At 41.8% G+C, this 144,179-nt stretch overlaps 1 protein-coding gene across 2 annotated transcripts; it reads right to left on the bottom strand.

Moving 5' to 3' along the window:
• Positions 1 to 9,659: 9,659 nt before the first annotated feature.
• On the bottom strand, positions 9,660 to 109,440 carry RARG (retinoic acid receptor gamma). 2 transcript variants are annotated; one of them, XM_070934971.1, is made up of 8 exons: positions 109,264 to 109,440; positions 30,878 to 31,026; positions 28,821 to 28,962; positions 19,125 to 19,285; positions 15,779 to 15,955; positions 14,596 to 14,800; positions 11,252 to 11,410; positions 9,660 to 9,928 (listed from the first exon to the last, which is right to left on the bottom strand). In XM_070934971.1, the coding sequence occupies exons 1-8, from the start codon at positions 109,436 to 109,438 to the stop codon at positions 9,744 to 9,746; spliced, it is 1,353 nt and encodes a 450-aa protein (XP_070791072.1). In that variant the 5' UTR covers positions 109,439 to 109,440; the 3' UTR covers positions 9,660 to 9,743. The 2 variants fall into 2 exon arrangements, with proteins under 2 accessions (XP_070791072.1, XP_070791073.1); XM_070934972.1 differs by lacking the exon at positions 109,264 to 109,440 and adding an exon at positions 59,276 to 59,320.
• Positions 109,441 to 144,179: the final 34,739 nt, after the last annotated feature.

Raw genomic sequence — 144,179 nt, forward strand, 5'->3', positions numbered from 1 at the left:
ATGTTGCTTCATGTGATACAGCCAGACTAACAAGCTTGCCTGTCATGGACTTGCTGTCAGTTGGGAGAAGGGCCACAGTCAAATTCCTAAACTCATCCCCAGTATTTTCGGGTAATGTTTGCAGGGGGGCGAGGGAGGGGAGAAACGCTTGAGGGAGACGCTTGCCTGAAAATCAAGAGCCCTTCGACAAACTGGGGAGGAAGATAACACTGACTGAGTGAAGAAAGTTAAAATGTTGAGGTTGATGGGCAGAAGATATCTACTCAGAGATGGCCTGCTGCCGGTTCCGACCGGTTCGGGAGAACTGGTAGCTCCGACCAGCATCTGGGCCCGCCCACCCTCCTTGGCACTATCCCATCCTATATAATCGCCATGTGTTTGATGCCGCGTGTGCTCACATTTTCGGTTCTGGACGAACTGGTTGTTACAGTACATGATGCCTGCATCTACTTATGTTCCTCATTATTTTAACTCAAGATGAACAACATGGTATTTGCAGCCCCTAGAGTGGGGTGGAGGGACTGAGTGCAACTCCAAGTCTCAGAGCAGTGGTGAAATCCAAATTTTTTTACTACCGGTTCTGTGGGCATGGCTTGGTGGGCATGGTAGGGGAAGGATACTGCAAAATCTCCATTCCCTCCCCACTCCTGGGGGAAGGATATTGCAAAATCTCCATTCCCATCCCACTCTGGGGCCAGCTAGAGGTGGTATTTGCCGGTTCTCTGAACTGCTCAAAATTTCCATTACCGGTTCTCCAGAACCTGTCAGAACCTGCTGGATTTCACCCCTGTCTCAGAGCTCTGCATTTTTGGGGGGGGTCACTGCATGCAATTGCATTTGCCCAGTTGTGACCTGCCTCCCACAATATGGTGTTTTTTCCCCTGACACAAACTGCTAGTCAGAGAAAATATATCTTATTTTTTGTAGCTCATCTCAACATAGAATTGAAGCCCATTTTGCAAAGAATCAAGTCTAACCTTACCTATTGGTTCCTCTCAGTGAAGGAAGCTTTGTGATGTTGTGAAATCACAACTTGATGAAAAGTCACTTCATCAGTTCTGTTCTTTTTTTTTTAGGTGCCAAATGTTGTGACTGAACTTTTCTTGTTTCAGATTGATTTGGCTCCTCTCTTTCATTCTCTTACCCTCCTCTTTCTTGATGTACAAAACAAAGCAGCTATGTTTGAGGACACGCTTTGCAGCTTTTCTTTGGCTTTCTAAGACACATTTTTTGTTTTAGTTGGATCTGATCATTTTAGTTATTATTAAAACTCGGATCAAAACTTGTTTCTACTATTTTGTTCAAGGCGGTTGCTACTTGGGTGTTGGTCATGCTTGTTTTCATATCACCTCACCGATGAATTTTTATTCTTGGTGCATTTTTAAAGAAAGGTATATTTGTTTTAAGCTACACAAAACATCTGGACTTGTTTTTCCTTCCTCATGTGTAAGGATTTGTGCACCTACTTAGATCTGCTCCATGAAATCAATTCTAATCTTCCCTTCCATATTTAATTTTGCCTGCTAACCAGGGGTGAAATCCAGCAGGTTCTGACAGATTCTGGAGAACCGGTAGCAGAAATTTTGAGTAGTTTGGAGAACCAGCAAATACCACCTCTGGGTGAGAATGGAGATTTTGCAATATCCTTCCCCCCAGGGTGGGGAAGGAATGTGATTTTGCAGTATTCTCCCCTGGAGTGGGGTGGGAATGGAGATTTTGCAGTATCCTTCCCCTGCCACGCCCACCAAGCCACGCCCACAGAACCGGTAGGAAAACATTTTAGATTTCACCCCTGCTGCTAACCATCTTCTTCCCTTAACAGTTTTTTAAAAAATTATAATGTTGTTTTTCCTCAAAGGAGGTCACTGGCTCTTCCTGCATGCAATTTTATCTTCACCACAAAATAAGGGAGAGGTGACACGAAAAGAGAAAACTTGCCCCAGGTCATCTTTGTGGTGAGTTCTCACCAAATTTTCTCTATGCCCAGGCTGCCATTTTAACCACAACATTACAGATAGCTGAAGAAGCTTCTTGGATGAGAAGCGAAACGTCTTCAAAGAAAAAGCAGAAAGTCCAGTTGCCTCTTGAAAAAAGAACCTTTGGGACAACCATGACCTGGATGACTGAGAATCTCCATAGACTCTACATTACATAATTTCAGTACTATTCTCAAAATTAAGATTGCTGACTTTTCAGGCAATTGCCAGATTCATGGTTTTAACATCATCTTGCAGTGAAGCACACTTCTTTCCATGATATGAAATGTACTCACTTCAATAAATAGGATTTTGTTACAGACCCAGGAGCAGGCATGGCCAATTGATTTTGAACTTCTGGCAAAAGGAGTTGAAGGACTTCCGTTGGGTAGCACAACTCCAGATAGCCACTAGATGTCAGCAAAGGGTTAGGGTTTTTTTTTAAAAAAAATATTTCTGCCTTTTGATGGCCATTCAGAGTTTTGCAACTCAGATTTAGTAGCCCTAATTTGTGAAAAAGGTGCTGAAGAATCCAAGAGCAGGCAATTCTTAACTTCTCTTTATCTTTGATTTAGTTAATCCTGAGCTACAATCAAGATGAAGTTTGAAACAAAAAAGCTGTTTGGGCAATGATCAAGTTAACTAATTTTAGTTAACTAAAAACTTTCATTTTGCTTGAAACAAATCGCTGTGAGCCATGGATTCGACTACAGTTTGTCAAATAAGCAACAGTTGGCAGGGTTCATATAGAGTAATCTACATATCATAGTTTACATGACATAATAGCGGTATTCACATAGCACACCCAAAGCAAGCAATGTATTGTTTGGGCAATGCATCAAATTATGGTAATACACCCTGATTCCAAATGTACAAATGAAAAAGAAAAACTAAGCGCCTGGAAATGTGGTGATGCAAGTTAGTTAGTCGGGACATAGGAAGCACTAGATAAAACTTTCATCCTGAATAGCAAAATGGGAATTTATGGCTTGGTATATTTCACAAACTGTGACTTATTCAACAAAGCATAATTAAGCTACCTACAGTTTGGGGGAATGTGGGATCCCAGACAAAGTGACTTGTCAGAGTTGGATGTAGTGCTCTAGAGTTTCCACCAAAGCTTCATTAGCATTCAAGCTTCTTAATGTAAGATAATTTTATGAGGCCTCAGAGGTCTTCGATCAAGTGGTGGGTTTCAAAAAAATTTTACTACCAGTTCTGTGGGTGTGGCTTGGTGGGCATGGCAGGGGAAGGATACTGTAAAATCTCCATTCCCTCTCCAATCCAGGGGAAGGTTACTGCAAAATCCCCATTTCCTCCCGATCAGCTGGGACTTGGGAGGCAGAGAATAGATGGGGGCGGGGCCAGTCAGAATTTTTACTACGGATTCTCTGAACTACTCAAAATTTCCACTACCGGTTCTCCTGAACTGGTCAGAACCTGCTGAAACCCACCTCTGCTTCCATCCCACTGTAACCTTTCTGAGTTTTCCCACAACTTTCCCCGTATTTTATTCTTTCCTCAGAAAAAGTGGAATTAATTTATTTTCTAAGCTGAAGGTATTCCAAGATCTCACATGATAACATTATTTATGGTCAGGTTATGATAATGCATTTTCCTATACTTTTTTTGGCCACCTGCATGGCGCATAAAGATCCAATTCATTGCTGGTTGTGAGTATACTACTTTACTCGGGAATGACAACATTCCCAATACTTGCTTTTTAATTGCTATGCAAATACTACAGCATCAGCAATACAAGATGATTTATTTCTGCTTGTAAGGTAGCAATCACAGGTGCCAAGAACAGTTCAAGCTGAATTTGCATTGAGAGCCATTTTGGCACCATGCTACAAACCAGGAGACTATGAGTTTTAGTCCTTTCCTTTGCATAAAAGTAGCTGGATGACCAGTGACTTGGTCTAGTTCCTCTCTCTCAGTCCAACCTGCCTGACAGGGTTGTTGTGGGGAAAATAAGAAGAGGAAGGAAGTTAGGTATGTTCACTGCTACAACGTTAATGAAGATGTTATCCATTCAGTCGTCCAACTCTTAAAAGCGTGATATAAATAAATACATTTCTGCTGATCTGCAGTTCTTTAAACTACTGGGACATGCCATCTCTGGCAAATTGTGTATACATCCATCAGAGCAGGGATGGGTTCTACTTACTTTTACTATCGGTTCGCAACGGGGCCGCGCGCAAGCACAGAAGCTTCTGCGCATGCGCAGAAGCGTTTTCATGACGTCGGGGTCAGCGGGCAAAGCTTCCCGCCGGTTTTACTACCAGTTCTATAGAATCAGTGAGAACCGGGGGCAACCCACCACTGCATCAGAGGCTGAGGTAAAGCACTTGTGTGTGAGGAAAGGGCTTCATGAGAATGAGAATGAATACCAAGCATACGTTGACATACGTGATAGTTTGTGAGTAGGAGGAAATGGTTGCCTGAGGATGTGGTGGGGAAAATACAGGTCTTAGTTGTTGCCAGAGTCAAAATGCTACTCCTCCGATCATCTCTTCCCCATCTCAAACTGTGCAGTAATCACCATATGAAAGAAAATATCCTACAGGCACTTTCCCCTCTACCTGGGGGATAAATATGCAAGAATAATAAAACAGATAACTCACCCATTCATAGCATCCAACTTCTGCTGCCTGGGACAACCATTTTCATTCTGGCTAATGATAGGGCTGGCCCTGGGAAAAGCTGCAAGCCACTGACAGATTTCACCCATCACACTAAGATTAGTTGCATCTGGGTTTATTCCACCATGCTAATGTCATATCAGATCTTAATCTGTTAAACCTGTTGTATGAATTTAGCCTACTCCACTGTTGCATACATACATACTGGGGAGAAGCCAGGGAGATTTTGCACCTGCATTCACACAATAGATTCAATCCTAAAGCAATTTGTTCGATTGTGGTTTACCATATTGTAACCTGAAGAGCACTGCCTTGCCAGGATGCCTCCTGGCCTGAACCCAGAGAAACAGCACACTATGGGACTTGGACTAAGAAGGCTAACAGATTAATATGTAGAAAACTGAATTACAGCAACAGTGCATGCACGCACAAATTAGATTCTTCACATTGTGTCTGTAAAGAAGAAATTGGCTGTGATTGACAGGGAAATTGGAGTTGCTCTTTTCCATCCTAGAAGCCTGAGCGCCATCTGGCGGTCATTGCACAAAATTACCAGCAACATTTAACTTGCATTCTGCTTGCATCTTGTTTTTATTATGGGATACAGATAGGAGAAAAGGTTATAGTCCAAGAGTTTAATGGGCAGTGGGGTGGGTGGGTCTTTTTTTAAATAAATATACAAGTGGAAATCTGGGAAAGCTAGCTGAATCCAGTGTAAAACTCTTCTGCCTTTTGAAGTAACTCAGTGGTGTTAGCAAGTCCTGTTTTCAGTTTCTGTTCCCCAATGCTGTCTATACGTTGTTGCCGCCATATTGGTCTCCCTTTCAAGCACGTTGTAAACATTAAAAGACAATGAGGTGATCTACATGAAATAGAGCTGTTTTTGTTTTTTTTAAATATTAACACCCCCCCCAAAAAAAACTCTCAAGTTGACCTCAATAGTTGGTGATTTGTTGGACATGGCCACATAATGCTCTTGACAACTGTATGAAACTGGATCTTCAGGAATGTTTTTTGATTTCCCAGTCTAGTCTATACCAAGGGATTTCCTAGTGGGCTCCATCCCACCAATAACCACATTCAACTTATAGGGCATTTTGAGTTCAACTGTGATTGGCAACACGCTGCCGCCTAAGCAAGGCTCATAAGTTTAAGCAAGAGAAAGCTTGTACTGTATAAAAAAACACTATTTTTGGATGGAGGAGCATAACAATTGTAATCTTTTCACTCTCATGGAAGTGTGTGTGTATATAATATCAGCAGTGGGTTTCAAAAATTTTTACTACCGATTCTGTGGCTTGGTGGGCATGGTGTGCCTTGGTGGGCGTGGCAGGGGAAGGATACTGTAAAATCTCCATTCCCTCCCTACTCCAGGGGAAGGATACTGTAAAATCTCCATTCCCTCCCGACTCCAGGGGAAGGTTACTGCAAAATCCCCATTTCCTCCCGATCAGCTGGGACTCGGGAGGCAGAGAATAGATGGATGCGGGGCCAGCCAGAGTGGGTATTTACCAGTTCTCCAAACTACTCAAAATTTCTGCTACTGGTTCTCCAGAACTGGTCAGAACCTGCTGAATACCACCTCTGGTGTGTGTGTGTGTGTGTGTATATATTTTGTGTGTATATATATATATACACACATACATTGTGTGTGTATATATATATACATTGCTCCTGGAAGCACGAAGCCGAGAACACCAGCCTGAAGATGACGAATGAGACTTCGTCGAAACGTCGCCAAGACACTTCCAATTTTACGTGGGAGAAGACCCGAATAACCAAAGACCTACATATATATATATATATATATATATATATACACACACACACACACACACACACACATATATATATATATATATATACACCAGATATATATACACCTCTGTATATATATGTACATATATATATATATATATGTACATATATATATATATGTATATATACACACACATATATATATATATTTGTCTATGTAAGTTTTATATATATTTATATATATATAAAACTAGAGATATTTACTTAAAAGGCCAGTGAGATGAAAATGGCTCAGAACACCTACTGAGAGTTTCTGTCAGAGATAGAAGTTGTTCTCATGCTAAGAATTGGCATCTTAAATTTTGTTCATAGTCACCGAAGCAGGGGTGTAAGAGCAGAGATCTTTCTGCTACAACTCTGCTTTTGTGCAGTGGTAACAAGCAGCAGAAACTTTTCTCGGCGAGAATGCGCAAATGCATCTCCTGCTTCTCCACAGAATACAAAGCACATGGGTGTTTCAAACTCCTCCCCAACTTTAGAGCTGATCATTATGGTCCTAAGTCATAATGGATTTCCCATTTGACTAACCCAATTTCACCTTTCTTTTTGACGGTGGATTAACCGCCGAGTCGTAAACTGAACGTCGCAGTCATAAAGTGAAGCCATTGTTTGTTATGGACCAGTTTTGCCAAAACCCAAAAGTGCCTTTTTTTCAGAAAAAGAATATCAAAAACAGAAAGATTTTTTTAAAAAATTAAAGTTGCAGCTAGTCCTCAATTTATGGCCACAATTAGGACCAAAATTTCTTGTTGCTAAGCAAAGGGGTTGTTAAGTCAGTCCTGCTTGGTTTTGTGGCCTTTTTTGACTTTGCTTGTCAGAAGCGACTGGGAAGCTCACAAATGATGATCATGGGATGTTGCATGTAAAATACTTGCTGGATGCCAAGCACCCAAATTTTGATACATGTTGCGCCAGTTGTAAGTTGCTTTTTCGGTGTCGCTGTAACTTCCCATAGTCGCTAAATGAAAGGTTGTTAAGTCGAGGACTACCTGTGTGTGACCCAACGGCTACTAAAACGGGGCAGCAGGATCAGAATCCGCCTCTGAAAACTCCTGGCAAGCGCTCAAGTGGGGGGCTTATTTCGTCAACTTTGCAGGTAGAAATACGTGAGAAAAGAAAACCATTCGAAGGAGGCTTTTGACTTTCCATCACTTTATTTTGTAAAAATAGAAAAGTTCCCCCTACCCCCCACCCCCTTCTGCGGCACAGCTGGGAGTGCAGGGGCAGGGGAGAGTCCTGTAAAATACCATGGAAAGCTGGTTATGTAAACATCCAAGAAGGGCCTCACCCTTTTTTTTTTTTTTTTTTTACTTTTCTATCCCACCCCACCACAAACAGACCCCCCATTTTAAGGCCCCCGGGGTATTTATTTTGACAGCTTATTTTAAAGGGGAAAAAAAACCGAAGACTGTTCAGCGGGAGGCTCTGTTCCTTGGTGCGCTGCAATCTGCCAACACTTGGTCTTGCAAGGGGGGGGCAGAGGGCCGAGCTCGAACTCCCTTTACTACCCATTCCCTGGTGTAAACATAAGTCAATAAATAAAACCTCCTTGAGGGGTTGCCCTGCTCATGGCCAGTAAAGGGAAAGAAAGCATCTTGAGCTGCCTGAGGGAGCAAAAGGCGGCGGCTGACTTTAATCCACCCTGCAGCCTCTTCCAGAGGCAAAGCTCGCCCCCTCTCCTTTTCTCCACCCCCCCCCCCCGCCAATGAAGGCTTCCCAGAGGAAGAGAAGAAAGGGAGGCCAAGACGGAAGAGAAGCTGGAAATGGCGAAGCACTAAGCAGAGGGCAATAATAACTTGATAATAACAACTCCTCCCCGTCTGCCCGAGCTTTGTAGTGTTTGGGTTTTTACAAATTCCTATTGCTGAAGGCGGCAAGAGAGGCTTTGCCGAGGAGACTTCTGCCCTCTAGCGATAAGGAAGAGAGCTTTGACTGGACTCGCGGTTTCGTCTCTGGAGTTGGTGAGAGAGGAGCAAAAATGGCTCCTCCACCCGGCATTGGGGGAGGGAAATCAAGCTTCCTGGAGCAGAAGTGGTCCTTCTCGCTCCATCAAAGTGCTGCAGAAAGAGAAGTAAAGGCAAGTTAAGGCAAGCCGTGACCGACCACCCACCCGGCTTGCTTTTATCATCCTAGAGACCGACTGACTTCTCCTTGACGCGGGCAGAAGTGGGAGGGCCGCGAGAGACAGCAAACAGGTTCAAGTCTGTAACTCTGCACCCCCTCCACTGCCCCATATCAGCCTGGTATCTTTGGTTATCTAGTGTCTTTTGGGGTCTGTTTCCCAAAATTGTTAGCACCGGGGTCATAAGCATCCCAAGCAACAGATACAACCCCCCCCAACCCACCCCGATCCTGCTATACCTCTGCCTTGGGATGGGGAGACAGTGGGAAGGACCACCGCCCCTCCCTAAATCCCACTATGGGATCGACTCTCTGCCCTGCGATAATAACACAATAGCATTTTTATAAAGGTAACCAAAAGGAGCCCCTCCCCCACGAATTCGCATAGCTTGCCGGAATCCGTCAGAGACGGATTTTTAATACAAGCACACTCTAAAGGCGACACGTATAGGGATGCGTACGTAGAAGTCCTGCCTTTGTCTTCTCCATTCCCCAACATTATTGGTCCAAGGTCTCTTGTGTGCAACGGGGAGAGGAAAAGCTGTTGTGTTCCTCTGTTGGTCTTCAGATTCTTGAATAAATAGCATCCCAGGTGCCAGGTTTCCTGGCTTGCAAGGCAGAAGGACGAAGTGGATTTTAGACTGGGTTGAAGGAGGAGCCAAGAAACCACTCATTGCAGAGTCTCTGTCGGCTCTTGGGGTGCCCCTTTCTCTCAGAGGCTCAGAGTTTATGGGGAGGGAAATTGCACATGTGGAGCTCACCCCGTTTTGAAAAGGGGGACCTCCGAGTTGTAGCCCCTTTGGGACTTCCCAGGTTCTGAACATTTGGCTTGAAGCTGATCGAGTCAGCTGGACAGGCAACCTGGGGCCTTTGGCAAAGCTCTGGGGTTGGGAGAAAAGGCTTCTGAATAGACATCCCAGGCCCCAAAGAAAAAGATTAAGGCAAAAGGCATCCAGCCCACGTCACCAAACACAGAGGAGGAGAGGGGAACAGGCTGCGGCTGCCTCCTTGCTCATCTTGACTGCTGTCCTGATGCCTGACTCCGGCAGATGAGCCAAGAGCAGGAAAGGCAAACCTAAAACTGTGTCCAGGAGGAAATGGGCCATGGGAAGGCAGAGCTGAGACACAGAAAAACCATCTTCTCCCAGCCTTTCTCAGCCTAGATCCTGGCTTTCTTGAGGTGCTAAGGGGTCTCCTCTTGGCTTTTGGTGTCAGCTGGGCTCTCCTCAGTGCTCGGAGCTTCTGCCGAAGCTGGAGGTTGTGATGACAGCTCATCTTCAAACATTTCAGGATTTTCCAGCATCTCTCGGATGAGTGGTGGCATGGGACCAGGGATCTCCATCTTCAAGGTGATGGCCCGTTCAGCACCTGTTGAAGAGCAGAAGAGGGAAATGGGTAACATTGGTTGATGGTAATTTTCCCATGAAGCTGTATAGGAAGAGAGAGAGGCTGCATTATTTTTCATTAAGGACAGTTGCCATAAGCTTTTTATAGATACTACAGGTAGTCTTCAATTTACAATAGTTCATTTAGTGACTGTCCAAAGTTACAGCAGCACTGATAAAAGTGACTTGTGATAATTTTTCCCACTTATGACTGTTGCAGCATCCCCCTGGCCACGTGATCAAAATTCAGACGCTCGACAGCTTACTCACATTTATGTCAGTTGCAGTGTCACCCTTTGTGAACTTCTGACAAGCAAAGTCAATGGGGAAGCGAGATTCCCTTAACAACCGTGTTACTAATTTAACAACTGCAGTGATTCACTTAACAACTGTGGCAAGGCAGGTTGTAAAATGGAGCAAAATTCACTGAACAGATGTCTTGCTTAACAACAAAAATGTTGGGCTCAATTTTGGTCATAAGTCAAGGACTAGCTGTACTGCAAACTCAGAGCAGCTACCAATGTATCCAGCACTTCAGTTCACACACTGGCTGTCTGCACATAGATTGGAGACTCTTCATAACCTCTGTGTGAGGAACTAAAACTTTAGTGAAGAGGTTGTGTCAAAGCTCTAGAGCCGTGTTGGCGATCCTTTGGCACACGTGCCAGAGGTGACGCGCAGAGCCCTGTGGGCATGCAAGCCATCGCCAGCTGCTCTTCTAGTTTCCAGTGCCCCAGTTGGTCTTCGCGTGTGCCGGAGCGCCAGAAACCCAAACACCAGCTGACCAGCTCTGGCACGCATGAAGACCAGCTGGTGGGTGCGCATGCGTGCGCCAGAAATCCAAAGACCAGGCGGCCGGCATGCACATGAGCACTAGCCAGTGGTCTTCAGATTTCCGGTGCTCTGGCTCACACGCGCACACACGTGTTCCAGTTTGGGCACTCGGTGCCGAAAAGGTTTGCCATCCCTGCTCTAGAAGAAATGCTACAGGACGACTCCTCCTTTTTCCATAGCTTTTGGACAGAGTCTTTTGGAAGAGTCTTTCCACTGACCACCAATTACAGGACAGGCTATGAACAAGAGGCAGAGTCAACCAGATCAGTAGGCTTCCTCCACACCGCAGCAAGCCAAATAGTGTGACAGTAATTAAAAACAGAAGCCATTTACATCTCGTCAACCATAAGTCTATGGTTCCTAGAGTGACATATTTTGAGACTGCTTCAGGAGTGCCCCATGACAAAACCCCCAAATATTCCCACCCACCTCCAATGATCTTACGCTCCCAGATGAGAACATTCAGTTTTACCTTTGGTACTGATCCCCCGCAGGTCAGTAATTTTCATTAGCATGCGAGGAAACATGTAAGGCTTGTTGGGCCGACGTCGGCGCGCATAAATCTTCAGTGCTTCCAATAATGGTTCCTGCAACTTATCTACTTTTTCCGGCTCTTCCAGGTCCATTCGATCTATGGGGAAAAAGAAAGACTGCGATGTGTTTGTTCTGCTGCTTTTGAACAGTCTAGGCTGGTTTGTGACTGTTTCACGGAATACACGGAACATCAGTTTTCATCTCCAAATGAGCATTCTTAATCCTTATGGATTGCAGGGCAAAAAAAAAAAAAAAATCAAAACAAGTAGGCAGTAGGAAGCCTGTTAGATAGGGTTTCTGCTTGACCAAGCTTCATTGTCATTTACTTTTTGTCATTACATGCTATTTTTCCCCCTTTCCCCTCCCTTTTGTAAGAGGGAATGGAATCCTAGTATCGTGTCAGGAAAAGAAAGAAAGAAAGAAAGAGAGAGAGAGGGAGGGAGGGAGGGAGGGAGAGAGAGAGAGAGAGAGAGAAAGAAAGAAAGGAAAGAAAGAAAGGAAAGAAAGAAAGAAAGAAAGAAAGAAAGAAAGAAAGAAAGGAAAGAAAGAAAGAAAGAAAGAAAGAAAGAAAGAAAGAAAGAAAGAAAGAAAGAAAGAAAGAAAGAAAGAAAGAAAGAAAGAAAGAAAGAAAGAAAGAAAGAAAGAAAGAGCTGGCTTTTCTGCTCCATCTAGTCCAGGGGTCGGCAACCTTAAACACTCAAAGAGCCATAAAGGTCCTAACTGGAAGTCCCCATTCAATTCTGGAGTCGACCGGAAATCCGGTTCTCCCATCATAAAGTCTCCTCCTAGTGCAGCATCCTTTTTCCTCTACTTGTCCTAACTGAAAGCCCTATCAATTGTGGAGCCGACCAGCAACAGGGAGCCGCAGCAGAGGGATGAAAGAGCCACATGAGGCTCCAGAGCTGCGGATTGCTGACCCCTGATCTAGTCCGAGGAGAGAAACTGCACAGATAATTTCTCAAGGGGACAGAGAAATTTTCTCCAACACATTTTCAAAGGCAGACCTCTGTAGATGAATTGTAGCACTGCTCTTGAAAACATCTTATGAGAGGACTTCTTAGTAATGTCTTCCCCAGAGACTAGATTGAAGGGCATTGAAGGTAAGGTAGAAGTGACTGTATAATAAAACACAGCCTATTCACATGCGTGCCGGCACACCACTTCATCACAACATCTTTCAAAGCTTATCTGTTCATGATCAACTACCTTCACCCATGAAATAAATTTCTAAAGCAAATTCTCTGTCATCAAGATAAATGAAACCTGACAGAAAAAAATATGAAAGAACAGAACTCTGTTTGTGTAATCATATATACTTTGTCTAGGGCACATAACTTTCCCTCCTACTTCTAATTTAGAAATTATTTCATTTTAATTGCTACTAGTCATTAGACTTTACAGTGGTCCACTCCAATGTCTATGGAGATTCTCAGTCATCCAGGTCATGGTTGTCCCAAAGGTGCTTTTTCAAGAGGCAACTGGACGTTCTGGTTTTTCTTTGAAGACATTTCACTTCTCATCCAAGAAGCTTCTTCAGCTCTGACTGGATGGTGGGGAATGTCATAGCGAAACATCTTCAAAGAAAAACCAGAAAGTCCAGTTGTCTCTTAAAAAAAAGCACCTTTAGATCCAGTCCAATGTTTTTTCTACAGAGCTATGGTGATGCTCTAGGACAGTGATGGCTAACCTTTTTGCCATCGCGTGCCAGGAAGGGGGGGGTCATGCGTATGCGTGCCCACACCCATAATTCTATACGCCACGCCCCCGTGCATGCACACACGACCCCCTCTGTTCCTCCCCACTCCTGGCACGTGATGGCACGGTGGGCCAGGTAGGCCTGTTTTTCTTTCTCCCCAGGCTACAGAACCTTTCTAGGAGCTTGGGAAGGGCAAAAACCACCTTCCCCACCCACTCACCCACGGAAGCCCTCCGGAGGCCGGAAATGGCCTGCTTGCCGACTTCCGCTCCCACTGGAAGTTGGCAAACGGGCCATTTCTGGCCTCTGGAGGGCCCCCGGGGCAGTGGGAAGGCCGTTTTTGCCTTCCCTAGGTTCCTAGAAATGCTCTGGAGGCTGGGGAGAGCAAAAAACGGGCCTTCCAGTCCCATCAGAAGTTGGCAAACGGCCGTTTCTGGCCTCCAGAGGGGTGGGGAAGGCCGTTTTCAGCCTCCCCAAGCTCCTAGAAAGGCTTTGGAGCCTGGGGAGAGAGAAAAACGGGCCTTCCCCACCACCCCCCGAGGCCCTCCAGAGGCAGGAACAGCCTGTTTCCCTACTTCTGATGGGCCCAGAAGGCCTGTGTATGTCAGAGCTGAGCTTGCGGGCCCACCGATATGGCTACGCGTGCCACCTGTGGCACGCGTGCCATAGGTTTGCCATCACGGCTCTAGGATATATTTTGTGCCATGTGATTCAATTTTCCCCTCTTTAGAATTTGATACTGTGACTGGCTGATACGGTAATTATGAGAGATTAATTGAAAAGCAGACTTGTCTTCTCAGCAAATGCCTTACAAGTTAAGGTGTGTATCTGTGTGTATGTGTGCAAACAGACAATATTCCCGTTTTCCCCAATTGCAAGAGTAGGACCTTGTTCTCTCCACCTTGTTTTAGGTCTCTTGCACTTGCACTGCATTCCCCCTGCCTATGAAGAAAAGAAGCTGACCAGTGGTGGGATCCTCCTGGTTTAACAACCGGTTTGGTGACGCACGCTTTGTGCGCAAGCCAACTGACACGCGCTGTGTGCGCCTGTGCAGTTTGAAGAAATCTCTACTTCCGCATTTCTTCGGAGGAGAAACACAGCTGAGGCGCAGCAATCTGCTCTGCTGCGCGAATCACCTGAGAAGATAAAGGTAGGAAAATAGCGCGGGCGGGTGGGTAGGCCCATCTGATTGTCGCAGCTACCAGTTCGCTCGAACCGGTCCAAACCAGTAGAATCCCATCTCTGAAGTTGACCACAGCTGAAGCCTCTGCCTCTCTTCTGAAGTTCCCCAGGGGAAGTTCAGAGCATTCTTCTCCAAAGTGAGGTTTCTATTCTATTCTATTTTGATATGGATTTTAAATTGATAAATTTTAAACTATGGGCCAAATTTAATTATTTTAAATCTATTTTTTAATCGTATTTATGTATAAATGTTTTTATTTTGGCTGTTCACCGCCCTGAGTCCGAAAGGAGAAGGGCGGTATAGAAATTCGAATAATAAATAAATAAAATAAATAAATAAATCTATTCGATCCAAGCTGATATGGAAAAGACGAGGGATGCTGGAGCTGCACTCGAGGTATTACCTCCACAGATGAGGCAGATCGCGCTGAGCAGGCCCGTCTCGGTGTCATCCATTTCGAGGGGAAGCAATTGCCCAGCAAAGGCAAAAACCAAGTCAGTGAGGGGCCCAAAGCCAGCATTATGCATCTGGGTACGGTTCAAGGTCAGCCCATCTGAAAAGGTCATTGTGTCTTGTTCTGGAGTGTAGCGGATACAAATACGGAGCATCTGCGGAGGGTGGAGAGGACAGAAATAAAGTCACTGGAGAAATATATTTTAGGGAAACCAACTTTGTTTTTTCCCCCCTCTTGTTTATTTCTGGTATTCCTATAACATCCAATAAAGAAACTCTTTGGGCTCCATACGTGTTTTGAAACATTTTCACCGTGCAAAATGCAGTTTCCTGAGAACATCAGCCTTTCCAATAAATGTTGGCCTTTCCTCCTACAATTATATGTTTGGAAAATGCCCAGCAAAACCTCAGTAACCAAAGCTAAGCAAAAATTCTTGTCCTCAAAAAAAGAAAAAGAAAGAAAACTGTTGAGGGGAAGATCTTCTCATGCTTCTGCCTGGCTCTTCCCAGCATTCACAGATGCATGAATTATTCAATGAGCATTACTTAGACACACTGCTACTTTGGGGGTCGCCTAGGAACCTTGATCTTGTAAAAAAAATAAAAATCCTCTTGCTGTGTTTAAGGCCGAATGTATACCCACTCGATGTCTATGGAGGCCGGAGTGGGCTGCTGGGGGTTCGGGAGAACCTCTAGCTAAGATTCTGTGTAGTTCGGAGAACCCCCAAATCTCACTCCTGGCTGGTCCCAGCTACCCTGCCCCGCCCCTCCCAGGAGTCCCCATACGGCCCGTTTTGGATGCAGGTAAGTGCAAAGTTGTGTGCGGAGGCTCAGGGAGGGTAAAAAAACGGGCCTATCGGCAGTTCGGGAGGCCTATTTCTGGCCTCCAGAGCCTGGGGAGACCATTTTTGCCCTCCCAGAGGTTCGAGAAAAGCCTCTGGAGCCCGGGAAGGGCAAAAACGGTTCCCCACTGTGGTGCAGGAGGCCGACTAGGCCATGCCCACCATGGCCACACCCGCCCAGCAACCAGGCAGAGAATCCCTTGCTAAAAGTTTTGAAGCTCACCGCTGCATGCAGGCCACACCAAGCTTCCTGACCCCCCCACTCCAAAGGTCTACAGCTCTGTCCCTCACCAGGATGTCCAAGCATGCTGCCTTCAGTAAAGTAATTTGGTCAGCAATGCTGAGGGTGGTAAAGCCGGGAAGGCGTTTGGCAAACTCTACTATCTTGATGATGCATTTGGTGGCTAGTTCGCTGAATTTGTCCCATAGACCCAGGTCCAGCTGTATTCGGTGATCAGCACTGGAGTTCTGGAAGAAAAGAGAAGTCAGGCATTACAAGTTGCTTTCTCTTTCTCCACACCTCACGTCCCTCCCTGGGAACAAACACAAGACCTTGGTAGTACAGGGGTTTAAGGCACCCTGTTATTAAGCTTATTAAGACCAGCTGCCTGCAATTACTGCAGGGTTCGAATCTCTCCAAGGCTCAAGGTTGACTCAGCCTTCCATCCTTTCTAAGGTAGGTTAAATGAGGACCCAGTTTGTGGGGGCAATAAGCTGACTTTGTATAAATATACAAAAGTATGAAGGCTATTGCTTAACACATTGTAAGCCGCCCTGAGTCTCCGGAGAAGGGCGGCATATAAATCAAATTAAAAAAAAAAAAAAAAGACGTTACTCCAGAAGCCAGCATTCCTGTTCTGCCCTGCCAACTGGTCTCCTCCAGCTTAGCGGCTACAAGTAGCTTGGGAATCCCCAGGATTTCCATTATTGTATAAGAATTATGGGAGTTGCAGTCCCAAGATGCAGCCAACAGATTGAGCCCTGTGTTGAAAAATGCTGTTGAGACAATGAATACTGCAGAAGCTGGTTTTAGCCTCCAAAAAGAACAAAGATATTTTTTTTTTCTTAACTCTGTGGACATTTTTCTCTGTTGTCTTCCCCACCTTTTTCTCTCCTTCCATTTATCTTTCTTCTTAAAATAATAACTCTAAACAATCCATAACAGCAACAATGTTGAAGAAAAGTGACAGTATCATCTTTATTGCAAATTGACAAAGCAAATGACAAGTTGTGCATTTAAGCTTAGTTCATGAGAAGATTTAGGAATTCCCACATATGGGATGGGGACACCGTGATCCTTAAGGTTTTGGACTATGACTCCAGTGCTGCTTTTCACTTCACTTTTCTCACTGGCTGGACTAATGTGAGTTGGCATCTTAGCCATCCAGAGAGGTCGCAGCTGCCCCATCGCTAGATCAGTATATTCTCACTTTTTTTTTTTTTTTAATTTGATTTATATGCCGCCCTTCTCCGGAGACTCAGGGCGGCTTACAATGCGTTAAGCAATAGCCTTCATACTTTTGTATATTTTATACAAAGTCAGCTTATTGCCCCCACAAACTGGGTCCTCATTTCACCTACCTTAGAAAGGATGGAAGGCTGAGTCAACCTTGAGCCTTGGAGAGATTCGAACCAGCAGAAATTGCAGGCAGCTGTGTTAATAACAGGGTGTACTAAACCACTGTACTATCAAGGCTCTTGATTGTAATATCTACTATTAATAGCCTGAAAGAATTGGACTACTATGTTCTGTTGTATCAGATATTCTCTTAACTGGGTTGCTTGAAGTGAAAGTTTTATATGTTGAAGGGAAGAAGTTTGAATTATAGATGGTTTTGCATGGAGTGGAAGGTTGGTTACTGAAAAAGCTGTGAAGGAAACAAAGAATTCATGAAAATAAGTGGGATTTTTAGCAATTGGTTCACACTGAGCAGGGACTATGACAAGGCTTTGTAATGTTTCCTTTGTTGTTTAATGGATTTATGGATAAATGTATAAGGAATTGTGATGGACTTAAATAAGAACTGAGTGGGAATATAACTGTGTATTTTTTAAAGCAGATAATACCATATTTTAGTGAGAACCATAATGATTTGTCATGAACTTTGGACAGTTTGTATGATGTTATGAGAAGTATGGATTTGAAAATTAATCTGTCAAAGATGAAGGTATTTATGTGTGATAGGAAAAAAATGGAATGAATGGTTGCAAGTTACATATATGGCAAAAAACTTAAACAAGCAGATGAAGTCATGTACCTTAGTGAAGTTTTTGGTGAAGACAGAAAAATTGATGAGACAGAAAGACATAAATTTTAAGTGTAAATATAAAGGAAAGGTGACAACATGTGATATGCTATGAGAAATAAATGTTCTGTGAAAAATAAATGTTCTGTGACAATGAGAATGGCTATGTATAGTAATTTAATAGATCTTTATTTAATGAACTTAAGAGCCAAAGGATCAATTTTGCATTTAAATTTCACCTTCAAAATAAGGCATAAATACATTATTCCTGTGATTTGTCTGGATAAATGATATTTTATGTCATTTACATGCATAAGTACACAAATGATTACAATTACCCAAATGGCACGCAACATTATGTGTAAATTACGTATTATGTACACATCAATTACATCAATTTGGATTTAACAGACATTCAGATTTAGCAGACACTATTTCCCTCAAATGGTGTATTCAACTGAGGCTTTGTTATATATGGCTATGTTTTGCCTACTTCATTATATGAGACTAGGCCCTATCAGGAGAAAATAAAAAGGAAGTGAGGACTCTAAGAAATGCGTGTGTTGAAACCAGAAACAATGAGGTCAAGAATAAATGAATATTAAATGAATGTAATTTGAATACAAAAGTGAGAGAGCAATATGAAAAAAGTACATTGAGGTGGCTTGTAACAAAAAGGGAGCAATATGGATGGAATTGCAAAAATTGCAAGATTATAAAGGGAGCAAAACAGTTTGAGAGGAAAAGAAAGTGAAAAAGTTGGCTGAAATGGAACTGACAGGATTCTTCAAAAGAGAAAGCTGAGAATTTACGAAACAAAAGTCTGGGTATGGAATATTGTATGGGCATGCCTTTAATTTATTTGACTCGCTATTTCTTAATCTTTGCAACTCATGTTCTGCAAAACATTGCTGAAAGGGATCAGCATGATGGGACGGGTATGCATGTATAGATTATTGATTAATCTTGGACAAATAAGAAATAGTGCTTGATCTTTGGATACGGTTTCCCTTTTTCCTTTTGTCTTGCTATTCTGACCATTGTCCTATCTCCATGGCTGCCTTTTTATCAAGTTTTAAACTAACTAGAGTTAAAATTAACAGGTTTGTTCAGATTTCTGATGACAAAGCATGTTGTGGTGGTGTAAGATAGAAGCAAAGCTTCCAAATTCCTCCTTGTGGCTTAGCAGAGGATGGGGAGGAAAACATACAACCCAGGAGGCTTTCATTTTGTGGTTTCACAGCATAATGTGCTGCGAAACAAAATATTAAGTCCCACAACTCAGACGTGACTCTGTGGGTTCAGCCAAGGCTAGAAGTACCCAGGGCCTTCTAATGCGCCCTGCACTTTAGAGTGATTACGTTCGCAAAAGAGTAGGTTGCAGTCATTACCGTGGTATATTTGCCCAACTGGCAAAGAGATGGGAAGGTTTCCTGATGAGCTTTGCTGACCTTCTGGATGAGCTCTTCCAGTTCAGGTGTCATTTCGTAGCTATCTACCACCACTTCCTCTTTCACATCTTTTTTCTTCTTATTGCGGTCATTCCTCACAGCTGAAAGAGGAGAGAGAGAGAGCAAAAGTGATGGAAAAGGATATTTTTAATTGACCGTATCAATTTCCTTCAAGGGAAGGTTTTAATTTATGGTATATCTCCAGAAAAGGCCATGGAGGGTAACGGCTGAAATGTTACCATTGACTTAGGCAATACAGTAAAAATGGAAATACTGGATAGACTCTTAAAACAGCAGTCCCCACAATCCCTGGGCTACTGACTGGTATCGATCCTTGACCCATTAGAAACCGGATAGTAGAAGCAGTGGATGAGTGCGCGAAGCTTCATTTGTGCATGCGCAGGAACTAGGTTGCACATGCAAAACCATACCCTCTCTGCCACCGCTACTGTTGCCAGTCCGTGGAGATTGGGGACTGCTGTTCTAAGACTTCTCTTCCCCAGAAGACCCCAGAGTAATGCCTACAATCCAGATCTTCCATCTCTTTGAAGGAAATGAAAGCAGGAGAAAGGCAACCCAGAGTACTACTCTGTGGCTGCTTTGAACTTCAATTCCCATCAGATCCAGCCAGCAAAGCCATTGGCAAGATTTGTGGGAGCCATAATCCAAAACATCTGGAGGGCACAAAGTGGCCTGATGATCCTCCTACAAAATATCTTCAGACGGCTTGCCAACTCTTTGGTTTTTTTTTTCCTCCTACAGACTGACCTTCTCTCTTAAGCCTCAACTGCTGTATTGCTTTGTTTAAGATTATCACATCTGGGCTGTAAAAATCCAGGGAACCGCTAAATGACAACAAAGGGTTAGAGACAATGAAGACAGCTGATAGTTTGAACCAGTGGTGAAATCCAAATTTTTTTACTACCGGTTCTGTGGGCGTGGCTTGGTGGACATGGTGTGGCTTGGTGGGCATTGCAGGGGAAGGATACTGCAAAATCCCCATTCCCTCCCCACTCCTGGGGGAAGGATATTGCAAAATCTCCATTCCCACCCCACTCTGGGGCCAGCCAGAGGTGGCATTTGCCGGTTCTCTGAGCTACTCAAAATTTCCGCTACCGGTTCTCCAGAACCTGTCAGAACCTGCTGGATTTCACCCCTGGTATGAACCTCTAAAGGAACAGGCAGACAGCTGCATTTAAATGTACTCTGCTTGTCTTTCTGATGAAAAGAAAAGAATAACAGCTTCAAATTGGTTCCTCTGATTGCTGAGTCTGAATCTGCTGTGGTTACAAGGATGGCAACTGTTGCTTCCCTTACGGTATTAATGGGACAACTTTCCCTTCTGACTTAGAGCAGCAGGAAAACAACCATTAATCACTTTTCCTAATATGGGACAGAGTGGATTTGGGCAAGTCCGGGTGCACGGTCTGGAATGGTATGCTTAGCCACCTGTCAAATTGCTCAACAGGTACAGGGTGGGTGGGTGTCTGCCTGGCTATTTTGGGAAAACAAATTCCTAGATAGTGTTGAGAAACTGGCCCAGAGAAGATTATGGGATGCAGCAGGAGGAAATGACTGACAAGCTAACACCAGCCTCAATTTACAGAAATAGCAGTATTGGCAATGAGTCCCCTTCTGCCTTTCTGGCAAAGAAAACCTGGATATAGCCCATGGATGCACCTAGAGCTAGAATGCAGGGAATAAAGTGAGGGAATGGGACAACTAGCTAGAGCCAACTCATCACGGCCAACACACCACGGGACAACTCATTGGGGGACAATGTAACAGTTCTATTTAATTATTTAAAATAAATAAAAATATTTAAATTTTGCCATTTCACATTTTATTCTGTTTCTCCTTTTGCATCCTTTCTTTAATGATTCTATCCCACCATTTCTTTGATGTTAGTGTAACTCTTGTCCCGCAGCAAGTTATCTTGTGGTGAGTTAGCTGTGGTGAGTTGGCTGTGGCAGGTTGGTTATGGCAAGTTGGCCGTGGCGAATTGTCATAGACCCTAAAGTGATGCCCATCTCCTCATCCCCAATAATAAAAACAGTACAAAGTCCAACCATCAAAACCAAAAGTCCCTTCTTCGCACAATCAGCGGAGAACCTATAATGTGCCTGGTTGTGATGGAATCGACAACAACAAGAGCCCTGGTGCCGCAGTGGTCAGAATGCAGTATTGCAGGGGTGCCGGGGGTTCGATCCTCACTGGCTCAAGGTTGACTCAATCTTCCATCCTTCCGAGGTGGGTAAAATGAGGACCCAGATTGTTGTTAGGGACAATATGCTGACTCTGTAAACTACTTAGAGAGGGCTGTAAAGCACTCTGAAGCAGTATATAAGTCTAAGTGCGATTGCTATCAAATTGCAGAATATGGTTCTTTCTTTCTACTTTAAAGAAACCTTCTGGGGGGCACAGAATTAGTGCAAAGTATTGACCCTGTTTTTTTTTAAAAAAAAACCCACAGGTCTAAGTTTCTTTCAAAAGAGTATCAAGCTCCTGTTTGTAAGGAGCCCAAATAAGATCTGATAGTCACTTTGACATGTGCCAATCAAGCACTCTGTGGGCAAATGCCTCTCCCAATGACAAATTTCTTGTCTCTTTTGCAGCCCTGGCCAAAACAGCCATGCAGGTCAGTCTCCATCAACTGGATGAGGAAGAGCCTGCAAAGGGAGGCTGTGGGAGGATTGCCATCCTTTGCACTGCCAACAAACATGGCAACCTACACGGGTGTATGGAAGCTGGGCCCATCCCTCTCCATCAGCAAATCTTTCATTGATGAAGCATGCCAGAGCACATCCATCTCAAAAACTGTGTCCGGAGAAGAGGGAAAACACTATTTTAAAACTGGAACGGCTGGGCTGGGAATGAGACAAAAACAACTTGATGAGGGAATGCCGTTTTAAAAAAAAAAACAAACCCAGTTACCAGCAGATGTTCATGCCTTGGGTAGGGTGGTATGAGAGTAAACAGACTGAGGTATGCTCTCCATTCTCCTCCCAAAAGTATTATTGTACTCTAAACCACCTCAGACTATTTGTCCATCAAGCAGCAGTTCTCCAGGATTTCGACCAGATAATCTTTCCCATGACCTCTCTGAGCCTTTTTTTGGTTTGAAATGGGAGAGCTCAGGAATTTAAACTGGGATTGTCTGCATGCAAACAGCTCTGCCCAAATGCAGCAGTCCTTCATGTCAGACTCATAGTCACTTTACCATCCTTCTAGCGTTGCTTGACCCTTGAGGTTACTCTAAACAGTGCTCCTCAGGGAGAATTTTAACAAATGTAGCTTCTCCCATCGCTATACCTTGGACTACAGAAAAAACATCCAACCCCTTATCAATTACCCCATGCCATGCTCTTTTCTTTCTCTTTTTCAGCCTAATCATAGGTTTGAGATTCCAGATTCCACATCTCCCTAACCTCCAAGCCATGCGGTAAATTCTGCAATCCCAAAAACACGATCACAGAATTGTTCTGAGAATGGTGCTCAGTCAGAAGTAAACCAGAAGGACCAACTAAAGGGCTGGATAGAGAGCCATGGGGATGTTAGAGAGGTTGGAAAAGGATTGCTGTACCTCAGTTCACCCAACAAATAGAGCTGTTGCTTTCTCCAGCATGGAACAATATAACCAAGGTCAGAGTTTCTCCAATGGCAGGGCAAAACTCATATTTGATCATGTGGATCCACTGACCGAACAAAGTTCATTAAAAAATAACCTGCAAGGTAGGTTCTTAATTTCTCCTCACCCTAGATATAGCTTATTCCATGTCTGCAGACTCAAGCAAGACAAATCCAACCTTAAGTAGCATCCTACAAGTAGGAGTTTCAGGGCATTCTGTACTTTGTGGCAAGAGGTTCCGCTGTGTGATGGCAAAAACTGAGTAGTGTTGTCAAGCTCAAATAGGTTGGAGACTCTCAACAAGCCCTCCCTAGAAGAATATGTGGGACGTGCCAAATCTAATAGCTGAGATGATCCTGCAGGTACATGTAACACAAACTATGTGGGGCATTAATGATAACCAGCACTTTGAATTAGGCCTAGAAACAAATCAGTAACCTATACTGCAACTACAGCACCAGTTTTTCCTGACTCTCTATCTTCTATCAATGCCTAGTAGAAGAGCCATTACAGTTAGAGCCAATTAAAGTTCATGATTTGTCTTCAGAGGTAGTCCTGAAAAAATAACTTTGAGGAACTTTGAGGCGGAAGAGCCACAACCAAAACAACAATCTGATAAAAGAAATCTGATTCCGGCACAGAAAAATAATTTGAAAAAAAAAAAAAATGTCTCAGAGAAGATCCTCTCCAGTTCTCACAAAGATAAAGGGAGGGTGGAGATCAGTATATTTAGTCTTGCAACATTTTGTTAACCTTTTACTGTAATAAAGGTAATATTGGCATTCATAATTTTGGTTTCCTAGTTGACATCCGATTACCCAAATAAATTGAAGGAAAGAAACAGGAGAAAAGTGCACTACACAAGCTGTTTTGAACTTCCATACAAATGTCGGGGTATAAACCACCAATCAGCAATCAAATCACCGGCCAATGCTGGACAAAGCCTACCCAGACATTGTCTCTAAAAAGAATCATAAGTCTAGAAGGAACCCAAATTGTGGATCTACTCCTTTGCAGGGAGTGGAGTATGTGATCCCATCTATTTTTGGCAATTAGCAAGTCCATCTTACAGCATTTCGTCTGAGCTTGTTTTGACCTCTCCACACACTGAGTCAGATTTTGTTTAACCTAGCCACAATAAAGGTGGAATTTGACCAATGCAGAATCAAATGGAATTGTTCTCATGATTTAAAAAACCATTGCTTTCGCTGATTAAGCATAGTTACTTTAACTATCATTCAAGCCAATTGCACCTGAATGGTTGGGTTAATATAATTTGTAATTTGCTTAATTAGATCAATCATTTTTGGGGATTTGCACACTACAAAAAATCACTAACCAAAAGAGCTGGGTTCACACAACACAAAATCTAACCAGGTTAAGATTAACCATGCTGAGGATGCTTTAGGAATACAGCATTTAGATATGTAAGAGCTCTGGTTAAGCATGCCATGTGAACGCAACTGATGAGTGTTTGCTTAGAAATTGCCTCAGGTTCCATCATGCAAAAATAGTGAGGGATACCTAAAATAAACAGTCTCTGGTGATAATTTTAAACTTACCTCTCCCACACTGCTGGAGAGGAAAGAGAAAGAGAACAACAAACATGAATTAAGTCAAACCCATAATTGGGAAACTGATAGTAATTACTAATTTGCCGGAAAACATAGCAAGTATCCCAAATGGCATAAGAGCATTGCAATGCTTGAGTTTAGACTCTACAAGCATTTTACCAAAACTGTTTGGAATTATTCAAAATATTTCCAAGTTATTAACTACTTGGAAATATTTTACCTATCCTATTATATTTTAATTAGATATTGGGTTTCTGTACAGAAAGAGCTGCTAATGGGGGAAGTTTTATGTTGCAACCTCAATGCCATTGATAGAACAAGAGGCAAAGATGCATAACTAATCTACTCTTTGTGCTACTTTTAAAAATACGAATCGAATGATTAAACAGCATTGTACAGGACAGTCCTATAATGCCTCCAGTGTGCACGATGCCCTAAGAATAAATCTCATGAATGAAACAGGACTTGCATTTGAATTAAAAACAGATAGGAATGTATTCTTAGCCATTCTGTGCACGGTTATGAGAAGGGCAGGGATTTTAATCCAGTTTCTGCAGTGACACGAGCTGTCTTAAAAGGTCATTTAAAGGCACGGTGGTCATATGGATACCTTCCTTGAACAGGAAGGCAATAAGCAGCCATTTGTCTGGCCTCTATCCAAGGCTATCTACAGCTCCTCCAATGAACTGGGTTTCAGGGTGTCAAAAGGGGGACAGTTTCTGTGTTGCTGTCCCTGCTAGCTGCAAAATCTCAAAAGAAGAAGCCTGGATCTAGCGGCCTCTGGAGAAGGCATCCAGAGAGGGCTTCTTCTGCGTTGGCGCGTAGGGATGTTTTGCCCTCTCCTCCCTGCCTCTTCTCAACTGGGGTACCCTCCTTCCCCTTCTTCTGAATCCTGCCAATGCTCCTTCCTCGCTGAGCGCCCTGGGTTGCGTGTGCACTCTCGTCGGCCTGAGCCTTCTCAGGCTGCCCTTCCTGTTCACCCCTGGATAAAGCGCCAGGGATCTGGGAACAGGATACGCCAATCGGCAGGATATACACTTATAGCCGCAGTCAGCACAATACTGGGGGGGGGAGGAGGAGTGGAGCAGGGGGGGGGAGAGGCTGCCAGTCCAGGCAAACTGCTCTCTGGAGGGGGGCTTTGCATGCAGACAACACCACTCCACCGCCTTAGGGGAAGCACTCCCCCAATTTCTCCCTCTAGCTAGACTTTTTTTCCTCTCTCTTTCTCTCTCTCTCTTTTAACGAAAGGTGTGGCAGGCCACACGGTTTCAGAGAATGCAATCTATTTTAGCAGGGAGCCGTGTCCCATCCCGTGGTCCCAAGCCCCATCTGAGCCCTACATGGGATACAGAGGGAAAGGGGGAAAGGCCTGGGCTGGCTCGGATCCCTTCGGCCATCCGTTTCCTGTCTCTGCAGTGACAACCCATCGGGATAACATTCTTCTTCGTAGTTTCCCCCACCCTTGACACCACGCTCCCCTGGCCCCATCCTCTCTCTCTCTCTCTCTCTCTCCCCCTCCCTCCCTCCCCCCCTCTCCCTTTAAAGTGACAGGCCCTCGGAAATAAATCGCCAGGTTTGGAGACCTAGACGTTCCTAATTAGGGGCTCTTAAAGAGGCAATGATTAATGTGAGTCCTGACTAAGGCCAGGGCAAAGACGTGCCTAAGCAGTTGGGAGTAAAAGCAACAGCCGCTGAGAGGCACTCTGTCTTTGAAAAGGCCGGGTGTTTGACAGCCCTCTTAAAGGGGCAGCAGAGCACTCAGATTTGGCCTCCAAGGGATGCTGGTTTGTTTGTGGCTCCTCCATGATTTGGGGGGTGGGGGGTGGAATTATTTCCCCCACACCCAAAGTCCCTGCTCCCTAACCATTATGGAATATCAATATGGATTGTTGCTTTCTTAGCTCTTCCCACCCCATCCAGAAGGGGAAAATTGCGATCATCGACGATTGTTTCTGAAAAGCCACATGTGTCTTTTCAGTTTGCAGCATTTTTGTTCAAGGGAAAATCCATTTGAAAGCAGCGCCATAGAAGAAAAATATGTTATGGAGAAACCAGATATAAAAAGCAGATGGCTGCCCAGGAGGAACCAAAGATCCCTGGGAAAAATTTGTGTGAATTCTCTTAGGTGCGTCTATGACTGGATCGCACCAACATGGCTTTTGCTAATAAGCATAAAAATTGGGTATCCATTGTGAGTAAAGCTATGCTGGCCAGCAGAGCAACCCTGCAGGAGAATCAGATGCACAAGATGTTATTTAAAATAATGTGATTTTAGGCCTTGGAATACATGAAATAAATGTGCACCTCTAATTACATCTGTAAATGTTTGCACATAGATATGGTTTGCTGTTGGACACACTAGTGCCTGTCATATTGTGTTAAATAGTTTATGTCCATGTCCTGAAGGAACATTTAAAAAAATCTGTTTAGGCATAGCAATAAACATTTAAATGAATATTTATGGAATATCTACAAGGGATATATGAAGCAATTAAGTAAGTATAGTCCCTATACAAAGTGTCTTCAAGTGACAACCGTAAATTTAGTGATTGTTCGAAGTTACAAGAGTACTGAAAAAAACCCTGATTTATGACCATTTTTCACACTTATGACCATTGGAGCTTCTACGTGATCAAAATTCTCATGCTTGGCAACTGACTCATATTTATGACGGTTGCAGTGTCCCAGATTCACTTAACAACAGTGTTACTGACTTAATAAGTGCGGTGATTCGCTCAACAACTATGGCAAGAAAGGTCATATAATGGGAAAAAACTCACCTAACAACTCTTTCGTTTAGCAATAGAAATTTGGGGCTCAACTGTGATCATAGGTCAAGGACTAACCTGTATTTTAGTTTCCAAAGCAGATGTGGTCAGGTCAAGTAGTGCATAGTGATTGCTCTTAAGGCAGTTGTTTCTCAACGTTGGTGACTTTAAGATGTGTGGACTTCAACTCCCAGAATTCTTCAGCCAGCATGCTGGCTAGAGAATTCTGGGAGTTGAAGTCCATACGTCTTAAAGTCAACAGGGTTGAGAAACTCTGCTCTAAAAATCCACATCCTCCCTGCTTTTTTTCCTTTGTTGATCCATCCCAGTCTCCTTTGCTATCATTTATGGTCTCCCAATCTGCAAGTTTCCAACCGGCATCTGGATAGTCATGGCAGCAATAGCAATAGCAATAGCACATAGACTTACATACCACTTCACAGTGTTTTATAGCCCTCTCTAAGTGGTTTACAGGATCAGCCTATTGCCCCCAACAATCTCGGTCCTCATTTTACCAATCACAGAAGGATGGAAGGTTGAGTCAACCTTCAGCCGGTGAGACTCGAACGGCTGAACTGCTGGCAGTCAGCAGAAATAACCTATAGTACTGCATTCTAACCACTGTGCCACCACGGCTCTATAGACAGTTCTATAGGTAGGAAAATGAATGTTGGACTGGAGAAACCACTGGTCTGAGGAACGCCAGCAGTTTAACTTTCTATTTTCCAATCTATAGAGCCGTGATGGTGCAGTGATTAGAATGGGGTATTACAGGCTACTTCTGCTGACTGCCAGCTGCCACCAGTTCAGCAGTTCGATTCTGACTGGCTCAAGGTTGATGCAGTCTTCCACCTTGAGGTCGGTAAAATGAGGACCCAGATTATTGGGGGCAATAGGCTGACTTTGTAAACTGCTTAGAGACGGCTGGAAAGCACTGTGAAGCAGTATATAAGTCTAAATGTTATTGCTATTGCTATCTTGGTCTCTTTTATGCCCTATTTGACTCTAAGCACTGACATGTTCCTGCTGCTTCCCTTTAAGCTTTTAGATTCCCGCATTCAAAAGCCATTTCTTTCAGAAGTAGAAACATACAGTAGCTTTATAACGAAGAAAGGAGAATATATGTGTCCCAGGATAATGTTGCAGGATCTAATCTGGGTCGGTCACCGGAACCAGAGCAGTGGTGTGTTTCCCCCAGTTTGCACAGGTTCTGTAGAATCGATAGTAAAACTGGCGGGAGGCTCCGCCCACCGACACTGACGTCATCAAAATGCTTCTGTGCATGTGCGCGGCCCCGCTGCGAACCGGTAGTAAAGGTAAGTAGAATCCACCCCTGAACCAGAAGTTTCATCTTCCAAGCTTTTGGACTCGTGTTGGGGCCCATCTTCAGCTATATATTTCCAGGGTAGTAGCTTGCAGTTAAGCCTATGCCTCACTCTCAGGATTTTATTCAGCTTACACCTACATTGTGTGCACCTCAGCAATATTTAACAGGGGTAAACCCTTTGGCATTAGCTTTGTACCAACCCCTAGAAGTTATAAACCAGCCTTCCCAAAACTGTTCTTTGTGGTCTCTACAAATACTGAGATTTGAGTTTTACAGATATGGAAGTTACAAGATCCTGTAAAAGGGATTTACCATTCAAACTCTCATGGAAGGACTCACCTTCTTTGGACATGCCAACCTCAAAGCACTTCTGTAGGCGACAATACTGGCAGCGGTTGCGAGTAACCTTGTTAATCTGACAGTTCTTGTCTCGGTGGCAAGTATAGACCATGTTTTTCTGAATACTTCGGCGAAAGAAGCCCTAAAAATCATAGAGAGAAGAGTTACAAGTGAGCAGGAGGCTTGAGGTGGAAGACTGGCATGGACACAGTTTACAGCAATGCTCTCAAGCAAGACTCTTTCCTAATGCCAGTTCAAGCAGTCCTAAATCATGGCTTGCTTTAAGCACAGTTCACCTGAATGAACTGAATACAGTAATTGACTGGGTCCTTACAATCCATTAAAGTGTAAACATGGTTTATCAATCATAATGACTCCATTCATGCCGAACACTCTCCCCAAATCAAGGCACATTCAGGTTTAGCCCAGCAGGAGCAACCAGTCACTGTTTCACTTGGGGGCTCCTGTTTATAGAAGTTTATTTAGTGCAAGATAAAGGCATCCTCTGGCTATTTTGAACTATAGTGCCCACAATGCCTTTTATTTGGCCTGGCTCATTGGAGCTTTGGAATGTTGTAATTCAGCAACTCTTGAATGGAACATCTTATTTCTTACCAACAAAGCCTTATGGTCTGCTATTTGATTAAATCTTGGATTCTGAATTATGATCTGCAACAATGCGACCAGCTGTCTCACGGTAGGCCAGATTATTAGCCATTCTTCCTTAGTACTGTCTTCTCCCACACGCATCACCTCCATAACATGCTCAGGCAGGATAAACTCTGTGAGGGTGTGGTGCTACATGGCCCTTTTATAAGACAGCAATTTCATTGATTCAGGTCCTTCCATATACTTCCTATAATGCAACTCCAGTGGCCCCAATCAGAATTAATAAATACTGGAGTTCATGAACAATTGTAGACCAAGGTTTTTGAACAGCACTGAGTTGCTGAGCACTGATATAGGAGCTAGAAAGCATGAATCCAGGAAGTTCAGAATCCAATATTCAGAATTCTTTAACTATGACACATAATTGGGTGAGTTTAGGCAAACTACTTTCCCTTGGAACTATCTGCCGTACTGGGATGATTATACCGCACAGCCTGTTTTAGAGAAGCACTACCAAATATTACTGAAATAATATTACAGTATATTAAAGATGCTAATTATTAGGATCCTAGAGATTATACTTGGAAACTGATCAGTGCAAACAGTTCCAACAACAAGAAGACAAATATAATTATCCTGTTCCAGTGACAGTACTAGATTATCAATGGGATGTAGTGGTTAAAGCATCAGACTAGAAACAGCAAGATGGGGAATTCTAGTTCCACCTTTGGCACAAAGCCAGCTGAATGACTTTAGGTCAGTCATTCTCTCTCAGCTCTGGGAATGAGGCAAGGGGCAAACCACCTCTGAAATCTTGCCAAGAAAACTGCAGGACTAGTCCAGGCAATTGCCAGGAGTCAGCACTAATTTGAAGGTATTAAAAAAAATAAATAGTGCCAATACTCCAAAGTGAAATCCAACACATCTGGGAGGACATCCAGTTTCTGCCTGGAATTATGCAGATATGTTAAGTGTACCCTTACAATCCAGCTACTGACCTCAGAAACCCTTGGCTGGTCAGAAAATCTGGGTGGCCTTCAACAGCTCAGCTCTCTGATATTATTCAAAGGCCTTGTAGATTTCTGTGCTGAAAACGTAGGTGGAATTTTCTGCAGCAAACAAACTTCAGATTCCACCAGTGGACTGAAGGATGCAAATCAGTATACATTTGCTTGTTTTGCACATTTCATCTTGCTTGCATAATCTGCTTTGGGTGTTGGCACGCGGCAACTTGGAATTCCCTGCTGTAACATTCTTTGCCAGAGGAAGGAGGTCTGGGTGAAGTAGCCAACCACACCCTCCTAGCTGAACAGAGGCAGGAGTCCTGATGCCTGCCTGAACTCAGGATGTGTACTGTGGAGGCCAAGAGGGTGGGCGATTGGGAAATGCAACCCTCCACCTCAGAAACGGGGAAGAAGATGGCGATTCAGGACCGTCCCTTCACTTACCTTGCAGCCCTCACAGGAGCTGACCCCATAATGGTAGCCAGAGGACTTGTCATTGCAGACGAAACAAGGCTTGTAGACTCGTGGGGGTGGGGGTGGAGAAGGGGAGCTGGGTACCATCTCCTCAGAACTTGTACTCTGGGTCTCCACCGCTGTAGAAGGGAAACAAGAAGACACGAGAGATAGATTTAGATTTTCTACGGGTGTGTGTCAGAAAGAGAGCACAAGTAAGTGACAATGGTTTTTTTTTTTTTTCCTAATTAGAAAAATAGATAAAAATCAAAACTCCTAGTCCAACACTTAAGGGGAACATAAAAGGACAATGAAAGAGAATAAAAGAATTAAACTTGGAAGATGTCATGTTACAGGCATGGTTGAGTCTTTTCTCTTTCTTTTAGCACGCAGCATGGAGTTGCATCTGTCTCTGTTCGGCCAGAGAGCATGGAGATCTAGGAAAAGATGAGTGGAGGAAATCATTTAGTGATCATTCAAAGTTACAAGGGCACTGGAAAAAAGTGACTTATGACCATTTTGCACAGTTACGATCTTTGCAGCGTCCTCATGATCATGTGATCAAAATTCAGATGCTTGGCAGCTGGTTCGTATTTATGACCGTTGCTGTGTCCCAAGGTCTTGTGATCCCCTTTTGTGACCTTCTGACAACCAAAGTCAACGGGGAAGCCAGATTCACTTAACAACCATGTTACTAACTCATCAACTGCAGTGATTCACTTAACAACTGAGGCTGGAAAGGTCGTAAAAAGGAGCAAAACTCACTTAACAAATGTCTCACTTAACAACATAAACTTTGGGCTCAATTGTGGTCGTAAGTTGAGGACTACCTGCATTAATAGGACTGTGTGTCAAAAGGGATGCTCTTCTCAAATCTATCTGGATGTATTGAATAATGGATGTTGGCACAAAAATCCATCATTTACCTATAAAAGTTACCAGACTCCTTCTAACTAAACATTAGTGACATCTGAGCTGGCAGATGTCCTGAAGTCGTGGTGGATTCCTCCATGAATATGTCAACCCAAGGCTCAGCTACTGCCTATAAGCCCAATTTGATGCTTGAAATAATTAGGAAGTGAATTGAAAATAGAACTATTGATAATAATAATAATGCTCCTATACAAATCTACGGAGACACCCTATTTTTGAGTAGTGTGTAATCTTTATCCCTTAAGAAGGCTTTTACAGAATTAAGAAAAAAGGTACAAAACAGGACAACCAAAATGATTAGAGAACTGTGTTAGTTCCACTTCAAGAAAAAATGGCATTCCAAATAGGGAGGCTGGGAGACATACATATCATAGAGTGGTATCAAATATAGTATGACATGGATGGAGAGAAATTTTTCTTATAAAGTTAAAATTCAGTGCCAGCACTGAAACAAAATGTAGGAAAGCTCAGGATCAGCAGGAAAAAAAATGTAGTTTTTTATACATCACCTAGTTAAACTATAGAATCTGCTGCCAGCAGCTGTAATAATAGCAGTCAATATGGCCCATTTTAAGAGGGAATTGGACAAGAGCCTTGGTAGTACAGGGGTTTAAGGCACCCTGTTATTAAGCTGGTTATTAAGACCAGATGCCTGCAATTACTGCAGGGTTCGAATCTCGCCAGGCTCAAGGTTGACTCAGCCTTCCATCCTTTCTAAGGTAGGTGAAATGAGGACCCAGTTTGTGGGGGCAATAAGCTGACTTTGTATAAATATACAAAAGGATGAAGGCTATTGCTGAGCACATTGTAAGCCGCCCTGAGTCTTCGGAGAAAGGCGGCATATAAATCAAATTAAAAAAAAAAAAAAGATCATGGAAGATTATGATAAATGGCTACTAAGACGGTTAATTATTCTCAAATAATAGGCATGTTCATTGGTTGTTGTGAAGCAAGGGTGAAGTCTAAACGTGTAAGCTTCCCAAATGCATCCAGTTGGCTGTTGCATAACTAATTACAGGTAGTCCTCAACTTACAACAGTTCATTTAAATGACAATTCAAAGTTACAATGGCAGTGAAGAAAAGTGAGTTATGTCTGCTTTTCACACTAAGACCATTGCAGCATACTCATTATCAAAATTCAGACACTTGGCAACTGACTCATATTTATGATGGTTTCAGTGTCCTGGGGTCATGGGATTAGCTTTTGCAATCTCCTGACAGGCAAAACCAATGGGGAAGGCAGATTCACTTAACAACCTTGTTACTAACAACAACTGCAGTGATTCACTTAACAACTGTAGCAAGAAAGATCATAAAATGGGGCAAAATTAACAAGCGTCTCACTAAACAACAAAAGTGCCTCGCTTAACAACAAAAATGTTGGGCTCAATTGTGGTCATAAGTCGAGGACTACCTGTAATACCCTACATTTATATAGGAAGTTTCATCTCTGCCATTCTAACTTCAAGAACTGAAGGCGATATGTGTGTCTCATTCTCGTGAGTGCTCATTCTCTGAGCCACAAACTCACCAACTATCTTTTAGCCTAATTTATTGTATGATACCTGGCTGCTTGGGTAATTTACACTTCAAGTGTAGAATTCAGAGGTGGGTTTCAGCAGGTTCTGACCAGTTCTGGAGAACCGGTAGCAGAAATTTTGACTGGCCCCACCCCATCTTTTCTCTGCCTCCAGAGTCCCAGCTGATCGGGAGGAAATGGGGATTGTGCAGTAACCTTCCCCTGGAGTGGGGTGGGAATGGGGATTTTACAGTATCCTTCTCCTGCCATGCCCACCAAGCCACGCCCACCAAGCCATGCCACACCCATCAAGCCACACCCACAGAATCGTTAGTAAAAAAAAAAATTAATCCCACCACTGGTGTAGATACTGTGAACATGCAGGCAGTTATAGAATCTGAGTCTGCAAATGGCCATAGCAATTGTATTCATGGGATTTGTAACTCAAAGTAGGCTGCTCAGCCCTCTAGTTAGCTTATTATAGCTATTTTACTAAAACAAATTTAAAAAAAAACCCCAGTCTGAATAACTCACAAAATAGATCTCCCCACATTTCAGGTCTATCCCATTTGGTTTCCTCTAATCATGCACAGGGAAAAGTATTGAAAAGAATTTGCTCCCGCCTACTAAGTCATAAGCCATGGATTTCAAACCAAACGGCTGAGTTCATACATGACACTAAATTAACATTGATCCAATCGTGTACTTCTTTTTTTTTCTTTTTTTGCTTCACGCAGAAATCCAACCCCAATGAAGTCAATGTTCTTTTGGAGTTCAGGCTGTTCTCATTTCAATGTACAGATGAGGAAAGTGAAGATGAATTAACATCACTTGCAAAAGGCCACATCGAGGTTGAAGACAGTCTGGAATTTCAATATTCCTGGACCACATTCAGCATTTTAGGACAGGAGAGCATAAATATATTTCAGGAAGAAATCAACCAATAACTGGAGGTTAAATGATTTGTCCAGACTTAGGAGGAGTTGGGATAGCAGATGCAAAGAGCTGGTTCGAATTCGGGTCATCTTTATTAGAATGAAAAGCCTAACTCACATTACTTCTGTATGATGAAGTTCCCTGGGATAAAACAGATGTTCAAAGATTTTTATCCCTAAAAGTCCATGCCTCTTGCCCTCCTCATGACCCATGACGCCTGGTCAGCCCAAACTGCATTTTTCCACCTGCATTTCCCCCCCTTTCCCCCCCAACGCCCCCAACCCAGGCAAAGCATAAAACTGTTTGCAATTCTAGCTTTCAACAGAGACTGAATTTCCTGTGTCAAGGCACTAAATGCCACATTCCAGGACAAACAGGTTGGAATTGTTACCAGAGCCTTGTAACATAATCCCTTTCCTTGGGGGAGGGAAGAAAAGGGTAAGCCTGTCCCAAAAAGAGACAGGGGAGGAACAGACTTCCTCAGCCTGGAACCCTCCAAATCTGGATGGATGGAAGCTGAAGCCCAGTTCATTGGAAGGGTATCTGATTTGGCTGGTGTTTCTTTCTTTTTCTTTTTTAAATCCCAACTAATCTATTTCCTTTCAAAGTCCTGCATAAAAAATGGGTTTCCTGCCTCCTGGATGGTGGTGCCCTTTCCCCTTGCCAAATATGAATTAAGGGTAATATAGGACTACTGTATTTATAAAAACAAAACATACTTCCCCAATTATAAGCCTTTGATTAATCGGGTTCTCCGTTAAATATTAACTGCATTCCTCCTCCTTTTCTATGCAATTTTGCATAACTCTTCAATCCACCAGTTTTCAGCTTCTCGGCTACAGGTGGTTCTCGACTTACGACTCTAATCGGTCAATCCATTTTATGATTACAGTCTTAGACCAGAAACAAATAAAAGCACTCCGTATATATACGCTTAAGACTTCTAGTTTAAAATAATAAATGACAACTAAATCTATAATAAAATCCAGTGTCCGTTATATATGGTCTGACTATACAATACTTGTAATCAGTAGTGGGTTGCCCCAGGTTCAGACCAGTTCTATAGAACCGGTAGTAAACCCGTCGGGAGGCTCCGCCCACCAACCCCGACGTCATCAGGAAGCTTCTGCGCATGCGCAGAACCACGCACATGTGGCTCTGTTGAGAACCGGTAATAAAGGTAAGTAGAACCCACCCCTGGTTGCAATCCCTAAACTGTGTGGCCCGTTGTGGGTTCAATGCTAAAAGGGAAATGGCTAAGCAGTGCAAAAGTTAGCCACAGTTGTTATATACATGGCTATGGTGAAGAAGACACATATTTGTGACGCATCCCCAGTGCTGCTGCACAGAATCCGGCCACCTGTGCTGTAGTTATGGCCTGTTCATCCTTAAGCAGCCACTGAAGATAGGTAATGTCGGAGCAGCCAGGATACCTTGCAGTTATTGGCAGAATGTGTTTTTTCCTAATCTCCGTATAAAAGGAACATCTAAGGACTATGTGTCATGACACTAATTGAGCCCAAAATTTCTGTGGCTAAGTTGAGACATCTGCTAAGTGAGTTCTGCCCCATTGTGCGACTTTTCTTGCCACAGTTGTTAAGTGAATCTGGATTCCCCGTTGACTTTGCTTGTCGGAAGGTCGCAAAATGCCCCCAGGATATTCCAACCGTCATGAACGTGAGTCGATTGACAAGCATCTGAATTTTGATCACATGACCATGAGGATGCTGCAGCGGTCGTAAGTGTGAAAAATGGTCATGCGGTAAGTCACTTTTTCAGGGCTGTTGTAACTTTGAATGGTCACTAGACCAATCTTCCCCAATCTCAAAGGCCCCAGATATGTCAGGATTCCGAATTTGCAAATGAGAACTCCATGAACTGTACTCCCAGTGTAACTGGAGGGCACCTGGTTGAGGAAAGATGGACAGGTGTTTCCTTATCTGGACAACCAGGCAAGGCACCTTGTTACAGAATATTCACTTCTATTCAGTTTGGGAAAAAGAGTATAGTCTTGGATTTGCAACGGTTCATTTAGTGACCGTTTGAAGTTAGAATGGCACTGAAAGAGTGACTTGTAATCATTTTTCACACTTATGACCATTGCAGCATCCCCATGGTCATGTGTTCAAAATTGATACTCTTGGCAACTGTTTATGACATTGTATTATCCCGGGCTCATGTGATCATTTTTTGTGACCTGATGAGCATAGTCAACGGGGAAGCCAGATTCACTTAACAACTGGGCTACTAATTTAACACCTGCCATGATTCACTTAACAACTATTGCAAGAAAGGTTGTAAAATGGGGCAAAACCCAATTTAACAAACGTCTCGCTTAACAACAGAAATGTCGGGCTCAATTGTAAGTCAAAGATTACCTGTCCTGAATTACAAGAGGGTGTGTTTGAAAACCAGAGATCAATCCTGATCATTCATGTTAGGAAATACAAAACCAAAACATTTGCATTTTTCAAAAAATAGAATCAGGTGCTGCCAGATGATCTGAGGAGGATAGGATTGTGTGGGGAATACTTGGTTACAAAATGAATAGACTGCTAAAAACAGGTTAGGAATGAAACCCAAATCCTCCTTATCCGCAGTTTTACCTTCCGGCTATCAGCAATCTCGCCCAATCCTGGCTCCAGCCCAAACAATATTTGCAAAAGGAGAATAGCCCTTCATAGGCACTCCACTACAATAAATAACAAGCATATACAAAGTCCAAGCAACAACTATATCTCTTGGGCTTACAGTGATCCTATAATAAACAAACCCAGGTTTTGCCAAACAACCGTTCTTTGAATATTCAGCGTTCAAAATTCGTTTAGTATGTGCCTTTTCTTTTTCAAATTCATAAGTGCACAGCAAACCATCCAAGTCTTGCAACCTGTGGTCAGGTAATTGCCCTGCCAGGATTCTTCCACACCTGACCTGATTTACTGAGGATTCTTTGCAAAGTTTTCTGCAGAAAACAAAACATGCAGCCTGATACTGAACATAGCATTCCTGTTAAGAAAACCAATTTCCAGCTCTGATGAAGATGCTAGCTCTGTGATGGGGAACCTATGGCACATGTGCCAAAGGTGGCATGCAGAGCCCCAGGTCAGATCTCAGTGGCGTTTCTTTTGTGACCTTCTGTTTCCCTGCAAATGACGAAGCAGAGGCTCACGAAGGAAAAAGATTTTACCTCTTACTGCACTGCCGGTGTTGGGATGCCCCGCTTCCCGCCAGCCAGCTGGTCTTCGGGTCTCCGCTGTCCGCATGTGCACATGTTTGTGCATGTCCATGCATGTCCGTGCATGTGTGCGTGCATGTGCACATCCGTACATGTGTGTGTTTGCACACGCGTGCACCTTTCAGTTTGGGCATGCAAGCACACGGTTTGGGCACTCGGTGTCTACAAAGTTCACCATCACTATGCTAGATAATACCCAGTGCAATCTCAGAAACTCAGAAAAGGGTTAACTGATTAACAAACATCCTGAACAATCAAAGCATCAATGCTATTTACTAAAATAAAAGGAATATATTTTCACAGAAGTACAAATGATTCTTTTTAGAAGTTCCTCGCATATTATTCCTACTCAATTTGTCCCTTTCATTTATTAAACCTTACACTATCTATTCCAACCAACAGAACTGTCCCCTCAGATCTCATCCAGGGCTTTCTATCACACTTCATTTTGTTGTGCTTCTTTGAGCCAGAGTTGCTGAGAAACAGATTTTCTTGAGGTACAATTTACAAACCTGTGCAAATAAAAGGGAGGAAATAGGTTAAAAAAAAAAAAATGACCACAAGCCTATTCTGAGACAAAATGTGATGTAATTTTCTTTCCACAATGTTAATCCTGGAAAAGAATAATAGCAACAGCACTTAGACTTATAATGATATATTTTACAAGTAGTGAACACTGCTATTCTCGTATCTCCCTATTCCTCTATAAAATTTGAAACAGCTTTCTTTTTTCATACAAAGTGACTGGGCATACGGCTGACAATTGCACAATATTAAATTATAACTTATTGAATAAGCCACGATTGGCTACAAAACATAGTGGCTGAATTTGGTGCTAAACTCAAAGAAACTGCATCGTGATTTAGCACCAATATAAACTGACAAGTGTTTTTTCTTCCTTATAATTATGCCGAAACAGCCCAGTCAAGAAAGAGAGAGAAGGAGAAAGCACACAGTACATGCACATGCATTGACATACTTTTTTGCACTAAGATCTCTGCCATCAGTCGTACAGAATCAGATTAAGTGCATGACTCCATTGATATAACTGTGGGTGTATTCCTTGCTGAAAACTTACCACAGATTACATTTTGTTGATAATGGAAGAGGGGTGTACTCTAGCCCCAGGGACATCTAAAATGTCAGCATAAGGCTGATTTTGTACAACACTTTAAGCCATAAACCAGGGTTAACAATTCATAATTGCTGTCTTCAGTTAAAATGATAATTCAAAGCAAAGAGCATATTATAACCTATTAATTATTAATTACATTTTAACATAATTTAATGTAATGTATTTTAATTAATTACATACATTCATTACAATTAATCAGTGGAGTGACTTGCCTCCAGAGGCTGTGGGCACTCCAATACTGGAGGTTTTTAAGAAGAGATTGGGCAGGCATTTGTCTGAAATGGTACCGGTAGAGGGTTCCCTGCCTAAGCTAGGGGTTGGACTAGAAGCTTCCAAGGTCCCCTCCAACTATTATTCTATTATCCTGTTAATTTCCATAGGATGACAAGACTATGATTTCTTTAGTTTGTCCTTCATCAAAGCAGTCTGTAAACCAGGATTCCCAATTCAATGCATTTTGTGAAAATAGCCTGTGTTACCAGTTCGACACATTCTCCTATCTTGCACAACCACACTGATATTTCAGGACTGTTATTTTCTAAGGATGTTACATATTTTAGTACTTGTCAGCACTTGCCCTGATCAGCTTTTTGGTGATGATAGGGGACTGCACCAACCAGCTGCTTACTGTGAACTCCTAACAGCTGATCAAGAGTGGCAGTAGCTCCTGATTAAACAACTCTTCTTTCAACCAATAAGTTTTACCTAGTCACTTAGATAAACAAGTTCTTTCTATATTGCAGCTTTCTACAGCAAACAAAACTAATCAAGGAGAGAAGCATCTTAGAACTAAGGAGAAATTTCCTGATAGAACAATTAATCAGTGGAACAACTTGCCTCCAGAAGTTGTAAATGCTCCTAACACTGGAAGTTTTAAAGAAGAGATTGGATAACCATTTGTCTGAAGTGTTGTAGGGTTCCCTGCCTAAGCAGGGGGTTGGACTAGAAGACCTCCAAGGTCCCTTTCAACATTGTTATTCTATTCTATTCTATTCTATTCTATTCTATTCTAGTCTAGTCTAGTCTAGTCTAGTCTAGTCTAGTCTAGTCTAGTCTAAAAAGCCTGTTCACAACATATACTGAAACACAAACTACCCAGCCCGTGTATTAAGTTGTTTTAATGAGTTATATAGAACTGAGCAATTGAGTTAACTGAACAAAACCATTGTTGCGTTAATCATTGCCGTAATCAACTGCAGCCACAGCCCTAAAGTATGAAGACTTCAAGTACATCTTCAAGAGCCACAGCAGAGCAACATCGATGTTTGCGAATGCATGGCTGTTGATAACATTAACGCATTTGCTACAGGAAAACCTCAAATAAACCACTTATTATAACATAGCAAGATAAAGTATAAGTTAGTATTTAATGCCTGATTATATTTGTGGCGATAGTATTAAGAGAGTACTACTTGAAAGGAGGGTAATGATTTCTCCTGTCTCCATATAGAACATCCATTTAAAAATTGCACCATAGGGGACAACATCACACAAACCTGCCAGTCCATAATTCAGCAGTGCAGCTACAGGCTGAGGAGAGTTCCAGGAACAACTGTCTTAATCCTGGTAGTCCAAAGCAAAGAATAGTCATCTCACATAGAGGGAAGGGAAGGAACATACTGAACTTTAGCCCCCAGAGCTTCCTTGCTTCTTCCAAAAAGCCCTTTTCTTTATTATATGTCTGCTTTTCCCCAAAAGAGAACTAAGAGGCTCTCATGCAGTGACTCAGATTGTGAATGATGCTAGAAGCCTTAGCGAAGTACATTCTCTAAGCAACTGTTTCCAAGTGATGCCTCTTCAGGGAACTCTTGGATTCAAACAGCTGGGGAAATGTCCAATCTCCTGGATCTGACAACACTGAGTCCCAGTATTGTCCTTGGCTCCAGTGCCAGAGCAAACTGTGGTGGATCTTCAGAAACAATTCTCTGGATCTGGAGAATTGACTAAAAATGTTGCCAAACTGCTGGAAGAATATCGGGAAACCGGTATCTCTGCAGAAAAATGCTACGCTCTACTTCCCATCGTGCCTAACCATTGTGGATGCTAGCTAGAGCTAAGGAGAGATGGAGGCCAACTTCTGAAGAGCCAGAGATTGCCTACGACAAGGTGGGTTATAGAACACGAAAAGTTCAAATGCCCTCAAACTTTGATGCGGGCATTCAGTTAGGGTTTGTAACAGTGGTGGGTTTCACTTACTTTTGCTTCCAGCTCGGTCGCCCGGTCGCGCCATTTCTGCACATGCGCAGAAGCTTCTGTGCATGAGCAGAGCATATTTGATGACATCCGGGCGGGTGGGGGAACCTCCCGCCATCGCTGCTACCGGGGTGAACAGGTAGCAACCCACCACTGTTCTGTAAGGATTTTTAACTTATCTTTAAACAGAAGTTGACTCCAAGCACTAAGCATGCAAATCTCTGCCTTTCATCTAGTTCATAGGCAGTAATGCAGTAAGAGTGGGAAGGGTGATAAGAATGAAGGGGGCAGGAAAAGAAGCTACTTCAGCAAGAGACTACGTACATTTATTGTATGCTGGTTCCCCCCCCCTTCCATACTCAGGAGTAATTTTCTATAGACACAAAGAGCTTTTATGTTTGGCAAGGGGTACTCAATCATTGCGTGCATGTTGGGTTTTGAGAGCACGCCAAGATCCTTTGCACAAAATGGCTCCCTATTCCCAAGTTGTCATGATGGGCTTGGCAAGTCATGCAACACCAGAAGGCAAATTTGTAGGATGTTCCTTGCTACTCACTCCAACCTCCCAGGAATCTATTAATCCCAACTTAACTTTTTTGTGTCTGAACAGATTGGCATTTTTGCAAACAAACAACTACGGTAAGTGGCAGTTACCCACCATTTTCATTTTTTAAGAATGTCTCTGGTGCCTTCTTGTAAATAAAAAAAAGCTACAAACTAGTCCTCTTCTTTCCAAATGCTCACTTATCCTAGCCAAAACTTCATGTGATGACAAATTGCATGTTTTAGGAATATAATTCAGGATTACATTGATATCCTTTAATATTTCTTCCCAATGTTGTATCGGCATACATACTAAATTGAATCTAAACCAGAACTATAACAGAATAAAACTAACAGAATAAGAGAGTTGGGGAAGGTTTTTTTCCCCCTTTTTTAAAATAATTGATTTAAACATGGGACAGAAAGACAGAGATAGACCCAGGAGACAGGACCACCTAAGAAACATTTGCATTCATAGGTGCCGCTATGTTAGTATGCAACAAACAAAAACAGGTCAAGATTGAAGAATGACCAACAAAAATGTAATTAAACCAAACAGACTGGACCCACTGTGTAAGGACATAATCAAAATTTCAAAAGAGAAAGAAGGGGGTAGCCAATGAAGTCCTTGCATTAACAATATCTTTCTCGGGCTGAAAAGCAAACACTTGCTTCCTCTATGAAGATTAGCTTTAAGAGATCAGTTAACTTGGATGTTCAGGTAGTTTTGCAGCCTGGAAGGTACTCTAAATACCTGGAACTCAGACTATAGACATTAAAAAAAAGGGCTGGTGTCATAAAAAGGCATCAAAGCCTGACATCTGGGAGCCTCAGCAAATTCAGGTATGCTTTCAGGTGCTTTCAGAAATGGCACTGCTCAATCATTTAGAAGTCAGTCAGGATTCTCTCTAGTTATTCTCCCAGTTTTGATTTATATTCCAACATTATCCCGCCTCTTCTCTCCAAAATCCCTTCTGGCAGAGAAGGTGGGTGTGTTAGGTTTTCCCTCTGCTGAATTCCTGCTTAGTCCTTCTACTCTCTCCCAACTGGAAATCCCAGCCTCCCCATGGAGTCCTCTCATCAGCATCATAGAAGAAGGGACGATTAAAAGCTTGTGGATTTTAACCCTCTGCATTATCCTCTTCTTTTGAGATAAGACAACAGAAGTAAGGGAGATTTTTCCCTTGGCTCCAGCAGAGCATGACTGACTCCCCAGGGCCAGAGAAGATATAGGCAGACAAAAGGGGGCCCAGCCAGGTGATTAGATCTCAGTGGAAGCTTTTATTTACCTGTAAGCAGCCCAAGAAGACAGGGATGTATAAGGAAAAGTGGGTGAGAATTTAAAAAAAAAAGATGAATAAGAGAGAAGGAATGCAAGATCACAAACATACCCAGTAGGCTTTCCCTGTCATCACTCAGGATAATCTGCAGTCCTAACTTCTCAAGTTCTTTAAACTAGACATCAAAGGTTCTTTTCATAATATCACTAAGGAGATATAAAATAGGTAAAATTGGTGTACCAGTACGTAAACATGTATGGTACAAAGGAATAACGCAAGATGGATAGATCTACAGTACAGGAATAAAATAATGCTGTTAAGATTAGACAAAAAAGGTAACACTTGTCTGCAGTTTTTGTGCTCACCATGTCAATAAAACACCTAAGAGATATAGGGTCGATACCCTGCTTTATTGTCCCCATTCTGCTTTTAGAAGAAAATGAAGATCTCTGCTTCAAGAAGATAAATGGATAGCACTAGGTGGATTGGCCCTTAGGGATCGGATGAATTGTTAAATATTGGAGCATCCTGAAAATGAAGTTATTCTGTATTGTCAAAGTGAGATTTTCTGCGCTGCTGATCTCTCCTTATGTGAGCAAAGCAGAACTTTAAAATAATAAAAAGTCTATATGGAAAAAATATTGGTCAGGATTATTGAGTCCTATTCATATGACGAACTCCCATTAAATTGAGATTCTATCTTTTTCATTATTTTTTAATGAAAACAAATGGTTAGAAAAATGAAGAAACTGACGTCTATGTATATTTTTATTAAAATGGCAATCTCTGTACACAGATAGTCCTCGATTTACAACCATTCGTTTAGTGACCATTTGAAGTGATAACAGCACTTCAATTGGAAGTGATAACAGCACTTCAATTGGAAGTGATAACAGCACTTCAATTGGAAGTGCAGCATCTCCAAGGTCACCTGATCAAAATTTGGTTGCTTGGCAACTGGCATGAATTTGTGACAGTTGCACTGTCCCAGGGTCATGTGATCACTATTCATGAGCTTCCCAGGGAGCTTCCAAAAAGCAAAGTCAATAGAGGGAAGCCAGATTCGCTTAATAACCATATAATTCATTTACAACAGTTCATATAGTGACCGTTTGAAGTTACAACGGTACTGAAAAAAAATGACTTATGACTATTTTTCACACTTACAACCATGGTCAGGTGATTTACATTCGGATGCTTGACAATGGACTCACATTTATGACGGTTGCTGTGTCCCAGGGTCACGTGATCATCTTTTGCAACCTTTTGACAAGCAGAGTCAATGGGGGAAACCAGATTCACTTAATAACCATGTTACTAATTTAACAACTGCAGTGATTCACTTAACAGATGTGGCAAGAAAAGTTGTAACATTTGTCATCTAACAAATTTCTCACTTAACAACATGCATTTGGAGCTCAATTGTGATCATAAGTTGAGGACTACCTGTAGTATTGTATAAAATGATATGGGGCCTCATTTGGCAGGAGGCTCTCATACCAATCAAGAAGAATGGCTAATAACAGAAATATCATTGGTTTCAGCATGCAATTTGGGGAGCAGGAAATTTGGGGGGGAGGGTAATTGGGCTATTACCAATTAAACATTTGATTCTTTCTCCAACGTTTGATTCTTTCTCCATCCCTGCCAGAACTGAAGAACTGTACAATCACTGTTTCCTTTTCTGTCTTCTCTCTGGCTTTTTATGATTTAAGCAAATTGGACACGTGTGCAGATATGAGAAATTGAGAAATAAACAATAGAAACCAATTGAAGCTGATCAAATCTGCTTCTGGGGTTGATTTCAAGCCAAACTGTGGAAGGGGAGGAGAAACTGTATTTAAAACTTTGCTTCTTTTCATTTCTAAATAACCAATTCTCCCCTCTGAGAATACAGTCTTGCAAGCAATTCCTACGAGGCAAGTAAGGAAGGCATCCAGCACAATGTATTCCTCTGCTATCAGACTTTCTACACTGTTCGTTGAGCATTTGTAGCCCTGGAACCCATAATCAAAAATTATTCAGAAATAAGAACTGCAGGCAAGAGTCCTATAACACAAACTGAAGGGCTTATTTATGAATAGATATTATGGTGAGGCATACCACCCTATCATTTCCTGTCAACACACTTGCTGGAACCATGTTCTTTGAAGCATTGGTCCCAGCCATTCAGAAAACATTAGCATCTTTTAATTATGGGTAGTGCCCCCAGCACAAAATTCCATCAAGGCCCCTAAATAGGAAAACTTCACAGAACAAAAAAGCACATTAGCTGCTTGCAGGAAAAAACAGCTGGCATGAGCCGTCCCAAATATTTTCACACACACACAATCAGATAAACTATATCCTATTGGATCCTTTGCCTGCACTTAAGATCATCTAGTATACCACAACTATTTAAATCCACACTTATAACAATACTTTTATGCTTTGATTCGTGACCTATTTTTCTTCATAAGCTCATTTACATCCTGCCCCCCTGCAAAATGTCCTCAGCAGGCCTTTATCCAATATGGGCCTGCCCGTTTCAGTGAGGCTGCTCCTTCACGTTCCTTCAGACAATAGAAGTGGAAGAGTTCCTCGCTTGTGTTATGAAAGATTGGCTAAGAAAGAAACAGAATATTGGCCTGCAAACACAGAAATGAAGTCCAGATGAGGACACAGATGGGAAATCACAAGGAGCTCCATGTTAGCGGCTTTGTGTTTTCTAAAGAAAGAGGATAAACTGTAACAATGAAATAAAATAATCAAGGATGTGGGACTTTACAAAGTACCAGAAATAATTCCGCAGACATAACAATTTCCCTGGTGGAGTTCAATTGCTATGTTGGGGCGGGGGGGGGGGGGGTTAGTTCCTAACTGTTTGCTATTTGGTGCAATAAACTGTGACATGGAAGGCATGAGGAGGAGCAATGGCATGTGTCATGTTTGATTTGCATCTGGCCATTTTCTAAGTGGCGAAAAGGGCACCCATGTTCCATCTCTGTTCCTTTCTCTGTACAAATTTCCCACAGGCTGGGAAAACCAAATCCACTGGGGAGGAGAAAAATCTCTCCCCCCCCACCCCCAATCCAGTCAGTCTGGGACAGACTGCTGATTTCTTTGAGCCTGGCACACGCTCTTGTTTTCCTGACCTCCCCTTTCTCATTAGACAGCTCCCAGCTTGCTGCCCAGAGCCACACACCATGAAATGATCACTCCATAGCCAAAGGACGAATGCCAAGGCCACCCAACGTTCCTCCTATGGCTGCTGGAAGAAGGCAGGCCGTCAGGCTTCTGAGGCATCATTAAATGAGATCAAGAGCATGTTCTGCAACAGGTGGAAGCAAAGGGCAGGAAATAAATTCCCCAGCAGGACGGGGGCTCTCCCGCCTCCTTGGACAGAGGGGAAGAGCCGGCCGAGCCATAAATTCCCTTGCACTGACAGTGATCTGATGCTCCAACAGAAGGAACAAACCCAGGCACGTTCCCAGGGGGCAGGAGGCCACCGCACCTTCACTGAAACAGGACAGGCAGCATGAAATATGGCTGGCAGCCCCACAGGACTCTTCTCTCCTGCTGGCCCTTGGTAACAGCGAAAGGTAGCAAATGCTAAGAGGCAGCCTACTTTTTTGTGGTTGGGTTATCAGGCATGGTAGGATGTTTAATATTTCAGTAACCAACAGAAGGCATGAGGTGTGTCCGAACCTTGAAGAGTTGTTGAATTATTTTTATTTTTTGCAAGGTGGCCAAATTTCACCTCACATGTCAGACTGCAAGGGACAGCCATCTTTCTGAAATCCTCCCTGTGGAGATTGACAAATTACCTCACTTCAGGCAGTTAATTAGAGCATCCATCAGACAAAAAAAGTTTAGCGTAGCTTTTCAACTGCGATGTGGCTTTTGTTTCATAGGCTTGTTTGGTTGTTTTTTTTAAAGTAGGACTGTGTACATCCATAAACATTTATTCTCTTCTACATCCACATCCAAAAGTGGGATAGTCAGGAGTTTTTTTCACCTCATATTGTACAGTTTGAGAACTCATTGGACAGATAAGGAATCCAGATTCATTTTAAATGTACAGGTGGACACTACACTTGCATATGTGGACATGTGAGATATGGGAATTAACAGATATTTCAGTAGTTTATTTCCATTCACCACACATGCCTCAGCTTTTTCCAAGTGTGTATTATTGCATATTGACCCAGCTTGATGTAGTGGTTAAGGGACCAGGCTAGAAACTGGAGTTCTAGCCTTGCTTTAGGCACAAAGCCAGTTGGGTGACTTTGGGTCAGTCACTCTTCTCAACATTGGGAAACAGGCAAGTGGCAAACCATTTCTAAAATCTTGCCAAGAAAACTGAAGAACTTGTCCAGGAAATTGTCAGGATACAAGACTGACTCAATGACTCATAAACACACACACACACACACACATATATATACACACAACATCAGATATTAAAAACCCAAAACATAACCATTCTACAGTATAAGTTACAGTATATAGATGGAACATGAACTGAAAAATATCAGCTGGATCATCCGCTTTGAGATTGAGAGATTTAAAAATATAAAAAATTGCTATACGAAAATCTGATTTATTTATCTTCATAGATTTTGTTCTTATTACACCATAGTCTGATGCTGTTTCATTGAAGATATCAGAAGACAACCATTAACAGATACGCCATGCAATATGTGTGCTATAACACTGTACAGCAAGGGCTGGATTTTTTTATTTATCTGCAATTTCCCAGTGCAAAATTGATTCCAAATAAGCTGCCTAGATTTTTGTAGGAAGCCAGCAAGGGAGCAGGACCACAAAAAAAATCTCATTATTTTGTTCTCCAGATATGAGACCCAGGTATACAGTCATCGAGCATAGCAGTTTCATTCAGTACTATGTAGATTGAGAATACATGTTAACTTACTATGCTTTGGGCTGAAAGACGTTAAAGAAGGATTCTGTACCACTGCATTTTTTTTTTTCAAACCGCAAATGTTTTTCTGCACAATGTACTCATTCAGTCCAAGTCAGAGGGAAACAAACAAAAAAAAAATCTCTTTACCCCAAAATAGCTTTCGCTGGATAGAAGCTAGTTGAGTCACTCCTTCTGGGATTCATTAAAACATGCAAACTCCCTTACTCTGCACAGAGTTACCCTCTGTGTTTCCTTGCAAACCAGGTTTGGATTCTTAAACCATCTTATTTGACGCACTGTTTGCCAAGGGAGAGGCCTTGATAGGTAGACTAATGATATTCCTCTACAGGTCTAGAGGATCTGGACACAAGTTTAACAAGATTTACTAGTACAAAAATCCCCAAAAGTAGGCATTCTGGTCTGATTATTTATTTAAAGCATTGGTAAATGGACTTTTCACATAGGGTAAGTACACAATAATAAACACGGGCATCCAATTAAAACTAATGTCAACACATGTAAAGCACATTAAAATAGTTTAAAAATAGCAAGAAGGCAGCTGTAATCTATAGCGGTAAAACCTGAAAAAGGAGTTAGGGCAGAAATAAAAGCACAGTTGTATGTATTACCTTTGCACATGGACATCCCTGGCTGAAATCACTGTAAATTAATTAAAGCCTTCTTTTACACATTATCTTTTGAACCCCTAAATCACAGGCTCTCAGCATTTCCAGATAGGGTTGGGAAAAATACCTGTTTTGAAATCCTGGACAATAGTCATTGGTCAGAACCCTCCATACCAAGGTAGATGGGCAAAGATCTGGATTGGACAGCATCTTATTTACATGCTGCCAGGTTGCAACAACAACAACTGGTAAATTTTCTTTAATCTGGTGCCCTCCAGATGTCTGGAACCACAAGAAATGGCAGTGCTATTTGGGAAGGATGAAAACTGTAACTCACCACATCTGACGAATACTGGGTGGTGGAAGGCCATGGTAAAATCAACTTTCATGCTCATGGATGACATTTCTAACGGATATGTTAGTTCTATTTCTGTTTAAACATCACAACAATGCACTCCTTTTTTTTTTATTTACTTCTGATCTTAATACATTTGGTTTGTACATCAATCTACCTCAGTCCCTCCGCTAAAATACCTACCAGCTTCATAATATTTTTACCCGCTAACCTGTAAACATGCATGCTGCAACAATTTAAGTTGCCACAAATAATCTACCAAACCCAGTACTGTGGATGCTATCTTCCCCTGACAAACAGTGCTCTCAATATTAGGAGGCAATTGGTTTGTTTGTTGGGGAGGAGGGGAAGGATTATCTAACTTCCTCTGGTATAGATACTCATAGCATCCTCTTATCTTCTGTTTTGAGGAGGGGCTGGCAAGGGTAGTTACATATTGAACAATGAACTTAATGCACAGCTCAATAACTATAAATCAAAAGCACTGTAATGGGCATTATTGTATAACTCTTCACTTTGGGCTTTTAAATAGCACAATTTCCTTGACTTTGTAATTATCAACTTTTTAAAAAAAAAATGCTTTTAACATATTATGTAAGCACATCATTGTTATACTGCTGTGATACTTGAACCTTACTGTTCAAAACTAAATAAGGAAAAAGAAAACCTTTTCTGGCGATTGTTAGTTTTAACATTCCAAATCTGTATTTTCTTTCTTGACATTTCATGGGTAGTAATAATAGGCAATCATGTTTAAGTTGACAAACAGCTAGCTAAATACATGTGGTTTTAAAAGAAATGTTTTTGTTTTTTTTCAAACGACTGCTTAGCAGACTGTTGCTCTTCTCACCCCCAGTGCAAAGTTTTCACCTTGGTCTGGATGGAACACAACAGAATGAAAATAAAGAAGGGATGAACTTTACAGGACAAAATAAAAAATCAATGGCAATTCCACTTGTAGTTGACGGGTAGTAAAAATAATAATAATACTGTAGATGGCATCCCATTGGAAACAGACTGAAACTGGGGTTGCTAAAATTGCTCCCAACTGAAAAGATTGCAGCATTACCAGTCAAAAGGCCATGTTCTTGTCATGTTCTCAACAGAGTTTGGCTGTTTTGGTCAAGAAGTGGTAAAAAGATATCAGGAGAGTTATAAATATGAAACATTGTGTGAATTTCTGGTAAAGGTCCATGAATGAAGACTTGCACGCTACAATCATGGACCCTGAATTTGGGAAACTGGTTTCTAAATACTTTGTGTCATCTATTGAAAATGGCAAGCCAGGTGCCAAGATAATGTATTATAGTAAAAGACTGCTAGAAAAAACAGAAAAGGTATCATGAGATTCTTCTAGAATCCATGAATTATTTTTTTTTTTCATTTTCATTGTCCATTCCAGACAGGATTCATACATGACTTCAAATCACACTAAGCCATGTATTAATGATTGTTTATTGTATAACTTACACTACATGCAATGCCATAATTCATGGTTTACAAGTGTGATGATGGTTGTAGTTACTTTTGCTGCTGCTATTGCAACAATTATGAAGATAATGTCAATTCACATTCCACTTTTCTGCCTCATAAGTAAACTATACTGGCTTGGTTCACATAATACATTAATCAAAAACAAAAAAAAGAGTGGTTTCATGTCAACTCTGTTCCCTAGCAAAATGATAATCAACCGGTCATGTCACTGGCACTTAGCTAGTATGACTGATGAACAGGGGTAACTGGATTTGAAGTGCAAAATGTTTGGAGAAGAATTGGAAAAGGTGTTTTTTTTTTTTTTTTTAATTTGATTTATATGCCGCCCTTCTCCGGAGACTCAGGGCGGCTTACAATGCGTTAAGCAATAGCCTTCATTCTTTTGTATATATTTTTATACAAAGTCAGCTTATTGCCCCCACAAACTGGGTCCTCATTTCACCTACCTTAGAAAGGATGGAAGGCTGAGTCAACCTTGAGCCTTGGAGAGATTCGAACCAGCAGAAATTGCAGGCAGCTGTGTTAATAACAGGGTACATTAACCACTGTACCATCAAGGCTCTTAATACCTGTTGAGGCCAGGGATCTTACTAATATCAAATAATCTGTCTTTCAGTTCAGGAACTGATTCTGCCGTCTTAAACCTATCTGAACAAAATAGCAGAGAAATTCAGAAAACAGGTATATGACAGACAGATAGGTGCTTGGCAGAAAGTCTAAATAAAAGCACATAATCATTTGAGAAAGGATTCAGCCAAAAATGTATTTAACATCTAAGTATTAATCACAATTCTTTTGTTGAACTGGATACTCGTATCCCTCATTGTCTATGGTTTATATGTCGTGTGTGTGTGTGTGTGTGTGTTTGTGTGTGTGTGTGATTTTTTATTTTTTATGCTTATTGTTCTATCTGCTTGCTATACGTTGCCCATTTGGTGAGATGGGCAACTATGCACATTTTTTAAATAAATACACTCATTCAAGCTGGAAACCACACAACCCACAAAATTAGCTTCTCTATGGCTGCCACAGAAAAGGATAGCAGAGTTAGGACAAAGGCTCAACAATTTTGACTCACTTTCAAGCCTCTTGCTTGAACTTCTCTCTCCAAGGATTAATCCATACAGAAAAATCAGGGGGAAAAATCCTCCCACCACTACATTGGTAAACAGTTAGGCTGACTTTCCAGCGCACTCAGCCTTAGTAATGTGGTCCAGTAAAACAACTGAAATAGGAGGAATGTAGGCCTCTCCACCAAATGTATTACTTGAAGAAAATCCACTTAAAGAACCCCATCCCTGAACCTTACTATCTCAGTGGTAGTAAGAGTTACAGAGCAAAGAGTTTTAATTAATTCTCATAGTAAGGCAAGCACAGGGCGAGTCTTCATCTAGAGAATCTGTATTATTTTTAAAAAATTCCCTGCCAGTATCTTATTGTGCTCCCCCACCCCCACCCCATGGTATATTTAACCCCCTTAATTTCAAAGTCCTGAACCGCTAGATTGCACCATGAATTCCTTTCCCTCCACCCTCATTCATGCTCGCCCAGAATTCCTCATCTATAACACTGCCACTCAAACTCCCAATTCCAGCCCACCCAGCTGAATGGGGAAGAGAGAAGGCCTTGTTTATCAGAAGTATCAGAAACCACACTCAAGCTTACATGAGCCTCCCTCAAGCTGTTGTCAGGCCAAGCTCTTATCAGGCCTGTTATTTCCTGGACAGCACCACATTTTAGCCCGAACTTAATCCTCTCCAAATAGCTTCTGTACACACCATCAGCAGCCTGGAGGAATCAGGCAGGAACAGCAAAGAAAAAAAGAGAACTCTATGCTCGGTTTATCTATCTTTCTATGTTTATAAACTATTCAGCATCCCCCATGGGACGTAGGGATCAACAAATGCCTTAATGGACTAGGAAGGAAATATGTCTGGAGATAGACACTGACCAGTAGAGTCCAGAGAATGTGGGCCCCTGGAAGATATTGGCATTTCCAGAGGCAGTATCATTTCAGAAAAAGCTGCAATCATTTCAGTTGTGACTTCGAGCTCTCCAACCATGATTAGTCCCATCTTCAAGGGTACTGTGAAGAGACTCTACTTCAGATCAACAGAATGATACACTGAGCCCTCAAACTCAATGCTGAAACTCTCTGGTTTGAGTGTAATTTTGCTATGCTAGTTAGAATTTCCCCAGGCTTTCTATTTATGTGTTTTGATATGACCAAATTTTGGTTTGATCTTGAATGATCTGGATAGCTGATTGTAGGCTGTAGTATTCAATCAATTTAGACTTATTTTGTTTTGGTCTCCCACTACTGACTTCTAATTGTTTTCTCTGTTCATAATTTTTGAATATCTGTTTTGATATTACTATAATTGTGTGGATGTCATTAATTTGATATATCTGTAAAAATAATTTTACAGATGGGTAGCAGGACAATATTGCCAATAAACTGTAGTTTGGGATTTATTTTTAAAAGCACAGCCTTGCCTGGTATGGTGTTTTATCCCTCCTATCCTATAAAACCAATTAGAGAGGAACAAAACAGTATGAAAGCCAATCACACATAGCTATTTGTTGTCCTCAAAATATAAGTATCCCTCAGGAGGAGGAGCAGGAGATGTTCAGCAATTCTCAAAAGAATCAAGGATGAGAAACTCTCTGGATTGTTCCACTTATGGAGGCCAAATTTTCCCATCTCTACACAAAGGAGATTCCAAGATAAATTCATAGAATACATTATCCGAAGTGCACAGCTCCACACGTTAAAAAAAAGATATGATTCCCATTTCTCCATTCAGTTCCCCAACTCTATACAAAGAAATATAATAATTGCAGGAAGGTTTGCAAACCCGTTTTTTAAAAATGCAAAGAATTAAGTCAGAGGTTCTCAAATAGTGGGATTGGATGGCCTGGGGATCATAAGCACCTTAGCGATTTGTCTAAGAAACCTGATCAGCCTTGCCTACACAAGGGAAACCTGCTCTCGCCTTTGCTTCTTATTTTGCCTGTGAGGCTGCAGTGTTACAAAGTCTGAGATGTATGATCACAGATTCAAATTTAATTTTTAAAAGTAAATGGTGAAATCATTAATTCTGTTCATAGGGGAAGTGTCGCATAAATTCATGCATCATGGTATCACAAAGTTTGTGAATCGCAGATTAAAGAGTTTACCTTTCCAAGTGAACTCAATTCTGGTGTCCGGGCAGTATGTCCATGCGGGTGTTTTTTTCCCAAACAACAATAGAGACGCATTTTACCATCATCTCATTCCAGAATTAAAAAAAAAAAAAAAAACAAGTTAGTTGCCTAAGTGTTCTTGGTGGTCTCCCAAGTTAGCATTTTAAGAAAATCAAGTCAGCTCGGTGCTGCCACATAACTGACAAAAAAGTTCTGGACCATTTTTTCAATCATTTTAGTCAGAATAGGTAAATGGTAGCACACATCTAAAGGCCTTGTAAAATAGATCTAAAGAGAAAGGTTTATCTGCCGGATAATTAAATGTTTGATGAGATGTGCACCATCAATGTGCAACCTGTATACTTTGGCTTAACAGTTAAGATGCTGGGCTTGTCAACCAGAAGGTTGGCAGTTTGAGACCTAAGTATTGTGGGATGGGGTGAGCTCCCGTTACCTGCCCCAGTTCCTGCCCACCTAGCAGTTTAAAAGCATGCAAATGCGAGTAGATAAATAGGTACCACTTCGATGGGAAGATAACAGCACTTGGTGCACCTCAGTGTATAGTTACGCTGGCCACATGACAGAAAAGTCTTCAGTGCTGGCTCCCTCGGTTAAGAAACAGAGATGAGCCCCAAGGTCTAGAGTTGAACTTTCCCAACGACCTTTAATTTCCTTCAGTACATTGTGGCTTTAAAATGTTCTATTTTGTTCTGGGGGGGGGGGGGGTAGGGAGGGTTAGGGAGGGTCAGGGAGGGCTGGGGGGGGAAATTGGGGAGAAAATGTACTTGTAAAACTTTTCCAATAAAAAAAAATGTTCTATTTTTTCAATTTTCAATTTGTTTTTCTCATTTATGAAAACTAGATTGCTGAGGATTGATTCTATTGCTTAAACACTTTCTTAATTAAAAAAATAAGAAATTTATTCTTATTTTCAAAATTTCTCTCAGTACGGAGTATAAAATATACAAACAACTCTGGGATGCTGCAACAAGCCGCTCTGGTATAACAAAGGAAATCATGATTCTCCATTTGCCTTGCTCCTTCAAAGGGATCTCACCTTATATAATATTTGCTATCATATTTGCAGATATGTGTGTGTCCTCAATTCTGCTATAATATTCCGGCTTATGAAATCTTGAAGGTGGACCTAAACTGATTTCAGTTGCTAGAGTTAAGATTTTAAATCTCTATTCTTTTACTTTTAAACTGATAGGTTTCCTTTTCAACATGTGTTTCAGATTACCATATGATATGTAGTTATGTTTATACCATATTATAGGCAAAACATCATTAGCTATTATTTTAAAACCCTCCAAGCTATTGTTAAAAAAATATCTTCGCATACATAGCCAATGTTAAAAATGTAACTGGTGCTGCTTTCAGAGTGCTGCATATTTCTGTGAGGCCTATATATTGAGAAGAACAGCAACAAATCCACCCACATGTTTGATTCAGATTAAGAAATGGTTACTCAGTCTCATCTCTTACTAGGCTTTAGTCTGCAGGGCAGAGCACAGGCAAAGGATGGGGTGGGTGATTAGTGTGATTAGACACACAAGAAAAGTGTCCCTGGTGCAGAAGCTCTCAGTGTAGATGCAAAACAACAAAGTAATCATAACAACAAAGGATAATAATCGCAATAATAATAATACCAATGGAGAAGGTAGTGGAACAGATGAGAATGATAAAAGTAGGTAATATAAGACAGAAGACAGAACTGTAGAAATTAAGTGTTCAGCAGAGTGACGGCACCAGGAAAAGAAAAGAACTGTATTTGTATCTAGTTGTTTTGGCATGCAGTTTATTTCAACTACTAATTGTTACTAATAAGCACTAATCTGGGTAGGATCCCTCTCAAAAGATATTTGTACAGGCACTTGTACTCTTTAATGGATGCTGAACATGCTTTCAGAGAGATAAAGTAATTTACTCCTCTTCTGGATTAAAACATGCCAAAGATTAAGACTAGCCAGTACCAAAGCAGTACCCTCTATTCACAGAGTATCTCTGCAGCCCTGAATATGCAGCTTGGGTTAGTTATCTTGTGCCACTATCTTATCTTGCTACTGATCCACCAATAAGGAAACAGGAAATTGAAAAAAAGTCAGACTACTCAATAGTCTCCAGAGGCATGAATGGTAGCTGCTCAGCACTTTTAGCGCCCAGACTGTGTCCAGCATCAACCCAGGCAGGGGCCATCTGCTCTCTCCAATTCAGGGTCCCTGCTTCTGCTCCTCCACAAATGCCAGCTAGCTCAGTTTGAGAAGGAGGAGTCGTTGGAGGGCTTTAAAAGACTAAATTACTGAAATTGAGGAAATTCCTACCCTCTTCTCGGTGGAGCTTCAAACAAGCCATTTATAACCAGCCGTAAAATGTTTGCAGCTGGGGTGCTATATAAGCCATTTGTCTTAGCAATGGCATTCCTGATGCTACAGAGTATGTCCCACACTTGGAAATATATGTTCCCTTAGAAATGCCCATACCCGGGCAAAGGACTGGCTCTCTTGTTAGGTAAAGGAAGAAAACAAGAAGGAAGACTTCCTGAATTGGATACCTTCAAAGCAACTCACCACCTGCAGAAGTGATATAGGGGCTCAATTACAAGGGTTGATTCTAGTAAAGATTCCCTCAGGCAGACAACATGGGCACATCCTTGTAAAACCTTTGTAGTTCTATTAAAATGAATATGAATTCATTTGCTGTGGCTTTCTTCAGAAATATTTTTTTTCATACTAGTCTACAGCCCACAGATTTCCTGGTGATCTCCCATCCAAGTATTATCTAGATCCAACTCTGCTTAGTTTTTTCAGGATCAATCAGAGTTGTCTGGGACTCTCATCTCCTGAGGCCTTGTGTTAAAGTTTCCCTCAGGTCAAGCTAACCCCTGGTGATTTTGTAGAACATCTATATGGTTTTCTTAATGAGAATATGGAAATGTTTTGTCACTGTTATCTTACAGAATTTTTTTGATGTAAATTTCCTTAATTGACAGCTCTGGGATTTCTGGATGGCCCATCTAATTCTATACACAATCACACCCATGGTACTTACATACTATCCTCACAGATTAGTCACCATCCTCCCAGTTCCTCTGAAGCCATTTATTTGACCTGATTTTCTGCAATCAAGTTCTAATGTTTCAAGCAAAAGGATCCTATAAAGTTCAGTGAAGTTACTAGCCCTCCTTGTATATTTGATTTGATTCAGTTGCTTCTATTCAGTTGCTTTTATTCATACTTAAATTGTAGCACATCATCAACCCAGAAGGGACATATATAATCAACATTCTTCAATATATAATAGATGCTCTGCCCAAGGGCATATGCTTATTTGCAAGCATGTACATTGCCTGTATGATAAGTTCATTTGTGATTGCTGACATTCATTAAAGCTGTCTCCTGATTGCTCCCTAAATTCCCACTTCATTGCAAAACAAAATTCCAAAATTTTGTGAACCTGATCAATAAAAATAAATAAAAGGCAGACAGAAACATCGTACTAGAAATGTGTTCCCGAAAACATAAGACCTGAGGCAGAGGTGCACTGCTTTCAGTCTGCAGCAAAGTCTAGGGAAAAATGTCAGGTTCACAATGCTGGTTAGCAAAGACAATATTGGTGACATCACGATGCTCTGATGCATATGTACTTGTAGCTGCTATGGGAGTCATCATCAGAGGCAGTATTGTGTCATATAGTTCCAGCTGACCTGAAATCATTAGGAAACCTTTTTTTCTACATTGTATTTGCATCACCACATTACCGCTATTGTTAGTTCTTCTGATCATGTGCACTCTTTCACTCTAAAGAGGAATTATGAAACCTTCGGGAAAGAAACCCACTCAGTTTTATGTTTTGAAAAGTCATATGAATTGTAGGCGGTGCCAAATCCATAAATCAGCTTTCCTCAACTTATTGTCCTCTTGATGTATTGGGACAAAGCAGACAAACCAAGGGCTAACGGCTAAGGATTAGGGGAGTTGTAGTCTTAGTTTACCTGGAGGGCAACAGCTTGAAGAGATGGTATCTAAATACCATATAGTTCATACAGGCTACCACAAGGAAAGCATTATAATTTATAAGGAGGCACCCCAATTAAAGTTTACCCCAAAACTATGGCCAGGAAATTTAAAGCTATAAAAAAAAATACACCTACCCTGCTCATGCCCAGAGGCACTCCCTACTACTTAAGTCTGATTAGTTGGAAAAGGAAGAGGAAAAGGAGAATTATTATTAGTATGTGTTCTCAAATGATCTCAGACAGGCCTTTCTCCCACTCAAACCTTTCTACACTAACGAAATTGCGGTTTCCCTGCCATGTCAGTAACAGCAACAGCTGTAACACAGTTGGAAGGGACCTTCGAGGTCATCTAGCCCAACCCCCTGCTCTCGCAGGAGACCTATACTATTTCTGATAGACGGTTTATCGAGTATCTCCTGAGACGCCTCCAGCGTTGGGAGAGCCACGATTTCCGAAGGCAATTTTGTCCCACTACTATTTCCCCTCTCTTTTTACGGGGAAGCGTCTTCTTGCTCCTCAAACGATCGGGGCTAAAGCCGAGATTCTCCCAAGGAGCGTTTTGATTTTTTTTTCAGCAAGCCAGCGAAAGAGTTAAAGCGCCACATTTCCCAGCCAGCGCTCGGGCAGCCCGGGCGGGGTGGGGCCGCTCCAAATGAAACCGCTTTGAAAGCGAGCTAAGAGGGAGCGGGCGCGAACTCCCATCGGGCGCGGGGGAGGGAGGGAAAGAAGGAACTCAACACTCAAAAACTCCATCCCCAGGTATTCCCCTGCGACGCGGCTGCGAGCCTGCACCCGCTGGGCGTGTGTGTGTGTGTGTGTATAAATATACATCTAAGACTTTTGCTTTTCCAAGTTGTAAACACCCGCGATGGGTGCCAAGAAAAAAAGACACAGAGAGAGAAAAGAGAGAGAGAGAGAAGAGAGCGGGCAAGGAGGGAAGCGATTTGGCAGCTGCTCAAAGAGGAAAAAAAGGGAGCGCAGGAGGATCCGCTGGGGACACCCTTGGGTGTTTGACAGATCTCTCCGACACCGCCGCCTCCACTTCCAGATTCTCCGGAGCGACTGAAAATAAAGGCATCGCTTCGTCTAATCTGCCTCCCCCTGCCCCCCACGCCACGCCACACTGACTGGTCTGCCCCGCTTTGGGATCTGGTTGCATCTGATGGTGGAATGGAAAGGCGAATTTCAAGATCGCACATTGGCGCGCGCATTGTATCACAATTTCCCCCCCTCCAAAAAAGGGGGGGGACGAAAGTTAAAATCAGTCCACAGCTGTCTGGCTTTTAAAGTATTAACATCACCTCCTGTTCCTCTCCAACTTTCAAATTAAACATAGTCTCTCTCCAGATATTCATTCCCCTATACTTTCTGGTTCGTTCCTCTGTACACAGGCGCGCATACTCGGGCCCTTTATTTAAAAAAAAAAAAAAAAAAAAGAGGGATTGAAAAGAAACTTCAAAGTTTCCTCCTCATCTGGTGTTCATAATGAGCTTCCAAGTCAAGACAAAGACCCACAAACTGGAGGTATTCCCCAGTTGCCGAGAAAGTGAACTCTCTCCCGAGATCAGAAGCGAAGAAAGGCGGCGGCTACAAATGTTCCCGAGAGACAATCAGGCATGTCCTCCTCCCATCAAAAGACCGAGGGCTGGGGGGAGGGAGGCAGCGAGGGAATGGCTTGGTTCCTTGTATTATCCCTCTTCCCTGATGCCAATGTCCCCTCTTTTGCAACTCTGGAGTTCCAAAGCAGGAAATCAAAAAGTTGGAAAATTAGGATCGAATCCATCACGCAATTCCGCCTACGCAGCAAACAGCGCCCCCTAGCAGGATGCCCCTCAGATCCACTCGTGCTCAAGGCCCACGGGAGATTTATGCTATGCCCTGCTCTACATTTACAACCCCACCCGCATCGACACTCTTCGGAAAACGAACCCATCGCTTCGATTCCTACCCTCCCCCCTCCCTCCCTCCCTCCACTCCACCCCATATACGACGACCAAGCATTAGTGCCGATCGGCGACAATCCACCTACATTGTAGGCTGGCCGGTTGGGGCCACCCGAAGGGATCCAAGCCCAAGGCAAACGGACTGATGCTCGATTTCCGCAGCATGCAAGCGCTCCGGTTAGTAACATCGTAGAGCTGTCGCGGCGTGACGGCGAATGCCTCCATGCAGTCGTACATCTTTCCGCTCCGGAATCCGCTTCCAGTGAAAATAGGCGAGGGAGAAGGAAGATACGGTGGCGAAAATATGGATGGTGGTGATGATGATGATGATGATGATGATGATGTTACTAATAGTGAGCTTGTGCTGGTGATCCAAGAAGAAAAGGAAATGTTCGCCTCCCTCCCGGAGAGGCGGCGGGAGGGGGGAAGAGGAGGAATAACTCGGGCTGCTATCAAACGAGCCCGCTCGCGCTCACACGCCACCTTCTCTGCCTCCCGCGTGTAATACACGTCCCGCGTGAAGTTGGGAGCTGAGAAGTCCAGCCTTTCCGATCGCTCCAGCTTGCTCGCTGAAGAAGCTGCTACCTTGCCGCGAAAGCGGCTAAGGACTCCCCAATTGGTGGGCGTGGCTTGGGAGCGAAAGGGGCTGGACCCTGTGGGACGGATGCACAAAATCTGACTACACACAACAGTCACATACGGGGTCACAACACGCCGAGCAGGACCTAGGAAACGCGCCCAAACAGTGATTTGGCAAGCGCGCAACAAGGAACAATAGGCGAACGCGCGCGCGCACGTAGGCAGGGCTGTTGTTGGCGGCCGTGTGTGTATGTATGTGTGTGTGTGTGGGTTTGGTTGGGTTTATTTTGTTTTTCCTCCTTTCTGTTGCTGCTTCTCTTTCCCAAGCCGCACCCACGATGGCACTCAGAATGCAGCAAGCAGAAGAAGACTGCGAAGTTTAAGCAAACGTATCAGAGCTGATACGCGTGTTTACTCGGAAGAGAGTTCCGCGGAATTGAGGGCTGAGTAAACACGCGTGCATTCGGGAGGCAAGGCTGACAGATCGCCCACCGAGGGAACACACCGCATTTTATAATCCGAGAGGAGACGGCCCTATCATTAGTCTGAGTTCAGTAAACCTATAAAACAAACCGATTTGGGGATAAAGTAAAGCGCGGGGGATTAAGTGCGGCATGATACGGCCTGGCCTGACCTCCCAATTTAGCTCCCTATTTCCATTGTGCTGGAAGAGGTGCTGCCTGCCCCCATGATGAAGGTTGAGTAACTTTGAAAGTTGATCCCAGGGAAGTTGTCGCCTTGCTACAAATAGCTGCTTTTTGTACGCCTGCCTCTGCCAGCAAAATGTATCGCCTGAAAAAGGGCTCACACTTCTGTATTCACAGCGGGAGAATGGCTGAATAGAAGACATAAGCTTGTCCTGAAAGGTGAGAGGGGAAAATAGGTACCTTTCCTTTATAATCCCCTAACAAGCTTGGCAAAAGTTATGAGCAGAGAATTAATACAGGAAACTCCACTAAAGTCCACATGGAATAAATACAAGGGAACCCATCAGCAACCCAAAATGGTGAATAGGTGGTACAGGTAGTCCTCGGCTTACTATGGTTCATTTAGTGACCATTTGAAGTTACAATGGCACTGAGAAAAATGACTTATGACAATTTTTCATACATGACCGTTTATTTATTTATTTATTATTCGTATTTCTATGCCGCCCACTCTCCGAGGACTCTGGGCGGCTTACACCAAAGACAGTATACTAAATAGCATATTGCCCCCAACAATCTGGGTCCTCATTTTACCCACCTCGGAAGGATGGAAGGCTGAGTCAACCTTGAGCTGAACTAGCAGTCAGCTGAAGTAGCTGCAGTACTGCACTCTACCCACTGCACCACCTCGGCTCTTGTTGCGTTGCAGCAGCCCCACATTGATCACATGATCAAAATTCGAACGCTTGGCAACTGGTCCGTATTTATGACGGGTGCAGTGTCCCAGTGACATGTGATCCCCTTTTGCGACCTTCTGACAAGCAAAGTCAATGGGGAAGCCAAATTCACTTAACAACCATGCTACTAACTTAACAACTGCAGTGATTCACTTAACAACTGTGGCAGAAAAGGTCATAAAATGGGGAATTCACTTAACGACTGTCTCACTTAGCAATGGAAATGTTGGGCTCCATTGTGGTTGAAAGTCAAGGACTACCTGTAATAGTCCTGGAATATCTTTGTAGGAAGGAGCTTTGGATCCCTGGAATCAACTTTTAAGTAGGATTACTGCAAGTACAGTAATAGAGCATTCAGCAGAGTACTTGAAATGATGTTTATTCTGCTCATTGTGTCTTAATTATTATCATGGAGAACCCCAGCAGATAAATTACTCATGGCCAAATCACAGCATAGAAAGCAGCTTCTTCTCTTCCCATGTCCACGTAGTTATGTGGAACAGGAATTTAGCTCTGAAATCCAACACTTAATTCCAAAATCAAGGGATGGGATTTTGGAAAGCTACCCAAATAATTAGTCTTTTGTGCATATATATAAAAAATAAACCAACTCTGAATTCAAAACATATCTTGCTGCTTTTGTACGCATAATCAGAATAGTTAAAGAGATAAATAATTCCACATTGCAAATGCATGTTTTATTCACTTAAAAAAAAAAACTCAGTGAGTACAATATCTGGGCACAGCAGAGGAATCTGAATTTAATTAATAGAACTAAAACAGTGTGATATTGATTTATGTGACTGCTACATTCCCATGTCACAGCACAGAGCAGATTCATTCTTTACCACATTCAGATGTACAGTCTCCCCACCCCCCCACTCTTCCCAGCCAGTCTCTCAAATCGCTATAAGAAATTTTGTAGTGGAGCAGTACATATTCACAGAGTATAAGCTGGCCATGTGGCAAGTGAACTAACTGGAGTAATCACTTTTTCACATGCAAAATCCCTTCTGGATCTAATTTGTCCCTACAAATAGGACCAGAGCTTAATATGCAGAAATCAACAAATGAAACATTTCAAAATGAGTTGACTCTAGCATCCACCTATTGATAGATAACACCTGCCTGTCACAGGTAATACTGTTGCCCTCAATAAAGCCATTTAGCTCTTTGGGCGGATTCATGCATTACAGACAATGTGGTTATAGGGAGAGTGATGCAATGGATAAGATGATGGACTAGAACTGAGGATCGGGTTCAACTCCATCCTCAGCATTGGAAAGTCATCAAGCCAATCTGGCTGCTGGAGGAAAGATAAGATAATGAAATATAAAAAGTCTTTCAAAAAGTCTTTGATAATCATCCAAGACTTCTCAGTAAGCCTAACAATCATGTAAAAGATGGGGTGTGGGGTATCCTCATGTGGATACGCTATTGGCTAAAGGATAGAAAACAAGGAGTAAATGGACCTTCCTCACAAAGGATGGAATTAGTGGAGCCTTCCTAGGATTGGTGCTTCTCAAGACATTTATAGATGATCTGGAACTGGGTGACATGAGTGGAATAGTCACATTGGCTGGTGACATTCAATTGTTCAGAATGGCAAAAATAATAAGGGACTGCAAAAAGCCCATCAGAGAAATGGGCACCAAAATGTCAGATGTCATTTGACATGAGCATGTGTAACGTAGCGAACTTCGGTGCCAAAAATCCTTATATCAGCTACTGGGATCAGAGTTAGCAGTGATTGATGAGGAAAGAGACTTTGGAGGAATGGTAAACAGTTGACTGAAGGTGTGGACCCTGTATATGTCCAGTTCCACGGAAAAGGCCAACAGCATATTAGGGACTATAAGACGTAGTATTGAAAAAGGGTTGTCAATATTATAATGCTCTTACATAAATCAACGGTGCAAGAGTGCATCTGGAATATTGTATGCACTTCTGTCACTGTACCTCAAAAGGGATATAAGAGAGCTAGAAAATGTTTGGAGGAGGACAACTAAGATGATCAAGGGGCTGAAGCAACTTCGCTATGAGAAAATCTTGCCACATTTTTAGTTTTTAAAGCTCTGTAGTCTAGAAAGGGGGCAAACAAGAGGGGATATAATAGAGGTATATAAAAACATGTGTAGTGTTGATAAAGTGGAGAATAAGCTGTTTTCCCCTTCCCAAAATATAGTACTGGAGGTTACCCAGTGAAACCAACTGAAGGAAGAAACAGGACTAACAAAAGAAAATATTTTTGTAACCAAAGTTTGGAATTTGTTACCACAAGATGTGGTACAGTCTACCACCTATGGCTGGCTTCAAAAAAGAATTGGACCAATTCATGGAAGTCATGGGAAGTATAACAGCCTCTAAAGGCCATTTGTGGGAGATAGTGGGCTTCCTTGTACAGTTGCTTTGCCACTGTGAGAACAGAGCCCTAATCCACCAGGGCACTACAAGCAAACAATAAATAAACAAATAAATGATTTGTTTATTGACACAATTAGCTAGAACATATTGACCCATAAACCATGAATTGTAAACTACAATAACTGGTTTACACAAGCCAAAATCAAATTCCCACATCATGGTTTACTGCATAATCTCTCTTTCTTCATAGCACCTGTAAAAATGGTAATAAATATTGTTGAGCCAAATATTATTACATTTGGCATGCAGACTCTTGAAAGGCCTTTTCATCACGTAAAAGGAAGCAAATTAATTAAGTAAACTCGCTTTATGTTAGTCACATATATTAATCATTAATAATACGTCCTCCCAAGCTTTTTTCAGCCCTGAATCTACAAATATGACCCTCAATGGACAAACATTTTGCTTTGACCCTTATTTTTTTTCTACAAATCTCATTCCAAATTTGATGCCAGTCTTTTATCAAGTAAGTGATGTGACAAATAGAACCATGTGGAATAAGAACTTAGAAAGTTTATCTGAGCAGTTAAATGAGATGCATGAGCTCTCAATGGATCTGGGAACTTTCTTCAGCAGTAATCTTGAACAAAACTCAGTTTCACTGTATCAAAATATAAGTTTGCAAATATAGAAATATGGAGCCCTAAATTATTTGGCAGCCATGGTAGCCAGGTTATCTTCATTGAGAAGAGAGTGGGAAATATTCTGAGGTTATTGATTGGCTGATAAATAACCCTGGGCACATACTTCCTACCTCCCTTATAAAACACTGTCACATCCCTAGAATCTTATCATGAATGATCTGGACACATGAATACACCTCCCCAAAAGGGAGAGAGGAAAGCATAATGAAATTTATGTATAGTGGTCCTGTGGCCATTTTAACAGAAAAAAATAGAAATTGTTTTAGAATGTGAAATATTGCTTTAAGATTCTTTAAATTTTGATGAGATGAATCCCATTGAAGGAGTGAATGTGGAGTGGGGCTGTCCATAAGGTCAACCTGAGCCAGCTGTCAATTATTTTACTTTAGATACATTCTATAGAGATCTAGCTCTCTGGAGAAGGCTCTGATGCTGAAAAAGATGGAAGGAAAGAGAAGAAGAAGGACGACCAGCAGCAAGTCCAAAATCAGTTGCAGTGTTGATGAATGCATCATTGGGAGACCTGAAGGATTATCCTGGGGACAGATCCTCTTGGAGAAAATCAGCCTATGTGGCTGGCACATAATCAGTCAGTCAGTCAGTCAGTCAGTCAGTCAGTCATCACACCTCCCTCTCTGGAATTTATCAGTTGTGCAATGAAATAACCCAACTACTAAATCTGAGCATAGCAAGGCAGCTCAATTCTCAACCTGGTGCAGTTTCAGGCACTTATATGTTCTCCTGCTATAAGACACATGTTTTGGCCACTTTAGTTAATCCCCGTGGTCAATGCAGCACTTGCTCTCACAGCTCCCAATTGGTATGGCATTCCCAGACTATGTCCCACCATAGTCCCAAAGGTTCTTTTTCCAAAAGGCAACTGGACTTTCCTAGGGTTTTTTTTTTCTCTCTTTGAAAACGTTTCACTTCTCATCTAAGAACCTTCTACCAGAACCGAAGAAGTTTGTTGGGTGAGAAGCAAAACGTTTTCAAAGAAAAAAAAATCAAGAAAGTAAGTCCACTTGTCTTTTGGGGAAAAAAAACCACCTTTGGGACAGCCATGACCTGGATAATTGAGAATATTCATATACCTGTCCCACAATACTCTCTGACCCCATCCGGTTCATTGGCTATCTGCTTTTCGACAGAGTAAATCTCTGAGATTGTTCAGTAAAATGTGCCAATGTTTATTTTGCTTCTCAAATGGCTGAATAGCCCCATCATGGTGGAGCCTGCCCCTTCCCAGAGGCTGAAATAAATTGGCTCATCTATGCACACACACACACACACACACACACGGGGCTGCTAAGATCTTTTCACCCTCCTCTCTCTGTCTTGTTTCCACTAAATGGGCCAATATATACACACTTGCTAGTTGTGCTGGAGAAGGCCTACATTTGTACCTCCCTCTGTCTTGGCTGAGTTAGGCCTCTTCCCTGCCTCCCCAGCCCCTATGCCAAACTTAAATTCCTTTGTCCCTTGCCGAGTTTGGGCAAACCAATATCAGCTTTCCCCACTAACTAAACTGGGTTTACACAGACCCCCTCTGCCCCCCCCCAGGTAATCTGGACTTTCTCTGTGTTGGTTGGGCTAGGCTCTGTGCCAGTGGTTAGCCAGACCAGGCCAGGCTGTTCCACCTCCCTCTCCGGCAGCCTCTCCCTTTCCTTCCAGCTCAAAGGCCGAGCGAGCGAGCGGAGCGTCAGCCGAGCCAGCGGTATGAACTCCGCAAGAACCCCCTTTGGGTGCAGTAACCTCTACATGACCCAGCTCCATGGCAGCCCTTCCCTTCTCTTCTCTGCAGGCCCTTGCTTTTTTTCCTTTGGCTCAGCTTTTCCACAGGCTCCTTCTGTCCTGCAGCCTTCGGAAACGGCTTCACAGTTCTCCCACTGATGCCCGTCTTCGGCCACCCGTCCCCTCACCATCGCTTTGGCAACAAGTCCGTTTTGAGCCCTTGTTTTTTAAACGCAACTTAAAAGCTGCCGATGTTGCGTTTAGCCTTTGCAGCAAAAGGCTTCAGATTTGCATGCAAGGTATTCACATACACAGTGGAGCAGTAACCTCAAGTGTTTTTCCTCTCAAGCTTTCATTCCACCCATGCTCTGTACACTGAGTGTAGTCCATGAGTAGGGAGGGAGGGAGGGAGGGAAGTTACAGATCTACAAAGACTTAAAAACAGCACAAATCTAAAGGTTCCGGCATGCTACATTATCAAGGCCAGAAAGAGAATCCTCTGGATTTGCCACAAAACAGGCTGAGATTCTTACTATCTATGAACAAGATTAATTGGTGGTCTTTTGACAGGGGCAGTGGGAAGGAACCCCCTACCCCCATGTGCTTTGCCCCGTGCAACTCCTATGTCCATCGTTTCCCAACTGTGAGGAATGCATCCCGCTGAATTACAATCCCCTTTCACATACAATCAAACCCTGCTCTGCACCCCATTTAGGCTTTCCCCCAAAACTAATACCGCATGCCAGCATTCACAATGGATAGTTTTAAATTGCAGATTCAATCATCTCCTCCTCCCAATATTTAAAAGGAATGGGGGGGGGAGGAGATAAAAAAAAAAGAAAGTTCCCTCCATGCAAGAATCACTCCTGGACCCTTAATAACCGAGGAAGTGTAGATAGGAGGGAGACCTTAGTTTTAAAGGACATTAGTTGGTTCAGTTGACTTAGTAAATAATAAACTCGGGGAACTTTTCCTGAGCACACAGGAGCATCCCCCCCACACTCCCCCAAAAGATCTCCTGCCTGTACTGACACAAGACTCTGCCCTGCAGCTGCTCCCCCTTTCCCCTGCTTGTGGCTTTTCGTTGCTGAGTAGAGACTCATACCCGGCGAGGGTTTCTTCCTTGCATCCTTCTGGCTGCACTGCAGAGATCAGAAAGGTTCCAATTAGCCTGGCCCGCCTGCCACTAATTCAAACCAGAAGTTGCTTTGCACGGGCTCTGCTTTGTGGCTGAGCTGTGCTGGAGTCCCTGCATATAAAGGCATTCCCTCCCTTGCTCTCTCTCTCTCTCCCCTTCCCCATTACCCCCATATTGAAACATATCTCCAGAGGGGAAGAAGGGAGAAGGAGGGCAGGGGGAAAAGGATCTTTCACCAAAGTCTGGTCTGAAATGTCTTCTTTAACTTTGCAATGCCCTTGTTTTATTTTCTTAGTGGGGTTCTTTTTTCCCCCTTACCTGCAACTTTCAATTTAAAAAACAACAACAACAAACCAGTCTTCCCAGATTAGGGTTATCTTTTGGATCAGTCCCATATGTCATTTCCCCCTACATACTACAGCCCCTCAACAGCTACATGAATTAATGAAGGGAGTGGAATTATATATCCAACCCTCAACCGCAAATTAGATAGAGTAGTATCTTTTCAAGTATAAGAAGCATAACAAAGTCGTCTGATTGCATTAGAACCATTCACAGGCCAAAATTAAACATGCATTATTATTATCTGATGAAGAAAGGAAGGAGAATTATATTGAAAAAGGAGATACTAAATACAAGTCTTTCTATTTTAGACAGTCTTATTGTGAACTACAATTCTTCAGATACCTGGAAATCTGTCTTGATATGCATATGGACATGAAGACATGCCCATGAAAAATATTAACAACAAAATGGTCAGAGAAAAATAAATAAACGTAACTTAATTCCATTAGAAAACTGCAACTCATCTTGAAACATTCAGAAATTGGATGAACCAGGAAGAAACATAATTATAAACCTGAAACAATCCAGAATCAAAAGGTCCAGGGGAAAAAAAAAGCCTTTTAGAGCAAAAGATGTTAAGGTTTTTAGAAGACTGCCATTATTCAATACCCCAGGAGTGAAGATTCTACAAATGTTGCTGTAATATCGTTTCAAAAAGCTCGAAACAGCTTGACTACGGGTGAAGAACCTTGGGAATTGTAGTTCAGCAACCCGAGGTCCAGATTTTTTTTCCTTCAAAATGATAATTTGAGGGCATCAATCTTCTGGTTAATGAGTACTGAATACATTAGTGAAAGGATGAGCAGTCTACTTCATTAGATCCACAAACTGAACACATAAAGCTGACTTAGGATAAGGCAGTCCAACTTCCATCTAATTCAGTGCAGCCTACTGTGACTAGTTATGGATATCCATATTCTTAGGCAGGAGTGCTTCTTGGCCCGGGTGACACCTTTTAATCCAGCCTCCCCAATCCAACACCTTCCAGATGTGTTGGATTGCAATCCTTGTATGTCCAGCCAGAATTCTGGTGGTTATTTTCCAATAAATGTGGAGGGTGCCAGGTTGAAAAAGAAGGACGCTTAGTAGAGATATATCAGACCAAACCAATGTCTAGATACATTTAGAGCACATACAGGAGCATTACGCTGTAGATTGGCTCCTTGTAACTCTAATTATAATGGTAGGCATGCATACACTGAAATAAAAGAGAGACTAAATCAAGACACTAATGCAGAAATAAACTGTAATCCTTTCCCAAAATAATAAGAAAAACCAAAACCATCATTTTAAAGGTGGACCTCTGGAGAAATATTCACACGACTTAGCCACTTAATACAATAAGGAGATCTTACAGTATGTATCTGGTCTTCTAGTTTTTGGGTCAGTTGATTGGGTAGCTATATTTGCACAAGTACAATACAGTTTTTGGATACCATCATAAATACTCAACACCCCTCCCTCCCAGCAGATGCAATAAATGCTTGAAGTTGAATCCATGCTGTATATGAACACAACTGAGTGACCCTGGTCTGGAAGCCAGATACTTCTAATGTAACAGTTACATGTCCAATGGCTGTATGAATGGGAAGTCAATCAGTGTAGCTCAGTGGTGGGTTGCCCCCGGTTCGGACAGGTTCTATAGAACCAGTAGTAAAACCAGCGGGAGGCTCCGCCCACTGACCCGGACATCATCAGAAGCAATCTGTGCATGAGCGAACTGGTAGTACAATGTGAACTGGTAGTAAAAGTAAGTACAACCCACCCCTGGTGTAGCTTAGATACTACACTTTCCTGAGATAGTTGGCTACCTGGCAATCTATTGCAGAGAGAGAGAGAGAGAGGGAGGGAGGGAGGGAGGCAGGCAGGCAGACAGACAGACAGGCAGGCTGAACCCTCTTCTTACTTTGGGAATAGAGTGGAATAGGAGCAGGAATTCCTGCACTAGATACAAAGCATATCTGCGATTTGGCTGAGCAGAAAGGAAAGTGGGGATGGAAAACATCTACTTTCTACCATGAAGCCATGGAAATTGGAAAGAATAGTGTGACTTTAAAAAAACACACACATAATTTCTATAATTCCTGAACCAGAAATTTGGGAGACGGGCTGAGCAAAAGGGTATAAAAATATAAGAGCTTTTGTCTTCTATTGTAACCAGAGAAGCAGGATTTGCTGAGGCTAGGATTTCAAGTTAAATAGGAATTCTATTTAACACAATACTAGTGACAGCCTTGGATCTCTTGCAAGATAGAGTGGCTGCCTGGCTCCTTGCAATTTTCTGTCTTTGTTCTAGCTGGGCCCATGGTCTTCTCAAATCAGCAAGTCTGGAGGCTCTCACAACTTCTGCTGGGACAGCAGATCAAAGCCGATCAAAGAAAAATCAGCTCCAGCTAGTGTTCCAAATAGGACAACTTTGAAATGAGATATGCTAGTTTTGCAGTCACATAATGCTTTCATCACTCAGGTTTTGACCACTACTGTAAGGTGCACTGCTTGGACTTGCCTTTAACTTGGTGCAAGATGCAATATAGGTAGTCCTCGACTTAAGACCACAATTGAGCCCAACATTTCTGTTGCTAAGTGAGACATTTGTTAAGGGAGCTTTGCACCATTTTACGGCCTTTCTTGCCACAGCTGCTAAGTGAATCACGGCAGTGGATAAATTAGTCACATGGTTGTTAAGTGAATCTGGCTTCCCCATTGATTTTGCCTGTCAAAATTTTGCAATGGGGGGGGGGTGTCATGTGTCCTTGGGACACAGCAAGGGTCATAAGTATGAGTCAGTTGCCAAGCAGTTGAATTTTGATCACATGATCATGAGAATGCTACAAAGGTTGTAAGTGTGAAAAACGGTCATTGGTCACTTTTTTCGGTGCCATTGTAACTTTGAGCCATCACTAAGTGAACTGTTGTAAGTTGAGGACTACCTGTATTCAATATTCTGATTAATAAAAACTAGTTCAGCAGGCCAACACTCCTCATCTGGTCACTGCACTGCTTTTCTATAACTTTCTGAGTACAATTCAAAGTGCTGGTTTTCCCCTATAAATCTCATCTTGGCGCAGGTCCTAGTTACTTAGGGAACATCTGTTCCAGGTAGAATTTGCCTGTTCTGTATGTATGTATGACTCAGAAAGGTATACTTTATGAAGGTAGAAGGGTAGAGTAGAAGGAAACAAGCCCAAGTCTTGTAGAATAGTCTCCCCCAGGCCTGCCCGGGACAACAATGGGTTTTCTTTCATTAAACTTTAGGACCAAGCTTAAAATTATTTTCTTTTGCCAGACTTTTGAATCTTAATTTCTTGGGGTCCCTATTGCCTTTTACCAGTTGTATGTATTACTTTAGTTTTAGTTTTTACTAATGATTGTTTTACGGTTTTAGCGGTGTTTAATGATCGCAAGCCAACCCAGTCTCACATTATTGAGTTGGCACAGAAGCAAATATGGCTATATTTGCTTTCACAAATGAGTTATTTAGTCACTTCCAACTGTAGTGCACCGAGTCTTTCTTAGCTTCCTTTTTTTATTCCTATTTATGTCTGCCATCTGTAGTAGCAATGCTTTGAAGAACCAACTCTTTGACAATCCAGAAAAGCTTATCTTTGAATTGTTTCAAGACAACGCACACAGTACTTCCAAATATATTTATCCACTTGATACAGTAACTATGTTTTTAAGACGTATTGCACATAATGTGTGCTGTTAGTGGCTTATCAAGACTTCCTAAACCCAGCCAGGGTGATCTGTAAAGGTGCTTATATGTTAAAAATGAGGATTTAGTATGACCTATGAACCAAGTCATGTAATTTGTACACCACCTTTTATGGTTTGAGTAAACTATAGTTTGTTGCTTTTTCAACACACCGTTAAGCCAATGGTTGATTAGCACAACTGTGAGCTGGCCAGTATGTAACGGTAACAGTAAAAGAGTTGGAAAGGACCTTGGAGATCATTTAGTCCAACCCCCTGCTCACATAGGAGATCTATACTATTTCTGACAAATGGCTGTCCAGTCTCTTCTTAAAAGCCTCCAGTAGTGGAGCACCCACAACTTCTGAAGGCATTTTTTCCCACTGGTTGATTGTTCTCAGGACCCCACACACTGAGTCAAAACCAGCAGAGGCAGTATTATTGCAAGGTCCCTCCATATTCAACATATAAATAAATACCCAGTTGAGAAATGCAGTCTCAAAAGTCCTGCAAAACTGACAGCTCAGTTTCTGGAATACAAAAACCAGCACTGTGCGATACAAAACTCCAAAAGCTATCAGTTTGTCCCACTTCAGAACGTTTCCCACCTATTTGCAAAAATTCTCATTACGGTTACAGCATGGCACATTAGAAAGGCCGTCAAGAATCCGCATCAGAGTTCTGTGCAGCAGACGAAAGCATGGCTGTTCGCAAAAACAGCTGCTTTCCATGGAGTCAGTCTTTATCAGTTCAACAATTGTAGGAAACATTGGCAGTCTTGGGATTACTAGCTTTTTCTAGAGGTCATTCTCCTTTCTTCAGCTGATAGTTTTACTGTCTGAACGAGTAACTTTTACTATCTGCAGCAAATCGTTTCTTACATCCAGTGGTGGGATTCAGCCAGTTTGCACCACTTCGGGAGAACCGCTTGTTAACTTTCTGAGCAGTTTGGCAAACTGGTTGTTGGAAGAAATCATTAGGGCAGAGAACCAGTTGTTAAATTACTTGAATCCCACCACTGCTTACATCCTATAAATATCCTTTGCAGCTTGATGTGTTTGACAATCTGCAAACATTAATACAATGGGGCAAAAGCATAATCAATGGAGTATTTACCTTGGGCTTGAAAATACAGTATATGTGTATTTCTTTTGAAGCTGGTATTTTGGTGCTGACCCATTTCGTTTGACTACATGGAAGTAGATACCTCTGCATCATGCCACAAAACTTTTGCTTTTTTGTAGCCCAGGTCTGTGCACAATTACTGTAGGTGTACCTAATACCCTTGAAATCAGCAGACTAAGTGTTCAGTGCACCTAACCTTAGATTCAGGTTGATACTATACAAGTAGTCCTCCACTTACAACAGTTCATTTAGTGACAGTTCGAAGTTACAACAGCACTGAAAAAAACTGACTTATGACCATTTTTCACACTTAAGACTGTTGCAGCAAATTCAGACCCTTGGTAATGGACTCATGTTTATAATGATTGCAGTCTCCCAGGGTCATGAGATCAGTTTTTGTAACCTTCTGACAAGCAAAATCAATAGGGAAGCCAGATTTCCTTAACAACTCTGCTATTAACTTATCAACTGCAGTGATTTACTTAACAATTGTGGCAAGACAGGTCATAAAATGGGGCAAAATCCACTTAACAACTGTCTCACTGAGCAACAGAAATGTTGGGCTCAATTGTGGTCATAAATTGAGAATTACCTGTAAATCAATAAGCAAGAATTCAGGTTGTGGAGTACATTTCAAAGACTGCTTAGGAACCTAGATTCCAAGCAATTTTTACTAACATTAAGTAGTATTGTAAACTTTGCATAAAGCATCTTTTCTGTAGCTTTATCTTATTTTCATCTTCCTGATTCATTGCTTCTGTGTCTGTCCATTTGTATCCGATCCTCTCTGCACTTCTCATGAAGCAGCGTCATTCACACTTGAGCAATATTATTTAGCTAGTTAAATGACTCCACTTTCTTTAGTACCTCATTATGCCCTGCCATTTCCTGAAGTGGGAAAGAGAAAGGGTTTGAATCTTGCAGCCCCACCTCTAAATCTGACACCGTTTTCTTGCTAAAAGATTGTGTGCACTTTGCTAAGAGAAGTCAGGAAGTTCCAGTGGTGGGAACTGGTCCTAGGCACAGACCTTCTTCAGTTCTCGTTAAAGAAGCTGATAACTGTTTCCTGTTGCAGCAATGTTCACAATTTCCTTTGCAGGTTCGGGTAATGGGGCACTGGCTGTCACATCTGGGCACTGCACAGTCCACGGTTTCATACTTCTGGTGGCAGCTGACGTACTTCTTGCTTTAAGGAACTATTAATGTTTTCCTTTTTCCTTACTGAAAGAAACTGCAGGGACCAAGATTTACTGAGGGCCGCCAGCCTTCCTAAAAATATCTTACATCGGTAGCCATACTCAAACCGTTGGCTTGTCCCAATGTTTCTCTCAAAAGTTAATATCTTTGCATCAGTCTCCAGATCTTCATTCATTCCTTTGGTCTTCCAAACAAGAACACAGTCCTTAGTAGCTTTCCTCTGAAGCTTTAACAACCACATTTCTTTCTCCCAAGCTTCCTAGATCCAATGGTGGGATTCAACCGGTGTAACAACCGATTTGCTGGGTGCGCACTTTACGTGCGCATGCTTGGTTCGCTCGCATGTGTGCCACCCACGTGCTCCACGCGCACACGGTGCGTTTGAGAACAGCTCTAAAACATACCTTCTACTTCAGCCCCAGTGAGTAAAACAGCTGAGGCACGGCAATCCGTTCTGCCGTGCCGATCAGCTGGGTTTCCAACAAAGGAAATAAAGGTCAGTATAGGGGTGGGCGGGCAGGCCCACCTGATCGTTGGAGCAAACTGGTTCACTCTCAGCTGATCGTCAGAGTTACTGGTACGCCCAAACCAGTGCGAACCAGCAGAATCCCACCCCTGTCTAGATCCCTGAAGAAAAGACAAACAGGCAGGGATCCCTGTCAAGAATCACACTTGAACAGACTAATACACAACCCCATCCCACTCAATCAGGAAACGAAGGTATGTTATGGACCCCATTGGTTAAAGAATTTTGGCTGGAGGGGTCTAGGAAGAGAGTCTTCTCTGCCATTGCCCCCACCATATAGACCCGTGATGGCAAACCTATGGCACGGGTGCCACAGGTGGCACGCAGAGCCATATTGGTGGGCACGTGAGTGTTGCCCTAGCTCAGCTCCAGCGTGCGTGCACGCACCAGCCAACTGATTTTCAGGCCTTCCAGTCCCACCAGAAGTCGGGAAACTGGCTGTTTCCGGCCTCCGGAAGGCCTCCGGGGGGGATGAGGAAGGCTGTTTTTGCCCTCCCCAGGCTCCTAGAAAGCCTCTGGAGCCTGGGGAGGTGGAAAAATGGGCCTACGAGGCCCATCATGCCATCGCGTGCCAAAAGCAGGGTGAAGTGTGGGGGGGTTACGTGCGCATGCGTGGGAGGGCGGGGCGCATTGAATTATGGATGTGGGCACACGCACTCGCGTCCCCCCACGCTTTTGGCACGTGACGGCAAAAAGGTTAGCCATCACTGATATAGACTATCTTGTCCCCAGAGGTGAGGTTGGCATTACCCATATAAATACCCCTTACATGGGTATTGAAAAATGGCATACAACCCTGTTGTATTGGTTGGTGGCTTGAGGATGCTCCCTCTGCCTTTTAACTTGCCTTTTTAACTCTGTTCGTATTTTATTCTGTACTTTTCAAATTCTGATTTTCATTTTTTTTTCTTTTTATGACCCTGTAGTTCCTTAATTTGGGGTAGAGTCAGGGCAACTGGATGGAACTGAGTGTTTACCGCCTAGATGACCTTCCTGATGCCTACGTGTTCTTAATTATGTCTTTTCTGTATTATTTTACGGTTTGTATCAGTAAATTGTCATTTGGATAGTGAGATGGGCAGTGTCTACGTTTGAGAAATAAAAATAAAATAGTAATCAGTACTAGTACTGATCACACCCATATTTATGGCCAAACTAATACATTAAAAAGTGAAGGGAATGGGTACGTTTTCACCAATCACAGTTATTTTAACAAGCGTGCGGCCCCACTGCGAACCAGTAGCAAAGGTAAGTAGAACCCACCCCTGGTGCCCATGTAACATTGAACAGTCATTAAATGACCTGTTGTAAGTCAAGGACTACCTGTATTAGGAGGTGTTTGGATATGATATACCAAAGGTTTAGGGGAAGGGAAAATTGCCTCAGGCCTCACAAATGGAAGATGGTGGTCAGAGTGGATTACAAAAGAGTATGTTTAAATGGACTTTCAGCTAATTTATTTATTTTTTAAATTTTTATACCGCCCCCTCTCCCGAAGGACTCGGGGCGGTGAACAGCCAAAATTAAAAACACACAATACAAATATTAAAATACATTAAAACGAAATTAAATTTATCTTTGGCTTCCCCAATTTAAAACCCCTTACTCATAAAATTCCCCAATTAAAAGATTTTTAACCCAGCCCGGCTTGCTGAAATAAAAAAGTTCCACAGGGCCCGGTGGAAGGTCCGGAGGTCCAGGATCAGTCGTATCCCTGGGGGTAGCTCATTCCAGAGGGCGGGTGCCCCCACAGAGAAGGCTCTTCCCCGGGGGGTCGCCAGCCGACATTGCCTGACAGACGGCACCCTGAGGAGACCCTCTCTGTGGGAGCGTGTTGGCCGGTGGGAGGTTATTGGAGGCAGAAGGTGGTCTCGTAAATAACCGGGCCCTAAGCCATGGAGCGCTTTGAAGATGAGAACCAATATCTTGAAGCGCACCCGGAAGACCACTGGAAGCTAATACAGCTCGCGCAGGAGAGGTGTCACGTGGGAGCGCCATGTCGCCCCCATAAGTACCCGCGCGGCCACATTCTGCACCAGTTGGAGCCTCCGAGTGCTCCCCATGTAGAGAGCGTTGCAGTAGTCCAGGCGGGAAGTAACGAGGGCATGAGTGACCGTGCATAAGGAGTCCCGATCCAGAAAGGGGCGCAACTGGCATATCAGGCGAACCTGATAGAAAGCCCCCCTGGCCACGGCCGTCATATGCTCTTCTAAAGACAGCCGTGCGTCCAGGAGGACACCCAAGTTACGCGCCCTCTCCATGGGGGCCAATGTCTCGCCCCCAATAGTCAGCGATGGCACCAGCTGACTATATCGGGACGCCGGCAGCCACAGCCACTCAGTCTTGGAGGGGTTGAGTCGGAGCCTGTTCCTCCCCATCCAGACCCGCACGGCCTCCAGGCACCGGGACATCACTTCAAGGGCATTGTTGGGGTGGTCTGGTGGTTCTAATGAACAGGCTTTTCTTGCATTTTTTAAAAAAAGGCTTGTGATCATTAGTTTCAATTCCCACAAATTGAGATGCACCCAACCCAAGGTGGTGTGCATAGCTAATAAAAAAAAAAACAGACCCGGAGCTGTGTGAAGGAGTGATAGCATATGCAGCACAAGTTTGGTTTATGAAAGAAACCCAGGTGAGCTTCCCAATCAAATTACTTGGATGGGAAGCTCACTTTCGCCACTTCCCGCCCCCTCCCCAAAGTCAAACTACAAAATCACTATTGTGATGTAAAGCATTATGACAAAGCTCACCCTCCACTGGGACTAAACAGCTTGGAGGAAAGAGGAAGGACTATTTGTACCTGTAAAATATGCCCTTGGGCTTTTCACCCCAGAGAAGCCAAAGACTTACAAATCCTAGAATAGCAAGTCTGAAACTGAGTGCCACAAGAGAATTGTCAGGGTACTACAAGAGGTAAATAAGTTAAGCAACTGGAAAGTTCACATAAATATCTATTCCTCTGATGAATCTGCCAGTTGCCTCTCTATGATTTGGTGCTCTTATATTTATTTCCTTTGGGTTGGAATCAGGGGTGGGTTCTACTTACCTTTACTACTGGTTCGCAACGGGGCTGCGCGCATGCGCAGAAGCTTCCTGATGACGTCCGGATCAGTGGGTGGAGCCTCCCGCCAGTTTTACTACCGGTTCTTGCGAACCGGTCCGAACCGGGGGCAACCCACCACTGGTTGGAATCTACTGGGGACAATTTTATGTACTTTTACATGGAAGTGAATAGAGCATTCAACCACTCCCTACTCAAAGAGCTGGAAAAGAATTATCTCTCATGGCAAGGTGTTTAGAATGGCCAAAGTATCATGCCACTGCATGGAAGATATATTAAATATAACTAAGACAAGCCCTGGTCCAGAAGGCATTCACACAGCTTTGTCTCATGTACCACCAATTGTGCCTGTTCCTGAATTGGGAGGCCATTCTCACAATCACCTCATGTGTGGAAACTGCAATGCCCAGTTTATGGGGCTACCCTTGGAGACTATTCTAGATGGTCCAGATTGAGATGCACCAGCAGTTATGGGCAGGCCACACTACGACCATGTAACTAACTATATTATGCTAGCCCCATTACGTCCTGCTGGACTGATGAGGAAAATAGAATGGAAAGAAATATAGATTTGTTTTAACTGTTCATATAGTAAGTCATTCGAGAAATAGGCACTTTTTTGGGATTGATATTCTCTAATGTAAAAGGATGGCTACTTAATATGGAATATTTTCTTGAGGCCATGATCCCACTTATCTTTCATTATGGCACCCTTTTTCCTGGACAACACTTTTCAGCTTGTCCGCAATATAGGGGTGAAATCCAGCAGGTTCTGACAAGTTCTGGAGAACTGGTAGCAGAAATTTTGAGCAGTTCGGAGTACTGGCAAATACCACCTCTGGCTGGCCCAAGAGTGGGGTGGGAATGGAGATTTTGCAATATCCTTCCCCTAGGAGTGGGGAGGAAATGGAGATTTTGTAGTATCCTTCCTCTGCCACGCCCACCAAGCCATATCCACCAATCAACATCACGCCCACCAAGCCACGCCCACAGAACCGGTAGAAAAAAAAATTGGATTTCACCCCTGCCACAATCTATTAGTATAAGACGTTTAATTGTCTTTAGAAGTACCAGTGTTATAGTAGTCTTTCCCACTTATTCTAAAATACCCAGCAGCAGCCTCAAGGTATCTGTGATCTTTTAGCATACCCTGTCATAGACATCGTGGTTAAGAGGCCAGTAATCAAAAAGTTTCATTACATACATTACTTTGGAAGTCCCAAAGATGCTTTTTTCAAGAGTCAACTGGACTTTTTGGTTTTTCTTTGAAGACATTTCGCTTCTCATCCAAGAAGCTTCTTTAGCTCTTCTTCAGCTTCTTGGACGAGAAGCAAAAACGTCTTCAAAGGAAAACCAGAAAGTCCAATTGCCTCTTGAAAAAGCATCTTTTTGGACAACCATGACCTGGATGACTGAGAATCTCCATAGACATTTAGCTATGCATTTTAAGATTACTTTTGAAGGTATGTTTGGGGAAGCTATGAGGGCCGCTGTTATGTGGCTTTGTACTATAGTGCTAGACTGCCCAGCCAGTATTATTATTAGTATTTATTGGATTTATAAAGCTACCAGAACCAAAGGACCCAAGTGGTAAACAGTTAAAACATCATAAGAAATACCAATCCATCAATCAGTTTATTACAGCCCTAAGGCCAGATGCAATAACATATCTAAAAGAAGAACTCTTACGCATTTCTCTATATCTATATATAAGACAGAAAGACAGTAAGTATAATAGGATATAAAATAATTAAGAGCAGATATAACAAAACAAAATGGAATAAAAATAATATCATAAGAAATACAGAAACAAAAACAAAAGCGAGCACGGTCTCTCTTGCTTCATTTGCAGAAGGTTGCAATATGGTAACTAAAAAAGGCAGAAGCGTTTCTCAGGAAATATTGCAAAATTTGGTTTCCTTAGTGATTCCTTCAGAAAAAAAAGAAAAAGAGATGCTTGATCAGATTTGGATTATGAGCACACGAAGTAGCCAAGAGGTAGTCTGGGAGTGAGACTCATCTGTTCCTGATACACAGCTGTGATTGATGGCTATTTTCTCAGGAGCCGCGGAGCCGCTGAAAAGAGGGCAGCTAAACCAGATTAACCTAACCAATCACTTTGCCTACCATATGCTGCACACTCATAATCAGGACAACACCATTTCTCAGTGACTGGAATGTATATAATATAGGCAGAATAGGGATTGGCAGTTGGGGTGGCAAATTTCAGGCCACTGTAGTTATGAATTGACTCAAGGTTAGAAAGATGGATAGCCCTTCAACTAAACAGCAGGGAAAGGTTCTTAGCTTCCTAGTCTTACAAACAGACACTATGAAGTATTCTATCAGGCAGTTTTTCCTCTCTTTTGCTAAAGGCTCCCCATCCTGGAGTAGCCCCTATTGTGTTAATGTTTAAGACGCTGCGCTCAAGCTCTGTCTGTACATCCATCTATCTATCTATCTATCTATCTATCTATCTATCTATCTATCTATCCCTGTTCAAGCAGGAAACCCTATACAATTTGAGGCAAGTGGCTGTCCAGTCTCTTCTTAAAACCTTCAGCTAATCACAAATAATACAATTAGTTTATCTATCTTGCAAAATTTTCAATACAAAAAATTTTATTTATTTTTTTAGTTGACATGTTTATTATGGTTATTATTATGACTATTGTTGCATTTCTACTTAAAAGTAACTGTGCCCAGACAACATGTTGTTCAGATAGTTATGGAACTTTTTATGTTTATTTTAAAAAATGTATCAATAAAACATATATTTAAAAAAAACATTCAGTTAAAAACCTCCAACACCCACAACTTCTGAAGGCAAGCTGTTCCATTGGTTGATTTTTCTCACTGTTAGGAAAATAGATCTGTCCGTCCATCCATCCATCCATCCATCCATCCATCCATCCATCCATCCACCTATCTATCTATCTATCTATCTATCTATCTATCTATCTATCTATCTATCTATCTATCTATCTAAACTATCCAATATAATTGCCCATCTCACAAAACATTTTAAACAGAAATAGCCATCAGCCCTTTGTTTTTAATTACAGTTGGCTGGAATCTTTATTGCAAATATAAAAAGGCGAAATCTCAAACAAACATTTTTCATTGGAGAAAGAAGAAACATGGTAAGTATCAGTAATTAATCCCTCCCACCCCCGCATGCAAAAGCACTCCTATGTTATATGAAACTTATATTACAGGACTATTATCTTATCTTCTAGTCCTTCAGAGAAATCCCCAAGCAGAAAAGCCTGATACCAAATTAGGATTATAAAGACGATGTTCCTGGGCTGAGGTCAAGACTGCTTGTCTGCTAGACTAAGAAAACCTGCCCTCTAGACTAGAACAATTGTGTTTACTTAGTACCAGTAGTAATGGAAAATTACTCTTCCTAATTATTATTTCCTAAACTATTGCTACAACGGAAGATGTATCTTTAAATATTACCAATTTATTAAAAAAATCAACAATGAACAATGTGATCCCTTAGGCCAGAGTTTCTCAAAGTAGCGCTCTCCAAATATATTGGATTAAAGCTCATATCATCCACAATGTACACTATCCATACTTCCTAAGAATAATGGAAAACGTATGCTATGTCATCTGAAGGGCCCTGAATTAAGGAAATCTGCTTTAGGTTCAACCTTATCCTATCAGATAGAAGCAAATGCTAATCTTTCTGTCCGGCCTAAATCTAACTGAGTCCAATCCTTTATTTGCTTAAACCTAATGGACACTTTCTGCCCCAAAACGTCTTGAAAAGGTTATTGGGTGTTTTAGGGACAGCCTCTTCCTGATCACATTTACTTCTCCCATTAGGTCCATCAGGAGAGAGATATGTTGTTGTTAGTTGCAAAGTCGTGTCCGACCCATCACGACCGCATGGACAACATTCTTCCAGGCCTTCCTGTTTTCTACTATCCTCTGGAGTCCATTTAAGCTCACGCCTACTGCTTCAGTGACTCCATTCAGCCACCTCATTCTCTGTCGTTCCCCTTCTTCTTTTGCCCTCAATCTTTCCTAGCATTAGGCTCTTCTTCAGTGAGTCTTTCCTTCTCATTAGGTGACTAAAGTATTTGAGTTTCATCTTCAGGATCTGGCCTTCTAAAGAGCAGTCAGGGTTGATCTCCTCTAGGACTGACTGGTTTGATCGCAGTCCAAGGGACTTGCAGGAATCTTCTCCAGCACCAGAGTTCAAAGGCCTCAATTCTTTGGCGCTCAGCCTTTCTTATGGTCCAACTTTCACAGCCATACATTGCAACTGGGAAAACCATAGCCTTGACTATACGCACTTTTGTTGGCAGGGTGATGTCTCTGCTTTTTAGTATGCTGAGAGAGATATAATGGATCCCATCTCCTAAAGCATTCCATTTGAAGGGACCCAGACAGCATTTGCTTTTTCTGCTGTGGCTTCTGTCCTATGAAACATCATTTCCCCAACGTTGAAATTAATCCTATCCCAGTTAGCCTTTCAGAAGGGCTTGAAAACGTGGCTTTTCCAGCATGGGTCCTGTGGAAAGCCTGCCCAATTGTTCTACATGTATTTGGTTTAGATAGATGTCTTCTCCTGCAATCTTACTTTTATTTATATTTTAAAGGCTTTTTTAAAACAGTTGTGACATTATTTTAATTGTTGGTTTGTACACTGCCCAGAATCAAGTTTGGTGAGATGTATGGTCATACAAATGTACTATTGGAATGAATGAATGAATGAATGAATGAATGAATGAATGAATGAATGAATGAATGGACAAACAAGTCTCCTCAGATATTAGCTAGGAATCTTTCTCCTTTTCTTCTATAGGTGGCATAAAGGCTCCTTGAAGATGGCCAGAACAACTATTAAGGAATTTTCCCAATGTAGTTTCAGGTTAGCTTCAATATCACCCAATGGGGGCTACAAAAAAACCAAGAAACAATACTGGGGGGCGGGGAGCTGTAAAAAAAAAGATCACAAGAGTCTTTCTGGGATATGCAGCTGGCTCCCAATTCTACTCTCTATACAATCCGAGGGTGTCAAAAAAAAGAGAGAGAGAGATTTGGGGAGGAGGGCAGGAAGGGGGAAGTGCATTGCTTGATTCTTTCTGGAGCCAGCAGAGGAGTCAGCCACAGCCTCAGGCGCTTTCCTGCATTCCAGCTAAATTGATCCCATAAACACACTGACATATTTGAAATCCAAGAATGAGAATGTAAGGGGGAGGAGCAGAGCAGGTCCTGAAGGTCCTTTTGCTTTGTCCCTGGCCTGGCCCCGATCTATCTATCTATCTATCTATCTATCTATCTATCTATCTATCTATCTATCTATCTATCTATCATCTCTCTATCTCTCTATCATCTCTCTCTCTCTCTCTCATCTCTCTATCATTTCTCTATCTATCTATCTATCATCTCTCTATCTCTATCTCTCTGTCATCTCTCTATCTCTCTATCATCTTTCTATCTCTCTATCATCTCTCTCTCTCTATCATCTATCTATCTATCTATCTATCTATCTATCTATCTATCATCTATCTATCTTATCATATCTCTCTCTATCATCTATCTATCATCTATCTATCTATCTATCTCTCTCATCTCTCTCTCATCTCTCTCTCTCTCATCTCTCTCTCTCTCTCTATCATCTATCTATCTCTGTATCTATCTCTATCTATCTATCTATCTATCTCTATCATCTATCTATCTCTCTCTCTCTATCATCTATCTATCTATCTATCTATCTATCTATCTCTATCTCTCTCTCTCTCTCTATCATCTCTCTCTCTCTCTCTCTATCATCTCTCTCTCTCTCTCTCTCTCTCTCTATCTCTCTCTCTCTCTCTATCTCTCTATCTGACTTGTATGCTACCCATATAAGCCAAAGGTGACTCTGGGCAGCTAACGAGACATTGAATCAAATGCAGTATAAAACATTGAAAGGACAAATAAAGATCTTAAACATTTAATTAAAGAAAATAAAACTAAGCAGGATGGAGAGGGAGGGAGCCAAGTGCATACAGGGAGGAAGTGAGCTGTTCTCTACTCCCTTAGCCACCTTCAATGTTCCCCACCCCCAATGGGGCCCCAGGCTCCTTGACATAGTTGACCAAAAAGGTGAGAGCAAGTCTGACCCCAGGGGGGAGGGGCACAATATTCCAGAAGGCAAGAGCCACAGCACAAAAGGCTCTTCTTCTGGACCCCGCTAGCTGAAATTCCTTGGCTGATGGGTCTACAGCATGCCCCTTCTGCTGGCATGTGGGGGGGGGGGCAGACTAATGCCACTGGGATGAGCCAGTTACTCAGATAACCTGGACCCCATGCCTTGCAGGAGTTTAAAGGTGATAAGCAATACCTTGAATTGGACCCAGAAGCAAACTGGTAGCCAGTGCAGCTCACAGAATAACGGTGTAACATAAGCCAATCTAGGGGCCCGAATAACTGCCCACAGCTGTGTTCTGCACCAGATGAAGCTTCCAGACACTCTTCAAGGCCCGGGTAACCCATATAGAGCACATTGTAGTAATCCAACCAGGAGATGACTAGGACTTGAATGACTGAGCACATCTGTTGCCAAGGGAATTAGAACCAAATGGTTCCATACAAAGCAAATACAAGTGCAGCCCTTATGGTCCAGCTTTTTCTTGACAGAACAATTAATCAGTGGAACAACTTGCCTCCAGAAGTTGTGGTTGCTCCAACACTGGACGTTTTTAAGAAGAGATTGGACAACCATTTTCCTGAAATGATGTAGGGTCTCCTGCCTGAGGATGGGGTCGGACTAGAAGATCTCCAAGGTTCTGTCCAACTCTATTATTCTGTTAAAAACGTAATTGTACCAGATTCTTCAAGCTGAAGCAGTTCGCCCTTAGTTTCCCCCACACACCCACATAACTGGGTCTGAAATGTGTGTTCTGCATTTTGGAAAAAGGAAGCAGCTGTTGGGAGAAGGGTTAAGCACCCACTTGTCATCTGCTGCTTCCTTACGCTCTACTGCCAGAGGTAGTAAAGTAAATTTTGAAATGCTAAATATACTGAATGCCACCAACTGTTTCTCATAAGTTTTTTTTTTCTTTCTTTCCAGGTTCCTTATCATCTGGATTGCTTCAATGCTCTCCCTAAAATGCAGAACTGGATGCTACATTGTAGGTATACTTTGACCTAGTGCCCTAGTATTTTCACATTGGAGGCATAAAAATAAAACATAGTTTGAAAAATCCCAGTGATTTTCCCCATCACGAACAATGAACTGTTGTAGCATGAGTCTCTGAACACTAGTGTATTTTGTGTTGATTATCAATGCATTTGTTTTGGGGTTGCTGTTTGCTATAGCTGAATCACACTGCTGAATCATGTTCAGTATTATCCATCAAGCCACCCAGATCCTTCCTGCGGATACTGCTGTCTAATATGATCTCCCACCATTCTCGATTTATGACTTCAATTTTTCTTATCCAAACCAGTGGTGGGTTCCTCCCGGTTCGGTCCGGTTCGGCCGAGCCGGTAGCGGTGACGATATGACATCACCGAACCGGTTCTTCCCCCTGCCCTCCCACCCCCCCCACCCACCCACGTTATTCTTACCTTTTATTTGGTCCCACCCCCAATCTATTGCTGCCTCCTGAGTCCCAGCTGATGACTAGAGGGAAAAAAACTGTTTAAACTCTTGCCGCGGGGCTTCAAAGGGCCGTCCTACAGCTGATCAGTGTTAAAAGCAAACAAATGAGTCGGCTCGTAAGTGCGAGGACTGGTCGTAAGTGCGAGGACCTTCCAGAAATGACTCTGACTAGCTAGCCACACCCACCTCATCACATGACCTCCAAGCCACACCCACAAAATAAGCCACGCCCATAGAACCGCTAGTAAAAAAATTTAGAACCCACCCCTGATCCAAACGAAGGACTATATGTTCCTGTTGAAATTCATCTTGTCAGTTTCTATCCCTTGTCCATTTTGTCAAGAACCCCCTGAATCTTGATACTGTCTTTTGAGTGGATTGTTGTCCCTCCTATCTTTGTGTTGCCTTGAACATCTGATAACCATATCTTCTATGGTTATCAGATTTTCTTTGTCCAACCCACTTTTAAGTAGTTGAGCAACAAAAGCCTTAGAACAGAGCTCTGCAGAACATCACTCAGCGCTTCCATCGTGATGCTGAGCTTTGCTGACATTTGAGAGGTTATCAACCAGCCCCACGTCCATCCAAGGACGGCATAATAATCCAGGCCATCTTCACTTGCAGAATCTCATAGAAGATTTTTTTTTCAAATGCTTTGCTCAAGTCCAGTACTCATTTTCACAGACAATTGGTTACTCTATCGCAAAAAGAGATCTGGTTTACTTGTCATGAATTATTTTTAATAAATCCATGCTGGCTCCTGCCACTATAATTTTCTTTTAAAAATGCACATGAATTGACTAATAATCTCATCCAGTATTGCTATGAAGCTGACTGGTCCGTAGTTATCCTGGACTCTCTCTCCCCACTCCCCCCCCCCCCCGCACATACACACACTTTCTGAAGACATTTGCCCTAGAGCTCACATTACAGAGCTTTACTTTTGGGGTGAGGAGGGAGAGAGAGAGAGAGAGGGTTTCCTCCCTACTATTCCATTCCCCCCTGTGGGAAACACTTTTCCTTCTTCAAAAAGGGCCACCAAACTAATCTTCACGCAGTTGCTTCATTTGGCCTCAATTATGGTGGCACCGAGTGTTTGCCTAGGAATAATGCTTTGGAGATTCCTCCAAGCTAATTGACTATTGACAGACTGCACTGAGGAGTCCTTGGGCTGCCTTCCTTCAGAATAATATACTTAGGATATTATTGGAAAGGAATGGAAGGCACAGGATACGTTTTATGGAGTCTCCCCATGGTATAGAGTGGGTGGAATTTGTCAAACAATGGCTTCATTTTCAAGGCAGCCTTCAACAAGCAGCCCACAGTTGAGGAACAATCTTCTGTTCTCATATGCCACATTTTCCTAAGGGTAGAGACACATGCGATAGTGAGGAAGAACTGATCTAAACAACTGATGCTTATTTCCAAGTTGTATCTGCAAGCGATGCTTGCAGGGAAGTAACTGAAGAGAGTGAAATGTATTTATACATCAGCAGACACAGGGATTGCTTTGAGAATCATACTGCAGTTCATTGATAATGATAGGAAATATCTCTGGGATTTTTAAAAAACTATATTTTTAGGCCTCCAATCAGTGGTGAAATCCAATTTCTTTTTTTACTACCAGTTCTGTGGATGTGGTTTGGTGGGCATGGCTTGGTGGGTGTGGCAGGGGAAGGATACTGCAAAATCCCCATTTCCTCCCCACTCTGGGGCCAGCCAGAGGTGGCATTTGTCGGTTCTAGAAACTACTCAAAATTTCCACCACCAGTTCTCCAGAACCTGTCAGAACCTGCTGGATTTCACCCCTCCCACCAATGCTAAAATAAATACCAAGGCAATAGGCATCTTGATTTCCAAGAGTACAAAGCCTGAGTACAAAGAGGGAGCTGCTATTCTCATCATGGAACAAAAGATACAGAGAGTCCTCAACTTACAACAGTTCATTTAGTGACCATTCAGTTACAATGGCACTGAAAAAAAGTGACTTATGACCGTTTTTCACACTTACGACCATTGCAACATCCCCATGGTCATGTGATCAAAATTCAGATGCTTGGCAACTGACTCAAATTTATGGCAGCTGCTGTGTCCTGGGGTCTTGTGAGCACATTTGTGACCTTCTGGCGAGCAAAGTCAATGGGGAAGCATAAAATGAGGCAAAACTCACTTCACAAATGTTTCATTTAGCAACAGAAATTTTGGGCTGAATTGTGGTCGTAAGTCAAGGACTACCTGTATTGGGCTGGATTTGGCATGGTCAGCTAAAAAAGGTTCTCTCATATACAGACAGACAGACAGACAGACAGACAGACAGACAGATATATCTATATCTATATCTATATCTATATCTATATCTATATCTATCTATCTATCTATCTATCTATCTATCTATCTATCTATCTATTTATATATATATATGCTTTCGTAGATTTCCACGGGTACAGGTATGCAAGTCTTGGCATATTCGGGTCTTTTCCCATGTAAGATTGATCTTGTGTATATATATGTATGTATGTATGTATGTATGTATGTATGTATGTATGTATTTGACAGCAAGTGGATATGACTGCAGACTTATTCTTGACTGTAAAATAATAAGAATATTTTTTTTTACAAAGGTAGTAAGAAGTCACATAAAATTACAGTCAAGCTCTACAGAACTCCCTGCTTGGAGAACTTTTCCTTTCTCATTTCCTCCTCATCTGCTGCAGGACGCAATCCTGTGGAGGAGTAGCCAGCTGGCTCCCTCATCTCTTCAACACCAGTAGCTGCCTGATGTGGAGGAACCGTGTTAAGCAGGGATGGAGATAAGAGGCCTGCCACACTCTCAGAGGCTGTTGGATTTTTGGCCTCCCCCATATTCGTACTCCAGCCAAGGAAACCAAGCGCAACTCCAGAGGACAGCTGTGAAAAGGTCTCCTTGCTTGTGCTAAAAGCCTCGGGACAATGAGACGGAGAAGGGAATGCAAGGAAGTTTGGCGAATGGATATCTTGGGGATTGTCTACACTACTAAAGTTGTGGTTATTTGTGTTTTGTTTTGTTTTTTGCCCAGTGCTTATTTGCAGTTTTGTACTCACACTGAGCCTGTCAACGGCAAATTTAGCTAGAAAAACCATGACCGACATCAAAAGAAAAACCCAGGCACCTATCAACAGATGCAATTTAGTGATAGATAATTCGGAACACATGCAATCAGGTTTTATTTAGCCAAAACTGGACATAGTGGTATGTCCAGCTGACAAATGAGACACTGCCTTAAATGAGAAAGTGAGAAAGTGTCACACAACGCTGGTTGCCAAGTGCCTGAATTTTAACCACATGACCATGGGTATGCTGTGGTGGTCATACTTATGAGGATCAGTCATAAGTCACTTTTTTCAGTGCCACTGTTACTTCAAACAGTCACTAAACAAATGGTTATAAATCGAGAAATACCTGTACAGTACACTTTTTTGTTGTATTTTTTCCTTTTTCTTGCATCCCCACTCTCACCTCTCAACCCATTCCATATTTCTTTGTATTCCTTAGGACCATGATGGAGAACCTGTGGCACATGTGCCACAGGTGGCACACTGAGCCATATCGGTGGGCACGCGAGCTCAGCTCCGGCTGTTTCCTGACGAGTTTTTCACTCTCCCCAGGCTCCAGAGCCTTTCTAGGAGCCTGGGGAGGGCAAAACTGGTGGGACTGGAAGTCGGCAGATGGGCTGTTTCCAGCCTCCGGAAGGCCTCCAGGGTGGTGGGGAAGGCTGTTTTCACCCTCCCTAGGCTCCAGAGCAAAAAAGGAGCCTTCCAGGCTCACTGTGCTATCACATGCCAAAAGCGGGGGGAAAGCGGGGGGTTGTACGTGCATGCGTGGGGTGCATAGAATTATAGGTGTGGGCACACGCACACATGACCTCCCCCCCCCCACATTCCCCCTGCTTTTGGCATGCGATGGCAAAAAGGTTACCCATCACTGCCTTAGGATAAACGCTTGCCTTCACTGTTTTGTTTACATTCTTCACTTTGGTTGCCTCCTGCCCTTCTTCCCTCCATCTCTAGTCACCCTTTCCTATGGTTCAGAGGCAAAATGCTTAAAACCTAGAACCTTGCTCAGTTTGGCAGCTGGAGTTCCTGATGATATACCAACCGAGAAGGCAAAAAATTAGTTTCTCTCAGACTCACAATTCTCTGCTTATAAATGCCCCAAATTTTCTATACATTTTTGTCAGATGTAAATGCCTTATTCTCTATTGTGTAAATAATGTATATATGGGACATCAGGGGTTAACTTATTCTTTGGATTTTAATGTATTCATAATTTACCACTCCCATTCCTGGCTCCACCCCTTGTATATATAAGGAGCCACCCTCACCATTTTCTTCGCTTCTATCTTGAATATTCAGCGAATATAGAATGCCTATTATTATTAAAGAGAAATATATTTAAATCTCTAATTCTTATTATCTTTATTGAGTCTGATCCTGAAAATATTGCAACAAGCTGGTAGCAGAGGATGGTTAATTGACTCAATAAATAATTAAAAATGTCTAAGAAAGATAGGCCCAACACCAGGGCCTACAGCAAGGAAATAGAAACTGAACAAGAGATGATCAACGAATCCACTAACGCGATTTCGAGAGAATCCGAAGAATACACCACTGAAGAAGAAGAACTGATAAATGAAAATAATGACCAGGAAGAAACCGAAATAGAAAATAACGAACTCAGGTCAGAGATATTGAAGATACTAAAAAGCCAGAAGAACGATGAAAGCCTCATCGCGAACCTCCAAGAAATGCTGAAGAACAACGGAGCAGCGAGAGAGAAAAACGTCGTTAAAGAAAAACCCAAAGATCAAAAAACTGTGAGTGAAATGAATACTGAGAAAGTCGTTGTAAAAAAGAAAAGATGTGATCCGGCGCGAAATTTTGAATGGCAGCCATCTTGGTTTCAACGAACTTCAAAAGAGAATGGAGCAGAGCCAATCAAAACGCTCAGTTCAAAATTTCTGGCGCGAAAAACGCTATCAGACGACGAAAGTGAAAAAGAAGACTCAAACTCTTCAGAAGAACCAGAATCAGAAAGTGAAGACGATTTAACAAAGTCTCAAGTAAAGTCAGCAATGAAAACGCTTTTTGCTGCTTTTGGGCCAAGATTGAAAATTTCCAAGGCACCAACGAAGAAGCAAGAGATCAAACCGACAACTCGAGACCTGCACGCTCCCATCCTGACTTCGAAGGCGACGACACCTGAGCCCAGAGAGCCATGCCGATTCCGTCCTACACCGCAGACCGGATCAAGTGCCAACGCACACGAAAGAAAGAGAAGAGCTGTCGCCACCACCAGAACCCCTAAAACCGAACCAGAGACCGACTCATCTGAAGAGGAGCGGAACGAGAGAGCTGAAATGGAGAGAACCTTCCACGACGACGCCAAGGAAGAAATGAGCAACGCGCATGTGCAAAGCTACGTAGACGGCCCCGAAAGACTTGAACTGGCCAGAGAACCGCGCAGACTCGTTGCGAGCATCCCCATGCCGTTCTGTAATTTCCTGCACTTGCGAGACCACGGACTGCCTCAGGTTGTAAGTAATGGACAAAATAATGTGGGGAACTTACCCAGTGACTTCCCAAAACTTAGAATTGATGGCATTAATTTACAAGAGTGGTATCAACAGCTTCAGGTTGTCTTTATGAAAGAAAATTTACTATTCTTTATAACTAGTCCTCCAAGAAGACCTTGGACTTTAAAAATAGATTGTTTACATCATAGAGCATTTTTCATAATAATATCTAGCGTATCTCCTGCAATGTATCATAGCATCAAATCAAACCTAACTGTGTCAGAAATAATTCAATGCATGTTTAATCTATTTCACAGCGATAGCGTAGCTACAACTACAAGAATGTCTAAGGATTTCTTTTCTTCTAGAGTGAAACCAGGGGTTTCTATAAGTGAGCATTTGATATCTCTAAACAAAATAAGAGCTGAGCTGCAATTGAGGGGGGAAGTGATTTCAGATCAAACAATGAAAAGTGTTATTATCAATTCACTTGATCCATCATGGGATAGCTTTATGTCACACTTAGATATTATTAATTTAGGATATTTAACCATAGAAAGTCTATCTAACAAATTGATAGCAGAAGACAATTCAAGAAAAAATCGTTCCAGTAATCAAACAGAACACAAATCTTTTAGGAAAGTAGCTTTCCAAGAAAAATATAATGAAGCCTTTAGATGTCACAATTGTGGGTCCAGGGAACACAGTAGAAGAGACTGTCCCAAAGTCTCAAGGGAGAGACATAGGCCAGAATATAGGAGCAAATACAATTATAGACAGTCTTCCACAGATAGACACAAATATAGAAGCCCACCAAATTACAGAGAAAGTAGAGGGGGTAGAGAAAATTCAAAAGAGAGAAAATCTGGGTCACTAAATGGACTAAACAAACAAGAAAACACCAAAACACAACAAAATGAGAACAATAATTGGCTTATTGATTCTGGTGCAACCAATCACACCACTAACAACAAAAGTATATTATCTTCATTTACAGAAGATAAGTTTGTGATAAAGGTAGCTAATCAAGAAAAGGTTCAAGTATTAGGCAGAGGAAATGTGACCTTGCCTGGTTTAGGTAAAATAGAGGGGGTATTATTAATCCCAGAAATACCTCATAACATACTAAGTGCTATAAAACTAAGCAGAGATTCTGACATCAATATAGTTTTCTCAAAGGGGAAAGCAACTTTAGAGAAGGACAAAACAAATATAGGTACTGTGATGATAAAAGGAGGTCTACCCTATCTGATAACGAAAGAAAGATGGTTACATAACATTGATTCAAATATGGAAGATTGTATTGAAGCAGATGATGAAAATGTTAGTAACAGTGACAATGATGAATGTAAAATACCTCATGATCACAAAAATACACACAATGAGAAGAAACCAAAAATAGGTAAACCAATTCATGATGAGTGTGCTCACATCTTACATAGGAAGTTAGGACATGCAAGCTTTCCTGTAGTTCAAAAAATGACTGAACACGCAGAAGGTGTCAAAATAAAAAATTGTGAAAATTATTTGGAATGCTCAGTATGTAAATCCACCAAACTAAAAACCAGTCCCAGACCAAAAAAATCTAACAGATCAACTAACAATATTTTTGACTTAGTACATATGGATTTAGTTGGTCCATTAACTCCATCAATTACCTATAGAAAACGTTACTTTCTAACAATAGTGGATGATTATAGTCGCTATGGTTTTGTTTACACATTAAAGCACAAGGATGAAACCTTTCAGAAATTTAAGGAATTCTACAAACGCATAGAAACACAACATAATATCAGAATAAAACAAATTATGACAGACAGGGGATGTGAATTCATGTCTAAAGAATTCTCCCAATGGTTAAAGGATAGGGGAATGCTACATTTCACGTCCAATCCATTTTCTGCGTTTCAAAACGGGATTGCAGAGAGAAAGAATTCCACACTACAAACCATGATTAGATGCACATTAGAGGATGCTGGTTTAGGCAAACAATTCTGGTCAGAAGCCCTACATTATTCAAATTACACTCAAAATAGAACCTGGTCCAGTATTGTGAATAAGACACCGTATGAGGTGATGTACAATAGGAAACCTAAATTAGCACACATGCACATATTTGGAGTCACTGCAGATGTGCACATACCTAAGCAGTTGAGGAGAAAGGGAGAAAACGTATCCAGAAGATTAAGATTTATGGGATATGAAACTGGAACCAAAGGGTACAGATTCATTGATAATAATAACAAATTTATAGTCTCCAGAACAGCTGTGTTTCATGAGCAGGCCAATTGGTCTAAACTGCACCTTAATGAAATATTTCCAAATAAATGCAAAGATGCGATATCTTGCGAGGAAGGGACAATAGAAAATCAAAACATTAACAAAAATAAGAACAAAACCAAAACTTGGACAAATAGTCAGCATAAGATAAAGACAGACACATTAACAAAAAAGGAAGCTAAATATTTGCACGACAACCATAGCAAACCTGAAAGAGCTATTAGAAACAATAGAAATCAAATACCAAGTAAATACAAAGATTACATAATGCATATGAATGGAGAACAAATAACACCTAATACATATGAGGAAGTATTAAAACTCCCTCGTGAAGAAAGAGAAAAATGGGAACTAGCTATGAAAAAAGAGATGGAAAGTTTGCAAGGATTAAATGTATTCACTCCTACGATCGCACCTAAGGATAAAACAATTATAGGTACCAGGTGGATTTATAAAATTAAGAACCTAGAAGGAGGCAATACTTTATACAAGGCTAGACTAGTTGCACAAGGTTATGCACAAAAATATCCAGAAGATTATACTGACACATACTCCCCCACGGTAAGGACAGAGAGTGTTAAAACAGCTCTAGTAGTAGCATCTGCACTCAATCTGGACGTATTTCAATATGACATACAGACTGCGTATTTACACGCAAAACTAGATAAGGAAATATATGTAAGAGCACCACATAGTCAATACACTAATAAGAATGAAATTTGGTTATTAAACAAGAGTCTATACGGATTAAAGCAATCTGGCAAGAGATGGTACGATTGCTTGGTAAAAGTACTAAAGACCATGGATTTCAACGCTACCACTGCTGATAACTGTTTCTTTGTAAAAAAGAGTGATGATCACGTTGAATTTGTATTAATTTATGTGGATGATATTTTATATATAGGAAAACACAAAGAGAGCAGAGAAATCTTTGTAAATAAGTTAAACGAACATTTCTCGTTGAAATCTCTAGGTAAAGTGAATAAATACCTTGGTGTACAAATTAACAAAACTAGAAGGGGATTCAAACTTACTCAGAAAGATAAGATCATTGAACTTCTAAACAAATGTAATTTAAACAATGCCAAAACCTGTGACACTCCTATGCAAACTGATTTCCTTAGAAACACTGATGAGTCTTCCCCTGAATTTAAAGATAATACATTTTACAGATCAGTTATAGGCTCACTCCTTTATATATCTAATTGGACCAGACCAGATATTGCATTACCTCTCAATTTATTGTCAAGATATGTTAGCAAACCAACCATGTATCATTGGGAAGCTGTCAAAAGAATTCTAAGATATTTGAAAAGTACATTAGATTTTTGTTTAGTATTAGAACCTAATAATGACAAAGAACCAAAAATTACCTGTTATGCGGATGCAGATTGGGCTGGTGATACATCATGCAGAAAGAGTACTTCTGGTTATATTTTTCTATTGAATGATTGTCCAGTTTACTGGTACACTGGTAAACAAGAACTGGTAGCCACTTCAACCACAGAAGCGGAATATGTTTGTTTATCCAAAGCTGCAAATAACCTTGTATGGTTCAATGACTTGATCTCAGATGTTTGGAAAAAACCTGCATTACCTTTTGTTGTGCATGAAGATAATAAAGCAGCCATTGAAATATCCAGATCCGATGCCATTGGACAAAGGTCCAGGCATATTGATATAAAATTTAAGCACGTGAGACAATTATCTCAAGATGGATTCATCAAAGCAATACATTGTGATACTTCTGAACAATTAGCTGACATATTAACGAAGCCTTTACCTTCTAAACAGCACAAATATTTAACTTCTAAATTGTATGTATTATATTGTCCTGAATCTGAATGTAATTGGTGTTGTATAGCGAACCGGCATTTAGAGGGGGATTTGTCAGATGTAAATGCCTTATTCTCTATTGTGTAAATAATGTATATATGGGACATCAGGGGTTAACTTATTCTTTGGATTTTAATGTATTCATAATTTACCACTCCCATTCCTGGCTCCACCCCTTGTATATATAAGGAGCCACCCTCACCATTTTCTTCGCTTCTATCTTGAATATTCAGCGAATATAGAATGCCTATTATTATTAAAGAGAAATATATTTAAATCTCTAATTCTTATTATCTTTATTGAGTCTGATCCTGAAAATATTGCAACAATTTTATTGTGAAAGAAGGGGAGAAATGCTTAACAGAAGCCTCAAGATCAGTTTTATTAAATACATTTAAAATCAGATGTAATCTTCATCCTGACCTCATGTATTACTTTTAAAAATATAGCCTACAGTCCGCTGCTACCCTGTTTCCTCGAAAATAACACCTCCCTGGATAATAAGCCCCATCGGGCTTTTAAGCGCATGCGCTAAAATAAGCCCTCCCTGAAAATAAGCCCTCCCTGAAAATATTTAAATGCTTGTGCAGCCGGTCCCTGCCATTTCCTCTGGTTAGGGTTAGGGAGACAGAGCTGGAAATCAGGTAAGATGGCAAGAGGAGCTCTGTCTTGCTCCACACACCCCATAATAATAAGACCTCCTCGAAAATAAGGCGAAGCATTTATTTCAGTGTTCAAAAAAATATAAGACAGGGTCTTATTTTCAGGGAAACACAATAAATGCCATCTACCATTATACTACTCGGATTTAAGGATTTGCCAGGCCAGGCAAGATTGTTTGACCAATTCTAACCTAATATTGCCTCCAGTAATTTTCCAGAATCTCAGACAGAAGGGGGAAGAAAAAACCCTTGCTCTTCTTTTACTTCCTGATCTCACTCTTTGAAGCAAAGATGTGAGGGACTGGAACAGGGCTACCCTGGGTGTACAATAAGGTCTCAGTCACTGAGCAATATCAGATTATATTGGGTGGATATTTCAATTGACTTTTTGGAACCTGGACTCTGGTCCAAGGCAGACCACATTTGGCTCCACGGAGTATTTAAAGCGCCAGTGCAAACAGTGTAAAGGGATTTGTGAAAACTGTTCTTTTTAAGAAAGGATGTCACATTTGGAATTGTTTTGCTTTAAGAGATAAGGAAGCCCCCCCCCCCCCTTATGCTTCTGTTGTGTTGAGGCCTCATTTTTCCAATGTTTTAGATGGCAATCTGGTGCTGCAGATTAAATACAATACTTTTGCCAGTGGCATTTCTCTGTGTCAAATTACGGTGACTGATACAAAAATACTTATTGGCTGGTGCCCATGCAGTCACTAATGTCAAGGCATACACGTTTTCAATCCAAGACATCTTGCTAAAGTTTATATTTCTTCAAATGCTTATTTTGGTTAGCTCTTTCCCAAAATGAGCACTTTCCCATTATTGCCAAATGAGCTCATGTACTGACAAGAATTAATCTCAATAATTAAAAGAGTGTCAATCCCTTCTCCTCCATAACATTTTATCTTTTTCAGAACAATTCTTTCTTAGATTTATTGTTTGAAATACTTCTCTAATTCTCTAGGATTAAGGGAATTAGCATATCTTTTCCCTTCTATTCTTAGGGGGAAAAAACAGACCTAGTTTTCATTTCTGCTCCATCTAGAACAGGGGTGTCAAACTCAAGGCATCTGGCCTGTGGAGTGCTTAAACCTGGCCCGCAGGACTGCCCTGGAAATAGTGAAGGACCGGCCCGTGGTGTCTGCCAGTGAAAATGGAGTTTTGTTTTTGCTGGCAGAGGGCTGCAGGAGGCCGTCGTGGCTGAAAATGGAGCCCAGGAGGGCCGTTTGCATGCTATTGTCCTGATGTGGCCCTCAATGAAATCGAGTTTGATATCTCTGATCTAGAAAGATTCCTACCCACTCTCTAGTAGCAACATATGAGAAGTGATGTTAATAAACTAGCAATACATAAAGGAACTGGTACTCTAGAGCCCCTTTCCATCACAAAACATCCAAGAGGAAGAAACTGCTGTGCAGGAGATATAGAGACTTAGTCGCAGTCCTCTACCATTCAACCTTTTAATTTAAACTCTTCTGCCAAATGTGTCTTACTCCCATTCACTAGCACCCTTCACCTGGATGCTGCTTTTCAAAACAATTGGAATTAAAATTACTGGTTTTAAGACTGGATGAAGTATGAGAAGACAGGCAGAAGAAGAATTAAGAGGAGAAAAGGTGGAGGGAGTTTAAGGAAAATGCAGTTTTTATTCTGAACTTACTGTCATTTCTTTCCCCACAGCCCCCTGTGAAGATGACAAAACATTTCACCAAACTCCACACAATCCTCATTTCACCCCATTCTTTTTCGCAGCTCCCAAAGTGTCATTCAACACAATGGCTGAATACGGCCCATAAAATTTTTCTGAACTGCAGTTTTCAGCCACTTGTCTTCCATGCATAAACCAGCTGGAAATGAAACCACCCTAAGAAATACTTCTCTAAACCCCTTCCTTTGCTTTGGCCACAATAATAGCCCGATCTTCTGCCCAGCGTGTTTACCAAATAGGTCAACTAGTGGATTATCCTGTTTCTTTATCCCTTCAGAGTGGGAGGACAAGGCAAGACAATTCAGTTTTACCCTTTTTTTCTGAGACATGGGCTACAAAGGGAAAGTGGCAGAATTTTTTCTCAATTTCCACTAGTCAGTAAAGTCAAGTGAGGGAGAAGTATCCATGATTGGCCACTGTTCCACCAATAAACTTCACAAAAAGAAAAAAGAGAAGAAAAGAAAGGGAGGAGAGGGGAGGAGAGGAGAGGAGAACAAGAAGTGGAAGGGGAAGGAAAGGAAAGGAAAGGAAAGGAAAGGAAAGGAAAGAAAAGAAAAGAAAAGAAAAGAAAAGAAAAGAAAAGAAAAGAAAAGAAAAGAAAAGAAAAGAAAAGAAGGAGAAGGGAAGAAAAGAAAAGAAAAGAAAAGAAAAGAAAAGAAAAGAAAAAAAGAAAAGAACTAGAAAGTCCAGCTGAACTTGTAAAAATAAAATGCCTATGGAGAGAAGAGACCCAGCAACTGGAGAGGCTGCAGTAGCCAGGGAGGGTAGGGGGGGCGTTGCTTACAAGGAATTGAAAAACAGCATGGCTTGAACCAGCACAAGAGAGAAAAACACTCTTTTGACTCACTGCCAGAAAACATGGGTGGAAGTTGTGTTAGCTGCTGGGAGTTGAGATGATGTAGAAATAGTAGGTGACGCGTGAAGGTGACACATGAAATAAGTAGAAATAGTAGGTGACGCATGAAACAAGGTGGAAGTGGGGATCTGCTGCAGAGTTGCTCTTCATTATGAAATAGGCAACACATGAAATCTATATCCCAACCTTAAAATGGGTTTAATAGTTTGCAAAGCAAAGAAAACCACTCCAATCTATACATCCCCCACAAAGAAAAATGGGGAAAATCCAGCTTCAACTTCTCTGTGTAATTGCTGAATCTACTGAGGTTCTTGAACCGTCCCCCAATAAGGTCCATGGTTGATCCTTGGCCACCTAGGAGTCCACCCAAGTTCTAGAGCTATGTTGATCTTGCAAACCCAGCTCTGGGTGCTGTATCAGAGCAGCACTTCGAGGGGAAAGTGTGAAACATCTGTTCCTTCTCACTTTTATAAGTGTTTTGTCATGGAAGGGCGAATGTAAATCTAAAGTTACATGCAGTATATAGCTCTACTCCCAAAGATTTCCCCCATTGCTCCAGGAAAACTATATCCTAACCTTAAAATGGGTTAAAGTACTAATTCATCTAAGAATTGGCAAGTTGGAAACTACAGCTTGAAGATTTTAATTTTTGTGATGTGATAGGAATGTGATCTAGCGGGCAGACGGAACAGAGTTCTGCAGAAGTCAAATTTAAGTATTTAGGAAAGAAATGGAGTGCCCCCTCCTTTCACCTCTGTATCCCCCAAGGTTTTTTTTTATTATTATTTTCAGGATCTGGAGCTCCTTCTGGCTGCAGCATGAGACGGAGGGAAAAATTAGCACTCCTCAGACCTTAGTCCGCCTTCCACTGGAAACTTTCCAATGACCAAGGAGACTGAGATGTTGGAGTAAAAGTGGGAGGGAATGAGCAGAGAGAGAGAGAGAGAGAGAGAGAGGAAGTGCCAGCTCCACTTTTTTTTCTGTCTGAGCCCTGTTTTCTCCTTCTAGATGAAATAATTATTTCCAGCTGCCCTGCCAGCTCATTTAGCTGGCCAAGAGGGAGTCCCAATTCATTTCAACACTGCAAACTAAAGCAGGCCTCAACGCTTGCAGTTCAGCAGGGGAGCAGCCGCAAAACGGTTTTGCTGCTTTAGAAATGAGAAGGGGGTTACTGTGTTTACAAAAGCTATCGCCCCTATTCCAAAGATGTGCACTTTGGAGTTGCTCAGAAGTACTTCCTTTACCGCCAGCACACTTATTCTTAGAATGAGCACCAACAACAGAAGGAGACCTACCATTTAAGCCAAATCACATACACTGGGTAGGAGGGAAGTCAGGGGTGAAATCCAGCAGGTTCTGACAGGTTCTGGAGAACCGGTAGTGGAAATTTTGAGCAGTTCGGAGAACCGGCAAATACCACCTCTGGCTGACCCCAGAGTGGGGTGGGAATGGAGATTTTGCAGTATTCTTCCCCTACCACGCCCACCAAGCTATGCCCATCAAACCACACCACGCCCACCAAGCCACGCCGACAGAACCGGTAGTAAAAAAAAATGGATTTCACCACTGAGGGGAGTCCTTCTCAGCTCCATCTTATTGAAGTCACCTCCTGTATCAGTTGGCTCTTTCTGTATTTACAATCCCCATCACTCTTAGCAATACAGAATGGATGGCAGCTGTAATTAAGCATATCTGGAAGATATGCAGAGTGGGGGAAGTTGTAAGTAACTGGGCAGAATATTTGGCCCATCTACGCCTGGTGCTGCCGATCAAAGTGCTAAGTACAAAGTGGTTTTTGTTTCCTATCTTGCATTGCCCCTCACAATGGCAAAGTTACGACTGCCTTCTTCACCACCTCCAGGCTACCACCAGCGACAGGGCCTTGAACAGAAAGAGAGTCTTGTTCTACAGCACATGGAGCTGCGTACTGCAGTCCTCGACTTACAACCATGTGTTCAGTGACCGTTTGAAATTACAATGGCACCGAAAAAAGTGACTCACGATCAGTTTTTGTGTTTATAACTGTTGCAGCATATCCATGGTCACATGGTCAAAATTTGGGTGCTTGGCAAAGGGGATTTTTTATTACAGTTGCGCTATCCTGGGACCATTTGTGACCTTCCCAGCTGGCTTCTAACAAGCAAAGTCAATGCAGAAAGCCAAATTTGCTTAAGAACTACAAGATTCACTTAACAATGGCAGTGATTCATTTAACAACAGGTCATAAGTTAAGGACTAATAATAATAATAATAATAATAATAATAATAACAACAATAACAACCACCACATGGGTAATATTATTAAAAGTAATATTATATTACATTTAATATTAGCATATGAAGCTGCATTACAGAAATAATAATAGTTCCTAATAGACTAGATGATTTTGGAAAACTGCAATAGAAGGAAGACCAACTTCAATGTAACTTGGACTGATTACAAAAACACATCTGATTCCCTGCCACATGACTGGATAATCAAGTGCCTCGAAATGGTGTGATGAATGGTGTGAATGAGTTTTAATGTTTTTAATGTTTTTAATTCTTAAATGTTTTTTATAATGATTTTAAATGCACTGTGAGCCGCCCTGAGTCTTTGGAGAGGGGCAGCATACAAATTGAATTAATAAATAATAATAAAGAATAAATAACAGGAGTCACTCGAAACATCAGAAGCTTTGTGCAAAGATCAATGGCACAACAGAAGACACAGTTGCTGGTTAATGGCAATAGATTTGGAAAGGTTAATATTAAGAGAGGAATCTTTCAAGGACGCTCAGTATCATCCCTACTGTTTGTCATTGATTCCTCTATCAACAATACTGAACAAGTCAGGCCATGGCTATCAAACATCAAAAACATCTGCCAGGCTATTCCACCCAGGGTGAAATCTACTTACCTTCCCTACTGGTTCAGAAGTGCGCGTGGGCGTCACTTGCGCACGCAGACCCTTAAAACCAGAAAGTAACGACAACCAGGCGGGTGGGCAGAGCCTCGCCCTACCGTCGCTATTGGTTCTCCAAACCATCAGCCACCATCGCTACCAGTTCGGTCGAACGGGTCTGAACCGGTGGCATTTCACCTGATTCCACCTCCTTTACATGGATGATCTAAAACTATATGGAAGAACATCATCTTAAACAGAATAGCATAGCTGCTCAACACCTTCTGAATATACGATCAAGAACTAGCAATGGAGTTTAGACTGGACAAATGTACTACCCTCACCATCATCAGGGGAAAAAATAGCGAAAACTGAAAGAATGAAGATGCCTCACGGAAAAAACATCAGGAGTTTGGATGAAGATGATTGCTACAAACCTTGGGCATCCTTCAAGCCGACAATGTCAAGCACATTGAAGTCAAGAAGAAGATCAGCAGTGAATACATCATCAAAGTGAAGAAGTCCAAACTCAGTGGAAGAAATACCATCAAGACAGGAAATACCTAGGCAATTCCAGTCATTGGACAGACAGCTGGTTCAGTGGATTGGACTCAAGCAGAATTAAAAGCCCTGGATAGGAAGAACAGAAACATGATGAAAATGAATCATGCCCTTCCTCCATGTAGCAATGTTGACAGATTCAACTTAAGATAGGTGGGTATGGAATGTTGCAAATACACCAGATGGTTGAAAGGCAAAAATGGATATCGGAAGAATGTCTGAAGGACAGTGAAGAAGATGCACTACCGTGTTTCCCCAAAAATAAGACCCTGTCTTATATTTTTTTGAACTTTGAAATAAGCACTTGGTCTTATTGCCATGTGCTCAAAAGCCCGATTGGGCTTATTATCAGGGGATGTCTTATTTGGGGGAAACAGGGTAGTACACAATGAAGGCTTATTGAATACCAAAAGACGAAACTGGACTAAAAGAAAGACCAAATGAAGACCAGAAAAGAGACACTGAAAGGCAAAGATACCAATAATAAGGTATAATCTCAAAACATCCGGAGCACCATTTGAACACATTGTACACTATCAGCACCATCAGTCAATTGCAAAAGACAGTTTCCTTGCAACAGCTTACATCCTGCCACGATACCTTTAATACCATCAAATATCAGCATCTGCCTATCCCAGGTTCTTGGGAAGAACTTGATAGGTGGATAAAAATGCCAAATCCAGTGTAAACATCTAGATGACATTCTCCTTCCCCCACCCCCATCATACAGGCTGAGTTTAAAAACAAAAAAAGAGAGATGACTATTCAAATCTGGAACGTAACTAGAAGAAGTTGTAGCTACCCTGATTCCTGCTATACAAGGACATCTAAAGCTATATCACAGATCACTGGGATCACTGTGGACTAGAAACCAGCTTGCTGTAGCTCTCAGGGCAGTAAAGAAAAAGTGCAGGTCCGGTTAGCTGGCTGTGTTAATTGGCTTTGAATTCTAAGTTGTAATTGGGCAAGGCTATAAGATGAGAGCAGGAGAAAGCATCCTGAATAAAAACCATTCAAAGAGCAGGAAGGAGCTAATCAGAGAAACACTTTTGGGAAGGTTGCAGCAAATACATATTTACAGCAGTGCAAAGAGAACACTGAACTTTTCAAAAGAACTATTCAAGGCTACAGAAAAAAACAAAACTTTTACTCATCCGTGCTAGGCATACATAAATGACAAAATCTATTAGCAGTCTTTGTTACAGCCTGTTTATTGGTTTTAACATAGAAGCTTTAGGCACAGATCTTCAGATGATACATGCAGATGAAACGTATTTGAATGTAAGTAGCTTGGGTTGGTAGTTGTTGGACTGTTGGTCTGAGCTCCGAGCTTGGCAGTTTGGTTGCATATACAACATACATGCATATACAATGTCAGTTGTTCCATTAATGCCCACTAGAGGGAGAACTGCTCTAATGATAGGTGCCATGCAGATAGGCACCAAAGTTGCATATCTAGACAACAATAATACATATATATATATAGATCTGTTAGTCAAAGCCAGAGAGCCATCTAAGTCTGCTTTCACCATCCTGTTGATATTTTTTTTCCAAAGTAGATATGCTAAGCCACAACTACCAGTTCTGAAAACTGTGTGCCATTTCATCACTTTCTAAGGATAAGTTATCTCTGTCTTAAGACAAATGATCCTTGACCTAAAACATCTGTTAGAAATGCTAAAAAAAAACCCTACATTGAAAGAAAATCTTTTTTCATCAGAACAAAACTTCTTGAATGTTTAGCTGGGGATTTTAAAACCTGTCTTTTTGTCCGCTACCTATTAATGCACTGAGCCTCAGAGATAGACGACACACGAGCTCAGCTGATCTAATGGACAATGATCTCTAAATGTTTTGCCCTGTTTCTAGCATGCTTGTAATACATTTGCCAATTGCCAACATCACCCACTTCTTTTATCTTTTGCGATAACAGCTTCTCTTAAAGGCTCATTTATCTTCATAACACTACTCTGACTTGTTTGCAAACAAAGGCATTATTTAACTATACACCCACACAGACAGGAGGGAGAGCTAGAGATGTGTGTTCAGACTCCCAATTACGCTCCTAACTCCTGCTCAGTCATGTGCAAGAGAACAGAAATGCAGTCATGGACACCCAGCTTTTTGCCCCTTCAGGGACGTGTGTGTGTGTGTGTATGGGGTGTGCATAAGTGTGTAAAATACATATATCCTCTTGTGATATACAAAAGTTCTCCTCATTGCTTCTACTCCTTCTAATTTGTAAATAACAAATGGACATTTCATTCATTCTGAAACCCAGAAATTTACTAAAAGTCGTTTCGAGGAATATTCCTGTCATGTGAGAAACCCTCACTGAGCTTGTGGTCTTTGCAAACTGGTATCCAAACAATGAATGCACTGTAAAACAAAATCACCATCACTATATGCTTTCATTCACTGAAGCTTACACTACAGCAGAGGCAGGTAAATTTCAGGCACGTAGGAATCTGGTCGAAAACAGCAACAAATCAATGATGAAGCTGTACATACAGTAAAACAGAAAATCCATTTTCTTATTTCCCTTCTTTAGCTACCCATTTTAGGATGTCATACAATTCAAATATAAATGGAGCTCTGATCTGTCTCAGCTCAGTAATCCTAAAGCAACATTCCAAAACTGACTAGTAAAGACTTGATCAAAATCTACCTCTAATGATACTAGTATTTTACAGGTGAGAACCGTAAAACTAAATTACATGAGCAATTAGCAGAAGTTTAACTATGTCAGAGTTTGCTTTTTTTTTTTTAAATGCAACTCTTCTCGCAGTTATTAAAACTGTTTGAAAAAGGTAGCCCTTTAATTCTACTGCAGGTTATTGAGAAATTTTGTAGAACGCCCCCCAAGCTACTTTTTGCTTATCTTTATTCTACTGGCACCTTCCTTTTTGTCTGTCTTACAGCAGTGATATTAAGATTACAGTGTCTCTGCCCCTTGGAAAGCATAATGTGCCATCTCAGTACACTCTGCTCTCTCTTCCAAATAAGATGATCCAGAATGCATGCATTTTGTTTAGTTGATCGTTCTCTTCAGTTCGGAATAAATGCTAGGATAGCATTAGCCGTGATGGCGCAGTAGTTAGGAGGCAGTATTTTGAGCTGTCTCTGCCCACAGTCAGAAGTTCGATCCTGACCAGCTCAAGGCTGACTCAGCCTTCCATCCTTCCGAGGTTGGTAAAATAAGGACCCAGATTGTTGGGGGCAACATGCTGACTCTGTAAACCATTTAGAGTGGGCTCTAAAGCATTATGAAGCATTATGAAGCAGTATGTAAGTCTAAGTGTTATTGCTATTGCTATTGCTATTGCTATTGCTATTGCTATGCAGTATTGCAAGCTAACTCTGTCCACTGTCAGGAGTTCGATCCTGACCGGCTCAAAGTTGATTCAGCCTTCCATCTTTCCGAGGTCGGTAAAATGGGGATTCAGATTGTTGAAGAACAATATGCTGACTTTAGAAACCACTTAGAGAGGGCTATAAAGCATTGTGAAGTGGTATGTAAGTCTATTGTTATTGTGGAACAGATACAGAATAAAAGGCAGAAGCTATACCCAGAAGGGAAAAAATTGAAAAGCTACTGATTTCTGTGTCCCAAAGTTTAAATTTTACCACACTAGAACAAGATCATACTTCCTTGAAACAAAAAATGATGGAAGTATTTTCTGACTGTTTTGTATTTACAGTTGGCAAGGACTAAATTTTACCAGCTTCAACAGACATTTTTGTGGCTTAGCACTCCTAAATGATAAACTATTGTTTTTTCATCTGTGCACTGAAAACTTGCACTGCGGCTTATGAAAGATGCATATTCGTACTTTTCCTGGGGATTTTCTTCTAAAGTTTTGGAAGTTTGATTAGCATGGGAGGCAAAGTAGATTTTGAACTACAGTCAAAATATCCGCAACAGTAATAATCAGTTTCTCAAAGCCTAAAATGCTCTACGTAATTAAAGAAAACCTCTCCTACTTTCTTAGATTAGTATAGCAAGTCCTGCTGGTTTGTGGCAGCTCTTTCTACAGTTGCCAAATGTTCAGGATCTTAGTCTTGTGGTGCTGTTGCTATAGAATTCTCTCCATTTAAAAGTCTCTTTAGGCCTTGGGAACAACTCCTCTTTTAGGAAACACTTGGAAAACTACAAGTAGTCTTTCAATTATTTAGTGACCTTTCGAAGTTATTTACAATTGGGATCTGAAGTTATGATCGTCAGCCCCGTGCTCCCCTGTGGGTCATATGACCCAACTTCCAGCACTCGGCCACATGACTGGATGTTTGCAGCATTCTGAAATCACTTAACCATCTTTTACGATGGTTTTCCCAAAACCCAGCATTTCCTTCCGGTTTTCGGCAAAATCACGCCTATAGCATACTATTGGTTTGCTTAATGACCACGGTGATCACTTAACAACTGCCACACAAAAAAGGCTCACATGCCTGACTCGTTTTACGACCTTTACAACTCTCGCCCATGATGGACAGGTTACATTATGGTCGTAAGTCGAGGAGTACCTGTAGTATCCAATTTTATACAATGATTTTAAAGCGTTCCATTTTGAAAAATAAAGTGGTGCTTATTCCGGAATCCATTTGATGTAAAAAAAAAAAAAATACAGAACAGGAAGTAACTGAATAACAGCATTATGAAAGTATATTTGAGATAGATCCAGGAAACCGTGTGAAAATTGAGATAATAAACTTTGGCGTAGCAATGATAAATGCATTCTACCAAAACTATATATGCCAACAAGCAGATTTGAGAGCAAAGCCTATACGTGCAAAATGCCATGCTGGGAAAAGCTTACTGCAGGAAGAACTTTCTTCCTCAGTTAAGTACAGTTTGACTAAACCCGTGATGGAGAACCTATGGCACGCGTGCCATAGGTGGCACGCAGAGCCCTCTCTGCTGACACGCGTGCCATTGCCCCAGGTCAGATCTCTGTGGTGTTTCTTTCGTGAGCTTCTGTTTCATCGTTTGCAGGGAAACAGAAGCTCATGAAAGAAAAAGATCTTACCTCTTGCCACACTGCTGGTGTTGGGATGCCCAGCTGGTCTTCGGGTCTCTGCTGTGCATGTGCGCATGTCTGCGCATGTGCGCGTTCACGCACCTTTCAGTGTGGGCATGTGGGCGTGCACAGTTTGGGCACTCAATGTCTAAAAGATTCACCATCACTGGACTAAACCAAGCAGAAATCAGAGTCTTGCTCAAGCTACATGATCTCAGATGATGCCCCCTGGTGGATAAGCGTTATAGATACACCTGGAGAATCGGGAGGTAGGAATGTAGGGGCAGCAGAATGGGCTGCAGTTGGCACAGCCCACGATGCAATGAAGATTCCAGCTTAACAAAGACAGAAGCATCGCTGAGAAAGAAATACAGATCAAAGCTTTACCATTCCATGAATGGATTCACCCACCCACCCCCAAATGGTGCAGCGGACTCCAAGAGAAAGGGAAGGGGGCCTATTTTTATAAAAAGTTTGCTCCTACTTTCTCGGGAGCCCCATTGAGGAGAGCCCTAGGCTCACAACTACAAAGTGCATAGATATGCAGTGAACTGGAGGCATGGATGACTGACAGCTCTTCAGCGTGGGGACGCTGCTTTGGCGTGTTGAAACCCGCACAAGAGAAAGCACAAAGGGTTCCCATTGCTGCATTGGCAGATGGAAAGCATGCAACTAAGCAGAGCCCAGAGGTCTGGCACAGAGCCTGGGCACACCTTGGGGTGGATAAGGGCAGAGAAGTCAGGACATGCCCCAAAGCGTGGAGAACACAGTACGATAGCTAGGAGGAGCCAGTGAAACTCACACCCAGCAAGCACTGCAATTTCTTTGTATCCCAGGTCAAGGGTGTCACGACACAAGCAAAGCACAATAAACTCATGCACACACAATGAAAGGCACTTCCACGCAACAACTTTCTCTTGTAGCCCCCACAGTGAAATCGGAAGGGAGCAATTCCCAAAGATGATGCAATCCCCGAAGAGTGATTTAACCCAAAATAAAAGCTAGGTATATTTCTACACCACCTTATGTGGGTCTTTACACAAAGAGCTTCTTCAAACGCCCACTTCCAAGTCAAGGGTATTGTGTAAGCTAATAAGCTAATAATTACTGAATAAGCCAATTCAGTCCACACATAATTCATTTCCTCTAAAATATCCATAGAATGGAATTCTTTTCTACACCAATATATACATTTGGTAGCGTCTTGATAAATAAACCTCTTTTCCCCTTATTTTTAAGATAATCAAGGAGCCCTGTGAATGATGCCACATGTAGCAATAATTCTTTTTAAAATGGCCCATGAAATGTTATGAGATAAAAGTCCAGCATCCAGTGGCTTTGTCTTCAAAAGGCATCTGGTGCCCAGATTCCAGATCAAATCTATGTACCCAAGGCTGCCATTATCACCAAAGGGGTTTCCAGGAACAGAGTGGGATTTGGCTTAATAGCTGCCAAAAAGCAAATTTGGGACCGAAACGTTCCTGAAGCCAGACAAACTTTGGAAGCTGGTGGGCATATGTGGAGTTTTGAGAGCATGTTGTCGTGAGTCTGGCTTATTCACAGTGATGGTGAAAGCTTCCGTGTTTTACAAATGATTCTCTCCAGTCCCCCAGGAGGTTTCATACTATCCATAACTACCTTTTACTTTTTCTGAGGAGACAGGCATGCTTCTGTACAAAATGCTAAGCTTCCACCCAATCATTTGCTTTTTAAGAGTCCCCATGAATGCTACGGGAAGTCCTCGACTTACAATAGTTCATTTAGTGACCCTTCAAAGTTACAATGGCACTGAAAACAGTGACTCACAACCATTTTTCACACTTATGATCATTGCAGCATCCCTCAGGGTCATGTGATTTACATTAGGATGCTTGACAACTGCCTCACATTTATGACGGTTGCAGTGTCCCGGAGTCATGTGATTCTCTTTTGTGACCTTCTGACAAGCAAAGTCAATTGGGGAAGCCCAATTCACTTAACAACCATGTTACTAATTTAAGAATTGTATTGATTCACTTAACAAATTAGAAAAGTCGTAAAATGGAGCAAACTCACTTAACAACATAAATGTTGGGCTCAATTATGGTCATAAGTTGAGGACTACCTGTATATGGGACTCAGAATCATCCTAGAAATAAAGAGGCAGCTGAAAGGTTCTTTTCTCTTCCTTTTTAGACTTGTTTACTTGAACACACCTTGCAAGCATCAAGCAATATGTTCATGATCCCAAGATATATGAGCTTCTACAATTCTACAATTTGAAGTCAGCGTTGTTGCCACACAATGCCCAAACTATACACAGCTATAGAGTGATTCAACTGAACCAACTGAATTTGTGTTTCTATTCTTCTCCCCGAATGCTTTGGCAACAGGTTGATTATTGAAGAATTTGAAAATCATTCAGAGTGTATAGCAATGTGTGGAACAGAAAGCCATCCATTTGCAATTAGATTTTGTGAATCTGCTGTTCAGACAAAAACTGAAATCCTGATCGGTAATGCAGTTCAAATCTCAGGCTTATCGTCTTCCTTTGCTTAACTAAAGATTTTCCAGAATAAGAAGTTCCTGATATTGCACCATGTTATTTCTAAGAGTCACACTTCCTGTGGAAATCTCCCCCAAATCAGTTCAGTTATTTTCCTATACTTGTAGGAGTCACTCTTTTAGACTCTGAAGAACTGAATCCAAACCTTCTGAACAAGACAAAGGTGAAATGTAATAGCACCTAATGCAGTGCAGGCATAATTAAAATGTCACACATGAGAAATAACTTGAGAAAGTGAGTGGGCTGAACCAAGTTCATGGCTCGAAATATTGATTTACAGCTATCGTCCCTATTTTTATGATCTACAAATGCACTGAATTCCCATCACCCCAGCAAAATAAAATGTGCTGGCTGCGGATGATCAGTGTTGTAATCCAAAATAAGTGCCGGGGTACGAGGAGATGTCCAAAGCATTCATTCATTACAGTGTTTAAGCCAGTCTACTACTACTCACAAACTTTTAGCCTATGCAGCTTAAAGCTTAGTTTTTTGCTATGGCTGGTATTGTGGCAAGAAACAAAAGCAGAAATAAATCCATACCCAACAACATCTCTACCATTGCATTATGTCCCACTTGGACAGCACTCAAACCAAATTTGCCCACAATGCTGGACAAGGTTTTGAGTCCTGATGGTTCTTAGGGTGTGGAACCAACACCCCAACTGCACCCAGCCCTGTGCCAACTTGCCCCTGTCACCACTTCCTTCCAAGGAACTTACACAGCGATGCCATTTCCTTCGGCAGGTCGGTAGGGTAGCTCCGGAAGTAAGCTCCGTTGGTCAGCACCTCGAAATGTGGGTTGGGGAAAGGGAAGGGGTATACAGCAGGGGGGAAGCCATTTACATGAGCCAGAGGAGTCCCACCCGAGCAGCCTCTCTCCTTGTTTACAGCCATGACTGAGAATAGGAAAGTCAACGCGTGAGAAAATGAAAAATTCCTCTTAAGAAAGCTGGTTGGTGCTGACAGTGCTCCAGGCAGATGGTCCCATGATTGTGGCCTTTGCAAGTATGCCGTTCAAAGGGAGTAGGCCATTCCTCTTCTGTCTTCTTCGGAGGCAGTCCTGCAAGGGAATGAATTGACATTAGTAGTATTCAACTGTAGAGAAAGCAGTCCACTCCCAGCACTCTTGTTTCTCCATTACCATCCAGCAGGGGTGCTATTCAGCAGATTCTGATAGGTTCTGGAGAACTGGTAGCGGAAATTTTGAGTAGTTCAGAGAATCGGCAAATACCACCTCTGGCTGTCCCCAGAGTGGGGTGGGAATGTATCCTTCCCCTGCCATGCCCAACAAGCCACACCACGCCCACCAAGCCACGCTCACAGAACCAGTAGAAAAAAAATTTGAATTCCACCACTGCCATCCAGGATAGTCACCAGGACAAGATGGAAGCTGGGAAACACTTGCAAAAAACAAGCAAACCAACCAACTAACCATGAGGTATAGAATGAACTCATCCCCACCCCCATCCCAACCCGTCTGGGTTTTAGTCTTTTTGCCACTGCCGCCCTCTTTTATTCTTAGTTTTTGTTGTTTTTTCTTTTTTTTTTACTTATGAGCCACCCAGAATCGTTGGGAGGCACACAAATTTAATAAATGAATAAATATGTATCAGACAGGTAGGTGCCTACATCTCATTCTTAACTGCTAGAAAGCAGGTGGCAGAGAAGAAACAGGGAGAGAGAGAGAAAAGTTTTATTGTGGAAATATAAGAAATGAGCAGAGAAAGATGACAATGTCTGGCACCCGCTGCTTTTCATGGTAGGGCTTCACAGAGCAAGGAGAAATTAGTCAAAAGGAGAAAACACACTTCTCAGGGGCACCCACTGACCTACAGAACAAAACAAAAACAGAATGCGGCCAACAAAACTATTGATGGAAAAGAAAGTCTCTCTTCCACCAGCTCCCCTCCTTCAGGAAATCAATTATTTCTAAATACTGTCTACCCAGCCTTCCCCACCCCCATCTCGGATTATCTTGGGGAGGCTCTAACTCCCCAAGATATTAGTCATACTGGTTGAGGATGATAATTGTTGTAATTAACCCATTTGAAGGGAACCAGGTTGCAAAAGGCCGGTCTATTTTGAAAAAGTCCTGCAGATTTTCATACAGAATCTTTTCTAGTGTGAAGTAGAGATGGACTCTTGAACTTTGTATATGAAAACCATGGGTCTACCATAGAGAATACACCTCTATCAAATTTTCTCCACACATTCAAAAACACAAAAGTGAATATTCCAAAGGTGGTTTTCCAAAAGGCAACTGGACTTTCTTAGTTTTTTCTTTGAAAACGTTTCACTTCTCGTCCAAGAAACTTCTTCAGATCTAACTGACTAATGGGGAATGGAAGAATTTAGGATGTTTTCAAAGAAAAAGAAAAAAACCAAGAACGTTCGGTTGCCTTTTGGAAAAGCACCTTTGGGACAACCATGACCTGGATGATTGAGAATCTCCATAGACACAAAAGGGGACACTATACTTTGTAGTATTCTGTAATGATGGAGGCAAAACCTGGCCCTTGTTATTGAAACTGAGCAGACCATCTTTTAGAGCATAGGTGGTGAAAGATGGCCCCTTTATGACTCGTGGACTTCAACTCCCAGAATTCCTGAGCCATCCAGCCAGGCTCAGGAATTCTGGGAGTTGAAGACCATAAGTCATAAAAGGGCCATCATTCCCCACCTCTAGTTTAGAGAATCTAATTCATGGATACTCATGTGATCCCCTCTTTCATAAAACCTATGCTACAGGGGTGGATAGCTCCCGGTCCTGTCTGGTTCTTGTGAAACGCAGTGGGAGGCTCCGCCCACCCGCCCGGATATCATAATGGGTGATCTGTGCGCGTGCGCTCCCATTGCGAACTGGTAGTAAAGGTAAGTAGAACCCATCCTTGCTATGCTATACTGTGATTTTCCTAGAGGTGTTATCTTGCCAATTTATTTAAGTTTGCAGGAACTGGTTTGTTTGTGATGGAAAGCGGTTTGGCAGGAAGATTAGAAGTTCCAGGGGAGATCAGAGATGGCCTCTGATAGTGGGAATCTCTTGAGAATAGTGGGAAGATGATGGGAATATCCTGAGAATTTCAGAGAGGCAGGGAAATTGGTATCAGCAGGATTAGGAAGATTGTGTGTGTGTGTGTGTCTGAGCTGGCTATTGCTTAAACACTCCTGATCTCCTCTGCCTGCCTACTGTAATATGAAGATGTTCTAAATAATGAAAAGCAATGACACTATTACCTATTTTATAGTGATTTTCTCACACGCGCCACTTAAAACGCTTTTAAGTCTGTCAATTGACAGACACACATAGACTGACTATCCTAAGAGTTTTTTTCAATTTACAGATAGTCCTCGACTTATGACCACAACTGAGCCCAAAATTTCTGTTGCTAAGTGAGACATTAGTTAAATGAGTTTTGCCCCATTTTAAAACTTTTCTTGTCACAGTAGTTAAGTGAATCACTATCGTTGTTAAGTTAGTTACATGGTTGTTAAGTGAATCTGGAGTAACTTTGAAGAGTCACTAAAGGAACTGCTTTAAGTCAAGGAATACAGATTCTACTAAGCAGGTGTGTTCTGCTTAAAGCTTTTTTTTTTCCTTCATAGGCTGAATAAAACTGCAATATGCAGATCACTGTATCTGACTGGACTTTCAAGTAGAATCCAATGCTTTTGATGTGAAAATTGGGGTGGGGGGTGTTTCTTTCCTCCCTAGAGGAGGAATTCCTCCCTAGACAGGAATAGCTCCAGGGGTTTTGAAGGTTTCCGAAAGTCCCTTCCCAAGAGATTTTGAGAACAGACCAATTAGAAGAGTGTCTACCAAGGCAAAAGAAAGGAATAGAAAAACTAGAAAGGTTTCTAGCAGGAATGGATTCTATTCTGTCGCATAGGGCATACTTCACATTTGGAGAGAGTCAAGGACTTAATGCATTTCAGTGAGTGAAATGGTGATCTTCACAGACATGAACTACACAGAGGCAGGACTAAGAGAGTTTTCTTTTCCAGGGCTTTTGGGAAGCAGGTTGGTTATTAAAACAAATTACACATGTTATGGCAAGAAATTTACCACACTGATTCTTGATAGGTATATATAAAAAGGCTCTAGGGATATGTATTTAAAACACCCCTGATCTCTGGTAGTTCACTCTAGTATTACCAAGAGGTATTGGGGTGGGATCTCTCTTGCTACTTATTTGTAACCAGCAGTGTGACACACAATGAATTTTAGCAGAATAAAATTGATGCTACTTATCCCCTCCAGCTGAAGTTTTATTGGTTTAATGCTCTTAAAGCCATACAGAAAAGGCCAGGTTTTTTTTAAAAAAGTTTTTTTAAAAAGGGGAAGAAGCTAGACACACATAAACTGCGATTAATTTCCAAAATAAGAATTGTTGATGCTGAAGCTTGTCCATCCTTCCCACCCGCCCTCCCTCGGCCTAGTTTTTAGAATACAGCCCCAAATCCAAGACTGTTGGATTTGTTGAAACTGGTTAGGATTGTCCTGTGATAAGGCGAAAGCACTCAGCACATGAGTGAGGGCACTCACTGCTTCCTGTTTTTCAAGATCAGAATTGCCTGCCAGAAAAAGATCACGCAAAAATTATCCTGCGGAGATTGAATGTGTTGCCTTTGGCATCAAGGGAGCAAATAAGCATATAGTATTTTTTTTATTAAATACAAATCAATTAGAAGATTTTTCCTCCAGAAAAACAATCCCCTCCATCACCCCCCCTCCCTGAGGTGCAAGCTAATAAAAAAATACTCTCCTTCAAATGGAGATCGGCATAGACATATTCCAGTTGTTTTCTTTGGTTTAATACCACCCCACCAAAATAGAGATCCCCTCAAGTGATCAGATTTATATACTGGCAATATGAGTTCTTTGTTTTAAAAGCCCTCCTTCCCAAGACAACATAATGTCTCTTTTCATACATTCATTCTCAGATTTAGCCCCAATCCACAGATGCAATTGTTGATGATGTGGAATTGAAAAGATGTGGAATTGAACCGATGGGGTCTGTTTGCTGCCACACTCTGCAGCCGAAAGCAGAGACTGGCCCTTTAAGTGTGTGCGCTCTCTCTCTCTCTCTCTCTCTCTCTCTCTCTCTCTCTCTCTCTCTCTCTCGTGTGTGTGTGTGTGTGTGTGTGTGTGTGTGTGTTTTCCCTTTTGAACCATTTCCAAAAGCAGGCAGGCGAGGTTTTTTTTTTTTTTTCTTTTTTGTTGATGTTCTTTCTTCTTCTTTGGGTGCTTTTTACCATATGATTTAAATCAAGAGTCATTTCAGGTTCCCAGATAAATGAAGCTTATGTTCTTGCTGCCAGCCCTTGGCTGGGGCTGTACCACCCTGGGGGTAGAATGTGAGCTCACATCTTCCACATGGAACCCAACACCACAGGCCTAATTTACAACAGCCCAGGCAGCGCCTTTTCCTGCCGGCTCCGAGGCGGCGCTGCTTTTCCGACCTACCCCCTCCTGCCACCACCACCACCCGCCCCCCCCCCTCAGCCCATCACTCACTCTTCACCTTTCCCCCCCCTCCACTCTTTTTCTTATACTCCTGGCCTCTGAATTGGGTTCGCACGCGCAGAGCACACACACACACACACACACAACAGAGAGAGAGAGAGAGAGAGAGAGAGAGACGCGCGCTCGCGCACCTCCTTCTCCCCTCTGCTCCGAGCCTTTGTGCCCCGGCTCGGTCTTTTGCATCCTCCTCCCTCCCTCCCTTCAGTCCCGTCTTTCATTTTTCTTCTCCCAAATGGATGGCGTTCCACCCAAGAGTGGGGCCAATTCGAGGGGGGCTTATATGCAAGCGCAGTACCAGAGGCAAGACATACGTTGCCTCAATCATCTTCCTCTCCTATATCGCCTTGGAGCGGGGTGGGTGGAAATACTTTTGCCGCCGTCTAACTTCGGTGCCGTGGGCTTTCCTCGCAGCAGTGTCCCCCTCATTCTGTCATGTAGCCAAGACCCCGCCTCTCGCCAATCGCTCTCAGGCTCATTTCTGGCTCGAGCTCTTTTCGCTGCCCCGGCCAAATCTGCCCACGAGGATGGGGAGGGCGGAGGGGCATCGCTTTGCGCTCGGCCCCTTTAAAAACTGCAACAGCTCGGGTTGAGACTCCGCACCGCCCGCCTCCCCCCACCACCGCCCCCGTCCCCGCTGCCGTGGGTCCTGCCAAGTGCCCTGAGCAGCTAAAAGCCACGAGATTTCAAGCGAGCAAGCTAACTTAAAGGCTTCATTTCCGTAAACTTTTCCATATGTGAGGGCCTCTCTGGAAGCTCGCGTTCCAAAAATAAACGCGCCGTCAGGCTGAGGTGTCCAAGCGCACGGAAACCGGGAAAAGAAACCCACTGAAAGAAAACAGCGCGAGCTCCTGCCAGCAAGCTTGGGGCGCAGTTGCCTCCTGGGCGCAGTGGGAAAGTGGGGGGCGGCGGAGAGAAAAGGGGGTTACGGAAGGGCATGTTTCCCAATGGCAGCAACGTCAAGAAAACCAAGGCGAGGCTCGCTCTTTGTCTGCCTCAAATCTCCGTACGGAGTTCAGCTTTAATTCGAGGCATGCATTGGACTCCCTTTGCTGTTAGCCTTTTTAGCTGCCCCAACCGTGGATGGGAATGTGAGGGTCACCCGGCGGTCACTCTAAGGAGGTTCCTTCTTTTTTGGGGTGAGGGGGAATAGATCCCTCCTGGAGGCGCTGAAATCCATATATTCACCGGGTTCCTGAATTCTTCCTAGCCCTTATAGACAAAGAAGCACGTATCTCAGTAGAGAAATGGGGGGGGGGGCACGTTTCTAAGAAATCAGTTCTGTTCAAAAGATTAAAGAATATATATTTTTAAAATACATAGGGAACAGCTGATATAATAGTTCCAGAGCCGCGTGGAGCCATCTCAGTCAAAGACTTTTTGTGTTAACTGTGTTCTCCGCGGCACAGTCTCACACTCACACAAGTAGACAGCCAGGCCCCGTCTGTGAAGAGCTTATAGTTATTTCAAAAGAAGAGAGAAATCAGAGGCCAGGTTCAGGCTAAGCAGGGCAGCGGCCTGAACTCTGGCGTTCGTTTCGCAATAACCTCAAAATGACATCCTGCACTAACACATCTAATAGCCTTTATTTTTTTGGTAAAATACCAATTCCTCCCCTCATCTCCCCCCCCTTCCCAGCCCCTTTCTTCTTATTTCATATGAACCAAATACCCATTTCCTTCATGTATTCCCAACATACACTTTCCGTGGGAAAACTCAAATAATCCACCGCATCTTAACAGGAGGAGAGAAAGTGTGGAAACAAACACAACCCCCCCCCCCAAAAAAAGCTGGATACCCAGTTTTTCTGCTGGGGTAGAAGGCAGCTGAGGTTGTGAGGAGAAAAGCCAAAAGAAAGAGCTGGAGATGGTTTTTTATATATGTATAAAAAGAAATGCTTATTGTGACATTTACGCAATCAGAAAACTTAAAAAGTTATTATTTTTTTTTACAAGTTCAACCTGGTTAGATAGAAGATCAAGGCAATACCAGCATAGAATCCCATGTTTTCGGCATGCAAGAAGAACAGCAATGGATTTAGGGATGTCTAAACTAAAAGAATGCTTCTTAGAAGCTATAATTCAAAGGGAGGAAATCAAAGAAAAATATTTAAGATTCATGGCAATCTTTATGCTTCTTGAAGCTCTCTTCCATAGCAATTTAAGAGACGAAGTTCATATTTTCTTATCATAAGTGCCTGCATCTGCATGATTTATGCCTTCTGCTAATACCACTTTCCCCAAGCTGTGGAAGCTTTCCTCAAGATGTGTTGAGCTACTCCTCCCATTATTTCTAGACGGTACAGCTGAAAAGGCTATCAGGCTAAGGAAGAGGAATGAACTCTGCTTGCATTCTGTATAGCAAAAACTCTTGTCATAAATGTGATTCCTGAGAATCGGTTTTATAGACACCTCTGCTTTGCAACCAAAATTAACATGTCTGTGCATTGTCCATGATCTCTGACTGCCAAACTTCCCAGAGGCTGCTTGCTATAACCTGTCTTCCAACAAGATCTCCAAAGTGTCTTTCAAACTGTTTTGGATAAGATCTTCCTGGAGGGAGAATGACCCAGTTTCATTCTCCACTGTGGGTGATTTGAGTCTCCAAGAAGTTGCAAATATGGTGTGGCTGAAGAGCTACTTTATAAACCTACAGTAGTTTAAACCACATTTTTCTGGTCATACCACAATTTCTGAAGAAGATGTAGCAAGAGAGAGTGTTGGCTAACAATCTGTAGCACAGATTCTCAGCACCATCATGAATGTAAATTTCCATGCTACTATATGCTTCAAGTATCAATAGTTCTAAATGCCCAAAACATAGATAACTTCTTTTTCTAATTAACTAAGTAGAATATGTAGGGGGTGGGGCGGGAGTTCCATGAAACCTGACTTGACAGCTCCACAGTTTTCCTGGTGAGATGTCAAGTTGACTTTAGAAAATGCTAATGCATACTTTAAACTCAGAGTTTCTAATCCTACCAAACAGAGCGGGTTACTACACATGAATCTATTTAATATATTCAAAAAAAAACAAACCTGCAGTATTTTGTATCGGCCTTCTCCAGATATGCCGGTCCCACAATTTTCTTTTGATAATGAATAGCATAAAAGTGGCTTCCTCAATCTGTGATATTTCAGATGTGCCAGAATATAACACCATCATTTCTATCCAGCAGGTCTTGGACTTCATGTCCTGTCCTAGCAGAAAACCCTTTGACTTGACACTCTGGATCCCACTTGGGATCTGCCCTTGCGGAAATCCCACTTTCCGCAAGGGCGGAAAAAAACCCTTGCTATTGCCTTCATCTCATATTGTGTGTGAAACAGATTTAAGTCACTCTTAGTTATTAACTTGGTTTTTCTCCTTATTCCAACACAGTTCAAGGGCCGTCCTAAGTGTATTATATCTCTTAGGCTTTATCACCTATTGCCCTGGAAGGACATCATATGACTGTAGGATCTGGCAACAAAGGCAAATAATCAGGGGTGAAATCCAAAATTTTTCCCTACCGGTTCTGTGGGCATGGCTTGGTGGGCGTGGCAGGGGAAGGATATTGCAAAATCTCCATCCTCACCCAACTCCAGGGGAAGAATACTGCAAAATCTCCATTCCCACCCCACTCTGGGGACAGCCAGAGGTGGTATTTGCCGGTTCTCTGAACTACTGAAAATTTCCGCTACCAGTTCTCCAGAACCTGTTAGAACCTGCTGGATTTCACCCCTGTAATCAATGCATAATAGGGATTAGCAATGGAGATAGCAACTTTCAACCTTCTGCTCCACATCCAAATTGTTGTCCCAAATTTTATTTATTTATTTATTAAATTGATACGCATGTGGCAACTCTGCTCTCCATTCTCCATACATTGCGGCTGATCCTAAAAGTATCTATTACATTACCATATCAGATTGGCTAACCAGAACACCTTAGAATAATAATTCACATATGAGCATTTAATCTGGTTGCTCCTAATTTTTGTCTGTATTACAGCTTCAAGAAAGTGAGGCTCTTACATGCATAAATGAGACCTCTAATTATAATAACAATGATCCCTAACTACAATTTGCTCTCTTCTCCAAAGCATTTTGGCAGTCACAACTAGTAAGGGAACACTGAGCACATAACATTCCTAACTTCCATTTAAAAAAAAAAAAAGCTCCTAAACTTTCCTTTGCTGTCAATAGTGTTTCTGGAGTAGTCAGCATCTGAGAGGTGAGGAAAAACTAAGTCGTCTCAAGAAGTGAGCAAAGAACTAGAGGTGGGAGATTGGATCTAAATTGGGACAGAAGCCGCCCCACTAGCTCTGGTGGCTTTCACAGTGTTCCAACCAAGGGAAAAAGCACTCTCTCGTTTTTATATATCTTAAAAAGAAACGGAGTAGTCTAGAAAAGAAGGAAATAACACAATGCCAGGAATGTGTGAAAAATTGAGTTGGCATAAAGTGGGCAGTGGTTACAGTAAAAGGCATTTATAAGAAATATACAAATGTTATCAAGGCAGTCACTACTCATGGCCAAGGCACTGAAATCCTCTGGCACTAAATTGCCCTGGTTTGTATTTTCCATAACTTCAATGCCCATAATGGAATGAATTCTCTATGTCCTTTTTAAATTTCATTTTGCCCTCCAAAACAAATACAAATAAATAACACTCTTGACTTTTTGTAAACACAAATCTTGCAAAAGACTTTCAAGGGGAAAAGTAACCATTTGCTCCTCAAAAGCCTCTCTTTCTTGAAACTTGGATGCTAAAAGAAGAGAATTTATTTTTAAAAAGATTCCGGCCTGTCCCTTAGAAACATATGTTAGTTTCCATTTAAGAACTGAGCCACGGTATATTGCCAACCAGAAAAGCTGAGCCAGGTTCCTCAAATCATAATATTAGGACAAGAGAAATTTTTAACTATAATTTCTGGGTCATCAGGTTATAAAGAGGTCATGCCTGGGAGCATTATTTTTTTGACTCTGAGATAAGAAGTTATCCTGGCTGCTACATTATTTATAATGGAAGATCAGCTATTGAACAAAGCTATCTGAACTGCAGTTGCTGTTTGTCAATTGTTTTGCAATCCTTTTTTATCTTGCTTCCTATAATAAACTTCATCTCAATTGCTTAGGACTGGAACTAAAAATATTCCTGCTTTTTCAATACTATTTATTAAATAATCTTCTTGCCTCATCAGATCAATTACTGTATGTATGCTCAGAATCTTAGAATTCTAGGTCCCCTATACTACATAACAGTTATCATAATAATTTCAAGATCCTGACTTCTATGCACATTGACTCCACTGCATTGACTCCTAATACAGTTCAGAGTCCAAATGGTACTCATAATGTATGAGAGGAGGGATCTAATATTTTAACATTAATGTCTTTGTGTTGGCAGTGGGGTACAAATTGACAAATAAATACACAATACTTAAATATTGTTTCCCTTTGTTTAATTCCAGCTAGATGTACAATGAATCACTCAAAGAATAAAGATGAGAGGTCACAATTGGCAATTTCCTCCAACTACAGAAAGGTAGGCCAGGAACAAGCTATTGTTTACGCTATCATTTGTAGCATTTGGAAAAGTTACTTTCTCAATTTTATTAAAGACTGGAAATCTCCTGTGCACTTTTTGCTGAAAATGGAAAAAATGCACTGGTGATTTATGGATTTGCTGATTAAAAAAGGTTGAATATGCGGAGAATGGAATTATGATGTAACTTTAAGGGGAGGAAAAGAGGAGAAATAAGTTTGTAACTGCTATAAAGAAGATCAGGAATCTTTTTATATGTATTTGTCCTATTTTTCATGGTTTTCTCAACTTTGCTTTTTTCCTTATAGCATTTCATCATTACTTCTGTGGAAATCTTTGATAAAAAATATTTTTTAAAAAGGGGAAATGTTAGTTTCTCATTTCTTCCTGTGAAGGGTGAGGAAAAGGAAGGAAGTATGAGATTATGGACAGTGTTTTGTTATTAGAGTTAAATGCAACACTGAGAGATTATTTTTATTAGTTCTTTTCAATTCCCTTTTACAGGAAGATATCATAAGCAAAGTAGCTTCAAAAAATAAGCCACTGATGCATTCACAAATCGTATAAAGAAATAAACCATGGTCAATTAAGCACAATAACTAGCTTCATTGTAATACACTCAACCAAAATAAAATAAAAGAATGCAGGCCTTCAAAACAGCTTTTTTATTGTGTCTAAGAAGTAGTTTTGCCAAGAATATATGTAACAATACCTGAAACTATTTTCACAATTTTAGAAGATGGAAAATCCCTGTCTTCTCCTCCTCCTGTCCAATCTTGGAATCAATTGTAAATAATCTTTAAATGTTGGGGAAAGGAGGAATGAAAATTTCCCAAATGCGACTTATAATATACACATGGAAACTTTTATTTTATTAGTATTGAGGATTTTTTCCTATGGTCCAAATAACAGAATATTAGGTGGATCTGCAAAAAGAAAATAGCAAAAGCAATAGCACTTAGACCACCCCATAATGCTTTACGGCACTGTCTGAGCAATTTACAGTGTCAGATTGTGGCCCCCAACAATCTAGGTCCTCATTTTACCCACCTCAGAAGGATGGAAGGCTGAGTCAACCTTGAAACGGTCAGTAGCAAACTCCTGGCAGTGAGCAGTGAGTTTGCCTGCAATACTGCATTCTAATCACTGCGCCACCACGGCTCCTAATAAGTTGACACCTATTCATAAGCTATTTTCAATACACAACAAAGACTTAAAACAATATTTCACTCTTTATCCTGTTATCTGCACAAAAACGGCCATGCATAAGCGCACCAGCATGCCTACTGTCCCTGTCTTAATGTTCCCTTTTATTCATATCCATTTCATGTATTCATAGTTACGTTTATATTTATATCTGTTATATATACACATATTTTCTGAATAGTTTTTATCCCAGAGCTACAGTATAATTGCACTCAACAATGAACTAAAGGCCACTATCAGTGAGCTGTTGGACAGTATTACTTGGTCTGTTCTGTGGATGTTTGGTTGTTTTAGGGGTGGAGAATTTTTTTTTTTCCAATTTATATACCGCCCTTCTCCCTGAGGACTCAGGGCGGTGCACAGCCAGAATTAAAAACATGAAATATAAATATTAAAAACAATTAAAATCTATATAAATTTGGCTATATAAATTTGAATTGTGGTGGGTGAGAGTGTGCTTGGGGATTGTTATGTGTGTTGACCTGGTCTTTGGGTGTTAAGTGAATTTCGTTTTATGGGTATGTCAGAAGAAATATCCTTCTGGGTTCAGCTCCAAGTGGGGAAAAAGACACTGGAAACATGGGGACTGCTTGGAAAGATGGTTTAATGGTGGACAGGATCACATGGTTTGAGTTCCTCAAACCATGGTTTGAGTTCCAACCAAGGGCTGAGATGCAGTGAGTCCCCGGGTTTTATGCCCTCTCTGGCTTTGAACTTCCTGGGGCCCAGAAAGAGTATCCTGATTGGTTGTCAGACTCCCAGGTGGTGGGGGTCTTAGCTAGCCTTGCTGGCTGATGTAAACTTCCCAGGTGCCATGTGGTGAGTTTCTGTTGCTAGATTGGCCCTATTTTTCTTTTTTAATTTGATTTATATGCCGCCCTTCTCTGAAGACTCAGGGCGTCTGACAACGCGTTAAGCAATAGCCTTCATACTTTTGTATATTTTTACAAAGTCAGCTTAATTGCCCCCACAAACTGCGTCCTCAATTTACCTACCTTAGAAAGGATGGAAGGCTGAGTCAACCTTGAGCCTGGCAAGATTCGAACTTACTAATTGCTATTAGTAATTTAGAACTTACTATTAGAACTTACTAATTACTATTGTGTTGCAAATGATGGTCCATTGACAAAGATTGAGTTTCTGCCTCTGGCCATTGACAAAAGGTGGGGGCAGGAAGATGGAAGCTGCTTCGCCTTTAAAACATGCTTCTCCATTTCTCATCCAGCTAAACATAATATTCTGCCGTTTTTAATATTTCCTAAAATATTTCATTCTTCTAGGAAAGGGGTGGGGTGCTAACTTCCTACAGGTATACTGTGTATACACGTACAATGAAAATAAAGTTATTTATTTATTTTTAATACGTTTGATGAAATAAATAAAAAAATAAAAACAATAATGCTGTGAAGTAGATTATTATTAATATTATCTAGGACTAAAAAGCCAGGGTTATTGAAAGACTAGTGGTGACCTCTCCATCAAAAAGTCACAATTTACTATTGCAACAATTTGTATGTGTGTATATTATTATCACTGATCCTCTTGAACACCCCATCCTAAAACATTTTGCTGTTTTTGTTCCTATGGTAGCTAAAAGGTCAAAACTAGTCATAGGGCTCCTGAACAAGCGAAAATAGAACATTTTTATCTGTGGGAATTTTAATCACTGAATGGGAAACTTCTCCTTATGAACATGGTGAACACTGTTTATGCTAAATGAGCTTCTCTCCAAGGACAGTGGTATATATGGTAAATATTGACCATGGGCGCAGATTTGTAATCAGGTCTCCAGATGCTGAACTGTAACACATAACTTCCCATTTTGCATGGTTATGGTGTATAGAAAATTTTGGGAGTTGTTAATGAACACATCTGGAGGACAGCAGGTTGAGAAGTCTATTACAGTGTGTATACTTGCAAACTAGTTCTAGCATTTTGCTATGAAACAGATTATTGAAATAATCAAACACACACACATACACACACAGAGTCATTTGCATATAGACAGTCATCTTGTTTTGAAGCTACCAGCTCACAAGTGAATTCTCGAGGTAATTTACTATAGGTATATGGCTAGTTTAGAATCCACAGAAAATAAAACACAGGAACTGACTCTCCAACTTATCCCAAATGGAACTAGGCCTACAAGCTTGAGCAACAAAACAGAACAAGCCCCAAAGAGGTTACCCCTCCACCACTGGCAATGCCACATTCCTGAGCCCAGCAGCACTAGCCATTAACCGTTTCCATGCCAAAAAACACTCTCTCCCTTCAACAATGAAATATGCAAAGGGGGCAAAATTAATAGAAAGCAATTAAGTATAAGAATGAATTGAATACATAAAATTAATACAATTAAACATTAGGAAAAATGAAGTCTGATCCATACACAAAGAAAATAGGTTCAAAGGCCTCTGGGGTTTACATACCATCTCTTTCTGTGCGCAAGGGAACCATTTGCAATGGAAAACCCAGTTTGCACTGCCCTGAGTGCCCAAATGAACACACACACACATATTTGGGTCTGAAACCATTTTTTCCCCTTCAATTCTCATAGACTGCATAGACAAGTCCCTATAGTTTGTTTGACAAGGTAGTTCAGAAGTGGTTTGTTATTACCTCCTTCCTAAGGCTGAGAGTAAGTGACCAGCCTAAATCACCCAGCTGGCCTTGTATCTCAGGCACAGAGTCTCCTGGTTTCTAGTATGATGACTTAACTACTACACCAATCTGGTTAATGCAGAATCTCTTCATTATCCTATGAGCATAATTTGTGTCACACTCATTAATACTCCCAGATTAAAATTACCAAAAGCAAAAACACATGGAAGTGTTCCCGAGTCCTCACAGAAAAATATTTAAGGTCTGTGGTCATGCAGCCAATTTTGTGCTAAAGTAAGACTAATAAGGATAGTCTTTATATTATATCACAACTGGATAATCCAATAGGTCACTAGATGGGAATGAGAATCAGCACGCAGCAGCATGGAAGAAAGACGGAGGTGGACAATAGCATTCATTAGACTGTAACAGCTGAGTAATTTTAAGTAGGGATTAAAATGTGTATTTCTCAGACATTTGATATGGTTCTTGTACTATACATTTTCTCCTTAAAACACGTACACCAATGTACATATAGACACAATAGAAGTGGATGAAATAATAAGATGGATTTCATCAGCACTACTCCAAGCTATAAGAATTACTACTGAAGTTTAAGAACTGGTACCTGAACTTGTTTTATGCTTCCTTATTCATTCTTTTTCTTTATTTTTTTTCTTTTGTGTCACATCTTTTAGATTGTACACCTGTGAATATTTTCCTTGATTGTATAAAAATACATAGGAACACTTCTGACTAAACAGTGGGCTAATAAATACCATTTATAATAAATAACCAAATAAAATGTGTTAGTTATGAGAGTTACCAAAGAACAGATTTTAAATTCCTTTTATGTAGCATATTCCAAAGCCTCCCACTAATTAGTAGAAATTATTTCTTTCTTCTCAGTCATACTGTAGGCATCAATAGATCCATAATTACATTTAAAAAAAAATTATAACACAATATAACAATACAAGACATACAACATTTATAAACAAGCTCTCTTTACAGCTATTGCATGGTGATCTTCTTTGTTATTTACAATTTCCCCTTCTTTCTGTTTGTATTATTCCGATTTACTACTTGTCCCCGACATTTTAATTACTATATATACATTTCTCTCATTCATATCTATTTCCTATTTTTTATACTGTAACATATCCTTTCTTTTTTAACATTTCTATCTTTCCCCTCCTAATTTTCTTCTTCATTTTTCCTTCCCTCCAACCACTTACACCATTTGTGCCAAGTACTAATTATATTTTTAAAATGCTGAAAAATAAATATAAAAAAATACTTTATGTTTCTCCTTGGGAATTCTACTCTCACTTCAAAAGCTGTTGCCAAATTTATTTCTAAGTATCTCTCCTGCTCTTTGTGTCAGAAGATAAAGTTGTCAGTAAGAAATAAAATCAGGGATGAAATAATTTGCTCTCCAATGAAGAACTGAGAGCTATATTTTTCAGAATGTGAGAGCTACAAGTGTTGATCTTATGTCATTTTTTTCTCAGTTCCAATTCCCAAACAATAAAACGTTTCCATATTTTATTCATTTTCCATAACCTATCTCAAAGACTTGTTGGGAAGCTATAAAAGATTTTAAGACTTTTTTCATGTTCATCATCCCAACAGATGGCATTCAAGGCCACCCAGGACATTTTAGCACTTGAGCCAGAAAACCAGAGGCAGACTCTCACACCCACATACACGTACATATGATGCATCCTTTCCCAAAATTGCAATGAATAAAATAATCTACATATCCTTATTAAGTTGCCTTTTATCAAGTGAGGCTGTACTCTGGCCCAGTATGTTTTTTCTCATCCATAATGCCATTTTCTCCCCCAAATTACCTTGCCAGTTAATATTATTATTTTCATAGAGCAACATCAACATCAGGATGATAGCAAAACAATCCAGAATTTTCTGCCTTATGGGAAATAAGCACTTTACCACAGGACCATGAGTCCTCCCACACGTCCTTGTGGAGACAAAGAAGGACCTTCAAAGTCTTTTTCCCTATGCTATTTCTCAAACCCATTTAACATATCAAAGTATGTTTTGAGATTCCAGATCATTATACTCATCCCTTCAGGACATCTCTTTTTTAGAACAAAGCCTTTAAAAACCCAAATGAACATCATGAACTGCTGTCCTCAAATTTGCTAGCTGCAAAAGCCAAATGACTTTGGGTCTTAGTAGGACTTAATCTCTTCCCCAGGCTGATAGAGTTACCCACCTGAAAGAGGAAATGTCTTACTTTATAGAGGGCATGTCAACATTCGAAGATGCCTGCTAAGGACTATTCTGACTATTCTAAATTGTCTTTTGGTCAAGAATCATTTAAAAGAAAGCCAACAAAGACCTTGAAGTGCTCCATCAACATACACGGCACCTAGAGTTCATTCGAGATTGGCAGCTAATAAGTTCAAATAAAATCTAAATAGTAGATACAAGGAACACACAGATTATTTGATCACTATTTTCCCCACCTATGGTGGGATATTCTACATTTCTATATAAATTAATATTACTACTTCTCAACATGTATGTTCAAACCTGTGTTTCTTTTGTCTCCTTTTTTAACTAAGAGTAAATGATCATTCTTAGGAAGTCATATGACCATTAGGTGGGATCCTAATGAAGGACATGGTTTCCCAATTCTTTCAAGTTGACAATTTAATGGAACACAGACACCATTCCATATATATGGCAGAAGACTTCTGGATCAATCAAACCTATTTGGAGATTAGTGTGAACATATGACAACTGTTGCCATTTTCAGCAGAAGAGTCCTTTCTACTTAGAGGGCCTTTGGAGTAGAAAACTGTTCCAGTGGCCAATGAAACCCTTCCAAAATTTCTGCAAAAGTAGGTAAGCAATACTGAGAAAGAAATAAGAGAAAATGAACTGCTAAAACAATTCAGGAAAAAAAAGAACAATGCAATTGGAAAAGAATAAGCATCTCTCTGGGTTGCTTCCAGAGTTAATCATACAAGTTCATTCAATAACCTACCTGAGTCATTTAAAAGTCCAATATGTAAGATGAACTCAGAAACCCAGTCAATTCCACATCAGGATACAGCTTGAAATATTCTCAAAGTACCCAGAATAACTATTGATTACTTGTTCCAATAGAGCCAGGCCATGTAATACATATCCCAAAGAACTTTTAACTCTTAGTACTGGTCATAGAAACTGGTGGGGTGGCATATAAATTTAATTTAAAAAAAATAGATACATAGCACACACAGAGACACCAATCTTGAGGTATGAATTTGAAATGGAAACGGGAAATCCAAGCCTTCCCATTCCATATCAAATGGGTGACAACTTCCAGTTGAGTCGAAGAGGATTTTAAAATAATTTTTAATATCTTTGACATAGAAGAAAAGGGGGGGGGGGGTTAACAACATTAAAGTCCCCAGTAGTCACAGATTACAATATCTGTGGAACAAAATGCGTATTTCAGACAAAAGGTAGGTTTGATTTCAGTGAGGAATATGAACTGAAACAATTTCTATAATCCAAATTTTGTACTCCAGGCAGGTTTTGTAGCTTCAAGGTTATATGATCTTTTTCATCTTTGATTGTCTAAAAAATTAAAAAAGCTAAAGAATATTACAATTGCATATTATTTTATCACCTTCAAACATTCAAGTTAAAATACCCTTTGTTTCTTTGAACGTAATGTCATAAAATGGGCTAGATTTACTTTTTATCATATCCAATAATATTGCTCAAATACAGTGTGGCGTATGGTATCAAGATTAAAACACTAATTCAAATCATACTCATTTACATAGGAAATCTTCTCAAAACTTTTTATTTGAAATTTTCCAGAACACCCACAATTCTAACCACAATATCCTAGAAAAAGGCATGGAAGACTTTCAGATACAGACTGCAGTAGTGAAAGATGGGGTAAACCCAGTGCTGTTTTTGTGAATACATGTAATCTTCCATTTACATCTGTTCATTTAGTGACCATTCAAATTTACAATGGCACTGAAAAATGTTACTTATGACCAGTCCTCACACTTATGACTATTGCAGCATCCCTATGGTCAAAATTCAAACGGATGGTATTTACGATAGTTGCAGTTTCCCGGGGTCGTGCAATCACTTTCCCAGACAACTTCCAATAAGCAGAATCAGTGGGGGAAGCTGGATTTGCATAATGACCATGTGATTCACTTAACTTTGGTATTAAAAAAAAGTTCATAAAATCAGGTGTGACTCACTTAGCAACTTGCCTTGCTTAGTGATGGAAATTCTGGTCCCAATTATGATTATAAGTCAAGGACTGCCTCTACATACAAAATTACTAAGGAAGATTTCAAAATGATTATTAAGGTATCTGAAAATGCAACTTTGTTTTAGATTTTTAGGCAGTCTGTAACCTTTTAATTTTGTGTTACTACCGCAATAGAATTCTCTCATAGCCTAACTAAGCGGATAATACCATATTATTTATGTTCTTTTGTCTCACTGGACTTCGCCGATTCCACCCACATTGCTTATCATTATCTTGTTTGGTGACATAATCTAGGTTATTTTATCTTTCAGTGTCTATGTTTTATATTTGTACATGTAAGTACATGGACACAAAAGGTTTCCCAATTTGGAACTCTGTCAAATAACTTTGACTCTCTTCTCAAATCTAGAAGAAGCAAAAAGCTTCAGGTTTGTTACTTAGAAGACTAACCCATATATACTGCGTGGGTCAAAAGGAAGGCTGAGAAGATATCTGCAGATCCCTCACATCCTGGTCATAAATTGTTTCAATGTCTTCCCTCGGGACGGTTATACAGCAATGTATGCCAAGACAACTAGAATTTTTCCCTTGTGCCATCACTCTGCTGAACATCTAATTCTTGCAGTTCTGTCTAATGTCTATGTATATTAACCCACATAGTATGGCTGTAGTATTCTTATTTATCCTTATTATCTTCCTTACTTCTTCCTTTTATTGGTGTTGCTGTTGTTGTTATACTCTCTGTTGCTTTGCATATACACTGAGTGCTTCTATAACAGAGAAAATTTTCCTGTGTGTCAAATCACACTTGGCCAAGTAAAATATTCATCTCCTATGTAACTCACTAGATTCCATTGCCATTTGCACATCATACCTCACATTTTGTCTAAAGCAGCATTTAGCCCTTACTACCCATGTTTTGGGCGCCAAAATATCAATGCTGGATCAAAAATAGGCAGCTAAGGTAAAGAAAAATATTAATTTTAAAAAATCAAATTTCTGTTTACAAGACAAGTGTTATAACCATTATACTATTGCAGCATTCATCCTAGAACTAACTCTTTAAAGGCATTAAAATCAATGATAAATATTGACTTACGGTACTTGAAGGGGTATTCCTGGTTTGCAAAGTACCAAATAAACTGCTAGTGTTAGTCTACAACAAATTGAAGCACACCATCCAAAACAGACAGAAGTATTTAAGATGACATGACGTAGAAAAGGGTACTTTGGAAATGGAGCAGAAAAGTGCATCATGAAGTCACTTTGACAATGAGTGGGAAATTAATAGAGGGTATATATCCTCTATAAGAGTCGTGGTATATTGGTTAAAGTACTAGATTAGAAACTGTGAGGTCCAGATTCAAATCTTCCCTTAGATCCAGAAGCCAGTTAGGCGATCTTGGGCCAATCACTCCCTCTCAACCCTAACTGGTATCAACTCTGCAACATGCCAGCTAAAAAATAATAAAAACCTTTTGTCACATCATGCACTGAAACTTAACTATGAATTAAGTGAGACATAATGCAAAAATATGCAGACCCTGGAATCAAGTGGGACAAATACTAAGAAGAATAGCAAAGCGAACAGTGTCCTCTATTTATATCCTCCAGGAGTGGCTACCAGCCTATACTGACAATAGAGTAACCAAGTAGAAGATATAAGCCCTTAGAAGAGTTTTTCATGCAGACAGATATGCAAAGTTCACAATAATTTACATCTTGATCAATCTCTAGCCACCCTAGATTCCGACAATTTTCTACCTAGGAATTGTAATTTTCCCAGGAAAAAAAACCCTTATCAATGTTACACTTGGCAAAAATTACAATCAGCAGTCAGTCCTGCACAAATTCAAGGCCACGCCTTTCTAAATCTGAAGAGGAATTGGAGAGTGATACTTACCAGTAGAATTAACCATGTTAACATTTTGAATGTTTAAAAACATTGTATTTTTCAAATGCTACTTGCCGTATTAACTGCATCCCCATAAATCACACTAATGGAAGATAAGAAGGGGATCTCTTGACATCGGCTATCAGCATTCATGCTTATTTTATGTTTTTAAAATGGCAGAGAGAAATATTGAAAATATCTCATATATTTCAGAAGGAAGTTGGCCCAGATTTCCCTAGCCTATATATGTTTCCAGTTCCCAAGTTACAGACACTGTCTGGAATAGCCAACTGCTGCTTAATAAAATATTCATTTCTGCTAAGATTTGGTGTACCATACTTTTCCAGGGATATATCCTCGGAAAAGAACCAGGCTAATAAATACACTCTTATGCTTCAAAAATGGGTATATATGAAAAAGCCACAACTTAATATTTTGTTTAACGTTTATTCCAGGCAATTGGGTTGCTGCTGAAAATTCACTCTTCTGAACTCAAAAACCTGAACTAATCCTCCAACATTTCTACCTTAAAAATGCCTTGTAAAATAAACAAAAAGAGTTTGCATATGTATGTGCACACATAGGTTTTGTTCTAGTTGTTTTTTTCTGCAGACATGCTCCAACACTTCTTGAAAGCATCACTAAGAAAGCATGTCTAATTATATTTGTATGAATTCATCGGAGAGCAAAGCTCTAAGTCCATAGACAGCAGAAATCAGGCCTTTATTTCCAATTTGATCTCAAGAATTACAATAGAACATTACAAGATGTTGCCAGAAAATATCCAGTTACCTCCTGCACCACACACAGTGATGACCTACATGAATATGATCTCCAGTTATTATCATGTTTGCCTTCCAAACATCCCCTGAGATGTAAGTCAACATTCAACACAGGACACAGCCAGAAGGCCACATTAAAGTGCTTTCCTCCAATCCATAAGCCTGCAGAAAAGTATGTATTGCATTGTACTCGTTGTTAATCCTTGTTCTGCCTGAGTAATCAAGCCAACATTTTAATACAGCCTAACAGTTTTAATGTAAGACAAATTAAGGGCTGGTAAATTCCCCTGGCTTATTTTCTCGTCTATCAAGCATTAGTGAGAAAATCAACCACTAACTACTTTTTCTTAACATGCAGTGAGACAAAGGTAATCAAGTGTAGGGAGGATTAGAATAGTTGGTTGAGGAACTACCGTGTTTTCCCGAAAATAAGACCTGTCTTATATTTTTTTGAACCCTGAAATAAGCGCTTGGCCTTATTGCCATGCGCTCAAAAGCCTGATTGGGCTTATTATCAGGGGTTGTCTTATTTTGGGGGAAACAGGGTAGTCAAACTGAACAGTCAATACTATAGAGACAGGGAAGAGGGGTATGGGTTAAAGTGGGAAGGAGCAATCAATAATAAGGGAGGTCCATCCTTAACTTGTAGACTTTGAAGGAGTAAGATAGAAAGAGCTTTTGAACATTGACATTGGAGATTTTGAAAATATCCTGGAGGGCTAAGCAAACAAACAAACAAACCAAAAAAAAAAAAAAGGATCATTGAACAAATCAGAGTTTTCATTCAAGGCATAAATGACCAGGCTCAATTTATTCCATTTTGGTGGCATCAATGCAGAGGAAGTTGGAAGAAAAGAAGAGGATGAAATAAAGATGGATAGACTCAGTTACAATGACTATGGGGATGCTGTTGGAAAAGCTGAAAGACCAGGTTAGGGACAGATCCTCATGGAGAAAATCTATCTAGCTGATTTGCTAAAAGTTGGCAACAACCTGATGGCATGCAATCAATCCATCAATCCTTAACGTGTGCCATGATTGAATGGCACAGCTGGCAGTGAGTGACTGAGGAGTCCAGTTCTGATTTCATGGCCAGTAGCACCTGGAAGTAGGATATAGAATAGGCAAAATGGTGTAGAGACAGTCCTGTGAAAAACCTATTGTCAGTAGAAGCATCAGAAAACCTATAATGCATCTAATGGGTTAGGACCAACAACGGAAAATTGGCAGAACCAGCTCTCTTTCCCACTTGAAATCAACATTGTTAGCACAGTATTAGCACTGGTGTAAGCCCACCTAGTGTGTCAAAGGATATTGGGTACAGGGGTGGGTTCTACTTACCTTTACTACCGGTTCACAGCGGGGCCACACATGCGCGAAGCATGCGCAGAAGCGTTTTGATGACATTGGGGTTGGTGGGCGGAGCCTCCCGCCGGTTTTACTACCGGTTCTATAGAACCGGTGTGAACCGGGGGCAACACACCACTGATTGGGTATAAGTAATGCACAATAAATACATAAATAGAAGAGAGTTCTTTTTTTAAATACAGATTTGGTGCTCTTTCAAAAGAATGTTCTTGTGTTTGCAAGGCCCCTGACATTTATTATGGAAAGCACCAATCATGTATTAAGCATGAAGATGCCCCTGTGGAATCCAGGTATTCAGTCTCTCCTGTAGCTGAAGCCAAAATGACAATGGAGAACAGAGTCCCACAGCTTAAGGGAAGAGGCATGACCACAGCAGCCTCAATCAGCCAATAGAAAATGGGAAGAACCTCCTAGCCTCTGGCTGCTTTATCAGCCACATCATTGATGAAACATGCTAGATGATACCTATGACCAAAATTATATCAGAAGAGAGAAGATTTGGGTGGCTCTACCTTGTCTATCCGTGATGCTGAGAATGAGAGCAACATCTAGGCATCCAAGTCTGAGCTAATACCTGCTTTGTCACATCCTGTACATGCTTCCCTGGTAAGCAGAAAACACAAGAAGACACATCAACAAGTGGTGTTTGTTTATCAAGACCTATCTATCTTATACATCCTCAAAAACATCCTCAATGTTTTTGAATGTAAATATAATAGTTTAATGGAGGGATGGACGGACGGACAGACGGTTGGTTGGATGGATGGATGGATGGATGGATCGATCGATCGATGGATGGACGGACGGACGGACGGACGGACGGACGGATGAACAGACTGACATAGTGTTGCAAAAGAAGGGGAATGAGAGTTAATAGCATTCATCCATGCAAAAAAAAAAAGTTAGTATTTAAATAGATTTCTGGTTTGATTGTTTGTGTTGTTTTTCCAGTAGAGAAGCACCCAGAGGGCCTAAATGGAGATACTGTGTAGATTTTCCTCTTCTGTTGCTATTTCCTTAATTTCAAAGCAGGGGTGAAATGCTCCCTGATTGAACCGGATCGCCTGATCCGGTAGCGATTTTTCCCTGTGGTTCGACGATCCAGTAGCAATCGCCCCCTGAGTGTCATTACTTCCTGGTTTTAACCAGGAAGTAATGGCTTTTTACCTTCTGCACATGTGCAGGTTTTGCGCATGTGTATGTGATGTGCGTGTGTGTGCTTCCAAACCGGTAAGGAACATAAGTAGATTTCATCCTTGTTTCAAAGGCTCCAAAACTGACTGCAGCAGCAATAGCCACCAGAGGACCACAGAATGTGAGGGTTTAACTCTTAATTTTATTATTCCTATCAGTAACATAGCAAAGCCACTTTCCTGTCTACAAAGAAAAAGATACTAGGTCTCCTCTTGTTTTTCTTGCAGGAGAAAAGAAGTGGGGTTGAGTAGAGTTTAATGGACTGCAGTAGAAGCAGCCCACAATGGAAGGGTTAAGCACTCTTTCTGTGCTGAAAAATTAAACAAACATCTAGACACTTCAACTCACAGCTAGTTTGGCCCTCAGGAAAAAAAAATAAAGTCATTTGATACCTTTTTTTGGGTTTACCCTGTGCCTTTAGACTGACTGCAATTTTTTCCCAGTTTATTCCCTCCCGTCCCCCTTGCTTTTGGAGTGTAAGGCAATGCCTCACATACTGTTGTACATATGCAACAATTCCAAATAGAAATCGCTACTGAGTTCACTAAATGCCCCCAGGCAAACTCACTACCAGCTTAGTTAACCTACACCCAATATTATTATAGAGGCAATGTGAGATAAGAGTGTAGCTTAACCTGTCCTAATCTCTAAATAAAATAAAATGCTGCATGATCGCATCATTTCAGAAAGATAGAAAGTGGAAATGATTCAGAAAAAACAACAAGCCATCATTTATACAGTAAAGACAGCTCAATTATTCTGGTATCTATCAGGCAGGTGATGCAGGCAATCCCCAACAAAACAGGAACATGGAAAGGAACAAGAGAGTCACATAGTGAACAATACAGATTGAAATTTTGCAATGAATAAACTGGATTCAGGCACAAGGTATTTCCATACCTGAGAATTTTTTTCAGTATTGGTTTCTTTCATGCTGCAATAATCCTGCTTTGTCTCCTTGCGCAGTGACACTTTAGTTGTAGGGAGGTTTCACTTTCTAAATACTGAGTAGCTTAGTCATTTATATTTGGAAAAATGTAAGACCTCTCTACCTGGTATGATCGCTGAGCAAAATACTATTGTATAAATGTCAGAGCTACCTACTGGATATTTCAAAACACACCATTCAGCAATGCCTTTGTTAGGACCAATGAAACACGACCCCATCATTGTCCAGTTTAGAGGTTCCCAAATAGTTTCATTTGGCAAGGTGCCTGAAAACACGAGGGAGGGAGAGAAGACTAATGATGTTTGAAATCAAAGTCTGCATCATCTATATGAAAGAAAATGCAGAGTTGACCCAACTTTACACTTAAGGTTAAATAGGAACAAAAACAATAAAGTATAAATTTAAATAGAATACAAACAGTAACAAATGAATGAGAACAGAAAAAAGTGTAGGGGTCATGGAATTCGAAAGATTTAAGGATGTCAGTGAAAGTTCTTACTGGAGGAATTCAATTCACTTAGTTCATAACAGTAGAAAAGATTTTTAAAAATCTGGTTTACAGAGGTGATTAAATACCACAAGTGAGCATTCATTAACTGTTACTGATGATAGGCTGTGTGTATATACATGGAAAATGATATATGATTAGAGCCTATTGGATGTTTGATGTACAGGCCTGCCTATCAGGATGAGACCCTTGTCAAAACATGAGCTTCCATGAACTGCCTATAGCGGGTGTCGGCAACCCGTGGCTCCTGAGCCACATGCAGCTCTTTGACCCCTCTCCTGCAGCTCCATGCCAACCTGGTCACGTGATCTGCTCTCCACCCTGAGAAACTGGCCCAACCTGGCCATGGCCAACTTCACTAACACAGAGTGGCAGGGTGGGAATGGGATCTGGGAGGAGGGTACAATGGAAAGGGAACAGGTCCACTGCTGAGGAGCAAGCACAAGCTGTGTCAGCGGCTTTGCTGAAGACAACACGCCGCCTCCTCCTTCTCCTCACGTGACCACCTGGCCGGCTTTTGTGGGGCCAGGAGGACGTGCAGGAGCAGGGATACCCTCCTCAAGCAAACGGCCGGGCTTGGCCGAAGCACAGCAAAGGCATAAGGAGCGGGCAGGCTGATGGGCAACCGTCTTTGGCGAGGGTGCTCTGACTTTCTCTGAGCCTGATCCCCGGGGTGGCCATGCAAGATTCGGTGGGGCCAGCCCCCTTTTCCTGCTGCCCTGAGCTTCTTTACTCCTCCAATGGAGTTGATTGAAAAGCATCCTCTGAGTGGCAAAAGTCATCCGTGTGAGATTTAAAGCTGCCCGGAAGATACTTTTTAATCAATGCCGGTGGCAGCACTGCTCCGCTCACTTGAGGTAGAGGCCCCGCAACAGCTGGCCAGGGAGTTGCGTGAGGAGAAGGAGGAGGAGGGTCGTCTTTGGCAAAGCCATCAACATGGCTCGTGCTCGCTCCTGAGCCACCCGGATTTCCGAAAAGTTGCCAAGAAGAAAGAAAAGGAGTAGCGAAGAGACCCAAGGAGAGCTCACCAGGTCAGCCCAGCCTTGAGTTTCTCAGAGAGAGAGAACGGACGTTGCTTACCTGAACGTCCCTTCTCGACGCGCTGCTGGAGAATCCAAAGCTTCGGGTTATTCAATAGTCGAGTAGCCTACACTGAGTGTGTTCCTTTAAATTTCTTCTTCAGACACGCCCACTTGCTTGACAGAGCCTCAGTTTTGTTCACGAAGGAGAGGTCGTTGTAAGTCGTCAGGGAAGAGTCCGCAGCAGCCAGGCTGGGTGGGTTGGATTCTCCAGCAGCGCGTCGAGAAGGGACGTTCAGGTAAGCAACGTCCGTTCTCCAACGCGCTGCTTGGAGAATCCAAAGCTTCGGGATGTACCCAAGCAAGTTCAGATAGGGGGGGTTGGCTGCTGAGTGGCGTCTGAAGAAGGACACACAGATTGGAGAACACGGCGACCAAAGGACGCCTCCGCCGAGGCGAAGGAGTCTACTTTGTAGTGCCTGATGAAGGAATTCAATGAGGACCAGGTAGCCGCTCTGCAGATGTCAGCAACGGAGGCATTAGTGGCCCAGGCGGCCGTAGTGGCGGCGCTTCTGGTGGAGTGAGGGAGGATCCTTGGTGGAACCGGTCTGTTCTTCGAGGAATATGCCCGGGAGATGCAAGACTTAATCCATCTCCCGATAGTCGTAGAGGAGACCTTCCGGCCCATAGAGGCGGGTAGAAAGGAAACAAAGAGCGCCTCCGATTTGCGGAAGTGCTCTGTCCGCTTAATGTATCTGCGAAGGGCTCGGCGGACATCCAGAAGGTGCCAGTCAGCTTCCAGGGGATGCCGAGGATTCGGGCAGAAGTCCGGGAGGATCAATTCCTGGGCCCGATGGAAGGCAGAGTTTATTTTAGGTAGGAACGAAGGGTCCAGTCTCAGTACAACGCGGTTCGTGTGAAAAACACAGAGGTCCTGTCGCACAGACAAGGCCGCAAGTTCGGATATGCGGCTGGTGGACGTAGGTTGGTTGCTCCTCGTAAAAACGCGCGAATCGCCGGATCCTGCGAGAGAGGAAGATTTCCGGGAGTCGATAGAACAGTACTCAGCGCGGCAACTTGTCGCCGAAGCGTGTTGGGAGCGAGGCGCTTATCGAAACCGTCCTGTAGGAACCCCAGAACCTCAGGAACGGAGGCAGACGTAGGGTCCAGGTGCGACTTTGTGCACCAGGCACAGAAGGAAGTCCAAGACGCGTCGTAAATCCGGCAAGTAGACGGTCGTCTGGAGGCCTGAATAGTGGGAATAGCGCTTTTGGGCACATTGCGTTTTCTCAGTCGGATCCTCTCAAGCGCCAGGCGGTCAACTGCAACCACTGGGGTTCTGGGTGCAGTATGACCCCCTGGCTGAGAGAGATCCTGTTGTCTGGTATCCGCCACGGAGGCGCCACCGATAGGTCCATCAAGTCCGCAAACCAGGTCCTTCGAGGCCAGTGGGGTGCGATCAGGATAACGTTTGCCCTTTCTGCTACTATCCTGCGAATCAGGCGGGGAAGGAGAGGAAGGGGTGGAAAGGCGTATATATATATATAGATTTTTTTTTTTTTTTTTTTTTTTTTTTTAAGGTAAAACAACAGTCAGTAAACAAGAAGGTAAGTAAAGAAGGTCAGTCTTGGAACATCCAATAACAAGAAGGTAAGTAGAAAGTTCAGGCTTGAAACTTCGTTTCAGAGTTGGAAGAAACAGCAGAAGAAAAGTCCCATTTAATTTTGACAGCAGGCTGAATCGAAAAACTGTGTATGTGTAAGCAGTTGCCGGGCAGAATAGCAGTCAGGCTGAAGCGAAGAACTGCGCATGTGTAAGCAGTTGCCGGGCAGAATAGCAGAATAAAACGTCCAGTCAAATTTAACAGTGAGGCTGTGTAATTAGTTGCCGGGCAGAATAGGAAGCCGTTGGCGCGCCAGAAGTTCTGACAGGGGAAAAATGGCGCGAACCCTCGAATATACAAAAGGCCGGTTGCCAGGAGAATGCTTGCGATCCCTTGCCAGGCGATCGCCGATGAGCAGTCCAGCAGAGTATCAGAGAAGGGCGCGAGCTGTTAGGACTCTGCTCTCAGCGCCCGAGGGGAAAAGCAGGGCGCGCGAGTCCCAAAGGCACTCCCAGCGCCGCCCGCAATCTTGATGAGGCGACGGAGAAACGGCTGCTGGGCGCCGCCAAAGCGTGCGCACGTAGCGGCGGACGAAATAACAATTCTGCGGCTGTCTTTAATGCGCTCAATGCCTCAGAAGGTCAGCGCCTTGAAAAGTCACTTGGAAATGGAGTGTGCCGCTGAGAGCAGGGCCTTAACTCCACGCCGCCCAGGGAGGCCAGTCAATGGCGGGGGCGGTATTGCCGGTAGGCCGGGGAACCAACCCTCACGCCGGCGGCAAGCAGGGGAGGAAAACGGGCTCTCTTTAAGAAGGAGAAGATCTTCCTGGCTATGCAGTCCCAATTCACTCACCGCTGCTGTTATTAGAGAAGAATCCAAAGCTTCAGAAGAAACAATAGTCAAGTCACTAAGTGGAGAAAATTTCAGACAGTGTCACAGGCTCGACTGAGTGAACTAAACTGAGGCTCTGTCAAGCAAGTGGGCGTGTCTGAAGAAGAAATTTAAAGGAACACACTCAGTGTAGGCTACTCGACTATTGAATAACCCGAAGCTTTGGATTCTCCAAGCAGCGCGTTGGAGAAGATATGCAGAGACAGACAGACAGACTGACAGATGGAGGGAGGAGAGAGAGAGAAGGAGAGAAAAACAGTGGAAGAGAGAGAGAGAAAGAAATGAGAAAATGGAGGGAGAAAAAGAGAAAAGAAAAAGAGAGGGAAACAAATGAGAGAGAAGGGGGAAAGAGGGGGACAGGGAGAGAGGAATGAGAGAGAGCTGGAGGGAGAGAATGAGAGAGGGAAAAGAGATGGAAACAAATGAGAGAGAGAAGGCGAGAGAAAGAAAGAAAGAAAGAAAGAAAGAAAGAAAGAAAGAAAGAAAGAAAGAAAGAAAGAAAGAAAGAAAGAAAGATGGGGAGAGGGAGAGGAAAAAGAGAAAAACAGAAATGAGAGGGAGGGAGGGAGAGAGAAAGAGAGACCCATTTCCCACAGAAGACACTGGGAGCCACAAAACCTGGATAGGCATGGCTGGTGGGGGGGGGGGTGTCATGTGACTGGGTGGGAGTGATGTTGAGTTGGCCACGCCCACTTAGGTTTTGTGGCTCCCGGTATTTTCTTTTCTGTGGGAAACAGGTCCAAATGGCTTTTTGAGTGTTAAGGTTGCAGACCCCTGGCCTATAGGATATATTGACCATCTGGGAGAGCTGCAGGCATGAAGAGCTTCTGAAGATGGACTGGACAAATATTAGGCTATGTATCCTTCAGAGAAAACCCAAATGCTCTGAATGAAAAATGTGCTTACAATCTTACAATCTTAGCTGAACTCACAAACTGTGTTAAAGTTTAAAAAAAAACACTTGCACCCACCAGTAAAGTATCCCCTGGTATGCTTACAATACAGATGGCTATTGATCACAAAAACAAGTTCATATTCATATTCAAATGAGTTTGAGATTCATTTCACAAAGCAAGCAAGTGCGCCGGCACGCTACTGACAGCGAACCAATAGCGCTGGGTTTTGAAACCCACTACTGATTCATTTATCTATTTTGTACAAGTGCGCAGATAAGTTATCAGCCCCCTGCGTGCCTGTTCACATTTTGCTGCCTGCTCAGAGGACAGGAGAGCAAAGACTGAACTGGGGCAAGATGACTGTCTAAAACTCTGAGTGCCTGCTATCACGAGCCATCCAGTGAATGGATCTAATGTGAGATTTTCTTTGCTATAAAATATTTTAATATGTGGGGATCCTACACTGCAAGCATGGGAACAGCAGGAAAGCAACAACATAATGCAACAGTGGACTTCTATCTGAACATGACCTTTGCCATCAGTGTAAGCAAGCATTGGAGGAATTGTTGCTACTCCTTGTTTTATGGTTAGTTGCTTTACTTGGTCTACACTAAAACATTCTTACTCATGACTCATTTTTGTCCAAACCATCACAGCAAATGAGGTAGAAGTATAGCAACACAATCCCAAAGGTACTTTTTTCAAAAGACAACCGGACTCTCTTGGTGTTCACTTCTCATCCAAGGAGCTTCTTCAGGTCTAAAGAAACTTCGTGGATGAGAAACTAAATGTTTTCAAAGAAAACACCAAGAAAGCCCAGTTGTCTTTTGGAAAAAGCACCTTTGGGACAATTATGACCTAAAAGATTGAGGATCTCCACAGACAAACAACAACTGACAAATCTGATTTCCCACTGCACTAGTGAATTTGGGGGAAGGTGGAGTGATGCTGTGTTCAACATCCAGCCTAACTTTCCCAAAGCTGGCACTCTCTAGATATGCTGGTATTTCCCAACTTTGAAAACTTTCAATTTCCACTATATGTAGTTTTCAACATCCAGAATTCTCCAGCCAACATGTCCATGGTTGAGGATTCTGAGACACGAAATCATCAGACTAATTCTGAAGTTTTCTAGCCAGGAGTTGGTCACTGGCCATGCTGGTTGGCAATATTGGGCGTGGTAGCGCAACAGATTTAGAGGGCGTCACACTGGTAGTGGTTTATTTAATTTAGTGATGAACTCTAGGGAATCAATTTTGGCTCACTATAACATTTCCATTGATCCAATTAAAAAAATTATTCAAATACAGATATTGGTGTAATCCTTGCTTTTTCACATGCCCACTCCCCCCCCGGAGATTCTGCAATTATAAATCTGTGAGAAGACAACTGGGAGATCTTAGAAATGCCACCCAATGGCTATGCTCAATAACGTTTGGGAGGAAGCTGTTGATGTTATTAAAATTGATTCAAATAGCATGAATGTAATTCAAAATGCCCTTCTTTCCAATCATTTCTGATTAATGACAGTATCGGTACTACATTATCTACGTATATGATGTAGAGTTCCACCCAAATTCAGCTGGATTTAGAAAGAAATTAAATCAAAGCCAAAAAGTGCACTTCAAATATTATGAATGCCCTAACAACAACATACCAGGGAACATCTCAGTTCTGCCTCCTATAATCTGAAAAAGGGTCAGTTTCTTAATTCAAGTAGTTTTATTTTGTTATACTTTTTAAATTTCTTGTGCCCAGACCTTGTTACTGTATGCCGGTCTTTGAAGGTAACAAAGGTTTGGCTAGATTTGATTAATTCAAGTGCACAGCTGTAGAAGAAAATCTAATTTCCATGTCTTCTATGTTTTTTTATTATTAAACTATGGATAGAGCTACCTGTCTTCTGCCAAAATGATAAGGAGCTACTATTGGAATTCCCAGAGCTATTATGAGTAGTTATGAATAGATTTGAGCTTTCTCCCTGATCTCTTCTGCATCTGCACATATCACTGTATGTTTCATCTATCTAATGAATTTACCATTATGGAGAAAGGAAGCCATAGCCATTTAGGCAATATACTCTACTATCTGGAATGTCTCAACGTATTGTCTTATTTCATAAGGTCATAGGGAAAATCATTCCAGAGGGTACAGTTCAGGGTGACCCTTGAGAAAGTTGGCATTGGTCAACTCCGTAGGGTCATCAGACTGAGGTCTTCTTCCTCTCTCAATTCAAGGCAGAGAAAACAGTGAGAAGAGCATCCACATCTCATTATCATCACCTATCACATTTCACTCAACAAGATGAGAGGGATCCAGAAAATAATTTTGAGAAAAGCATACTGAAAACTCCCTAAGAACCTTGGCAACGGAGAACCTTGAGGATCATTTGGCATCTGAAATGGGCTTTCAAAATGCCAAGCTTAGGTCTTTTGAGTCTGAAGATGTTTCAGCAGTTTGTAGAGTTACAGAAGGAACAGTTTTTTCCCTTAGTTTCTAACTAACACACTTAATTTCCTCCATCCATCTTGCTACAGCTCTGTCCTTCTTATGTTAACATCTGAAGAGTCACGTACAAAGCAGACTAGGGCCAAATGGATCAGAGGCATTCCTTCTTTCACATCTTTTCATTATCCCACCTTTAAGAAGCTCAAGACCCACAGTTCTTATGCACCCAGAATAGGCTTCCATAGAAGCTACCAATGTTATTACCAGCTGCCTATGAACGAGAGCTTTCCCGTGCTTCTATCCTGGAGATACAGAAGTTTTAAAATGGCATCTCCGCACTTCTGATTCAATCTGAACCATTCCTTTTTACATAATACAAGCCACTTTGCTCCCTGAACTGCAAGCCATAACAGATCAATATGGCAAATTGTGAATCCGCCATCAGTGTCAACATAAAGAAACAGGAATTCCTGAAAGCCCGAATCCCACATAAATTATGGGCCTATCACTAGTGTGATCATGTGTGTATAAAGAATTCAGGTAGTTCTTGATGTACGACCACAATTGAGCCCCAAATTTCTGTTGCTAAGTGAGAAATTCGTTAAGTGAGTTTTGCCCAGTGGTGGGATTCAAATAATTTAACAACCAGTTCTCTGTCCTAATGACCAGTTGGCTAGGCGTGGCTCGGTGGTCATGTGACCATGTGGGCGTGGCCAACTCAATGTCACTCACGTCGATGGGCATTTCACTGTAGCTGTTACAATGTAATAACGGTTAACCAGAGAGGCAGTTTCTATAAGCAGGGCAATAAAGATTAGGCTAGAAACAATACCAGAATGTTTCCTTCCTGCCTTCCTTATAGGATTAGCCCGGGATTCCTTACGGAATTAGCCCTGTAAAGTGGGAAAAAACAAAATAAGATTGTTCTCAACAACCGGTTCTCCAAACTGCTTAGAAAGTTAACAACCGGTTCTCCCGAATAGGTGCGAACTGGCTGAATCCCACCACTGGATTTGCCCCATTTTACAACTTTTCTTGCCATGTTTGTTAATTGAAACACTGCAATTTTTAAATTAGGGACAGGGCTGTTACATGAATCTGGCTTCTCCATTGACTTTCTCATCAGAAGGTCGCAAAAGAGGATCCCATGACCATGGGCCACTGCAACCGTCATAAATATGAGCCAGTTGCCAAGTGTTTGAATCTTGATCATGGGGATGTTGCAACGGTCATGAGTGTGAAAAATGGTTGTAAGCAGTAGTGGGATTCAGCCAGTTCGCACCACTTCGGGAGAACCGGTTGTTAAATTTCTGAGCAGTTTGGTGAACTGGTTGTTGGAAGAAATCATTAGGGCAGAGAACCGGTTGTTTAAATTAGTTGAATTCCATCACTGGTCGTAAGTCACTTTTTTCAGTGTTGTTGTAACTTCCAACAATCACTAAATGAACTGTTGTAAATCGAGGACTACCGGTAATCTAAGAGGAAGGCAGGGCAGAAGCTGACACTTTCCTGTCCTGATGGGTAATCGTGGTTTTTAATTAGCACATGGAACTCCCTTTGAACTTTTCTTGCTCTGATAATCATGACCTGGCCATGAGTTCCAGATCCAACCCTTCCTGAGTGCTAGGAACTTATGGATGCTGCTTGGGGTTAGGACTGAAAATCCTGCTGAGCTATTTTCACAGCCCCTCCACCCCACAGCTGCCATCTTTCAGACCACATTTTTATAGAGCTTTCACATTTGAGAGACTTTATTTGAGAAGGGGGAAAAATAAGTTTGAGGAGTGGGGTGGGTGGGGGAATTTAGCTTTAGCACTCCTTCCCCTTGGCCTCCTGGCTCAAACAAAGCCCCCATTTACTGCCTGAATATCGCACTTATGTTTAAGGTATTTCCACCAGAAAGAAGGCAGGCGGGGGATCCCAAACCTTTTTTCCGTGACTGAATTAGCTCACTTTTTTTTTTAATATGGCTAAGCAAGCTGAGGCCTGTCTTACGAACAGCCAAGCAGGAAAGTCTGAGCAAGCCTCGTCCTCCCCTCCACATATCCCTCGCATTAGGAAGGGAGGGTAACTTTCAGCATAGGCATCTGCGTTTCCCAAAAAATGACTTCCTCGTCTCCTCTCCTTTTCTATAGCCAAGGTTGTCCCAGGAGACAAGCAAAAGCCCCCAGCTGCTCTGGTGAAGAGTGAGGTGCCAAGAATGGCAAGCCAAGAGAAGAGAAGCTGAAGGTATGTGGAAAACAGGAGCACAATTCGAATTAGCACCCAGAGACTCAGGACTAGCACATGAAGGAATAGTGGGGCCAATTCTTTTGGACAGAGGTTTGTTGGTGCCCTTGGAAAACTATTATTCTCCGATTCCCGAGTTCCGTAGCCTGCGTTTTCTTTCTGCACCACAACCATCCTTTATTTAAATCAACAGCTTCACTTTAATTTTCAAAATTCCCCTTCTGCTCAGATCTGGGATCCCCAGTCCTGCCCAAAGGATTAATAGTTAATCAAACCTATCTGGAAATCCCAAACCCTTCCCTCTTCTCTCCTCTCCCAATTCCATCTTGCACACCAATTAAAACTCCTTCTATAGCTAGACATTCTTCTCACAATTAATCATGCTCTGGTCACCTCTTGCTTAGACGAGTATTCCTTAAAGTGTGGTTCTAGGACCTCTGGGGGTTCTCCCAAGCCCCCTCAGGGGCCCACGAAATCGAAATTATTTGCCAGCCTACGTTGAAAAATAGTACAATATTGAAATCCCATCAAAAATTGTAGGAAGAGATAGTGGCAGTCAATGTGTCCATTTTAATTTTTAATAAGTAAATATCAATAAATACAACCCACACAAACAAAAACTCTTTTGGGGTTCTCCTTAATTTTTAAAAGTGGGAGGGTTCCCAAAGAGAAGAACGTTTAAGAAACATTTGGCTTATCCTCTTGCAACCAAAGTCTATCTGAGGCTGTCTTTGAA

The sequence above is a fragment of the Pituophis catenifer genome, unplaced genomic scaffold, assembly GCF_029215685.1.
Source record: "Pituophis catenifer annectens isolate HBS135680 unplaced genomic scaffold, rPitCat1.0.hap2 SCAF_2, whole genome shotgun sequence".
Classification (NCBI taxonomy): domain Eukaryota; kingdom Metazoa; phylum Chordata; class Lepidosauria; order Squamata; family Colubridae; genus Pituophis; species Pituophis catenifer.

What these genes read in the sequence shown, in the direction of transcription:
- RARG (XM_070934971.1), bottom strand. Translation starts at nt 109,438, where the DNA reads ATGGCTGTAAACAAGGAGAGAGGCTGCTCGGGTGGGACTCCTCTGGCT. An exon ending in GCTCCTGTGAGGGCTGCAAG is followed by an intron (nt 28,963 to 30,877) that starts GTAAGTGAAGGG and finishes TATGATTTTTAG; the next exon opens with GGCTTCTTTCGCCGAAGTAT. An exon ending in GGTTGGCATGTCCAAAGAAG is followed by an intron (nt 19,286 to 28,820) that starts GTGAGTCCTTCC and finishes CTCCTCTTTCAG; the next exon opens with CTGTGAGGAATGACCGCAAT.